Below are 144,179 nucleotides of genomic sequence, written 5' to 3' on the forward strand. Positions count from 1 at the left end.
TGTTCACCGATCTCTGAGCAAAACTTCTAAGTTTTGAATCAATCAAAGAAAGAATCCCAGTGATATACTCTTTGAGCTTCAATACTATTCTTCATTGATATTTACATTGAAGCATTGATTAATTATGCTATATTTTGTACTAATCTGCTCTATTTGAGAGTAATTCTTGCACGCAAGAAATTTTTCTTGTTTTCTTAATGGTTCAAGGCTGTTGAATCGTTGTACCAAGCGTGAGGTATCATTTGGAGAGGTGTACTCTAGCCTATTGAATGAGGGATTTTAAGGTTACTCCTACCCGTAAAGGAGTGTTATAGTGGAATCCTTAGGTGGTGTTGTCTAAGATGAGGACGTAGGCGGGTATAGCCGTACCTCGTAAAAACTCGATCTCACTCTCTTTACCTAAACTCTCTTTAATTTTCAGCACATATATAACTGCGTGGTTGTTTATTTCAAATCTATAAATTGTGTGGATTGAATATTAAATAAACCGAAAATTAATTTAACTTTGGGATTGCTGAAACCAAACGAGAGTACGTTGATTGATCAATACTTATTGCGGAAACCATAAGGGAGTACGTTGATTGATTAACACCCAAGACTCATTAATTGAAAATTTATTTAAATTCTGAGTTTTGGAAGAGTGTTGGAAATTGCAATTGTGCTTCATTAAATCTGTCAACATAGGGTTTTTATCAAACTCTACTTTGAGTTATTCAATCGTTGAATCTTGGAAGCTTTGTTGAATTCATTCTATAGTGGGAATCTTGTTTTGATTATCTTGTTGAGTGGATTGAAATATTCAAAAGCTGAAAGTATTACATTGTGAATTCATTGGTTGGCTGTTGATTGAAATTACTGCAAGACCAAGTTGCCATACTCATTCATAGAGGCTTAAAATTTGAATTCAATTTTCAGCTGGACTAAGTGATTAAAACTTAAACATTACATTTGTGATTGTTGAATATAAAAAGGTTCAGAAAGAATTTATAAAAAGACTCTTAAAGAAAATTTTAAAACCTAATTCACCCCCCCCTCTTGGGATTGCACCTTAGTTTTCAAGTATTTGTAAACTTTATATGCTCATTTACATTTAGTTACATGAGATGTGGACTTTTCTGAGGGTTGTTGCCTTCTTTAGAGTATTGATTTAGATATTGCCGCATCTTGTATCTATTCAGTGGTTATATTCAGGCATTGGTGTTGGACCTTGAACAGTTGAATTGCGAGGTTGTATAAGATTTGAAAACAGCCACATCGAGGTCCATATTGTCTTGTGAAAGGTTGCTTTATTGTAAAGGGTAACCCCTTGTTTTTGTTGTTAATGAAGTTATCAATTATGTGAAGACAAGAACAGGATGTTACCTACACATGTTTTAGTATCGAATTATAGGATTGTTTTTTAGTCTTTTTATCTTTTAAAATATTATTTTTATTTTTATTTTGTTTTTTTTGTTTCTACAGGCTGTGGCATGTTTCATGTCTCAAGTCATGGGAGGAGCAGTTTCATTTGAACCATCACAACTAGTGTTAACATCTGGTGCAACTCCTGCGGTTGAGATGCTCTGCTTCTGCTTGGCAGACCATGGGGATGCATTTCTTGTTCCCACTCCATATTATCCTGGGTAATTTCCTTTCTTCTGGCAAATTAGTTATTCTCATATTTTGATGAGTTTCCATCATATATTTCATGATGAAATCTGTTGCCTAATCTAGAAAATGCTATGCAGTTTTGACAGGGATATGAAATGGCGAACAGGGGTGGAGCTGATCCTGGTTCATTGTTGCAGCTCTGACAACTTCACTTTGAGTATTACTGCTGTTGATCAAGCTTTTAACCAGGCCAGAAAACGAGGTGTAAAAGTCCGTGGCATTCTCATTTCGAACCCTTCAAACCCTGTTGGCAATATCTTGTCCAGGGAAACACTCTACGGTCTTTTGAACTTTGCTAGGGAGAAGAACATCCACATTATTTCTGATGAAATATTTGCTGGTTCCACCTTTGGGAGTGAGGAGTTTGTGAGCATGGTAGAGATACTTGACTCAGAGGATTTGGACAAGAATAGGGTTCATATAATATATGGGCTGTCAAAAGACCTGTCTCTTGCAGGCTTTAGACTCGGTGTTATATATTCCTTCAATGAAAATATTTTAGCTGCAGCCAAAAAGTTATCGAGGTTTTGTTCTGTTTCAACTCCGACTCAGCGGCTACTGATTTCAATGCTTTCAGATACAAGACTCACCAAGGAATACATTGAATCCAACAGACAAAGGATACAGAAAATGCATGCTTTGTTTGTTGAGGGTTTGAAACAATTGGGAATAGAGTGTGCAAAGAGCAGTGCTGCTTTATACTGTTGGGTTAATATGAGCAAATTAATCCACCCCTACAGTGAGAAAGGGGAGATCGAGTTGTGGGATAAGCTGTTAAATATTGCTAAGATCAATGCTACTCCTGGGTCTGCTTGCCACTGCATTGAACCGGGATGGTTCCGGTGTTGTTTTACCACATTAGCTGAAGATGATATTCCTGTAGTTATGGAGAGGATTCGGAAAGTTGCTGAAACTTGCAAATCTGCCAGTTGAAAAACTATGGGCTTATAATGTTTTCGATCAGATATACCTTCTTTGCCAGTGACAGTGGAATGAATTTTTGGGGAGAAAGGGGGCGCGGGGGGGGGGGGGGGGGGGGGGGGGAGATGGGGGGATGATGGCAGTCGCATACCCTCTTCCCCCTTATATAAAACTAAGGAGTTGCCTTACAGTTGCCCCTCCCCAGATAAAAATTCCATCTTATATTTTCTACTCTGAAATCTTTTGATGTGATATATACTTAGCTCTTGCAAGAAATCAAAAGCATTGCTTTGTGAGAAATTGAGTAGTGTATGAGGCTTGCATATTTATTTTGGGAAACCAAATTACACAGATAACTTCACATCCACATGTCCCAGAAATAGATAAAAAAAATCAAAATGATATAAAAAAAGGGTGTTGTGAAGAACTGATTGCAGGTTGACAATGAGGCAGATGCAATTCTCTTCTAGGTTTGTTCCAGCCTCAACTGCAGCTTCCTTTTTCCTTGTGGTCTCCTAATCCTGTTGCTGCTGCTCCCAAACATGCGCAGTCCAAAAGCTCTCCTCTGTGTGTTCCTAAAGCTCCTCTCTATGAGGCGTCCTACCAGTGTTGCAATCTGGCACCAGCAGAAGTTCCTTTCAAGTATCCTCTTGTGCAAAATACCAGATGCTCAGAAATATGAATGCTATTTGCTATCATTCATTTTGCTGTCAAATGCATTTAAAAAGCAAAAAATAAATAATTGTTCAAGCACATCATTTATGGTTGCACATGTTAATTGCTGTTGATTAATTGAATCTTCAGTAGTACAAGATCCAAATGCAAATGTAGATAATTATGACACCCAAAAGGAAGCAAGAGATATGGTAGCTTACCAAGGATAACATTTCCTTTTCCATCATTTGGATAACTTTTCTGTGGTAACTTCTTCTTCTGCTCATCTTTATCAATTCTCCTAGTGTTGGTGATCTTCTTACGACATTAGGATGACCATTAACATCAGGATCATCATCTCTGTTCTGTTCTTCTGGTGGAAACGATGGAAAAAGGCATTCCCAGAGGGAAGCCCCTGCAAGACTGCTTGTTAGAGTTGCAGGGTTGCTTGGACTGGTGCCTGTCTCGGAAACTGGTGTGGAAGGGGTTTCTGTGTGCCCATTGTTGTTTCCTGCAATTGATGTCTTCTGGGGTGGTGTATCACTGGAGACCGCCATGGTTGATGCAGGATGATTTGCTTGGAGAGGCCACGTGGAGCTAAGTGACTTGAATGCTTCAAGATCCAAATCAAACAAGTCGTCGTCATCATCATCAACATCATATGGCGGCGGCGTAGGGGGGCTACTGAGTTTTGCAGGCGGTTGCTGGAAAAAGAGCAGTGGTGTTCCTGGCTTTTCCTCCCATATAAAGGGAACTGAGGCGACTAGCTTGACCGGTGGAGGTGGTGGTGGAGGAACTTGATTAACTGGTGGAAGACGTACCCCTGCAGGTTTCCAGTCTTTTTTGGGCTTTCCTGGTTTTTCTTCCCATAGGAATGGAATTGATGCCTGTTGTCGAATTGGTTTATTCTCCTGTGAAAGTTCTGGGTCGTCCATCTCTCCCATTTTGGAAAGAAAACTAGAGTGCCTTGCTATTTTCTGCAGTTGCAGTTGCAGGATGCCCATGGCCTCTATATGATGTATCCTGGAAAGAGTTTTCTAGTGCATTAGGATTGTATATTATGCATTTAAATATAAAAAGCTTAGGCCAACTATTCAAATCGTATCTTTCAGAGGATTAGGCTTACCTTCTCTCTCTCTCTGAAAATTTTATCTTTCAGAGGATCACGCCTACCTTCTCTCATCTCTCAAATTTGAATCTCAAATTTGAATTTGATCATATGGTAATTGATAGTGATAAAACCTAAAGCTAACAAAATTGAGAAATTTATGGGTGATCCTATATCATCATAGTAAGAGATTAGATCACTCCTATTTTGAACGTGTAGAACTAATTTTTAAAATTTTTATTTATTTTTTGCATTTTGATTAAAAATGGTTGAAATAACGTGATTGAGGTTATGAATACTTGGACCCAGTGGACCGAGGCAGGCTGTCCATTGGCCCAATCCAGTGCACTTTTTCTTGCAGGGCTGGGATTCTACAGTATTGGACGAAGTGGACAAGCCCAATCCCCAAGGGCCTTTTGAGCTAAAAGTTTTGGGTATTTACCGGCCCAATTTCTTAAAGGCCTCCTTAAATGTAAATAACAAATATGGCATAGTATTCGGGCTCTTGCCTATGTTTACGCCTTGAGCCATGCTCAAGGATTCCAAATCTACTATACTCCTTCAAGACAAAGAAGCCTTTACACCACCATGGGAACAAATCCTTCTTACTCACAAAGAGCCTTCAAGTTAGGTTTACCAAGAACCCTTTTAAGCTAGGTTCACTAAGAACCCTTTAAGTTAGGTTCTCCAAGAACTCTTACGATTTGAAGAAGATATAGAAGATGTTGTTGGTGTAGACAAAGCTCCTTGAATGAGCTAATTACAACACTAAGAAATTCTCGCACTAATCTCTCAAGTATTGAATCACATACAATATTAAAGAGTAAGAGAGAGAGTGAGTACTAAATTGATGAACTAGAATGCAATGTGCTTAGAGATGTTGTTCACTAGTCGTAAAGTTTTTTTTTTCAAAACAGGTTAGAAGCTTTATATTTATAGTTAAAATCGTGTACTAGTCGTTTATAACCATTAGACACCAAAACTAGTCGTTCTATTCTAAAAACGACCCAAACCGCTGACGGTTTGCCTCAGGCCACTTTCCTAGTTGGCTTCTGGAAAAAACCATTGAATCCTTGTCCCATAATATAAAAAATTGAGTATAGGATATGTGACTCTTTTATCATATAAATCATGGTTTTGTCTTTGAAAGAATTCTAAGTATAAAAACTATGAAAAACATATTTGTTATTCAAATGATAAATGCTATCCTATATATGATGAATGATATACTATATAGACTAATATGCATGTGCAATTTGCTCAACTCTTGCTCCATAAACTTGCGTGAAATAATACTAAAAGAGTTACAACAATTCTACCTCAAACACTCCTCATTACATATGAATTCACACTTGATCCATTTAAAGGGTAGCCCGGTGCACTTGATTTTCACAATTTGATCTGTATCTTCATGAATTTCCAACTTTTTCTCCACTTGCACCTATCATAAAGGCCTCCTTAAATGTAAATAACAAATATGGCATAGTATTCGGGCTCTTGCCTATGTTTACGCCTTGAGCCATGCTCAAGGATTCCAAATCTACTATACTCCTTCAAGACAAAGAAGCCTTTACACCACCATGGGAACAAATCCTTCTTACTCACAAAGAGCCTTCAAGTTAGGTTTACCAAGAACCCTTTTAAGCTAGGTTCACTAAGAACCCTTTAAGTTAGGTTCTCCAAGAACTCTTACGATTTGAAGAAGATATAGAAGATGTTGTTGGTGTAGACAAAGCTCCTTGAATGAGCTAATTACAACACTAAGAAATTCTCGCACTAATCTCTCAAGTATTGAATCACATACAATATTAAAGAGTAAGAGAGAGAGTGAGTACTAAATTGATGAATAGAATGCAATGTGCTTAGAGATGTTGTTCACTAGTCGTAAAGTTTTTTTTTTCAAAACAGGTTAGAAGCTTTATATTTATAGTTAAAATCGTGTACTAGTCGTTTATAACCATTAGACACCAAAACTAGTCGTTCTATTCTAAAAACGACCCAAACCGCTGACGGTTTGCCTCAGGCCACTTTCCTAGTTGGCTTCTGGAAAAAACCATTGAATCCTTGTCCCATAATATAAAAAATTGAGTATAGGATATGTGACTCTTTTATCATATAAATCATGGTTTTGTCTTTGAAAGAATTCTAAGTATAAAAACTATGAAAGACATATTTGTTATTCAAATGATAAATGCTATCCTATATATGATGAATGATATACTATATAGACTAATATGCATGTGCAATTTGCTCAACTCTTGCTCCATAAACTTGCGTGAAATAATACTAAAAGAGTTACAACAATTCTACCTCAAACACTCCTCATTACATATGAATTCACACTTGATCCATTTAAAGGGTAGCCCGGTGCACTTGATTTTCACAATTTGATCTGTATCTTCATGAATTTCCAACTTTTTCTCCACTTGCACCTATCATAACTTGATATGCGAAGGTTAGTAACTTAAAATCACTAATGGGTTGTAATCATCAAAATTTGATAAAAAGTATCATGTAGCCACTAAGGCTAACATCTTGGGTATTAGGTTTGGGTTTTAAGCATGTTGGGCCAGGGTCTAGTTTAAATGGGCCTGGGGTTTTATAGCTTGGCTTTGGGCTCTGGGGATTGAGCCAAATTTGAGCCGAGTCCAATTGGGTTGATCCAGGTGAGGGAAGGGATGACTTGGGTCAAGTTGATCTAGGTCCTCAGGTTTGTTTGACTCAGTTCCGGGTCCTTGGACCCAGACATTCAAGTAGGATTGAATTGAGTTTTTAGTCTTTTGACTTGGGTATTCAAATCAGGTTGACTCGAATTTCAAATTGTTTAATCTAGTTTTTCTTGGGGATTTTGTATAGGGTTTTTGATGGGGTTTTGGCTTGGGATTTTGGGGTTTTTTAGTTTGATTTTTTTGAAGATTTAAGTTGGGCTTCTAGAATTTCGTCTAAGGTTCTCCATTCATAAATCACTCCATCATGCAATTAATCCTAATTCACAAGCATCTACAACATTCACCACATCACACAACTAGAATAGCTCAAACAATCATAATAAAGAGTTAGGGTACAAAGTACTTACCTTTCTGTTTCTTCTTCACTAACTTGGTCTCTAACAATAGAGCCCTCCTTCCTTCAAATTCTGCAATGTTTGATATGTTCATTGCTACCTTCTGAAATTTACTCCCTGAACTTTGCATTGCTTTGCCTTTCTATTCTTGAATGCTATCTCCTCTACCTACCTTTGGATTGCTCTTAACCAAGTGTTCTCTGTCAATTACTTTAAATGATTTTTGCCCTAAACATCTTTCTGCGTTTCCTCCATTTTAAAACCTCTCCAAATGTCCTTCTCCCCCCCCCCCCCCCCCCTTTTTTTTTTTTCTCTAAATTCTGCTGATCCAAAAGCCCTCAATGAATTTTGAAAGGGAACCAACTCCCTGGAAAATGCAAAGTATAATTGTCTATAAGAACAAGCCATATGGAAAAATGTAGGACTTAGGGAAGGGAATCAAGACTGCATGTCAGGACTATTCCCTATGAGCAATCGTGTGGGAATTAATTGAGGGCCCCCTCCCCCCAATTGAGCCTTTGGCTATCCTCAGCCCATTGCCCAAATTGGGCTTACCCTTAAAACAAAGGGCCCACAATGGGCCTTCATTTCTAAAAACCAACCCTTTAATGGGCTGCCAATCCGAAAGAAGGCCCATGGTTAACCTTAAAAGCTATAATAAGAGCATTGGGAATAGGCTCAAATTACCACATACCCTAAATTGGTTCTTTCACACAAAGACTCTTAATGGGTCTTAAAGAATGACAAATGAGAGATCACGCGTAGCCCAAGAACATAAAAATTTTAAAATAGTAAAAATATAAAAAAATAAAAATTTTAAATATGATAATAAAAATAAAATTATTGTAATTATATTACTTAATTATCATTATTTCAAAACTTATTGCTTAATGCCATATGAATAACTTTATTCCCAAACATTGATTTTCCAATCACCATTATAAACCAGATCAAAATTCTACCAGCTAAAGAAATTTGCAATCACTTATTCTTTACTGTGAATTTGCATTCAACACTGTTTATCTATCAAGTGGGTGCAATTTGAATTGTAACTTTCCCTACACTAGCTGTGATAATTGTCCTTCAGGCCTAGGGTTGCCAATTTCTTTCAAAAATATTTTCAAAAAATGGAATGATGAAATAAATAAAGTTCATAAAGTATTAGTTTCGCCGTAAAATTTTGAAAAAATATTTTATGACGTTGTAGTGTTATCGTATCATCTCATAAAAAAATAAGTAACTTTAATTTTTTTCTTTTGTATATTCCAATGGTTACGACTATAAATTTACTTAATAAAGATTTCATATCTAAATTTTAGTAAGTGTTGAGCGAGTATGTAAATAAAACTAGAAACCCTTCTTTGAACTTTATATGTAAATAAAAATAGTTTATATTCTAGTATAAATTTATTTTAATCTTTATACTCCCTAGCAATCTTCTCTTACCAATTTTTTTTTTTTTTGGGGGGGTATGCACATGGACCAAATTTGTTTTGTAAAAGCTAAAGGGGGGTGATGGGCTTACTCGGATTAATATCATTGTGGGGCTTCACAATTCCTATAGAAATCAATCCAAAGACTCTTTTTAAAGTAAGCGCAGTCTCAATTAATTAATTAATTAACTCTTCAAGTGGGGTGGGGTGCTACAAACCCTTTTTTCAAAAAAAAAAAATTCGAATTCAAAATTTTCAGTATGAAAATATTAAAATTGAACCTTTGAATATCTTCTTAAAGCGTTAATAACCTTAAAAATAAGTAAAAATTACTATTTTTTTGATACTTCTCTAATTTAATAACTTCAATTCGGGATTAAGTTATTATTATTATTATTATAAGTAAAAGTGATGAAATCAATTGTATCTTCTTGGAGGGTCCTTAATAGGTTATTAAGTTTTATTTAAATTTATATAAATTCAAATTAAACATTCAAAATTTATATTATTAAACATTATTTAATGCTATTTGCAATGAATAGAAAATAGTTATAATTAGAACTTTTTATATTTGAGATTTTTTAGGTCCAAACCTATAGCACAGTGAACTCCGCAAGGGTGAAAAAGATATTAATATTAAATTTATAGTATAAATATTTAAATTTATATTTATAGTATAAATATTTAAATTTATATAAATTTAAATAAAATTTAATACAATTTTATAATGTACAATCCGAGCTCTATGTTCCAAAAATATAGAATAATTGCTCATGTCATCCCTCACCAAGATTTGAACAGCAGTGCAAGATTCCATTATGTAATTAAAATCACAAATCACAGGGCCCACTTTCAATCACAATCCAACTAAGAATAGAATTTAGGTGTAACTCCCATAGAAGATAAGATCAGGAAATGTCGACTTGTAACGTAAGTCACATAGTACGTTAGCGAGGAAGAGTGAGTTAGTTTCTGTAGGGGTAGTAAAAGGAGTAAAGGTAGATTTAAAATAAGTTGGAATAAAATAATAAATAAAGATTTAATAGTCCTGAATTTATCAAGAGTGATACGCCCAAAATAGTCTAGCTAATAAGAGCAGGTTAACACTTGACCCGCACCTCCTCCGGGTCAAACATTCTGATGAGTAATCAGCTCCAACCCAATAAAGAGGAGGAGAGATCCACGCCAACGGCTTAAATAGTTGAGTGATAGGTGCGAGCACTTTATAACCTGGGAGCAATTCATGTCCCCGCGCAATAAAGACGAATCAACCAAGGGTCAACTCGAACCCCTATAAGAAGGGATCTGGGGAAGAGGCCAAGGTAAGTCATTCAACCTATTCTACTGTTGCATTCAGCCTCTCTAGAGCATCCCTCTTATTTAGGCATCAGAGTGATCCCCCGGAGCACACCCCGAGTCCTCCAAACCTTTCTGTTTTCTATCCTTTTCAGGTCACCGGAGATCTGGGAGCACCTCTATTGGTCATCATCGATTTTTCCCTTCAACAGTTGGTGCCGTCTGTGGGAAACCACTCTAGTGAGGCACTCGTCCTACTCCCCCCTACGGCGTTGGAAAAATTTCCACCTCACACGGCTTTAGCTCCAGCTCCGCCGGAAAGGAGTCAGTCCAGTCAATCCGTTCTACACCCGTAGATCCTTTAGGAGTCACTAGGGAGGAGTTCCTCGCCTTCCAAAAGAAAATGGAGGACATGCTCAACCTGCTCTTACGCCAAAAAAGTCAGGAAGCATATGCCCCACTTCAACAACGGGTGAGTCCGGATCCACCCCGAAAAACTAATGAAACAAAGAAGAGCGAGGAGAAAACTTTCCCTACCAAAAAGATAGAAAACATGAATTGTGTAGACGTCAACCAACAAAAAAGATCCTCAGAATTGGAGGAGATGATAAAAAAGATAAAGCATATTAGAAAAAAAGAGGAAAGAGGGCAAGACTAACCTCCTCTATGGGGAAGCGTCTCTACGGTCCTCAGGGCCACCCTTCACAAGAGAAGTGATGGAGGTCCCGCTGCCCAGCAGATTCAAGATGCCCACCTTTGAGAGGTATGAGGGTCTCTCCGACCCAATCGCCCACTTGGATACCTTCAGGGTGCTGATGCAACTGCAAGGCGCTCCTGATGTCATTATGTGCTGAGCCTTTGCAGCAACCCTCAAGGGTAGCGCCAGAGATTGGTATCAGACCCTACGACCCAGATCAATCGGCTCCTTTTTGGAGATGGAACAACTATTCACCGACCATTTCCTCAGTAGTCGGAGGATTGTCAAAACAACATCTCACCTAATGAGCATGGTCCAGGGAGAGAGGGAGACACTAAAAAAAATTCACACATCGCTTCAATGCCGTAACACTGGAGGTCCTTAATCTAGACATGGGAGTGGCATTGGCAATCCTAACCACAGCTCTCCAACTTGGAAAAGATGATGGACACTAAGGGGAGTCGCATTGAGTTGAAGAGGAAAGGGAATAGTCGGGAGATGGGCGAATCCTCCAGGTCCGCAAAAAGGCATGAGACCACTACGCTGCTCGCCAGCCCTAACATGAGACGACAATCCAGTAAGTTCTCTACCTATACACCCTTGAATATACCACGCTCTGAAGTACTGATGTAGATAAGAAAGAAAGATTATGTCTCGTGGCCCGAACCCATGCGAACTCCCCTGCATAAACGAAACATGTCTAAGTTTTTCCAATTCCACAAGGATCACGGGCACGACACAGAGGAGTGGATTCATCTGAGAAACGAAATTGAAGCCCTAATAAAAAGGGGATACCTATCAAGGTTTATCAAAAAAAGAAGATCCTCCGAGGGAACCTCGCGAGCAAAAGAGACCCAATGCAAATGGCTAGGAAGAACAAGTCATAGGGGAAATTGCAGTGATCTTTGGAGGATCTGCTAGTGGAGGAGACAGTGGAGGCGCTCGCAAAAGGTACGTTAAACAAGTGCTCTCAGTGGAGAAAGGGGAACCAAATTGCAAAAGAAACAAACAAGGTGAAGATATCATCTTCGACAGCCGAGACGAAGAAGGGGTACAACAACCATATGATGATGCATTGGTACTCTACTTGTTGGTAGCAAACTACAAAGTCAGGCACGTAATAGTAGATAATGGGAGCTCGGCACACATTATGTTCTGGTCAGTACTAGAAGGGATGAAAATTGGAAAGGAAAGACTCAAATCGATCGCAACCCCCCTGGTTAGGTTTGGTGGAGATGTTGTTCGTAGGGACAATCACGCTACCTGTGACCATGGGGACAACCCCACAGCTAGTTACTTCATTGACAGAGTTCTTGGTGGTTGATCGACCCTTGGTATACAATATCATATTGGGTCGCCATTTTCTTAATGTAGTCTGAGTTGTAACGTCAACGTACCACCTCAAGATGAAATTCCCTACACCGCACGGGATAGGGGAGGTCAGTGGAGATCAAGCAGCAGCTCGGAATTGCTATGTTATGGCCTTGAAAGGAAAAATAGAGGCAAGAGAAACCCTAATCGTGGAAGATCTAGAGGTAAGGGGGGAATATCCTGAAATCAACACAGTAGATGAAGATATTACTCACGAACCCCTACATGGCCATCATGAGAGATCTGTGCAGATTGGGAGTCACTTGCTTGAAACCATGAGAGTAGAGCTAAGCCAGCTACTGAATGAATTCGCAGACGTGTTTGCTTGGTCTGCTGACAATATGCCAGGTATTGATCCTGCCATCATAGAGCATAGGTTGTAGGTGGACCCCAACCACCGACCTGTGAAACAGAAGAAAAGGAGTTTTGCGATGGAGCGAATTAAGGTAATTGATGAGGAGGTAACAAAGCTGATACAAACAAACTTTATCAGGGAGGTGAACTACTTGGTGTGGCTAAGCAATGTGGTCTTGGTAAGGAAGCCTAACGGAAAATGACAAACCTGCATAGATTTCATAGATCTAAATAAGGCATGCCCGAAGGACAACTTCCCTCTCCCCCGAATCGATCAGCTAGTAGATTCAACTTCTAAGCATGAGCTTCTCAGCTTTATGGATGCATACTTGGGATACAACCAAATCCCCCAGCATCAGGCTGATGAAGAAAATCTTTCATCACTGAAAGGGGGTTGTACTGTTATCGAGTGATGCCCTTTGGATTGAAAAATGCAGGGGCCATGTACCAGAGGTTGGTGAACAAGATGTTTAAAGATTAGTTCAGTAAAACTATGGAGGTATACGTAGACGACATGTTGGTAAAAACCTTGAAAGCAGAGAAGCATTGTGAAGACCTGAGAGAGACGTTTGAACTCTTATGTAGGTACCACATGAAGCTAAACCCATCAAAATGCGTGTACGTCGTTTCAGTAGGAAAGTTCCTTGGTTTCATGGTGACACACTGAGGTATAGAGGCGGACCCAGACAAGATAAGAGCACTGCTAGAAATGAAGGCCCCGTGGACGAAAAAGAAGATCCAAGTCTTAATAGGGAGGATAGCCTCCCTTAGCAGGTTTGTCTCCTGCTCAGGGGAAAAATGCTTACCCTTCTTCAAAGTGTTAAGGAAGAGAGGAGGATTTGAATAGGGGGAGGAACAGAACAACGCCTTCGAATAGCTTAAATAGTACCTCAGCTCCCCACCTCTGTTGAAGAAGATAGGAACAGGAGAAGAATTATACTTGTACATAACCACAACGGCAAATGCGGTCAGCTCAGTTTTAGTCCGAGAAGAATGTAGGCAGCATCAACCCATATATTATACTAGCAAGGTGTTGAGTGGAGCAGAAAAGAATTACATCACGGCTTAAAAAGCAGCATTCTCCATCATCTGTGCTGCACGAAAATTAAGGCCCTACTTTCAGGCTCATAAGATAATGGTGCTGACAAACCTACCAGTGAGACAGATTCTCCAATGGCCAGAAAGTTCAGGGAGGATGACGAAGTGGTCTATTGAATTGGGCGAGTTCGACATACAATACTTGCCAAGGCCTGCGGTCAAGGTCTAGGTGCTCGCCGATTTCACAGCAGAAAGAACCCCCGAATTAACGGGAAGGTCAGATGTATGGGCGCTGCACGTTGACAGGTCATCAAACGCAGCCGGAGGAGGCGCAAGATTTATCCTCACGGCACCAGATGGTACCGAGACTCTCTACGCACTAAAATTGGAATTTTTAGCAACAAACAACGACGCCAAGTACGAAGCTCTGCTAGTAGGCCTTCGACTAGCAGAAGCATTGGGGGTAGCATAGATCAAGGTGTCAAGTGATTCTCAGTTGGTAGTAGAGCAATTGAGAGGAGAATTTGAAGTTAAGGATCAGAAAATGAAGAAATACTTGGCCAAGGCCCAAGAATACGCAAAGGCCTTTATACACTTCGACATAGAGCGCATGCCAAGAGCCAAGAACACAAAGGCCGATGCGCTCGCGAAATTGGCCTCAGCAACCAGCTCAGAATGGAGGGATGCAATCTACCTAGAGCGAATCGCAAAACCCTCATACGAGGAGTACGGTATCCACTCACTGCATTCTAAAGTCAAAATGGAGACTAGAGGGCGCCTTTATTGCATTACCTCCGCGACGGGTCCATATCAGGGGATAATAAGGAGTCCCTTAAGGTGAGAAGGAAAGTGGCAAGATACACACTGATAAATCAGGAGCTATACATACGATCTTTGTCACTACCATACCTCCATTGCCTGAGTAGAGAAGAAGGAGACTACGTCCTGAGAGAAATTCACGAAGGAATATGTGGAAACCATCTAGCCAGTAGGGCTCTAGCTCATAAAGCCTTACGACAAGGGTTTTACTGGCCCACGATGAGGAAGGACGCGATCGAGCTTGTTAAAAGATGTGACAGCTGCCAGTGCTGCGGGGGAATACACACGCACCCTCCAATCCACTCTCCCCTCTTGTCAGCCCCTGCGCCTTCGCCCAGTGGGGGATAGATATCTTGGGACCTCTACCCCCGGCAACCGGATAAAGGAAATTCTTGCTGGTAGCGATCGATTACTTCACTAAGTGGGTAGAAGTTGAAGCCTTAGCCCACATAATTAAGCAAAACATCACCTGATTCGTTTGGACATCAGTGGTCTGTCGGTTTGGAATTTCGTGGGCCATAATCACCGATCACAAGAGACAGTTCAATAATGAGCGCTTTAGAGAATTCTGCTTGGACTCATCCATCAAACTACTCTTCACGTCGGTAGCACACCCCTAAAGCAATGGACAGGTCGAAAACATGAATCGTACCATACTATATGGCCTAAGGACAAGACTCGAATCTATGAAGGGAAGATGGACAGAAGAGCTCCCCTCCATCATCTGGGCATACCACACAACCCAACGAGCCGCGACAGGGGAAACTCCATTCATGCTAGCCTTTGGGGTAGAAGCTGTCATCCCGGCAGAGGTGGGTATCCCCTCTTGGCGGAGGCAATACTTCAACGAGCAGGACAACAACGACGAGCTCAGGACAGAAATAGACTTACTAGAGGAGAGACAGGATCAGGCCGGCATAAAAATCCCCGCCTACCAACAAAGGGTGGCAAGATACTACAACCATCGAGTAAGAGTGCATAACTTCTGGCCTGGAGACTTGGTCCTTAGAAAGAATCGAATTAGCACACAAGAGTCAGGCTCGCACAAACTAAAGCCAAACTGGGAAGGTCCATACCGAGTTGCAATAGAGATTAAACCGGGGACATACAAATTGGAGGAGATAGGGGGGAAGAAAATTCATAATACATGGAACTCTGATATGTTGAAAAAGTATTATTCAAAAAGTGTTTCATACAACGTAGTAATAAATTCTCAATTACATCAGTTGTACTACTTCAATAAGGCTAAACAGAGCTACAAATAAAATTTCAGCGTTCTAGCTCACTTTGCTCCCCTCTCCTACCTCCTCCTCTTCCCCCTCTTCCTCTTCGTCCTCTGCAGAGTCTGGACTCTTGTATCTATAACCGTGTCAGCAAACGCCCTCCAAAGGGAGATCCGGGTGCTTTGTTCTCATTTGTTCTTGACACCTCCTGAACCCTAATCGATAGGTCTTCGCGGTGTCAAAGACAAGTCGCGAAGAGCCCTTATAATCCTTCACAGCAGTTCGGGCCGCATCAGCAGCAATAACAGCGACAGCCGCAGGAATTTCCTCTCTACGGATACACTCAACTTCCGCCTGGAGAGCATGTTCCCTGTTCTCGGCATCGTGGAGTTCATTTTGAGCAGTTAGATACTTCTCCCTCGCATCCAGTGTTTGGCGATACATCTTGGCCACCTTTTCCTCCTGCGCCATGGCCATTGTCGCATGCTGAAAAAGGAAACAGGAGAAAACAGATTAGTAAAACTCCACCATAAGAAGAAAAATAACCTAGCTGAAAAGTATACCTAGTAAGAGGTGTGTCGGATCTTCGTTGAAAGAACATCAGGAAAAGAGCTTTGAGCCTGCACATAGTCTTCCACATGGACCACCCGGCATAGAGCAGAAGCAGAACGGGTCGGCTTATGAAATATTGCCTCAGTATAAGCCATGGGGACCGGAGAGGGAGCAGCGATGTTCTCACCAGCAGGGGCTTTAGTATCACCTATAGTAGGTGCGTCCCTTTGAGATGATTCTCCCTCGAGCTCCCTTCTCTTCTTCCTGCTCCTACTCACCCTCTGCTTCTTAGCTTCCCCCATGAGAGATTCATATCTGTTAAAGTTCATATCTCCAAAGATACATAGAAAAGATAAAAATGCCAACAATAGCAGGAATATCCGAACACATATATAGAAATCAAAGGCAAGGTAAGACTTGGGGAAACGGGGTTGATCCCCCACTGCACGAGGACACGCTCCTGGAGCAGCTCCTCGTGAGGGAAAAACTCTTGTTCGCCAAGGGCTCGCAGCTCTTTCAAGATGGCCTTCTCCTCGGGGGAAAGCCTCGGAAGAATGTGGCGCACCCGAACTACAAAAAAAAAAAAAAGGTGAAGGAAACAAGTGAGTCAGCGGATAACCTACACGCAACCTTGCATGAAAAGGTGGATAGAAATAGATAACGTTACCATCCAGAGGAGCAGACCAGACAAGAGAGCCCATGTAGTTCAACTCTCCTGAGGCAAAGAAGTACCAGGACTTCCAATTATGTATGGAAGAGCTGCCCAGCGTAAAAAGCTGATAACTTGGTAAAGAGTTGAAATAATATAGCTCCTTCTCTACAGAGTGTGTTCGCATTTGGAAGCAACTCTTGAAGAAAGGAATTGTAGGCTGATGGCCCAGACGAAGTAGGAGGACGACAAAACAGGTGAGCGAAAGGTAGGAGTTCAGAACTAATTGTGATGGCGCTATTCGGTAAAAATGTAATACACTAGAGATAAAGGGGGGAAAAGGGAGTCTAAGACCTAGGTCCAAGTAATCCGTATACAGGTAGAGCTCCTTGGAGCCCAGATCAAGGGCTAATTCTGAAACAGGGGGCAACCTAATAGTAATACTCTAGGGAATGGCAAAAAAAGTAACGAACATTTTGCAAATCGAAGGGGGTGAGGTCGCAAAGAGTGCTCCTCACTGTAGTTGGAGCCTGCAAAGGCTACGAGGAAGACTCCATCAAGAAAGCAAAAAGTGAAGCGAACGAAACAAAACTTTTACAAACAGATCAAACTGGCGAGCCTCCAACAAAAACAAGGAAGGAAAGATGCCAAAATAGATCAAACCAATAAATTTTGCGTGAAAACAACAAAGTTACCATACAAGAAAAGATCAAGTAGGCAAAGTGAAAGCAAGAACAGTGAAGAACATGAAGAACAACAAAACAAACATGCAATTCAACACAAAGACGGAGAAAGGGGACAAGGGAGAGCGTACCTAACGACAAGTAGGGGACCCTTGGGATGAAGATGAGAAATGAATGAAGGGGGAGGACCTTTATAAAGAGAGGGCGGCATGAATCCCCAGTAAGCGGGTCACTTCTACAGAAAAAGGATTGCATCTTGAGAGAGAAAGGACACAAAGACCCTATATGTACGACAAATCACTACACGTGCACGGCTGTGGCGCCAATACCGAGAATAGGCAACTTTCGAAGGATAGACGGGGCCTCGGGAGGACAACGTCGCCTCAGAAAAAGCATCAGAATGACACCCCATAAATGAGAAAATTTCATTCAAGCGACTTCCCAAGGTATGACACATTTAAACATGCATTTATCACACTTCTGCAGGATAGACGATGTCTTTAAAGGACAACGACGACGCCTCGGAAAAACCATTAGATTGAAATCCCTCATAAATGAGTGCGACTCATTAGGCGAAACAGACCCAACTAACGAGTATGACTCGTAAGGCTAACAAAAGCCTAGCAAATGAGCACGATTCATTAGGCAAAACAGGTCCAACTGACGAGTACGACTCGTGAGGCCAACGATAGCCCAGCAAATGAACACGACTCACTAGGTGAAACAGACCCAAATGAAGAGCACCGCTCTTGAGGCCAACAAGAAGCAAGCCAAAAAGCGGCATGGGAAAGCTACTTGGCAAAACTTGTTCCGCAAAAACGTACCACGAAGCAAGATGGCAAAATCGCTTTACGAGGCAGCTCGACTAGAACTGCTATGCAAAAACGTTGCATGAAACAACCCGGCAAACATCCGATCTGCCAGAATCCAATTCGGCCAAAATACTCCCCACAGCAGCTTGGAACTTCGGCTAGGCAAAGTTTACCCAACATGGAGCAGCTCGGGAAAAATGCTCCACGGAGTAGCTCGGAATAGCAGCTTGAAAAAAATGCTTCATGGAGCAGCTCAGAAAATCGGCTCGACAAAGTCTGCCCAGTTCGGAATAGCAGCTCGGGAAAAATGCTCCACGGAGCAGCTCGGAGTAATAGCTCGGATAAAATGTTCCATGGAGTAGCTTGGAACATCGGCTCGGCAAAATCTGCCCAGCTCGGAATAGGTCGACAAAAGTCTTCCACATAGTAGCTCGGGAAAAAGGCTTCATGGAGCAACTTGGAATAGCAACTCGGAAAAATGCTTTATGGAGCAGCTCAAAACATCGACTCAGCAAAATCTGCCCAACTCGGAACAGCTCGGCAAAGGTCCTCCGCATAGCAGCTTGGGAAAAATGCTCCACGGAGCAGCTCGAAACATCGGCCTGGAAAAATTTGCCCAGCTCGGTAAAAGTCCTCCACGAAGTAGCTTGGAATATCACTTCGGTAAAAATGCCCCACGGAGCAACTAGGAATATCAACTCGGAACAGTGGCTCGGCAAATTCTGCCCAGCTCGGAACATCTCGGTAAAAGTTCTCAACAAAGCAGTTCAGAATATTAGTTCGATAAAATTGCCCCACAGAGCAGCTCAGAGTATCAGTTTGGAACATCGGTTCGGCAAATTCTGCCCAGCTCGGAACAACTTGGTAAAAGTTCACCATGAAGCAGCTCGAAACAGCTTGGAACACCCCAAAAAGAAGAAGAAGAAGAAGAGGGAGCATTACATATTCTGGAGGGAAAGTGCAGACACAGCGATTGTTCAAAATTCTGTCCAGAAATTTGAAACTGAGGGGGGGACAACTGATAAGCCCAAAATAGTCTAGCTAATAAGAGTAGGTCAATACCTGGCCCGCGCCTCCTCCAGGTCAAACATTCTGACGAGCAATCAGCTCCAACCCAATAAAGTGGAGGAGAGATCCACGCTAGCCGAGTGATGGGTGCAAGTACTTTATGACTTGGGAGTGATTCACGCTCCTGCGCAATAAAGACAAATCAACCAAGAGTCAACTCGAGCCCCTATAAGAAGGGATCTGGGGAAGAAGTCAAGGTAAGTCATTCAACTTATTCTACTGTTACATTCAGTCTCTTTAGCTCATCCCTCTTACTTAAGCATCAGAGTGATCCCCCGGAGTACACCCCAACTCCTCTAAGCCTTTCTGTTTTCTATCCTTTTCTGGTCACCGGAGATCTGGGAGCACCCCTGTTGGTCGTCACCGATTTTTCCCCGCAACAAGAAATGGTTCATGATCATATAAATTGACCAAAATGGATTCATATAATCGACCTCACTTACTAGGATTTAAGGTTTGATTTTGTTATTTTTGTTGTTACATAAATAGAATTTGACAAGCTACTAGTTCATATATAGCTGATCAATTAAATTAGAAGCAAATTAAGCTACCGAATCAAGATCAAGTGAGGCTATCAAGGCTCTATGTTTATGGACCAATACAGCAAATTGAAAAAAAGAAGAAGAAGAAAATAAATATAGTTTGAGGATTTATTTGATTAAATAGCATGTTGAATATTTAATGAAATTTATTCAAGATTACAACAATATGTCAACATTTAATGGAACTTACATTATCAATAAAAAATTTTAACCCCATATTTGTTTAGCACATAAGAATGAAATGGAATCCAACAAAAAAACAATAAACAAACAACTTTAGGGTTTAAGGGTTGTGGTCCTTCCACCTTGACTTGGATTTCATATACCTAAATATGGCTACTTACTTAATCAATGTGGGCTCAATGATAAGGAGGGATGATGGCTGAAATTCCTCTTGCATTTTGGTAAGGAGATGGTGCTGGAAGGACCCAACCACCCCGCCAAGTCTCCAAAGATATCAAAGAAAAATTATTACTCGGAGGAGTTTAACATAAAAGATGGTGATGATCGCAAGATGGAAATGGAGTCCATGAATTGGCTTTGAACAATTAATTACTCAAATCATATCATCATTTACAGAGCTCACGAACCTTTATATCATCATCTACAGAGACCAGGCCAGGTTAGAAGCAAATTAAAACAAACCCAACAAAATCACCCACCAAAAATAAAAACTAAAGAGCCCATCAAAAAATGGACAAACCCCAAAAAAATTAACAGAAACAAAGAAATTTTCCACAAAAAGAAAAAGCATCAATCTCCTCTCCTTAACCAGTAGAGCTATTCTGCAAAAACCCATTGAAGTTTGCGCACTCGAATAAAGCCCTAGCGGTCATCTCCCTCTCAAACCTCCAAACATAGTTCAACCCCACAAGCAATTCTGTGATGGCGGCCTCCGTCTTCTCCTTATTCGCGAAATACAGAGTCTGGAACAGAAGAACATTCGTTTTAGGCGCCAAATTCTGATGCTCAAAGCTCCGTTCGCTCTGCCACTTTATCATGTTATGCGCTAACGGCGCCAGCCACCCCAATATCTTTCCCAACGCATCCTTCCATTCTCCGGCGAGCTTCGGGTCGCCGGCGCAGAACCCCACTCCTCTCAGCCGCCGCCTCAGTGACCACCGCAAACTCCTCGGCAACATCCCGTACAGATCCTCCCTCGCGTCGGGCCCCACCAGCTGCGGCGACTTTATCATCTTCTCTAATACGATGATCAAGTTCGAGTAGTGCAGGGCCAGCGCCGCCGCGCCTAGGGTGGTCGCCGCCGGCTTCAGGAGTTTCGAGTTCGCTTCTAGAAACCCGTTGCTCTGAATTTTCACTTCGTCGGAGCTGGGGTGCACAGCGGCGGAGGCGGAGAGGCTCCGGGGAAGCGAGTTGGGTACGCCGAACGTGATTTTGATTCTCGCGAGAAGGGTGAAGATCGATCTCGCAAGCAGCGAAACGGCGGCGTCGAAGCTCCGGGACCATAGGGATCTCTCTTTTAGGTACTTAATTTCTTGTCTTTGGAGGAAATTTTTTTGCTGGAGATCGGAGATTTTATGCTCCTTCGCCGGCGAGGTTTTTCTCAGGGCGTTTTCCGTTTGCGATAGCTCCTCCATCTCGCGGTAGAGCGCTGCCGTGGCGGCCACGAGGCGGTCCATTCTCCGGTTCTTAGCTTCGATTTCCTTGGAGGGCAAGACCCAGAGGAGGGGGTCGCGGCCTGAGTCGCCGAACTCGTGGAAGAGTCGGCGGAAGCTACGGAGGTCGGAGTCGCGGCAGCGGTGGCTGAGTCGGGAGACGGAGTCGGCCACGTGGCGGAGCGTCTCGGAAATTTCGGCGCGGGCTAGTGAGAGGAGGAAGGCGTCGTCGGCCGAGACGAGCTTCCGGACGCCTTCGAGGGCGGCTGAGTCGCGGCGGAGGAGGAGAAGGGAGTGGTCGGAGAGGGATTGCCAGAGATGGAGAAGCTTCGACATGAGGCCGGCGACTTCGAAAGCCAGTACTCCGAGCGTCTGGGACTTCTTGGGAAGTTTAAGGTTTGTGGTCGGAGCGGCGGCTCGCGCTGCGTCGATAAGTTTGCTGGATATTGCTGTCCTCACTTTGATTAGCCAAGTCTCTAGCGCCATGAAGAAGAAAGCCGGAGGAGATAGAAAAGATGGCCGGAAAATCTATGAGAGAGAGAGAGAGAGAGAGAGAGAGAGGGAGAGGTGTAAGAAGGGTCGTGGGGGTGTTGAAAGCACTATAACTATATAGCTACTCTTTGATAAGAAAAACCATACACACAGCAAAAGCTAGAGAGAGAGCTTACGGAATTTTGCATTATTATTATTATTATGGGAAAGAGGAATTGAGAGGTAACGCGTGAGTTATATTTTAATGGAGGGGCTGTTTGTCTCATCTGTTATTGTCACTCCTGTTTTATTGTTTTGTGTATATTAAATCCGTATACGTAGGGCTTATGGCTTGCTTTGTTCTTTATTTTTTTTTTAAATGCGTAATATGCAGCATAGAGTATATATGTAGATCTAGGTTGGTAAAAGATCCCTTTCTGGTCTGTTTGGCTGCAAATAAAAGATCACTTTTTCTTACATGCTGTTCCCCTTCCATCATGAACTGCAGTGCTATATATTATCATTGTTGCCCTTTCTTCAATTCCCTTTTCATTTTTAATGCCTTCTTTTTCATCAAATTTGTTTTAATTATCATTTGCACTAATCAAATAGAGAAAGATATATATATATATATATATATATATATATATAGCCACACATATATTATATGCTATGTATAAAGTAGGCTAAAGGCTTGCTAGGGTTAATGTGCCTAAGACCTTTATGTTCAATCTTGGTTGATTAATTTTGTAAGCAATTTTTTCATCATCCCAATAATTTATAACTTTCATTATTTTGTGTAGGTACCTAAAACCAACCCAGCTACTACCTACTTAGGAGAAATGAGAGCCAATAATATTTCAGGTGCCTTGCTATTATAATATTTCATTAAAGGCTCATGACATTTAATTGCATCGCTAAATATTAAGAGTATTTTACATAATAATTAAGTAAATAAATTATGATTATGTAATGTCTTTTCTATGTACATATGTTTGTGTATTTGTTTGCATTTGTGTTTGTAAGTACATATTATATTTAACAATATATAGCACGAGTTTGATTTCAGAATTGTTAAATTTTGGGTAATTTTTGTTTAATATATATTACGTTAAACAACACACTTTTATATTTTTCTTTTATAGGAATTTCGGTTACCATCGTACCATTTTGAACACTATGGTGCAACACCAAACTCAAAAGAGTGAAAGCCGCCCACCTATTAATTAAAAAAAAAAAATACTAAACTTCCAGATTCAACACGTGCTTAAATGTGTCACAAAAATATCGCATGAGGTCTATGTATTAATTTTAGGACTGAGATGTAGATGTGTGTATTATTAAATTTAAGATAAAATGTGAAAAACACTCCAGAGGTTTTTGAATTTGACTCTTAATCTCCTTTAGGTTTCTAAAATTGTAATATCTTCCCTCGAGTTTAGTTATTTGAACAAACGGCCCTCTTACCATTAGTTGACCAATAAGAAAATGAAAAGTTTATCTTTACATAAAAATATATCTCCTTTTAAAATTTAAGATAATCCAAATATTTCTTGAAATAATATCTCTTCTTCAAAGTTATTTTAAGCTATTAAAGATTTTAAATTATTCCTTTTGTAGTAAAATAATATATTTTAATTTTCTTATATAAGGTTTAATTGTAATTAGAATTGAATAATGTTAATTTTTTTAGTTCAATTCATGAAGATGTATTGTATGAAGGCAAAAATATCATTTTAGCATTTTAAAATTTTTAAAAACATAATTCTAAAATTTAAACTGAAAACTGCTTATGTAACGGCAAAAAATTTCGTTCTTACGAGCGCATAAAATATAATTTAATAATGATAATCTTAAAACTGTTTATGTAAAGGCCAAAATTTTCATTCTAACGAGCACAAAAAATATAATTTAGTAATGATAATCTTAAAAGTAAAAAGGGCGATTGTAGTAAGATCAAATACATTTGAAGGGAAGGTATCACATACAAATTCAAAAACTTAGGAGGTTAGGTGCAAGATTCAAAAACCTCAAGTTGTGATTAATCGGCTAACCTAAACCTAATAATTTTTTAGGCATCCGTGACTTCAAATCCGAAATCAAATATTCTTTCCACTGGCCAATCGCACAATGAAAACTCTCGATATCTTTTTCTTTAAAAATATGTATGAATTATGGCTTCATTTACGAAATACACTTAAAAAAGGAGTCGAAAAAAGAAATTGGAGGAATCATATGAATGATCGGTATCTAGGGCACCAAGGGAGTAAATTTATTTATTAAGTAAAGACATTTGGGCACCATAATTATTTATATCCAAGTATTTATTAATTAGCTGGGAGATTCCATAATCTTAATATGTTATAGACATCAATTTATCTGATTGAACAATTTTGGCAGTTTGATTCAAGTCAAACCATTTCTACACCACATGATCATGCATTCCACAAACTTTATTGATGAATTTCTTGGAGGAAATGCATCCATAGAATAGGTTTTTTTCACAAAAAGTAATGGAAATTGTTTATGCTGGGGAAAGATCTAGTGTGAGATATTGTCCCTCTCATAATTTTTTAATAATCAAACTAAATAAAAGAGGAACCAAAAAAATTAAGACATAAAAGGAAAAAGAGGAGGGAGCTGTAGCCCCACATTGTATTGGTTGAGATGGATGTCATAATTTAAGCAGAGATTAATGTGCCCCCATGATTAGGTTAAATTAATACATAAAATAACAAAAAGGGTAATTAATGAAGTGATTATATGTATTTAGAGAGAGAGAGAGAGAGTTCAGTCAAAATCACTCAAGTAGGAGCTCTTAGTTTTGAGAATATATATGAGACTCATAATGAACTAGAGAATTGGAATGCCATTGCTGAAGAATGAAATTAAATTGGAGCTGTTTGACCTCCAAATGAGTATATATGGGGTAGCCTGGCCTTGACCAAGATGTGGCTTTAATCTTACTTATACGAGAGAGAGAGAGAGAGAGAGAGAGAGAGAGAGAGAGAGAGAGAGAGAGAGAGAGAGAGAGAGAGAGAGAGAGAGAGAGAGAATCCTTGAGCTAATACACTGGTAAATTATCAAGGGTGCGTCAATAGGCGGGTAACTTTCACCCCTCACGTTTGGTATCGCACCATAGTGTTCAAAGTGGCGTGATGGTGGTTGGAGTTCTCGGGTTGTAAAAAAAAAAATGTGGTGCCACCTGCATATATGAGATCATAAATGATTTAAAATTAAGATATCAAAGAATAATGCATAAATAGTTTTTTATATAGAAGATGATTAATATATAACTCGATAGATACACTTGCTCTATGTTTGGAGCGGTGTTAGATTTCAAATTGTAATAGAAATAAAATACAATATAAAGTTATATTAAAATTTATCTAAATTCAATCAAATTCAAAGTTCAAAATTTAATACTTTCAAACATAGCATTCAAATAATTACATTTGAACTATACACAAAGCCTTTGTAGCTAGAACTCATATAAAGGTACACCCATTTCTATGAATGTTTAGTCAAAATTGTACTATCGAGATGCAATCGAAATGTGGGTTCGTACCCTTTATTTATATACTTATTAGGGGGAGGAGATATTGCTTGGGAAGCCCCATCACTCTTTAGTATCATTGAGATCACGTGGTTGAATGGGAAAGAGTGTTGGGTTGGAAGGAAGAAGATTAATTGGCAATTAACATGGCATTGCATGCATGCATGCATGCACCCTCCTTTTATATATTTCTTGGTTTCTAAAAGTTACAAGAATGATATATGACGATGAGGTGTGAAATTAGTTTCACTGACCTAGCCAGCCTGCCAGCCAGCCAGCCTTGTTAGTGTTCTACGTTCTTCTTTTGATTTTTTGGAAATGCCCTTTTTAACTTCGGGGCTTTGGGGGAAGCAATGGAAGGAGGGAGTTGTTTAGTTGTCGGGAAGTGGGAGGGCAGAGGCATCCTACATTCTCCACATCCCAACGCATCTGTCTTCTCTCTTCTTTTCTCTTCTCACATTCATTTCTATTCATCATGACTACTACTTCTAATGCTCCCCCACCCCTCAAAACGCCTCCTCTACCCCCTTCTACTTTTATCTACTGTCTCCCCAACACATTCTGACATTCTGTTGGTTAATTTTCATCATAAAAGTTTAGGAATAAGCTAGGGTACAGATTAATGAAAGATGATCTACTCAAAGAAATTTTTATGTTGAGGGGTTTTAAAATTTTAAGAAGATCGGACCAATGAGAGATGATTTTTTTTTTTTGATTTGTTATACAATTTATGTTTTGTAAGAAAAGAAGAAGATAAAGCTGCTGCAGAAGGAGTAAAAATAGAGAAAAAGAAAAGGCAAAGCTGCTGCAAAAGGCTCTAAAAATTGTATTAATTTTCTGTGTCCATAAACTGTACACGGGCTTGGTTATTTATCCAGGGAAAAGGAAAACAGAATGCAACAACCAAAGAATATTCTAACAAGAAGTTAAAACAAATTGAGTAATTACAAAATGGTACAAAGACACCTCAGCTGTGGATGAGGCTATTGTGTAAATTCCATGAATTAGCATCACATGAGGTGTACCCAGCTAGTGTAGGAGATGGCTGAGTTGCAGCATGATCATGGGACTGCTCTGATACCCCCCCGCAAGATGGAGAGTAGATGTCAGCTACTCCCAACTTGGAAAGATGTAAGTAGAGTAAGTGAAATGGTAAAGACTTAGTAAACATGTCTGCAACCTGCAACCGAGTAGAAACGTGAGCAGTCCGGAGAGTACCAGCTTGAATATTGTCCCGAATAAGATGACAATCCACTTCAATGTGTTTTGTCCTTTCATGAAACATTGGGTTCGCAGCAATGTATAAAGCAGCTTGATTGTCACAAAATAACTCAGCTGGTTGAGGGTGAGAGATGGAAAGGTCAGCCAATAAATGTCAGAGCCATGTGAGTTCAGTGGAGATGGAGGCCATGGCCCGGTATTCAGCCTTAGCAGAGGATCGGGAAACCACAGTTTGTTTCTTCGACCGCCAGGAGATGAGAGAGTGTCCCATAAACACACAAAAATCAGTGACGGACCTGCGAGAGTCTGGGCAAGAAGCCCAGTCTGAATCAGAATAACCAATGAGCTGAATAGAAGAAGCTGCAGACAAGAGGATGCCTTGGCCAGGTGCTTGCTTGGGGTAGCGAAGCACTTTGTGTGCTGCAGCAAGGTGAGTAGTGGAAGGGCGATCCATAAATTGACTGAGGACTTGAATTGGATAGCTAATGTCAGGTCTGGTGAGGGTAAGGTAAAGCAAACAACCAATGAGTTGGCGATAAGGAGTGGGATTGGACAAAGGAAGGCCATAGGATTTTGATAATTTTTGGTTCTGATCCATTGGAAGTTTAAGGGGTTTGGAAGCAAGATGTCCAGTGTCAGCTAAAATATCCAATGTGTATTTGCTTTGGTAGAGAAAAATTCCTTTGGGGGATCGAGCCACTTCAATGCCTAAGAAATACCGTAGGGGACCAAGATCTTTGATACGGAAATGGTTGTTTAAAAAATTACGGAGAAGGGAAATGGAGGTAAGGGAGCTGCTAGCAACGATTATGTCATCGACATAGACAAGAAGAGCTGTGAAACCAGTAGTAGTTAGACAAGTAAAAAGGCTATAATCAACCTTGGATTGTTGGAAACCAAAACTTATTAAAGATTGAGAAAATTTTTCATACCATTGTCAGGGGGCCTGTTTAAGGCCATAAAGACTTTTGAGGAGTCGGCAAACCTGGCCTGGGTGACCTTTAGTGTATCTCGGGGGCTTCTTCATATATATTTCTTCATGTAAGTCACCATGAATGAAGGCACTGTTAACGTCAAATTGCTGCAAATGCCATCCTTTAATGGCAGCCAAGGCAAGCAGAGTGCGAACTGTAACAATTTTGGCAACGGGAGAGAAGGTTTCATGATAGTCCACACCCTCTTGCTAAGTAAAACCTCGAGCAACTAAGCGTGCTTTCTTCCTTTCAAGAGTACCATCAGAGTTGTATTTGCTTTTATATACATATTTACAATCAATTGGAGATTTTCCAAGAGGCAAATCTGTGAGAACCCAGGTGTTGTTGAGTTCTAAGGCTGCGATTTCAGCTTCCATTGCTTTGCACCAGTCAAGGTCCTTGGCAGCTTGATTGAAAGATTGAGGGTCTTGTTGTGAAGAAATGGAAGAAGAAAATAAAGCAAAAGAAGGTGATAATCGTGCATAAGAAATGGAAGAAGATAGAGGGAAAGAAATACCTGGGTGAGGGGCTGCCATGTCCAATGGTTGGTTGGATGAAATGAAGCTGGCCTGTTGGCAATGAAAGTCATGTAAATAATGAGGAGCTGTTCTGGCATGAGTGGATCTGCGAAGGAGGGGAGGAGAAACTGTGGAAGGTGAAGGTAGATTTGGTGATAATTCAGCAGGGAAGGTGGGAAGTGGAGAAATAGGAGAATGTGGGATCAGTGAGGTAGGTGGAGAAGGAATGTCTGACGTGGAGTCGGGAAGAATTTCGGAAGGAGGAGTAGGGTGTAATGAGGTAGATTGTATGGGATAAGGAGAGGGTAAAGATGAAGATGGAGGAAGGGATGCAGTAGTTAGTTGATGGAAGGGAAAAATGCGTTCATGGAAGGTGACATCCTTAGATATGAAAACAGACTTGGTATTGAGATCAAGTAATTTGTAGCCTTTTATACCAAAAGGATAACCAAGGAAAACACAATGGCGACCTCTTGAATCAAATTTTTGGCGATTTTGGGAGATGGTGGAAGCAAAACAAAGACACCCGAATACTTTCATGTGAGAGTATGTGGGAAGTTTGTTAAACAAATGCTCAAATGGTGTTTTATGTGAAAGTAATGGACTAGGAATGCGATTAATAATGTAGGCTGTTGTAAGGATGCAATCTGTCCAATACAAGAGAGGGAGGTTGGACTGAATTCTTAAGGCTCGGGTAATGTTTAATAAGTGCTGGTGTTTACGTTCAACCTTTCCATTTTTTTGTGGAGTTTCCACACAAGTTCGTTGATGAATAATGCCTCGGTTGTTGAAGAATTCAGTCATTTGAAATTCAAGACCATTATCACTGCGAAGAATTTTAACTTTGGTGTGAAATTAAGTGTCAATCAGATTGCAAAAGGCCTCAATACACTTCCTGGCATCAAATTTGAGTTTAAGCAAATATATCCAAGTACACCGAGAGAAGTCATCAACTATGGTTAGAAAATATTTGGTGCCATCACATGCCATAATGGAATGAGGTCCCCATATATCGCAGTGTATGAGTTCGAAAGGGGCTGTACTCTGGTGAGTGCTATCAGGAAACGGGAGACGATGATGCTTTGCAAGTGGACAAACAAGACATGGATTCTTATCAGAGACAGTGAAAATATGATTACTAATGCAGGGATCTTTGATTACATGAAGCTTTGAAAGGGGAGTATGACCCAATTGACAATGCCAGAGATCAGAAACTAGATTCACATCTTTGGAAATTGCTGAAACAGAAATGGATTTATTTAATGAAATGGGAAAATGATCGAAAAGGGCTGCAGGAGGTACTGGAGCAGTTATCAGGTTGTAAAGTCCAGCTTTCATCTCACCCATGCCAATCATTGTCCATGACAAAAGGTCCTGAATAAAACAAAATTGGGAAAAGAAAAGAACACAATAAGAAAAGGAATTGATTAGCTGTTTGACAGAAACCAAATTGAAATGGAAAGATGGAACACATAAAACATTGGAAAGATGGAACACATAAAACATTGTGTAAGGTTAATTTGGGATTGATACTGACAGTACTAATGTGGGAAACAGGAGCTGTGTGACCATTAGGTAGCTTAACAAAACATGAAACAGAAGATGTTATTGAGGAGAAAAAGGAAGTGCTACAGATCATGTGATCTGTAGCTCCTGTGTCCATTAACCAAGGAGTATGTGAAAATGGAGGGATACCATTCATGGTGGGTGAGTGTGAACATTCTGCCTGGACATTGTTGACTGAATGTGTAGCAATGGAAGTCTCAGAAGGCTTCAAAAGAGCCAACAACTGCTGGTATTGAGTTTTGGTGAAGGTCATCTTGTCTTCTGAGATATCTTCTACTGGACCGAGAGAAGACATATTTGCATATGGATTGAACTGCGTGGATTTACCATGAAACTTGTGGCCTGGTGGGTACCCATGTAGTTTATAGCACTTTGTAGCAATATGGCCTGTCATATGAAAGTGGGTGCAAGTTGGGGGTTGAGCATTTCCTGCTTTGAAGCAAACATCAAGAGTGTGGCCTTGAATTTTGCAATGGGTGCAAAATGGTCTGTCATGTTTGGATGATTTGGAAGGTTTAGGAGAGAATTTATAGGAAGGACAAGATCGGTTAATAGCAAGTGCCATGGATTCAGTAGATGGGAGATTAGGTACCATAGGATGTTGTAGTTCCTTCTATTGGACCATAGAGAAAAATTTGTTTACGGGAGGTAATGGATCCAAGATCATAATCTGATCGCGGGTGGCATTGTATGAATCATTAAGGCCCATAAGAAATTGGATTACATAATCCCTTTGATATCGATCAAGGAGAACAGCCAACTTGCCACAGGTACAGTCAGGTAAGGGATCATATAGAAGAAGCTCATCCCACAAAGTCTTCAGTTTGCCAAAATAAACAGAAACAGAGTCATGGTCTTAAGTGAGACCTGTTAATGCCTTTTTAAGTTGAAAGATGTGATGACCATTTGATTGAGTGAATCTTTCTTGGAGTTCTTTCCAGACCTGAGCAGCGTCATCTACCAGAGCAATGCTGGATTTGAGAGATGGATTTATGGAGTTATGCAACCAGGAAACCACCAGATCATTGCATTGCTCCCACGCATCAAAGAGTGGATCTGAGATGGAACTTGGTCTGGAGAAGGTGCCATTGATGAAGCCGAGCTTATTTTTTGCACAAAGAGCCCTGCACATGGCTCTCGACCAAGTAGTGTAGTTATCAGCAGTAAGAAGATCAGGAACTAGGGGAAGAGACGGATTATCTCCATGGTCAAGTTGGTAAGGGTTGGTTGGGTTGGAGAAATCCAGAAAAGAAGATTTGGATGAGTTGGGAGCTTCAGCAGCCATTAAAAAAAAACTTTACGCTGAACCTTGCTCTGATACCATGTAAGAAAAGAAGAAGATAAAGCTGCTGCAGAAGGTGTAAAAACAGAGAAAAAGAAATGGCAAAGCTGCTGCAAAAGGCTTTGAAAATTGTATTAATTTTCTATGTCCATAAACTGTACACGGGCTTGGTTATTTATACGGGGAAAAGGAAAACAGAATGCAACAACCAAAGAATATTCTAACAAGAAGTTAAAACAAATTGAGTAATTACAAAATGGTACAAAGACACCTCAGCTGTGGATGAGGCTATTGTGTAAATTCCATGAATTAGCATCACATGAGGTGTACCCAGCTGGTGTAGGAGATGGCTGAGTTGCAGCATAGGCATGGGACTACTCTGATATGTTTAGTGTGAATAATTGATAAAAACAAATAAATGAACGTAGTTTCATTAACTAGTTGATTCACTACATGAGGTAAGATTTTTTTTTTTTGGATTATCACTAGGAAGAAGGAATGTTTAGTTAATTATAACATATGCTTTTTGAGTTGTTACTAATGTATTTTTAGGAGGATGGTACACTAAAGTCGTAAGGGAGATATTGTTTGCGAGACAATAGAGATGATTCTGTCATGTTATTGCATTAAGAGTATTTTAGAGTCCTTTATATTAGGTTATATGTATGTTCCTGGCTTATAGGGGGTTTAGGAACCCAGGAAGTACTTTACCTTTTATTTGTTTTTTTCTCAAAAAGGTGATTTCGAAAAGTTCTTTTTAGATGTTGTTTTTCCAAACAATAATGTTTTGGACCAATACTTTTTGCAATAAGTTCTTTTTTTCCAAGATGCGGGGGTTAAGTTAGTTCAATTAATAATATGATTTTTTTTTAAAGAAGAGTAAATTTATTAAAGGAGCGACAAACAAGAAGTTTAAAATCCTCCCATATGAAAGGAAAGTATAAAGAGGGGAGAGATGAACTTAATCACCCTCCCAAATCATAGCAAACACAGGAAAACTCTTTCCGGTCTGGATAAGACAAGAGGGATTGATAATATGAATTGTAATAGAGATTTTTGTAGAAAATTTTACAAAGGTAAATATATTACTATATAAATTATTGTATATATTCAATTCTTATTTTTATGTGTTTTTTTTTTTACTTATCTCGTGGGTATGTAATTAATTCCAAGGCAAATTTATATAGGTTTTATAATTAGAACGATTATGTTTGAAAGAGATTTTAAATTTAAATTTACATCAATTTGAATAAGATATAACATAAAATTATATTAAAATTTATCTAAATTTATCTAAATCTAAATTAAGGATCCAAATATATAACCCATATTTCCAAACATAGCTTGAGATCTGTTCATGCATGGGGAGGCACAGGGATTTGCAGAGGACTAGAATGAGGAAGGTTGAATTTGATGAGGAGGATTCATGCATGGGAGGTGGATAGTTCTTCGATCAAGACTTCTGCTTTGGTAAAAGAAGCCTGCCACCCTCCACATTCATCCTTTATATATATAAATATATGAATGAATGGTAACTGCGTTCACTATTTTATATACAGTTTTTCCCCCCCGTTGATATTCATCAATGACCTAGCCAGTTAATTAATTTACGTAGTCAAAATTTTAGATCATATATGTATATATGGCCTAAATGGGATAATATTGTTTAGACCAATAAATCATATGTGTGTATATATATATATAAAAATATATAAGAGAGAGAGAGAGAAAATAATTAGGAAAACCGTGCCATGCATCATGAGTTCAACGTACCTACGTACCTGCATATACTATTATATATATTCCACATTCTCAATCCAATCATTAATGGGAAAAATCATTCTTAGAATCTCATATATATATATATATATAAGAGGAGCTGGGTACATTTGAATCTTTTGTATAAACTTTGGAGAGGAAATAATTGGTTAAGGGGAATATGTTTGGTTTGCAGAATGTAATCTACCACGAAAGATATGTAATAAAAATTTGAATTGAGAGTATAAATAAATCAAGTCATAAAGTTAGATTCCATTAACTCCTCCTAATTATATTTTATTTTACTTACCAAACGTATAGTTAGTGTTCTCATATAAGTTACAGCTAGTCAATCTCCTCCCACTATTGGCTAGCTTAAGGGAAACTAAAATGCCGCACAATTTTTTTTTTTTTAATAAAAATGTACTCTATCTTATCTTGTTTTTTTTATAGATGGTAGACCAAATATGAAATATATGGGATAATTATTCTATTCAATCTAGTTTAATTTTAATAATTAATCGGTCTAATCCTATACAACTTTATCTTGTGAAATAATCAAACCCTTAGGTGCTATTAATTGTTTGCATTTAATAGGCTTTATAGTTGAGGCCTTATTCATTTGGTAAGATATATTTGAGTAAGCACTCTTAACCTATGCTCAATACAAAATAAGTACAATATAAGATAAATCAAGATAAGTTCTTAACTCCTCACATGGGCTAAAGCTAGTTGGTCCCCCCTCCCACTTGACTAGCTAACTCAAGTTAAAAAATTTTCACCTATCTCTTGACTCACCCTTTAGAAATGGAAACCTAAATAAAAGATAGGATAATAATTTAAAATTAAATGAACCAGTCTTAAATGGTAATTTTTGTTTTTATTTGTGCTAGCTGTCTTCGATTGAATTAAAGCTTTTGCGATTGATAATTTGATAAGATGTCCATTTAAAGGCTATGTCCAACATTATCCCCCCTAATTAGTGCAAATTTCACAATTTTTCACATCTTTCATCACACTATTCTCCTCTCTCTCTCTCTCTCTCTCTCTCTCTCTCTCTCTCTCTCTCTCTCTCTCTCTCTCTCTCTCTCATTCTCATACACACGCATATCTAGTTTACTTACGATACAATCATAATAATTCAATGTTTATATTTAGAAATTAATCTTATTATATTTCAAAACCCAATTCACAAATTTGAAGTTACATTCAAAATTTAACATTTAACCCTTAATTTGATCAAAGATCTCGCTTAATCAAAATGTTAACAATAATATTTGATGAACACGCCTGACTTGCCAACCAAACCACGTAAATTTATGTGTTTTAAATGTAAGTTTGTTTTTCTAATTAACGTTAAAAAAAATTAAAAAAGCTATAGCTCTATGTTTGGAGAGGTCCTAAATTTGGATTTGAATTTGTATTAAATTTAACTAAGATAAAATATAAAATTGCATTAAAATTTTTCCATATCATAAAGAAAAAGTTGAAACACAAAGAACAATGATATTTTATTCAAACAACTAAGTAGTGAACACTACATACTTTTTATATACTATTACATGGTATAGGTAATAATTATAAATCCCATGATTTGAGATAAAATTTATTTTGTTGCCATATATCATCTTTTTTTAATCAATAGGCTCTGATTTGTTAGCATATATGACCATCAGACATTCACTTTGAATCTTTGACGCTCTCTAGCCTTTATTGTGATAATTTGTCTCAAATTTTCGTCATTTAATCTGCAGCGGACAAATATGATCGTCGACGGTTTGGTGTAACCGTACTAAACTATCGACGATTTTACTTCAAAATTGCTTTCTGAGTGTGCCATTGTTAATATATCCAATTCTTAATTCAAGAATGGAAATTCATGTTCGCAGCATAAAAGGAAAAAGAAGAAAAAATCTTGCGCCATGATCCACTAAACCCACAGGTGGGCGGGGGGGCGTAGGCAGCATGCTAGACTGGTAGCATGCGAGAGTCGCGTGCAGGATTTGCGTGGGTTGAAGGAGAAATCATGAACAGTGGGAGTTTGGATGGTGATGAGCAGGCAAGCTTCGTTTATTTTCCACATTGTTGTGCTGTGCCATCATTCATCTCTCTCTCTCTCTCTCTCTCTCTCTCTCTCTCTCTCTCTCTCTCTCTCTATAATTATAAAAAGGGTTCTGTGCTTGTGGTAATATTGCAACTTTCCCACTCTAGCTCAGTGATGGCATGTTCATGCATGGGGGCACTTGCAATTGTTGCCAAGCAGTCAAAACTTTAGGGCATTAATTGAGAGAATCCTAAATCAAAAAAGGCCTTCTGTGGGGTGGGGGGTAAAGGTAACTAATTAAGCACATTTATGAGTGATGTTTTGAGGGACCTATACCCATAGGGACACTGCCCCATATCCCTTCCCCACCCTTCTTGACTTTTGAACTTACCCTAGGCCTCTCGATATTGTCAAACAAGGCCATGGATTTAAGCAATCTAAGAACAAGGTTTTTTTTTTGCACTTATATATATATATATATATATATATATATATATATATATGTTCGACAGATGTCTATTACGATATATATAATTTAACGGTTTATGAAATATATAAGGGTCTAGTTATTTGTATTTGTATATATTGACATGCGTTTATGATATAATCTAATAATTTATGGTGCATCACATCATTAGTTTGTGAAAACTAGAGGGAAAAAAAATTAATTATATCAACATAATTGTTACGTGTTACGTTATGAATTGTTAAATCACGAGAAAAGATAATGTCAAAAATGATGAGGTTGGAAAAGAAAATATGCTTTGTGCTGAAGAGAAATGCTCTAACTTTTGATAATATCATGTCAGGTTAATGCCTAACCGACAGTGTTATTATACCAAATTAATATTATAGCACCCATAATTTTTTATAGCACCCATAATTTTTTTACCAACAAAACATAGCTAGCATCTAGTTTTATCAAAGTGAGAGATTCATTAATATTGTCGGAAAAGAAATGTGCAATTTTTTTTTCTTTATATAATTGAGGAGTATATGGTATGGCTTATAAGCAAAGTTCCATGCATTTTGTCCCTACTTTTAAATATACCATGCTTGTTGGTTTTATAACTACATATTTCTTTTCATTTAACTATACTAATGTTTCTCTTTTCTCTTGGTTTCTTTCCCCCGGGTTGCAGAAGGAGGAAAAAGGTATCCTTCTAAAAATCAAACAAATGATAGTCGAGTTTCACATGCTACGTATGAGTTAAGAGTTGGTCTATCCAAATAATTATGTATTAGAACACCCACCAAATGAAATTTCTCTAGGCCTCTGAATGTTTGGTCAATCAAGTCCATGGAAATTTATGCAATATTAGAATAAGATATTTAGTACTTTTGTACTTGTACGTGTATATGAATATTTGACGGGTCTCTATTATAATAATTTATTCATTTTATGATTTGTCGCTTGCATAAGAGTCTAGTTGTATGTATTATTCAAAGTTTGATAGGTGTTTATTATTTGATTTGACAATTTATAGTGTTACATTATTTAATAGTGAAAAAAAACTTTGATTATGTTAGCATATTACTTATTTGTCATTTCATGAATTGTTAAATCACGAGAAAAGATAATGTTAAAGATGACGAGATTGCAAAATGAAACAAGGTTTATGCTGAAGAAGTATTCTACTAATTTTATCAAATTAATGTCTAACCAATAGTGATATTATGCCAAATTAATACTACGCAATCCAAAATTTCACCAACAAAACATAGCTAGCATGTAGTTTTATCGAAGTGAGAGATTCATTAATGTTGCAAACAAAGGTGCAATCCTTTATAATGAGGAGTATATGGTATGACTTATAAGCAAAGGTCTTTGCATTTTGTGTAGGATTTATATCTCAAAGGATATGTTCCACATGAATGATATGGGTTCCCCATGTGGGGTATGTGTCCCATATGATAAGGATATGAATTAATAGTGATTATATGGGTTAACTAAAGGGTTAGCTTATTTAATATGAGAAATTAATGGTGGAAGTTTGAAAAAATTCTTATATATATATATATATATATATATATATATATATATACATATATATATATGTATATAATATATATTAGCTACAATTGCGGGGAGTAGCTATAAGGGCATACTATACATCAAGTTAAGCTCTAAGGGTAGGAAAAGAGAGCTAAAGAAGAGAAAGGAAAAGCTAAACTCATAAGCCCTGAGAGTTAGTTACATGGTGATGTTAGTTGCAAAGAAAAGATAGGTAGGAAGGAATTGTCCTCTCTCTGCCTCTACTTCTCTAATCATTAGGAGATCTCATAGATCTGGTGAAGAAAAAAAAAGAGAAAGAGGAAAAGTGGGAGAAACGATTTCTTCTGATTCTTTGGGTGTTCTTTTCGATAGGTTTGTTATGGTCGATTCTGGTATGTAAAGTTTATAGTTTATGATTTATTTATTTTTTGCACAAAGGTTATTGATGTTGATTTATTTATTTTTTTTGCATAAAAGTTATTGATGTGAAGTTCATGATAATTGAAAATCTTTGGCTGCAGTATATTTATGAAAGTTTTCTTACGTGTGGTATCAGAGCCATGCTGGAATTACATGAACTTCCTTCATATAAAGATCGCTTATGGTTATTTTGTTTGATCTTATTATGGCTTTATGGGTAAAATATGTGGGTATATTGTTTACTGGAATCAAACTGAAAATATATGTGATATTTGATGAATTTATGGGATTTTTGTTGGTCTAAAAATTTTCTTACATGTGGACCGTTGACGGTTTTCCCCTGTATAGTGATATTAAAGTAGGGCTGCTGAATGATATGCATGCAAATAATTTTATTATAACTTGATTAGTAATGGAACACTCACATGTTATGCATGCATAAGTTAGAGAACTTTACATGAAAGTACGTTAGTAAAATTATTATATTGAGGAATTGATTATCTACTGTAAATTATGGATTAATTTTGTTGAATAAAGAATCAATCAATGTTTCTATTATGGTTAACATATTGTCACCAAAGTGATCTTACTGAGAAAAGAAGTAAACGTTGATTGAAATATAATCTAATAAATAATAATAACAGAATGGTTATTTGAATATTATGGCTGGCCCAAAGGTGCACCAACTTTCAAATAATCATTTATTTAATAAGGATAATTGAAGAATGATAATGAGATTGGGATGCCTGCCCAATGGTGACAGACCAATCAAAATTTATAAAGGTTATCAATTATGCCTGGATGAATGAAAATTACCAGTAAGTGTAAGGATTAGTATATTGCATAAGTTGATCCAAAGATTGAATGCAATTTACTAATGAAATGTTCTAAACTCAAAGCATTAATGTAGTTAGCATTTTATGTTATTGCAATGTCCGTTTCTGTTTCATTGTATTCGCTGGCTTCTTCTGTTCCAATCTTCAATGGGACAAATTTCTCTGACTGGAATGAGCAGATTCAGTTTCACCTTAGTGTTTTGGATTTGGACTTAGCTCTGCAAATGGATAAACCAGATGCTATTACTGAAACCAGTAGTTCAAAACAACGAGCTTTGTATAAGTCACAGGAAAGGTTGAACATATTAAGTATGAGATGTTTATGCAAATGTGTATAGCAAATAATATTAAATCAATACTCCCTCAACTAGATAATGCAAAGGAATATCTTAAGGCAGTGGATGATAGATTTCGTTCATCTGATAAGTCCCTTGCAGTAAGGTTGATGGCTGAACTGACCATAATGAAATTTGATGGCAGCAAAGGAATGAATGAACATGTCCTAAAAATGACTAATCTGATTGCTAGACTTAATACTTTGGGAATGAATGTTAATAAAAGCTTCTCTGTTCAGTTTATTTTGAACTCTTTGTCTTCTCAGTATGGGCCTTTTCAGATTCACTATAACACAATTAAAGAAAAATGGAATGTGAATAAATTGGCAAGCATGTTAGTTCAAGAAGAGGCAAGACTCAAACAACAGGGACAACATTCATTAAATGTCATGAGTCACGTAGTTGAAAGTAAAGGAAAGAAAACAAAGAAAGGTTTAAAGAGAGATCCATTGAAGGTGGCGAGTACTTTGTATGGTGGTGAGGCTCACAGGAAGGAATATTATGGTCCCAAGTGTTACTTTTGTCGTGACTACGGGCATTTAAAGAAAAGTTGCCCAAAATGTAAAGCATGGTTCGAAAAGAAAGGTAACCTTTTAGCTTATGTATGTTTCGAATCAAACATGAGACAAGTTCCTTCTAACACTTGGTGTATTGACTCTGGTTCTACTATTCATGTTTCCAATTCGATGCAGGGATACCTTACAATCCAAAGCGTAAAGGAAAATGAACACATGATATTCTTGGGGAATGGAAATCAGGTGCCTGTTATGGGTGTTGGAATTGTTCAATTGTATCTTGAATCAGGTCATTGTTTAGACCTGTTTGATACTTTGTATGTTCCAAATATTTTTAGGAACTTAATTTCCATGTCCAGATTAGATAATGACGGTTATGGTTTGTATGTTGAACATAAAGGTTTCCGTCTTATGAAAGGTGACTTATGTGTTGGCTCTGGTATTTTGTGTGAGGGGTTGTATAAATTTAATCTTAATGAAAAGTTTGTTGAAATGCTCCTCACTCTGCATCATAATATTGGAACTAAGTGTAGTAGAATAAATGAGAATTCCTCTTTCTTGTGGTATAAAAGATTGGGTCATATATCCAAGGAAAAAATGGAGAGATTGGTAAAGGATAGGGTTCTCACAAACCTTGATTTTACTAATTTCGATGTATGTTTTAATTGCATTAAAGGAAACTAAACATACAAAGAAAGGAGCCACAAGAAGTAAGAATCTACTGAGAATTTGTTCATACTGATGTATGTGGGCCTTTTGACTCACTATCTTTAGGTGGAGAAAATTATTTATCACCTTTATTGATGATTTTTCACAGTATGGCTATATCTATTTGTTGCATGAAAAGTCTCAGGCAATAGATGCTTTGAAGGCATATGTTACTGAAGTGGAGCTACAATTAGATAGGAAAGTGAAAATCATTAGATCTGACAGAGATGGTGAGTATTATGGTAGGTATGATGACATAAAATAAGGTCCAGGACCATTTACTAAATTCCTAGAATAGCATGGTATTTGTACTCAATACACAATGTTTGGTACGTCTCGGCAGATTCATTCGATTATACTAATATTTCACTTTTTTCTTTCTTTACTCTCGATTGCAAAGGAGAAAAAAAGTATCATTTTGTTTGTTCTTTTGATACATATTAATTCTTTTGATTGTAAAAATTAATATAATTCACTTCGAAGGCAACAAAAGTACTTCTAAAAATCAAACTAAATGATTTATAGCCAACTCTTACATGCTATGATGCTGTTTTCAAGCAATTTGAAACCACATGGGTGCCTATATGACGAAGAATACGGTTATCATTTTGGTTAAGAGCACAATGTTGAAAGCTAATTTAGAAGAAAGAAAAAAAGATTGCAAATATTAACCACATCATCACTATATATACCCTAACGCCGTGTTTGGGAGCATGAATTTTAATCTTTGACTTTGGATTTAGATGGGTTGGGGACAAATTTCAATACTATTCTATATTACTTCTTATCTAAATCTGATACAAATCCAAATCTAAGACCTCTCCAAACAAAGGGTAAGATTATGTTTCGAAGCATGAATTTGGCATTGAATTTGAGTTTGTATTTAGATAAAATTCAATATAAATTTGTAATACATTTTTATGAAATCCACACCAATCTCAATCACAAATTCGAAATCCAAAATCTCAAATACATAGTAAAAGGAAAAAATAAAAGTTTACACAAATAGTGATTATAAACTATAAGAAATCAAAGATCGTGCACCGTGAGGGGCTTTTATTTTATATTTTTTGGATGTATCAATACTTGTAAATGTTTTATTTTAATACATCAGGGGCAGTGCATGGTTTTCTTCTATTACTATCGGTTACTTTTCCAAGGGACAAAAATTCAAACAATTACACCTCCAAGCACAAGGTAAATTTTGATTTCAAGAATACATTTTTCATGTGTATCCAAATATAGTAAGGGGAGGAATTATTGTGAAACCTATTTCAAAAATCAAAATCTTTCACAAGAAAAGAAAGAAAGAAAGAGAAAAGAACAAATGCCTATAAAATCAGTCCATTAAACTTTTTTTGTTTTTTTTTTTGTCTTTTCATTACTTGACACTTTGATATAAGCTAGTTGAAGTGATTTCGATCTCATCTCTATCCTTGCATAAAAAGAAATGAAACAAAATGCACATTTAAAATACAGCCGTGAAGCACCCTTTATCTCAAATCCATTGATCATGCCCCTTTATTTCTCAAAAGAAAAAAAAAAAGGGGGGGGGGAGAAAAGTGGAAGAAGATAGATTATATCTCCCTGTTGACTTCAATTTGGTGGGACTTTAGTTAACCTAGCAATTGAACTTGGACATGCAACTCAAAAATTAGCTAGGACTCCCCATGATACATGCCCAACATGGCTATGGACCCATTCGAAGACTTTCAAGGCATTTGATGAAATGAAAACCTCTCTTTTATGTCAAACCACACTCATTTTGCCTTTACCCCCATACCACCTCTCTCTCTCTCTCTCTCTCTCTCTCTCTCTCTCTCTCTCTCTCTCTCTCTCTCTCGTGATGGGGACCTAAGTGAACATTGTTGGGATCCCACTATGAGTGCTTTTGGCATTAGAACTCCAAAGAAGATAGGTTAATTTAATTTGGTTTTTGTGCATAGAATTGAATGAGAAAGAGAATTTGAAAAGGGAGAGGTCTAGGCGTGAGGGACACTGTGCGGCCTCACATTCATCGCAATGGAAGGAATTTGCCTCCACTTTTTCATGACAATCCTTTTAAGGGATGGCCCCAAACCACTGCACCATTTAGAAACATCCCTAAACATGATCATGCCCCCCCCCTCTTCACAAACCATGTGCACGTGTGCCATCATCATTGCTTGTACGCGGAAGACCGAATCATTGGATTCGCACGCACGTGCATGAGACCCAATACACCATTTACCATCCCTTTTGGTAGAAAAAATTACACGGTAATTTTTGTTCATGGTGAAATTCAAACCCCTCAATCAAGTGAAATTTAGCAGGTCCGAACTTTGAAGATGGGTCTTCTGGTACCATCGTCGAGGCCCATATGGCGCTTTGTGATTCGTTGGCTGATCCATACTCTGCCGTGCTGTAATAACTAGCTTTAGGGAGGAATCCAAGTCACAGATGTCCTTTAATCATTCCTTAGTCAAGCTGCTTATTTATTTATTTTAAAGAATTGTGTATATATTCTTTAACAGATAATTACAAAGGGAAATGGGTATCTTTGAGTAGTTGAAATGTTTAGATCAGGTTGTTGCTTGGACTAAATTCCAAGTGACAAAGACCAAATTTTACTATTTTTGGGTCAACAGTGCATACCTCAATTGAGAGGGCATGTTTGGGCTGTGGGTAATGTTCTGCCACTCTTTGAGGACCAAATGGATGGCATTTGGTGGGATGTCTGTTCCTTCTATTGACTTGCAATGCAACTTATTACTCTTTACCAAACAGGGATCATAATAATGTAGAGCTTTTTTGTGAATCATGGTCCAACTTATCAATGGCTGTGAACTGATAAAGCCTTCTGGCTTCTTAATCAATGATTATGTCACAGTTTCGCAAAGCAGAATTTCAACAATGACAAAATTGTAATTAATTTCAAGAAGGATTTTGCTAGTACAAAAACATCAAACCAGTACCTAAGGCATATAGCAACCGATGAAATCTGTGTACTGAAATAATATTTCAATGGCAGATAAATACATGTTTGAATTTTTTTAATCTTTAGGCTGAAATAAAGAGTTCATTTGCAGACAATGATGCAGGTTAGGGTCCACTGCCTCCCATATTTTGATGGAAATATAACAGTGCTGGTGTCTGCTAATGCTTCCAAGTTCCAACATACTTCCTGAAAAATACTAGTGCCTTCAAAACAAGCATCGTACATTTTATTTGTGGACATTCTTTTTTTTAAAAAAAAAATTCCATGGTTCAAAAAATAAATTTTCAATTAGGTATAAAGCAGGCAATTTGATCTTGGATCAACAGCTAGAAAAAAAAAAATCACTGAGAAGAGAATAAAAGGAGAGCATATTGATTAACAAATCGTCATAACATTTTTCATAAAACATTTTAACATATCAGGCCACCAGTCTTCAGTGGCGGGGTAGCAAGTTACAACAATGGGGCAGACGGTCACCTTTAACTAACAGACAGCAGGCCAGTTTAGCCACACCCAAAAGAGAGGAGGGGGGCTTCATTAGGTCATATATTACGAGTGGTACAATTATAATGAAGAGACCCCAAACTTAAGCATCCGATTGCTGTCTCCGAGGCAGTGTGCACTCACAAGAAACTTGTTCCTGCCGAGAGGTCATTCAAATTCGAAAGAATCTGCAATCTAGTTGTTCCAATCTGGTGAGCGATTTCAAGCTGTTCTTCCAATGGGAGCATTTCATAACTGCAGAATCATGAAACGAGGGTTCATCTTGTTAAATGAATCAAGATCAGTCATGTTATCTAAAGACATTTCACTGATTCTGCACATCAACTCGGCCACAATTTTAAAGCAACGGCAGATTGTGCTACTAGAGGAAACCAAGATGTGAACAATAATTACTCTTCTAGCAAGAATTACAAAATTAGAGCACATTAATACAACCCTTGGAATGGAAAGGTTTCAGTGTGGTTCACAAAACATGTAATACAGAATTTAAGGCATAAATTCAGCTTTAAATACCAAACAACTCTTGCCACTTGAAAATTTTACATCCGCTTGTGATGCAGAAAGCTAGTTTATACGTATGCTAAATAGTTATCAGATAGTGCAGCAATAAATTAGCCACATATATTATAGATAGTCATGACGCTAACACCAACAGGAAGCTTGCTTGAGCACAATGTACAATAATGTTGCACAACAGTAGCAACTATAGACAGGAAACCCAAACTAAATTTTTATATTTCTGCATAACAAAGTTCATTTGGACCATGCATTAGTCAGTTCCCTTCGAGATATCAAAAAGCTTGAAGATAACTTACTGGCAAAGCAGCTCGCAGTCAACTATGCTATCAGGGCCAGGCCGATGGGCCTTGCCATTTGCCTGGAACTGGCGGAAAGACCTGGGATTCAGTCCAGCAACATGGGAAACAGCATCTATAAGCTTTTTCTGCAGAGATTGGAGTCTACGAAATGTCAGTTCATCAAGAGGTGCAATACATCCAATGCCACCATCCAGGGTACCAAATAATAGAGCAAATCGATTTGTTTTATCAGAGCTTGGATTAGCTGCAGTTCTATCAGATGATGTAGGAAGCATTTGTAACCGTAAGAACTTGGTCACATGGGCACCAACATGAAACTCAGCCCTCAGAAGAAGTTTCTGTCCTTTCCAACTCTCAGACATTTTGGGTGCATAATAGAATACCTGAAGCAGGCAAAACATTCAAAGCATAGGAAAGCAGATATTTGTACTATTAAAACAAACTCATATCACTTTTGACTTTTACTGCATCATTCAAGTCTTCTTTACTTCTAATAGTCTCAAAGATTTCTAAGAAAAGACCAGACAATAAAGAAACAAAGTAGAACATGCATTTCTCCACAATGTAACATTTCTAAATACACCTGCTGTGCTGTATTGCGAACCAAAGAAAGAGTCATAATTAACTAAAAAGTACAAAACTGAATTAGGATGCAACTCGTAAAAAATATTGAAAGTTTAAGGCAAATTGAATGTAAAGCCATCTAATTAACTAAAAAGTAGAAACTGAACTAGGATGCAACTCGTAAACAATATTGAAAGTTTTAAGGCAAATTGAATGTGAAGTCATCTAAATTTTAACTACAAATGCATAACTGATCCAAACCCGAAGAACATACAAATCCTATAGCAAATAGACTACAAAACTGAGTACCAAACATCCCAATTATAAACTTATACCACTCATTTATTAAAATATATTATAAGACAAACCCGTATATGGGCTATAATAGAAATACCAAAAATCCTAATTTGTCCTTGTCTATAACATGGTCTATATCACTCTCACCTACACTGAAGAAAACTCTGCATTAAGCTAAGCTGTGTTGAAGTACGATGATGACCATCTTTTGAATTTGAATTATTTGGATTTGACACAACTCCATCTCTTGGTTATGAAATTCAAGCCTCCACCATCCTATGACCCATGGTCATTACAAGCCAGTTCCAGAAACCATTCATCACAGGTAAATCTTAATGAAACATCACAGCACCCATTTCCCCCTGCCAAATGGCAGCAGTGTGCTGAAGCAACCACCTTATTGCCAGTGAAGCTTCACATCACAGCCCTCTCTCTTTGCCCACCATCGGAAGACCAATCCATTGTCGCCATGGTGTCTTTCCCCTCAGAGGAAGTCCCCATTGACTATCCCACCTCCCACCACCAGCAGCCTACCTTTCATTATCGCCGCAGCCCTTTGCCAATGAACTTTGATGCTGCACAGCCCCACATCGTGGCAGATGTCAATGACGACCAAAACTGCTGTCAACTGAAAGCCATGCCAATATCATCAATCAACCCCTTCACTGATCCAATCATCATAGATTCTCCTCTCCCCTGTCATTGTCGCACATCAGAGAATTTTCCACCCTTGCCATCATGTCAAAGCCACTCCGAGTCGCAGCAAGGTGCAATTACAGATCGCGAAGGAGATGTCCTGAATGGGGCTGACTAAACCCTTAGCACCTACAGAATTAAATTTTCAATTTTACCTAACCTTCCTGGTTCAACCCAACTCAAAACCAATACCAACAACCAATTGAATAATAAATAAGCCAAAGACAACCTAAATTTTTAAGCCAGTTTTAACAATACAGCAGAACATCTAACCCTTACTCATCAAAAAGATCAGTTCTCATGAACCAATTGAAAAAAAAAAAAAAAAAAAAAAAGGCTGGTCATATTTTGACTAAAACTTAGGTTGGATCATTAATGAAATTCCACCCTTAGGATTTAACTCACTATTCCACCTTTTAATCCCAATCATCCCAGTGTAGATCCTGTCAGCCTTATTACTTGATCCCATCCCAAATTGGTTTCACCCACCAGCCAAGTAGCCAGCATTAATTTTATTACCCATCCTTATTATTTGACTCCACTATCACCAAATTCAGTTCCTCAACCACATCCAATGGATCAAAGCAATTTAACCTTCTTCTAGAACCCAAGGCCAAGATTGAGCTAGAGGGATTCTTGAAACTATAATCCATGTGGAATAAAGATCAACCCACTTTTAAATGGACTTCTCATCCGCCACTTCTGGAGAGTATTGCAAGCAAGAATGTTGATGATTGTGTCCACAATCTTATGAAGATCGACAAAAATGAGGTTCCTAAACTCTTTAAAGATGAAGTTTCCCCAAGTAAAAAAGAAGGTTGGTATGGTCCTAGAGGTATTGATCAATGTACGGCTGGGCCCCTCCATTCCACTAGATGGAGTTGGCTACATGACTTCCACCATAAGTCCACTAGGTGGAGTTGCCTACATGAGTTCTACCATCCTGCACAATCTAGGGCAATATCCTCAAAGCATTGGAGGGCTGTCAAATCCTTACCATCTTATCCAAGTTATTCTAGGTCTACTTGTTCTACTACCTTTAACATTAACTAGCTCACACCTAGATTAAAATTGGAAATTTCAATGGTCTCAAGTCACAGAAATTTCAACAGAAATCTTGATTTTGATTTTGATTTCGAGAACATTAACAACAAGCCTTACGTCCCACTAAGTGGGGTCGACTATATGAATCCTTTTCCACCAATTCACCCAATCGAGAGTATTTTCCTTTATTAGATTAAGGGCTATTAAATCCTTCTTCACTACCTCATTCCAAGTTATTTTAGACCTACCCCTACCTCTTTCATGTCAAAAACAATAACCAACTCACTCTTCCTAATAGGTGCTCTACTAGACCTGCATTTCAAATGTTCAAACCATCTAAGCCGCTCCTCCTTTATCTTGTCTTCGACCGTTGCTATGCTTAAATTATTACATATATGTTAGTTTCTTATTTTATTTTTTAATGTCCACTCATTCACCTTAACATTCCCATTTCAACAACTTTTACTTTTTGTACATGTTATTTCTTAGTTGTCCAACATTCTGAATCATAAAGCATAGCCAGCCTTATAGCTGTCTTATATAACTTTCCTTTTAATTTTAAAGGTATTCTACGATCACACAACACACTGATGCACTCCTCCATTTTACCCAACCTGTTTTAATTTTATGTACTACATCTTCAATTTCCCCTTCCGCTTGTATAATAGATCCAAGATATCTAAATCTATTAATGCTATGAATTTCTTGATTATCAAGTTTAATCTTCTCTCCACCACTACTTATATTATTGAAATTACATTTTCATATATTCTATCTTATTCCTACTTATCCTAAAACCTTTAGACTCTAATGCAGTTCTCCAAAGTCTTAACTTAGATTCCACTCCGCTCCTACTATCATCAATCAACACAATCATATGCAAACAACATACATCAAGGGATCTCATTTTGGATATTCATAGTAAATTCATCAATCACTAAGTAAAAAGATAAGAACTCAAAATAGAACCTTTATGTACACTTATTGTGATTGGAATATCTAGATTCCCCTCCTATAGTCCTAATACTAGTCATTACTCTATCATACATATATTTTAATGACCTCTGTATATCTACTACATACCTCCTCCTTTTCTAACACCCACCAAAGAACTTCCCTAAGAATTCTATCATACGTTTTCTCTAGGTCAATAAAAACCATATGTAAGTCCCTCTTCTTTTTCCTAAACTTTTCCATTGAACTTTTTAAAAGACAAATAGCTTCTTTTGTTGCTCTCCTAAGCATAAAACCAAATTGATTTTCTGAAATCTTCATTCTAATCTTATTCTAGGTTCAATTACCCTTGCCCATAATTTCATCGTTTGACTTATAATCTTAGTTTTACGATAGTTATTACAGTTTTGAATATTACCTTTGTTTTTATATAAAGATATTAGCATACTTTTCCTCCATTCCTTTGGTATTTTCTTGGTTTTTATAATAATGTTGAATAGATTAGTTAACCAAATATTTCCTTTATCCTCTAAACATTTCCAAACTTCAATTGGTATTTTATCTAGTCCTATAGATTTTTCACATTTCATTTTTTCAATGCCATCTTAACTTCAAGGACTTAGATTTTGTGAATAAATGTCTTACTTTTAGTCTTCTCCTCATTTGGCACTTCCAAGTTCAATCTTTCATTTTGATTCTCATTAAACAACTTATTACAGTATCTTTGCCACCTCTCTTTTATGTCTTCTTCTCTAGTTAAGACATTATCATTATCATCCTTTATACATTTTACATCACCTAAATCTTTACATTTTCTTTCTCCAACTCTAACAAGTTTATAAATGATTTTTTCTTCTTTGCATCTAGTTTAGTATACAAAATATCATAAGTTCTACGTTTAGCTACACTACCAGTCTTTCTTGCATTTTTTCTAGCCTCTTTCTATTTTTCAAGATTTATTTTTTATTTTATATTTCTACAAGTTTTCAATATTTTATATCAATTTCTTTTTGTTTTAATGGCTTTTTGAACTTCTTCATCCCACCACCAACTTTCTTTATTACCCAAATATCTACCTTTGGATTCACGTAAAATCCCTTTTGCTATTCTTACGATAGAGTTTGCCATTTTATTCTAAACAGTATTTGCATCTACCTTACCCCCTACTGTCCAATCATACTCTTTGATAATTTTATCTTTGAATTTTACTATATTATCTCCCTTCAAGTTCCACCACCTAGTCCTCTTTTGTTGATATATGTTACTTTTTCTCTTCCATATTTTAGTATGTATATATCTAATAGGACACTATGTTGTGCAATCAAACTTTCATTCGGGATAATTTCACAATCTTTACAAGATAAATGATCCCCCTTTCTAGTTAAAATCCACTTTTGAAAGTTATTAAGTGTTTCTCTCTTTTTAAAGCAAGTATTCAATATAATCAAATCATAGGACATGACAAAATTTAAGATTGTATCACCAGCCTCATTTTTATCTCCATATCCATGACCTCCATTTATATCTTCTTATAGCCTATATTATCCTTTCCAATATGTCTATTTAAATCAGCTCCTACAAATGTCTTTTCAAGCGTTCGTATCCTTTGTAAAGTACTATCTGTATCTTCCCAAAATTGTCTTTTAAGATATTCTACTAAGCTTATTTGGGAGCATATGCACTAATGACATTTACCATCTCCAAGCCTAGAGCTATCCTGATTTTAATGATCCTATCCCCTATTCTTTTAACATCTCTTACATTATATTTTAAGTCTTCATCTACAATAATTCCCAACCCGTTTTTATGTTTCTCTTTTCCAATATACCAAAATTTAAATCTTGATTTTTCAATTTCTCTATCTTTCTCCCATATCCATTTTGTCTCTTGGAGGCAGATTAAGTTTATTTTCCTTATAAACATTATTTCCACTATTTCCATACTTTTGCCCCTAAGTGTCCCTATATTCCAAGTTGCTAATCTGATCCTAGTTTCTTGTGCGAACTTCTTAGTCCTCTCCCTTCTACAATAATTAGATCTATTCCCTATAATTAGGTGAATTTGATAAGAATTCATGATAATAAGACAAAGTTTTTCATTGACTATCAGCTACCTAATACAACCCTACTCCTTTATCCAAACTTAGGACTAACAACTTATACAAAGATAATTTGCGTTACACAAGCGAAGAACAAGTAATTTATAATGAAACTTCTCGAATACTAAAATAGATGATCATGCATAATTTGGGATCAAAACAAATTTAAAAAATGCATACATGACGAGTTTTTAGCATTTAGGGTATATAAATGATATATTGCGAAGCAAGCAACGAAGTGTAGGATATTCAAATCATTACAAAGTTTGCAAGTCACTCATTAGATAAGAGCATTACCAATAATTATCACACATTTAATATACATGGAGATATTCGGTGGCCTAAAATCATCTCTCCTATACCTATCATTAGGATTTTGAGATGATCTAATTGATAAAAAGAATATAAATCAAAATAAAAACTTTCAAAATATTTAATAATACTTTTATGATGTAGTGAGCTCATAAAATTAAAAAAATATTCATCTTGTTTTAAAAACTAAATAACTACATTAGTATTATCAATTATCACTTTAGCTTATATAATGATTTTTTTGTAAGCATTTTATAATAATAATAATAATTATCATAATAATAATATCAATTATCATTGCAATTTATATGTTCATAAGTTTTAACATTTATAAGTCTGTGTCTGAAAGTTGCGGGACTTGGATTTGGATTTTTGTGAATTTAGATAAAACTTAATACAATATTGTACTGCATTTTGTCCAAATCATTACAAATCCAAATCCAAAGTCTCACCCAAACACAGGGAAAGTGGTTTCAGGTGGCAGCAGCAGCAGCAACAGCAACAGCAATAACAACAACGAGAATAAGGCTATAGATAAATAAGGGGGTAAGTGGGTAACTAGGTAAGGGGTAAATGGGAATTGAGAGAGACAAAATAGTAAAAGAAGGGAGATGGACATTTTAATTGCATGACGATGACGATGGTACAGTTACTAATTTACATAATGGTTCAATTATTATAAACTTATAATAAGTCAATAATTAATAAGTTACTATTTATATGAGGTGTAAGTGGGTAAATGGAAGGAGAATTGAAAGTTGAAACCTTGGTCTTTTGGAAGGGGCAAAACAGTAAAAGAGTTGGTGGGGGTTGGATTTAAGTGCTGCAGTGTTGCACTTGCACAGCAACGAGGAAGGAGCACACAAGAGAGGCTGGAAGCTGTAAGCCTCTGACGACCCCACTCTTGTTTGCCAGCTGCTGCATCTGCAAGGGACACAGGACAAGGGGCTGCGGGGCTTGAAGGTAGAAGAAAAGCTCAAGCTTGAAGAAAGCAAGAACTAAAGCTTGCTAGGGTTTCTTCAAGAGTTTTGCGGAAGAGGAAAGAGTTGAAATGATGAGGCATGCTTATTTTAGAGATTCAAAATTATTATTTTTTTTTTCCAATTTTTTCGTCAAAACTCAAGCAACAGTCCACAATTTTCCAAAATTTTGATTAAAAATTTTTCAAAAAAGAATTTGAAAGTGAGTTTCCGTTCATCAAGATTGATGCTAGGATGAGCAAGCTTGATTTCAATGCTTCACACCCTTGTATTGTTCTTTGATCATAATTATTGTGAATCAAAAGAAAGACCTTCCTTTCCGTCAATGGGAGAACAGGTAGCTGAGATAGTCCAGGAAGCTGTTCATTGGGAGCCCGAGTCTCAGTTTGTTGAGGTAGTTGAGGAAGCTATTAGTGAGATTGAGGGGTCATTGGAAGAAATAATGGATGCCTCAAAATCAGAGTCCAATCCTCCATCTGTTAATTTCATCATCCAAAGAAATTTGCCAGTGGTACCTCCACGCCCTTTTCACTCATATGATCTCATTTTCATTTTAAGCTAGCACATTACATTGGTCTCCTTCAAGCATGATCAAAATTCAGGTTATTCATACTTTTGAATTTTTAAAATTCAAGGTTGAATTCATTCTCATTGTGAGAGAATGGTGCAGCATGCGAACACAAGCTATTTTACTTTCCTAATTTTAATTGTATCTTTGCTTGTTTTATTTAGGGTATTTTAATTAGGGTCATATCATCAAGATTCTAGGATATTATTATTTAGGGAGCAAAATTCTAGTATTTTCATTTATTTAGGTTTCTTAAATTACTTCGTCTATCTTCCAAGCATTGTAAGCCAATAAATAGGCCCTTATTATTAGTTTTAGGGTGATTGGAAAGAAGACTTGATTCTGCTGGACGTTGGTCCTGCATCAGTATATCATGTGAAAAATATCAAATTAAAACTTGGATTGCTAAATTCAGCATTTCAAAAACAAAAAATGTACCATGTTTCAACACTTTCATATCAATTCATGGTTCACTAGCATTAGCACTTTCTGCCAATTGAATCAAAACAAAACACAACCAAACCTGAATGTTCTTTTGCTGATCTGAAACAACAAGGCTCAGTGTACTTCCATCAATCAAAAACTCTGTTGCAAGACAATCAAGCGAACCAAAATCTTTGGCCAATAAATTCAGTTGAGAACCATGCTCCTTCCGACTAAGAAAGTAAATGCTCTTGTGGACATCACCTAGAAGGATAAAATTCTTAACCTGTAATCATAAATAAGGGAATTTAATAGAAGGTAAGAGGAAAGAGGAATTAACAGGAATCATATACTGACTTGACATTCAACTTTGAAAAAAAAAAAAAAAACCGTGTAATGTATAATATATTAAACAACAAACTAATGGGCTCACAAAATTTGCAAGTATGAGGTAATTATACTACAAATCTAACCCTTTTGCATGCACTGATTCTGAAAGCATCAATAGAACAATATTAAACACAATATCTGCACAACACTAGATGAATATTCTTCTGTTTTGCACTAAATTATGAAGGAAAGAGTGGGAAGCACAAAACCAAGAGAACAAGATGTAACTTGGTTCTAAAAATTTCTACTCTTCCTCAATTTACACAAAACCAGACACTGCCAAAAAATCTTCCTTTTCTTGCTCTTACCAAATCCCCAACACTTTGTCCGCATAAAATAACCCATAGAATAAGAGCTGATTTTTTTTTTTTTTTTTGATAACCCACATCATAATAGCACATCCACATCGACCTAAAAAATATCACAAATCAAAATGATACACCAAAACTCCTTAACCACTTCACAATGAACAGACTCGTGTTCACTTGTTTCATTGGAAGCTAAGCACATCAGACAGCTATCAGACAAATTGCCTCATTTAACGTGTCAGATCTTTCAATTACATAATTCAATGACTTATATGGTTAATGTTTCTTCCTCTTTTTTTCTCCCAGGAACATATAATTGCATGGATAAGCAATGCTCAATAAGAGCAGCAAATATCACACAGAAATCCAGTAACAACAGTAATGAAGCTTACACCATGCAACTCATGTTGATGAGAAATCACAAAGGAATCATATCTGGGCTTCTAAGTTCAGGAACAAAAAATATAACATACATAGATACAAAGGAAGGAGCGATACATACAATATTTAAGCTCACTACGTAGAGAGGCGGAGCATCATAAAATGCAACACCATTCAACTCAGAACCAGACCACGTGTGTAAGATGATTTTAGGTCCAGAAGCTATCAGCAAATGACCTTGAAGAGAGGCTACTGCAGATATAGCACCCTTCAATTCCTTTGAGTAAACCTCTGAAACCTGAAATTTTGAAGAAGAAAATAAAAATAAATTTGATAGCTTATATTCAGAAAATGACTAGAGCACAAAACATAAGCCTACAATCAAAGGACTGAAGTACAAAATACAAGCTGCTGTCCAAGGAGAATTTGTGCTGACAAAATATAAAAATATATGTACATATAAGATAAAATGAAACCAAACAAAGCAAGTAGAAGTACAAAAGATTTGAGAAGTACCAAATTTTGAGAATTATCTGTATTTCTTCCAACAGAAAACAGAAGCACCCGTCCCCTTGCAGCAACATCCTCCCCTTGAACATAGGCTGTTCCAACTGCTAAAAGTGTTTCATTTTCTCTTGTAGATGTGTTCTGCAATAACATACAAGTAAAGTATGACATTATTGTTCAAAGAAGTAATGGGAATTAGAATGAATCAATTTTTGCTCTTCTTCCAAGTAAATAGAGGGAAAATGACAAGAAAATGTAATACCAAGAAACTGTTGGATTGAAAAAAGAAGAAACTTACAAAAAGTGCAACAACCCGCACGGTTATTGCACTTTCAGAGCTCTGCATGGGAATTGTAGCCCTGGTTTGCCATGGGCCTCCAGATTTTTCTGGTTCCAATATCCGCACTTCAAATTCATCTACTGCATATGTCTGGCGCAGTTCATCAGAATTCAAGTTATCATTCTCAATTGGATGTCCTTCTTGATCTATTAAAGATGAAAGTACTTGATTCAATGGCTTAAGAACCTGCAGAAAATGAAAAAGAATAAGAGTGAAATATCATGCACTCAACTGAAACAAAAAGCATTCTAAGTGTTAAAAGTTTAACAAATAATGCATAACTAAGTTGGTAAATAATTTTTTTTTAAAGTACAAATAGGGGAACGCCATTCCCCAAATCCAAAGCCCCAAGGTAAGCCATTACATGCACTATTTTTTGCACTTTACGCAAAAGGACCAATTATTCATAAGCCACAGGACTGAAGGAAGCAATCAAGAAACCATCAACAATCAATTATTTAGGAACTGATGGTGTGTATGGATGAAGGAGGCAAAGAGCCAATGTAAACTGGCAAAGTAGGACCAACAAATTATCAGCAACTAGTCATACACCCTCATAATGCTTGTTCGATGTTAATTACCTCATGAAAGAAAAATATTTATTAAAATGGTTTTAAATCGCAGTAGTGGGTAGCATAACATAACGGTAACGGTAGCGGGTGTCATAGGAAGCGGGAATAGCAGATGTTACATAATGGGAAGCGGGTGTAACGGCCGTGAATTTTTTTGGAACACACACAACCTTGTGCATATTAGCGTACTTGCATGTTTTAAGCTTTTAACCCTTCTTAGAAAGAGTTTTAGTGTATTTTGGATCCTTTAGTTCGAGTAACTAAGTTATTTGGTAAGGGCAACAAGTTTAAATTTGTTTTCAACCACCATCGATAGAAAAATTACGTGTGTGTGTGTGTGTGTGTGTGTGTGTATTTATACTTCTCATTGTTCTTATCTAAGATAAATTCTTATGTGTGCTAAATGAATTAATAAAACAAAATACAATACACACTCCATTAATCTATTAGACACATAAGACATACGAATAATACAAATATAAAATAGCTAGAAAAGAAAAAAGGTTGAAGTTGAAAAATATAGAACACAAATATCTCATTAGTAATATTATCAAAATAAAATATTTTCCTAACAAGTTAGTATTTTCAAATTGTTATTTAATGCATCTATTGTGAGTATTTAAAGAAATAGTGAATTTTGTATCATTGTCATCCTCATTATAATCTTTTCCCACTCTTGCCACTTGGTATATTGAGAATGATAGGTGAAAGAGAGGAAAAAAGTGAGAAGAAAAAGTATAAAATAAAATAATTTTTTGGTGTAACAGCCTTGTAGCGGTTACGTAATGGCCATAGCGGCTGTGTAACGGTCGCGGTCCATAACGGCCGCTACGGCCGTGATTTTTCTTCCCACCGATTTCGCGGTGTGTAACAGTATTGGTAACCCAAAAAACCATTACGTAATGGCGTTACATAACGGTCGCGGCCGTTATTTAAAACCATGTTATTAATCAATACATATTTAACATAAAAAAACATTCTTCAAATATTTCAAACACTTAATGTAATGCAAATGCATGCTCCAGCTCCACACACACAAATTACAGGTCCATTTGAAGCACATGATATAAAATCAAAATGGCAAAGAAATTAAAATATTTTATTGGCTTATTTGTTTTGTCCATTGAATGCATTTCATGATAAAATGCTACTTCATGTATGAGGTGTATCCTGTACCCTGCTTGAGTTGATTTGAAATAATTTGAAAAATTTTCAACATTTTCAGTGATTGAAAATAACGAGAATAGAACAGATCATGTTAATATTTTACACCACTTCCCAATTATATATGAAAATCCTGTATTTAAAAATACTTAGAAAATTAACATTAATTGCAAATCATTTAGTTATCACTATAGACAATAACTTGAGCATAAATTGAATTGATAAATACAGTAACTGCAGTTTTTAAGGATTGTACAAATGATTCATGAATCCCAAACAACATTATTGTCACAAGTCACAACCACATAAGTTTAATTATTGTGCACTCTACCAGCTTTAAAAGACCATCTAACAAAACTAAGAATGAAATATATTGTAGATGAAAAGAGAAAATTTAAAATAAAATAAAAAAAAAGGATCTTTAAAGTTAGAAGAGAGAAACAACTCACAGGAAATGAAACTATAAGTGGATACAAATTCTTCTCAGCAATGTAGGTGACTTGATGTGGAGTGCCTTTTAGTGGAACCTAACCAGGAAATGAAATCAGTTAGTGTATCATTGTTAAACTGTAAATCATTTATAAGCATTGCTTCACAACAGAAAGACTGCATAGGAAAGGTAAAAGAACCTACTTTTTGCACCGGCCAATAGTTGTCATAGCTTGATACAGATGGAAGTTGGCAAATTTTTAAAAAACCCTACAATATTTGGGGGAAATGGAGGGGAAATGCGATAAATATTACAAGGTGCACAAACTCAAATTTACCAGAATTTCTTAAAACAATAAGGAAAAGCATATTATATTAGTTTCTGACCTGCGAAGTAACATATATAAGCCCACGATTACAATTTACATTGTGAAGAACAGTGAAAGCAGCAATGGATCCATCACATAGCTGCATAATTAAAAAAGCAAGGAGAAATTTTTAATGAAAAATGTTCCGAACCAGATTATGTAATGAACTAGAATATCAAATAGCATATAAAATTTATAGAAATTAGAGCTATAAATTGGGAATTATCAAACTTTTCCAAGAGATCCAGAATATCATTGGAAGGGAAATCCAAAGAAGTCTAGAAGAGAAAGAAATGTGAAAAACTAATCAACAAGACACAAGTCTCAGAGGACCAAAGTAGAAAACCACAACTCTTAAGAATCTTGAGATTTTATTCTAAGCCTTATTTCTTCAAGTTCAAGGTTTGGATATTGGATTAGAAAAGTCATATAGACCCAAATTAGAACATCTAACAAAGCACTCTTCACTAAATGCAAACCACCTTTCTGGGTGTTGGAGGGGTTTATAGGTCTGAAATAAGGAGGTGTTGCACTTCTTCGCAATTGTATTATTGGAATAAGCCCAGATTTATGAAGGTAAGGGGGAAAACAGATTCAAAGAAACTACATGATAGAGACTTTCAAAGAATTTCTGCGAGAAGATTCTACTAAATCGAAGCAAATCTAGGAAGAATAATATTCAAGAAAGAAACACTCACTACCATGATTTGTGTATTTACAAAGATTTATATTAAAAAATAAAATTTCCAAGAGGCTTATTGATGCAGGACAAGAAGCAAGACCTTGGGAAGATCCTTGCAGGAGAATAATTAAGAATTATGGGTTCAGTTAGTAGTTAATTGTGTGTTTAGTTTAATTAGTATAGGATTATGTGTTTGGGGGCTTGTTTGTAATATTTATGTATTTTAGGGGTATGTTTGTAATTTAATGTAGTTTTAAGAGTACATGTATAATTTCATGTTTTAGAGGCTTTCTTATAAATAGTGTGTCAAATTCATGTTGTCTGTAGCTGTTGATGAATTTGAATTGAATTGAACCAGTGATTTTTCCCCTTGTATCTCCTCTCCTCTCTTCTCTCTTCTTCTGATTTTCCCCCTTGTACCTCCTCTCTTCTCTTCTCTTCTCTCTTCCTTCTTCTTCTTCTTCCCCACTTCTCTCTTCTATCTCACATGGCTGCAGATCATTGATGCTTGGTATCAGAGCCCAAACTTGATCACCATTCTTCCATTTCAATCCAACCATTGTCCCCTCACTCTTCTCTTCTTCTTCCTCCTCTCTTCTTCTTCTTCTTCTTCTTCTTCTTCTTCCTCCTCTCTTCTTCTTCTTCTTTCTTCTCCTTCTCTTCTTCTCCAGTCTCTCCCTCTCTCTCTCTCTCTTCTTATTCTCCCATTGTTCTGTTCTCCAATTGCTCTCTTTTCTATTTGCAGAAGTTCCTCCCTTCTTAAATCCCCTTTTTCTCTTCCTTCTCAGTTTCTCTCTCTAATTTCTGATTTTCCTTCTCTGCAGATCTCTTCCCTTTTCCCCTATTCTTCCTTCTTCTTGTCTTATTCTTTCTCTATTTCTCATCATTCTCTCTCTGATTCTGATTTCTGTTCTCTGACATGAAATTTCAGTAAGATAAGAAAACCAAAAAGCAGTTCCGAATATTTTCAAAAATTCCAGTGTCCCCATTTTTCGAACATATCTTTCCCAGAAGATATTTGAGGTAACTCCACTACCATCAGAAACAATACCCCCTGAAACCCTCCCACCTAAAATTTTATCACCTTCTGGCCACCGCAGAAGCCCCATGCGCTACCTGAAAATTTCCACAGCCAACCCCTTCAAAATCCACCCTTGCCAGAGTTGTTTTGACCATAATCTAAAATTTCCAAGAAATTGTCGAAATTTCCGATTTCCATCACCCTCGAAATCGAAATGGTGATCGATTTCCATCGAAATCTCAACAAATCATCCGAAATTTATTGAAATCTCAAAATTTTAGCAAAACATCTCGAAATTTTAACTATACAATGAAATTTCATCAAAATTCAAATGAGAGATTTAGGAGTGAGGTGAAATTTCTCTTTTAATTTATTTTATTTATTTTATCAAAACAAAAAATTATAAGTTCTTTTGAAATTATATGAAAAAATAAACTTACAATAACATTTTATTTAACCATTTATGTCCAAATTATCATTATTTGTATAATAAATAATATTTAAATGATTTATGAATTTCATTTGTATTAACTGAATATGTTTAATGTATATTATCTCACAAATATGTTTGATACACATAATATTTTACAACTTTTCTACCTCATACAAAACATAGATGTATTAAATTTGTTATATATTAGTCCTAAAACTTATATTATTATGTTTGTTAACCATTTCTAAAGTTTCACAAAGAATTCCATGCTTTACTACAAATTTCTGTTATTTTTTCAAATCGAAATTGACATCGAAATCGAAATTTCCGTCGAAATTTCCATACTTTTGGAGCTTCGAAATTTGAGTCGAAATCGAAATTTTAGACCTTGGTTTTGACACACCACCACTACTATTCAACTCACCACCCTTTGATCAACCACCTCCTAGAAAATCATCACCAGAGGACCTTTGCCAGCAGTGCATGCACCCCATGCGCCAGCGACCTGCAAGTGATAGACTTCCAGAGTTCATATGCTTCCAGTCTCACAAGAAATTGCCCCAGCCATGAAATTTCAAGTTTCTTACATGATATTTTGGTCTGCAGCATTATATTTTTGAGTGTGGACCTGATATTTTGCAGGCAAGTGTGATAATTTGATACAAGAAGTGAAAAATTGTCGCTACTAGCATCAAAAATCAGGTTTTATTGTTGCGTTTTGTGAATTTTCAAAGTGAGTTTGTTTCCTTTCAGCATGACACTCAAAATCTAAATGAGCTGAAGATAGTTCTTGAAAGTTGGGAATCAAGTTTATGGTTTTGCATTATTAGATTGAGAATTGTGGGCAATTGTGTTAAGGGCTTTTGGTGATATATGGTCGCAGTATATATGAATAAATCCAGCACTAGAGTGACGGCTTGCTGGAAAAATGAATGGGTTTTGTCATACTCTGAGCATAATACCAAGCCATTCCATACCTTCCTCAAGTTCAGGAAAAAGCCAGAAAACTCATTATTGATGAAAGATGCTATATGAATGTGATTTCTAGATGTGGAGTCACTCATATGCAATTTCATCCAAAACCCCACCCAGAGCCTTTTTTTTTATCAGCAAAGGAAAATTATATTAAAAGAGACATCAAGAGGATGCCACCCAAGTACAAAAGGAACAAAAAGAGAGAAACATCCTCCACTAGAAAAATTTGAGGTCCAACTATTATGATGGAGACCATACTTGACAGCAATGAAATCCCTCCAGAGTCGTGTGTTATATCTTGGGTTGATAAGTCTACATGTTCAAGAAAGATGTTCGATTTCTATCCACATTGGTGATTATATTGATAATGCTTGGTGTGATATCATATTCATGAATATTGGCTATGTACTCCTTGGTTCACCTTGGTTGGATGATTTGGGTGTGACTCAAGGGCATGAGAACACAATGTCTTCCACTATAATGATAAGAAGATCATCTTGAAGGCCACACTACCAACCAACCAAGACAAAGAATCTGTTAAGAGTTACTTAACTTGAAAACAACATTACATGAAAGGAAATGAATGTTCTTGAAGACATCCAAAGTCTTTCAAATATTCCAATTGTTAAGTTTTCCATTCCCCAATGTGTTTATTGATGCTAATTCTCAGCTCAAGTCTATACTGCTACCATGGAATGTGGTTTATTGCATCACTCAAGGACTGGCTTTCGAAAAGCCCAAGTTTGCTTCTTACTTCTGATCCTCCAACACTTCAAACTTTATGGCCGAATTTTGTTCCATGGAAGATTTGATGTAGGACAAGCCACAAGACCTTGCAAAGATCCTTGTTGGAGAATAATTAAGAATTGGGTCAAGGGATTGTTGGGTTTAGTTAGTAGTTAATTGTGTTTTTAGTTTAATTAGTATATTATTATGTGTATTTGGGGGCTTGTTCGTAATATTTGTGTATTTTAGGGGTATGTATGTAATTTAATGTAGTTTTAAGGGTATATGTGCAATTTCATGCGTTAGAGGACTTCTTATAAATGGTTGTTGATGAATTTGAGTTGAATTGGGTGTGTGAATTTCCCCCTTGTATCTCCTCTCCTTTTTTCCCTCTTCCTTCTTCCCCTCTTCTCACTACCATCTCTCATGGCTGCAAATCATTGATGCTGCACCTGCATCACTTATACCTTAGCACCTTGAGGCTTATACCCTGCCTTATTAGGTTTAAAACATGCCATTCAATTGCACTCAAAAAACAGGGAAAATCAATTTTCAATATTTTTTGCATAAAAAAAACTGAAAATAAATTACATATTGGTCTTGATGATCCCCTGCAAGCATACAGTAAACTAGTCTTTCTGACCTGTGGATGAACTCGAAGTCGTTCCCTGAACATCATGACCCAGGCTGGTCTTGATCCAGAAAGGAAAAGCCCTTGATAACCACCAACGTTTTTAAAAATGGTGATTCTTTGGCATGGGGTTGTAGTTGATGTCTCCTCCCTTGAATAGGTGTCCAAAGGGACACGGACAAATCTCAAATTTCTGAACCTAGAGGCACTTATACTGCTGAGTTGAACAGAACTCTGTGCAGATACCGCATCCTCACTTTTAGGACTGTCTGGACCATCAAATAGGTAAGCATGGTAACACAGTATAGTGCCATCAGTCAATATCCCAAAAAGAAAAGGGCGACTATGCTGTCCTGCCCATCTTTGCATGGCCAATTCAACAACCTTCATATTCTGTGTATTTTCTTTCCTGCCTTGGCTCTCCACTTCTTCAGAATATTTGTTCATTGCTTTCTGAGGATCTTTGGATGATTCCAGGATAGAAGTATCAAGAAGATGGGTCCTTCCAGATATGAAGTTATCCACAGAGAAAACACAATTGAAATTGGGCACATCAAATATTTCAAGGGCGCCAGTTTCATAACAAACAACACAGTATACATCACCCTGATCATGTGGAGCACCATCAGCCCCATCAAGAGCTTCACCAATGCCAGTAGAAAGCCACGCATCAGTACTTGCTTTCCGAAGCCATGGCTCAGCTCCTTTATCATGATAAAGTGTGCATGCAGATACAGATTTCTTCAAGCCATCAAATATAGCTGGAACATTTACAGACACCGTACAAATAGAAGTATCTGCAAATGCAAGTAAAAAATATTTCAAGATCCATACACTAAAACTAGATAAAATACAAAAAAAGAGTCTACAATAATAGTAATTTCAGTACTTCAAATATAATGTAATATTTGGGTGTTGTTGCTGCCCAGCTTGCAAAGGGATTGGAGGGCAGCTCTTTTGTAACTGAGCAGCCATTTGTTTTCCCATTAATAAATTTGTTTTTCCATTTTCAAAAAAACAAATTAGCGCACCCTCCCCCACCCCAAAAAAAAAAAAAAAATGCAAAGCTTTACAACTGAGTTCCAAATGTTTCTACTATAAACTGAAGACATATGTAAGCAGGTTAAATATACACTGAAAAATATGTAAGTCGGTGCATAAGGCTTCCATGCAGGCTAAGCAATCACTGAAACTTAACTTTAAAAAATAAATAAATAAATAAAAAGAGAACAATATTATTGGAAATACATGATACCTCCAACAAGAAGCTGAACTGTTCCATCAGTCATTCTCAATAGCACATACGGATCAGCAATAGAAACAGATGACACAGAAAAATTCTCAGAATTTGAACCAGATTCTGAAGTAGAAGCTCCAAAGCTTAAATCTTGAGTCAAAAAAGAACCATCTAGTATTCGAGCACCACGTGCAAAAACCTGAACCACCCTACGCCTGCAACAATCAAAAGATACCTGTGAAACACCTTGGCATTATACAATTCCCTGATACCATTGACGATCAGTCACATGAACTGTACCTCTAAGACTAAAGAAATGAAAATAAAAAAATAAACCTTAAAAAGAGAACACAGCTGAAAGAAAATCATTGATGGGAACTGTCACAGAAATAACAACATAACTACGAAGGAAAGAATTTAGAAATTGACAACTTCAAAAGCATAATAACAATTACCAAGGCTGCTATCAAAAAACAAAAGCACAAGGGATGTGAAAACCAAAATTCTCCAATATGTGTTTGTGTGTGTGTGTGTAATTGTTCACATTCACCCAAACCACAAGTGGCATAGGAAACTTTCATTATCTCTCTCATAGTAACTGAGAGGATAGTCAATGCAGGACAGATTGGCAAGAGAGAAGGGTGCCAGAAAATAAGAGAGAACAGTAAGAAATTAAGAGAGTAAAAAATGAAAGATAAACACAATTTAGGGCTTCTCAATATTCTAATCTGCCTATCATGGTCACATATAAAAGTCTTTATATAAGCTTTCGCCAATACTCAATAAAAAAACAATCTCTAGGAAACAGCATCAAATCCTAAAAGGAAATAATCTCTAGGAAATAGTCTTCAAAGCCCTCGCGCCATCGTGCGCACAGCGCCTAGCGCCTCCCACCCCCGACCCTCCCTCTTCATGATTCACAACCAACTCTGTAGCGCTGCACCACCACCAACCTCACGCTTTCTCTCTCATGTGTAATCGTGTTCACCGCCCCACTGCACTCCGGCGCGAGACGCAGTGCGCACGACCACCACTGGCCACGCTGCTGCCGCTCGACACCACACAACCCACGCCGCTGCTCTCACCTGTGCCAGCTGTGGTCGCTGATCTTCGGATCTTGCTCTCTACGACCCTGCACATACATAGATACATTGAAGCAGGGAAACCCTAGCCTCCCCCTTCACCGGAAAGCTGCTCACCGCCCACCGCTTGTCGCAGCCACAGCCGGTTGCCCATCCAAAAATATCCTGCGCATCCCAATCCTCTCTCCCGCTCGCATCCCGCATCCCTAGCCTCCTCCTACTGTGCGCGATTCAACAGAGTCGCTGGCCGCAACCACAGCCGGTCACCCATCTCGCCACCTGCCGGATCTCCAGGACATTGAATTCCTTAATCAGGTATGTCTCTCTTCAACCATCGCACGGTCTAGGGTTTCGCTGAAGTTAGGCGCCTATGATGGCGGCGCCCACCGGCCCTCTGGTGGATCCTCCACCAGTGCGGCCTCTTTCGAAAGGTGGTTCAGGACTTTTATCGTATGCCCATGTAGTATCATGTTCTCATGACGTTAACCCGTCGTCTTCCTCTTTCAAACTAGCCATGAGATATCCTGTTGATGCAGATAGAGATATTGGATTCATTTTCTCTGAGACTGAGATGAACAAAGTGGCGGAAGATTTCCGGTTTGCGTTAGTTTTGAAATTTTAGCGCTCTAGGTCATCCTTTCATGTTATCCGTTTGAATATCATAAAGTCTTGGGGCCTTTCGGAGATCCCTTCTGTTAGTTTCATGGATGATTTTCACATACTAGTTCAGATGAATAATGAACGATATTTTCTTCATGGATGGTCTCGTGAAGGGAGGATTTTGGCTAGGTGTCCGTTTTGTCTTTTTCGATGGACAAAGGATTTTAATCTGTAGCAGGAACCATCCTTGGCCCCTCAATGGTTATTTCTCCCTGGTCTTCCGATGTACATGTATAGGCCTGATTGTTTACAGATTTTAGCCACGAGGTTTGGTCGATATCAAGGAACTGACAATGCTACGCTTAACCGAATTAGGGTTACGGGTGCAAGAATGTGCGTGGAGGTGGATTTATTGACAGATCAGGTGGATGCCTTCCCAATTGTTGTTTCTGCAAATTAGAAATTTTGGCAAGAAGTGAGGTACGAAAAGCAAGGATTTTATTGTGATAAATGTCATAGACAAGGGCATTCAAAGGTGGTATGCCAAGTGGGTGAAAGGAAATAGAAAATTGGGGATAGACGTAAGGACACGAAAAATGCTAGACAAGAAAATCAACAAGAAGTTTGGCGTGTGAAGCATTTCGATAAAGGGAAAGAAGTTCAGAGAGAATGGATAGATCCATGCATTGTTTAAGAACCTTTAGAGGTGGATCATGTTCAAGAGGGTGCAATGACATCACAAATTTTGCCAGTGGTTGAGACAGTTACGCAAAGTGAGATGGAAGAGGAGAAGTTTGTTCCAAAAGAATCGAGGCCTGAAGTGGAGATTTTACAAATGAACACAAAACAAATGAGAATGAGCAAAGGGAGGAAATTGTTAAACCAGTCCTGGGTGCTCCTGACACTGATATGTTGATAGTGGAAGATGTTATAGTAGTGTGTGATCAGTTGATCACATCTTGTAACATGGTTTCAAAAATCTTGGAACAAGAGTGTACAATCATGCCTAGGTATGTCCTACATAATTGTGAATCGGATAGGGAGGTGGAGACAAATACTTTGGAGAAACTCCAATTGGAAAAAGGCTATTGTTCGGATGATGATTTACATGTTCCGCTTGTTAAGTTGGAGGATATTAATGGGCAAAGTGAGAAGAAGTCTCAACGGGTTATTACTAGTTCAAAGAAACTTGATTTATGATTAATACAATTCTAATGTGGAACGTGCAGGGTTTAGGCACGTCTAAAAGCCGTTTACAAAAGTTAATGAGGAAATTTTCGCCTTCTATTTTGGTTCTTTCAAAGCCATTTTCTAATGAAAGTTTGATGTCGCAATGGGTTGACTTTCTAAATTTTCCAAATTTTTGTGCAAATGCATCAGTGGGGGGTAAACTTTGGATGTTTTGGGAAGAGGAAGTACACTTTGAGTTACAACATATGTCTGATCAAGTTATTTCGGGTATTTTTAGTTCTGCGGACCAGAATTTCTTGGCTTCATTTGTTTATGCTAAATGTCGTCAAACAGATTGCCGAGAACTTTGGAATGATTTGGAGTTTGTAAAGAGGCATGATTTCCCTTGGTTAGTGGCGGGAGATTTTAATATCATCCGTTCATATTCGGAACGTATTGGTGGTCATACGAGGCCGTTATCGACTATGGAGGAATTTAATACTTGCTTGGACAACTGTGGTCTTATGGATTTGGTTGTTACTGGCAGCAACATGTCTTGGTGCAATGGTCACAGTGGAAATTCTCGGAGTTGGGCAAAACTGGATAGGGTCCTGCTAAATTGAAACATACGAAAGTTGCAATCCGAAATTGGAACAAGCAGGTATTTGGACATGTGCATCAAAACATTAAAAAACTGGAGGAAAGTATGGAGGTTCTAGAGGCTCAACTTCAGGAAGGGTATTCGCCAAAAATTGAGGAAGATTTCTTCCTTTCTAAACTCGAGTTGGAAGCTTGAGAAAAGAGGGAGGAGATTCGTATTTCTCAACTAGCCAAAAAGAAGTAGTTAGAGGCGGGGGATAATAATACAAAGTTCTTTCATGCATTTGTGAACCAAAAGAGGAAGAAGGCTATGATTCATTCATTGAAGCTTCCGAATGGAGAAGTGTTGGATTCTATGAAGGTTATTCACGATGATGCTGTAAGGTATTTTCAAACTTTCGTAACAGGTGCAGGACCCAGTCGAACAGCTTGCCTTGATGATATTATATCTCCTATGGTTTCTAAAGAGGAGAATATTGCTCTTTGTCGTGCTCCGTCCAAGAAGGAGGTAAGGGATTCTATTCTTTCTATCCCAAGAAATAGTAGCCCAGGTCCGAATGGTTTTGGTTCGGCTTTTTTCCATGATTGTTGGGATATTGTAAAAGAAGAGGTGATTGATGTAGTTAGAGATTTTTTTGCTGGGTCTCTTCTTAGATTTTATTATGCATCTTACATTGTTCGAACCGCAAAAGTTCAGAATCCCCAGAGTTTTGACAAGTTCAGGCCTATTAGTCTTTGTAGTGTTATCTACAAATTTTTTTCAAAAATTATTGTTGAAAGGATGACAGGTTTATTGTTTGCATTGATTTCTCCGGAGCAGGGAGCTTTCATTCCCGATAGAAGTATATTTGAAAATATTACATTGGCACAAGAAATGGTTTATTCTCTGCATAAGAAATCTAATGGGTGGAAATGTAATGATCAAAGTAGACATGGCTAAGGCTTATGATAGGGTCGATTGGGATTTTTTAAACTTGGTTCTGAAAAGCTTTGGATTCTCCCAAAGATTCTGTGGTTTAGTGGCGGAATGTGTTTCCTCTCCTTGGTTCTCCATTATGATGAATGGCACTTATAAAGGTTTCTTTAAACCTTCTCGAGGGCTTCGCCAAGGAAACCCTCTATCTCCTTATCTGTTTATTATTTTACAGGAAGTTCTTTCTCGACTTCTAAAGAAAAATTTTATGGAGAATAAGATAGGGGCTTGTTATCATCCTTGTGGGGCGCCTTTGGTATCTCACCTACTCTATGCGGATGACATTCTTATTTTTACCAATGGTAAGAGAAGTTCCATTCGAATGCTCATCAAGACTCTTAAGAAATAAGAGAATTGGTCTGGCCAAATGATAAATAAAGACAAGTCAAGTATTTTTTTATTAAAAAGAATTGCTTATGCTCGGAAGCAATCCTTGTTAAGGATGACTGGCTTTGCGGAATGAGGGTTCCCTGCTACATACTTGGGTGTTCCTTTGGTATCAAGTCGTCTTACAGCCCGTAGTTTAGAGCCTCTAGTTGCTAAATTGAAGAAAAAGATGGCGGGTTGGAAATTTAAGTTTTTATCTCAAGGGGGCCGCTTAGTTTTAATTAAGCATGTATTATCATCAATGGCGGTTCATCAATTGGCGGTAATTGACATTCCTAATATTGTCTTCACAAAGTTAAATTCTATGTTATCGAATTTTTTTTGGAGGGGAGTAAATGAAAAAAAAAAAAGGAAATGGTGTTCCTGGCCTAATATATGTAAGCCTATTTGTGAGGGTGGTTTGGGTATTAGGGATTTTGAGGAAGTAAAAAAATCATTGCATATGAAGTTTGTCTGGAGATTGTTAACTATGGATAATCTGTGGACCCAATTCTTTAAAGCCAAGTATTTGAATAATGGACACCACTTGAGAGAAATAAAGCTAGATAAAGGAACCAGATTTTGGAGATCGATTGCTCGTGTGATACCTGAAGTATTAGAGCATGTTCATGTTCAAATTAAAAAAGGGTCGGCCTATTTTTGGTTTGATCGATGGTTAGCCTCCGGTCCCCTTTGTGCTAAGGTTCAGGAAATCAGGAACCATAAGCTACGAACACGAGATTGTTGGGATAGAGACGGGTGGAATGTTGATTTATTAGTGGATCTGTTGGGTGAAGAACAGGCTGAGGAAGTAATGAACTCTGCTATTTCTTGCAAGGAGGGTCCAAATACAGTAATTTGAAAACCTTCAACAGATGATAAATTTACCACAGCAAGTGCTTGGGAAATTATAAGTGAGTGTAAAGAGGAATTCTTAGTTTCAAAATGGATATGGCATCCTATGTTGCCAAGACGGGTGTCAATTTCTATGTGAAAGTCTTGGTTCGCTTGTCTTCCGATTGATACTCGTATTCAAGAAGTAGGTGTTCAGATGGCCTCCCGATGTGATTGTTGTTCAAATGCCAAGATTGAATCTCTAGACCATGTGTTTTGCACGGGATCTTTTGCTCAGGAGGTATCGAAACAAGCAGCTGTGGTGTTGGGTGTTAGTTGTATGACAACGAATACATGGAAAGCCAGAGTTAATTTCTGGTTTAGTTGTGCAAGACGGGCCTCACAGTTAGGCATTTTGGTAGGTCTCATACCTAGTCTCATCATTTGGAAACTTTGGACTTGTCGATGTAGATCCAGGATGGAATCAATTCATGATTCGGTGAGAACTGTGTGGCTTGATATTAAATATTGGCTGAGATCCATTTCGGACAAGTTAACTAAATGTGCACCTGCTTCTTGCACGGATATTGCAGTCCTTCGTGCTTTGGATATTCAAGTAAAAAATGTGAGGGTTCGTCTTCCTCGTGTAGTCAGATGGTGTAAACCTGAGCTACGTTGGGTTAAGTTGAATGTGGATGGAAGCTGTAGAGGTAAACCACGTAATTGTGGTAGTGGAGGTGTGATAAGAGATGAAAGAGGTTTATTTAAAACAGTTTTTTCCTCATTACTGGGTTATGGAACCAATAATATGGCTGAATTGAAAGCGATTATTATAGGGATTAATCTGTGCAAAGATCTCGGATTTGATCAAGTGGAAATTTTCTGTGACTCTGCTTTGTTGGTTCAGTGGATTAATTCTGGGAAGTGTTTGGTTTGGAACTTATGGGAATTGTGGGAAAAGCTTGTGTTAGCATCGAGAGACATACATTACAAAGTGGAACATATTTACAAGGAGGCGAATCAAAGTGTGGATTTCTTTGTCAAGTAGGGTGAATCCGGTATATCTCAATCATATAGTTGTCAGGATGAGCTTCCACAGCAAGTCAGGGGAATGATTCGATTGGATTTGTTGGGATTTCCTTCCTTGCGCTCGTGATGCTATGTGCTGGTGTTTGTGAAGGTTGGAGTGGTTGGTTTATTCCTCGAGATCTTCCGGAGTTTTGTTTGTTTTTCACTTATAGTTGTTTATTTCTTATTTATTTGTTTGGTTGTTGGTAATTGGTCTATTGGTTTTGAATAAGTTGGTTAAGTCAGTTTTAGATTCTTGGGATTTGATTTTCTTTTCCCCAAGTCTCAAGGTTGGAACCACGGTATTCCTCCGCCATAAGTGAGGGGTTTTCTAATAGAGATAGGAGGTGCTGCCCTCTTTTTCCAATAAATAAATAACAAAACAAAAAAAGACCAGCACATATTAGCACAATATTTATATCATAAAAATACTATAATCTCTAAAACCCTACATTATGCCTATGCCTATGAAAGACGCAAAGGTCTTAATGAGTGTGATCCCCATCAATTCCCTCATGGTGAGAAAAACTTACCAGTGGTGAGGAATGACAAACATACTGCTCCAATTGGTTTGGATCTAGCCAATGCAACACATCTACACTCTCCTTGTGCAACAAGCTCTTCTAGAAGCACTGGAAGTGAAACTGATGGAGGAACCACTAAAGAAGATGAGACATCTACATGCACAAAAGGACGCTCAAAGGTGCATTGACAGTTACGTCGTCAAAATTGAAAATAAGACTAATGCTCATATTGGATGGTAGTTCAAGTACAAATGCATTAGGCCCTAAATGACAAAGAATGCAAAAAGGGCACATACACATAACTTCATAAAAAAAATGCTTGGTGTAATGTTCAGGATGGATACGTGCCAACATAGAGTCACCAGCATTAAATTCAACATGCCCACAATGAGCATCTGCAGCCAGCTCATATTGTGCAGTTTTCATAGCAATCTTTTATCTAACATCAGCATGAAAGTCACAAATATGTAGGGCAAAAGACGCAGCTGAGGCAGATGGACGAGCATCAGGTCGCAACTCGCAAGAGGATAAGGTCAACAGGGTAGCAAAGAAGAATAACAATGGAAAAGGATTCTTTCCAGCAGACCAATTCACCGTATTATTATATGTGAACTCTAATAGGGGTAACACAACAAATCACAGGTTCCAGGCTACACCCCTACTATGCACCACAGTATGGCCCATCAGACTGAGAATGGAAAATGGTTGAGAACTTCAGCTGTGTGCCAATCAATTTCCATGAGGTCTTCATAACTAACAAATTTCAAGTCAGAGAATACTGATGTGGCCAAGCCAGGTAGCTGAACTATTTCACAAAAGAACCTGTCTATGTGTGATGCATCACTGGTTTTACTACATGGAATGAAATGGGCAATTTTTGAATACCTATCAACCGCCTGACTAGGAAACAATGGCACTTTTGGAGGCCTCAAGTGTCGGATACCGACACCTGCCCAACACCCCCCCCCCCCCCCCCCGACATGTATCCAACACAGGTCAGAAATTAGTTTTTTTATTTTCATTTCGGACATGGCTAAGACACTTTCCAGCACTTTCTGACATGGCAAGGACACCTATGGGACGCTTGCGCCAAAATGCTGAGTTTTGTTGCTCCATTTAATTCTGTTAACAAACCCCAAAAAAAAATATTAAGGAGAAGAAGCAGAGCGTCAAGAGGTTCTTTGACATTGGAGGGCTTCGACTTTAGATCCCTAGTGCCACTGCTAATCATGTAGAGAATGTTGGACATCCCAGCCCCCAGATTTCCCCCTATATCTAAAGCCATTGCCAGTTTGCCACTCTCTGTTAATCTCTTATTTTCTTTCTCAAATTTCAGGATGAGCCATGCCCTTGAGTGGTCACTTTTTTTTTTTTTTTTTTTTTGGACCAATATCCTATAAAATGAATGAAGTCAATGAACATATTAATTTGTATACTTGTAGTTTGTAAAATGTGTAATTGATAATTTTGCATGAATAGTGCTTATATTTCATTCTAAATTAAAATTGCCACAATACTTGTCATTTAAAAGGAAAACATTCCCAAATATATGTATATATATATATATATATATATATATATATATACATATAAAATTTTTAATATTAATTAGTTAACATATTCTTGCCATGTCATATCCTCATTTTCTTGAAATTTTTATATTGCTGTATCAGTATCATATTATATCCGTGTCTCATATTGGTATTGCTGCTTCCTAGCTACTAGATGAACAGAATCATGACCACTTAACAGTTTTAGGCAACCCCAGAATGCTGTCCATGCTTAGATCCTTCCAAGGTGTATGAGGAAGTGGAAGAGAAGTATATAGGCTAGTGTTTTGCTTCTTAGCCTTGTGTAACAGTCTTGAGCCCAACTCTAGTACACATTCGATGTGAGATCATGAAAGACTCTACCATCCAAACTCTGACGTCCTCGTGAAAGTGGCTTACACCTCTACGTAGGATCCACTCACATGATAGTATCCCCAGGGTGGCTCTAATACCGAATGTAACGGTCCTAGGCCCAAATCCAGTGAGGTATTGTCCACTTTGGCCCACTAATCTCACGAGTTTGTCTTATAAAAAGTCTCACATATTTGAAGCCCAAACCCTCTTTATAAGCCCAAGATCTCCCTAGTACACATCTGATGTGGACCCGTGACCGGCTCTCCCACCCAATCTATGACGTCCTCGTTAACATGATTTACCTAGTACACATCTGATGAGAGATCGTGACACCTTGCCTAATTGGCAGGCACAACATTGAGACACAATCCAGCAACATGTTCCTTTAGAGGGGCAATAGAGCCTATCTTCAACAACAAAAGTGGCATTATCCAGACAGAAATGTCCAGCAAGGCTGCAGCATGTAGCTCCCAAACTTAAAAGTCATGCAGGGGAGTGCAAGGAATGTAGAGTCCAGTCCCAAAACAAATAACCAACCCTAACTGCAAAATCAATAAACCACAATGATCATCTTGCACCTCCTTGAAAATGATACAAATGTCAAGACAAGGGTACTCATCCTATATGCTCAAACCCCAGAATGTTAACACTCATAGAGTAAAGTGCTACAACTCAACTAAGAACATCAGAACCAGCACAGTGCCTAAGAATGTTAGAGTATTCTAGGAGAAATTCAACCCATTTGGCATTCCTAGCACTAAGATTCTTTTGCATGAGGATACTCAAGTGCTAAGTGATCAGAATATATGGCAAACTCCTACCAGATGTATCTCCAAGGACTAAGTATCTGCAACAAGCATCAAACTCTGTCATATATGGAATATTTCAACTTTGCATCACTGAATTTCTCACTGAAGAAGGCTAAAGGGTTACACTTAACATTCCACCAATATCTATTCCAAACGCATCACAAGCAACCTCGAAGACTTCATATAAGTTCAGATGTGATAAAACAGGTGCCAGCCATCTTGAGCTATCTCCTTGAAAGCTCTAGCAGCTGTTGTAGATTGGTAGAACCCCAATACCAAATCGCCCCAGGACCAATCCGCACAAGTGAAGGATGCAGGAAAATAAGAGAACAATAGGTATTTGGGAGTAAAAATGAAGATAAAACTGAATTTAGGACTTCTTAATACTCAATATTTCAATCTACCTCTCATGGTTACACATCAAGCCTTTATATAGGCTTTTTCCTATTACTAAATAAGGAATCAATAACAACAAGAAGCCTCCAGTCCACTGCTTAGGGTCGGCAACATGAATCCTTTTCCACCAATTCACTCGATCAAGGGCATTTCCCCCCTCTAGCTTAAGTGCTAATAAGTCCTTCCTCACTCTCTCTTTCCAGGTTATTTTAGGCCTACCCTACCCCTTTTAATACCAAAAACAATAACTCACTCACTCCTCATAGTGCGCTACTTGGCCTAAGTTTCAAATGCCCAAACCATCGAAGCTGCCTCTCCCTTATCTTGTCCTTATTCAGCATTATGCATGGTTTATTGCAGACATGTTTGTTCCTTTTCAATGTTAAATAAGGAATCAATCCATAAGAAATAATATCAAATCCTAAAGGGAAACCATCTCTAGGAAATAATATCAAATCCCTAAAACTAGACCAACATATAAATATTTAAATCATATAAAGAGCCTAGATAATAATAAAGACCCCATATTATGTCTACATCTATGGAAGACATGAAGATCTTGATGAGTGTGATACCCATTAATAGCATAGGAAATGGTGCCCAATAACTTCTGCTCAATTTATTAAGGAAGAAAGTTGCTCGATTGCAAGCAAAGCAAGACACAATACTATGAAGAGGCATTTGATACATTCATTTTATTTTTCACTTACACAGTAATACCCAAGCATTTTAAACTTAGTGGAAACCATCAAAAGAAATGCTTGCACATATCAAAAAGGTAAATGAATAAAACAGGAACAACAATATGATGTTCAATTCCATTGCTTCTTGCTTTAATTTTGTGAAACCAAAAAATAGATTCAAAAAGCATTTATTAAAATTTAAATAATGAAAATCATGAAATATAGCAAGAATCAAATGATAAAATAACTGAGAAGTAAAAACCTCACAACTGAGAAAGTTGACAATAAAAACACCAAAAAAGAAATTATAGAGAATTCAATTATTACATGCAGAATTTAGAATTCATAAACCATCCATAACTTGAAACTTTTGAATGTCAAAGCAGGCATGCTCCCCCTCTTACAGCCTATCAACTGAATAAAAAAAAATGAGCAATGAAAACATAATACCATGGATGTTTAAAGAAACAAAAGATAGTTAACAAAATAGCATAGTCAATAGTATCCACAACCATGAAAGATGTGAACGAAAGAGGCACACAGATACAAGATACAGCCCCATGGTCTCACCTTCCAAACAAATTCCCGGCCGCCAGCGTGCTCCCTTGCACATAATAGTCAACATTTTCAGTGACTTCCCGCAGATCATCAGCTGTTTCTAGTACCTGTAAGAAGAGAATGAGACCACGGAAATAAATAAATGATGCCTACTGCAGTTTACAACTGAATATGAGTTTTCAGTTATCAATCACATGAAGCATATTGAAAACAGTAACTGGGTAATCATACATATATATGGTAGAACCATGGAATCCACGTACACCTGGTGTAGAACTTGATATGGTTACGCATTTACACCTCTCAACCATTTTTTTGAGGGGTTCACATTTTGACCATCCAACATTGGATCATGCTATCATCTTATTTTTGCCATGCATGCATTCCAAATTAATATTTCAATTAGTATTTCTATTTACCAAGAAAATATAGCTATTTGATTAAAAAACTAGCAACAATTAATCAACAAGATTCTTGACAAACATGACAACAAATAGTTAGTGTATGTAATCCAACCCTTGGAATGCCAAAATGCACCCCCACAAAATTATTGAGGTATAGTCAGCAAGTTTTACAAAACCCCTTTTTTCATGTGTGTGTATGCCTGTATGGCATGAAAAAGCATGTCCCTTATTATTTGATGCCCAACACTCTAAGCATAATGCCCAACCATGTCCCTAATGAGAGGGCTAACCATAATACTTTATCTACAGCAATATCCATCAAACCATTTCTTACTCCCACAATCAAAATTAATCTGCCTATCCTTCCCTGCAGCTTCTGACATCAATTACATCTCCAGATCCCCCTTTCTCACCAGTGCACTCTCCGGACCAATTTGCAACTGCTCAAATCATCTCAACAACCATTCCTTTATTTTATCTTCTATAAGCACTACTCCCAGCTTACCACGGTTGAGTTTATTTTTTTAGGTAGGAGAAAATATTTATTCATAAAGGGAAAAAAAAAAAAAAATGAGAACAATCTGTCCTACTAGGACAAACTTACAGAAAAGCAACCCTCCAACTACAGGCTGCCATTGTGTCTTACCTTAAAAAACTACAAAAAACAAATTCGGGATTGTAATAGTGAAAGCAGAAGCAGGTAGATCAACCAAACAAATAAACTGTGCACATATCTTCAATTTTACCAACAAACATTAGAAGAAGGAGATTACCATTGTACGAGCCTCCAAACTTATAATCAAGTATGCGTGGTACTCATCATCATCAGCAGCAAGCTTGGAAGAATCAGAATTATGACCACGTGCATTCTTGTGGTAAACAGTCCAAATTCCTTTGCAGCCGGGTAGCTCAACCTTAAACAAATATATTACACATACAATAACCATTCACTACTTCACTGCAGTTTGTGCATATGCATGTGTGCATCTTGTCACAAATAGACAACTTCATTGCTTTCAAACTACACAAAAATTTCAAGGACAACTACAACTGTGCATGAGTACAAATGTAAGGTGAAGCTAGTTTTGGACTAAATCCTACTATCCTACCTGGAGTTTTCAAAGAAACTCAAGACCAACGCTACCCGCCCAACAGAACAAAATGAATGAAGTCCCCCCCGGGGCAGTGGTGTCAATTAGAAACTGAGCAGGTTGGGCAGTTATCCAACTAAATACAGACATTTAAAAAATAATAAAATGAAGTGCACAGGTCCAATAAAAATCAACAAACAATTCAAGCAAAAGGTACAGTCAATTTTAAATTTACACAACTATTATACAATAAATAAATTTATATGTTTATGTATTTAATTTAAGTGGGCACCTCTGGTCAGTTATTCAGAAGATATTAGGAACCTGCACCACCAACCAAACTGACAAGCTAGTTATTTTGAAAATGCAAACCAACTAACTTATTTTATCATAAATAACCAGGTGAATTGAAGCAGGTTCAATTGGGTTGATCAAGATGGGCAGGTTATTCACTGTTTTGAACACCAGCAACAACAATAACTAAGCCTTCATACCAACTATGTGAGGTCAGAACCTTATACATTAGAAGTACAGGGCAAAAATCTGAAAGTGTGCAAGACCCCTCCAGCTCGAGGATAGTAATCAAGCCAACCCATAACTGTTAAAATAGACACCACAAGAGCCGTTGTTACCTTTCAAATAAAGCCACATAAGCACACTCCTATGGTGCTTCTTATGAGACTCCATGCGATCACAGCAAATGTAGATGTTATCAAGACATGTGCAAGGAAATATATTTGGAAAAGAAAAAAAAAAAAAAGTGCATTCCAACCTCTAAATGTGACCTCCGGAAACATCAATATGTCATAGATGAGCCAGTAAAATTTGAAAACAGCACCCATGTGCAATCAAAGAAGAATAAAGTTCCATAACTTAACAAAAACATAACAAGAAGTGGATACACACACACATAAAAGAAGTTGATACATGCATACAACAATTCATAAATGTAAAACAGTGGCACAAGTAAACTAGATGATGAGGATGTGCAGCACAAATCAAAATACAAGGAATAAACTATGAATTGCCCTTTTAAATTATTAATCATTAAAGAAACCTCAACCCCCTATCTTTTTCAAACTCTAAGCAAAACCCCAGAACTATATTGTGCTTCTATGGTAGCACAGCAGCCCATAATTTTTGGCAATTGTTTATATGCGATATGTATAAACCAGACAGCAAGATATACACACTAACATGCCATAAGTTTGGAGCATATAAGTGAATGAAACATTTAGAGCATCAACACACCTCAGTTATCAATTCTGGGCGAATTGACTGCTGAAGAATGCACAGAGCACCATTCTTTCCATGACCAGAACAGCAAACCTAAAATTATCCAAAATAATTATTAAATAAAGAAAAAAAATGCTTATGAAAAAAAAAACAATTATGATTCTTGACACGTAGAAGATAAGTACAAGAAAATTATAATAAAGAATTAATCAAAAGACTAATTTTTTAAATTTGATTTTATTCTCTCACAGAAACCAAGATTAAGCAGTTAAAAGCAGCCAATGTGTTGCCACACTAGACTCACCAAATGAACACAGGTAGCATTTTCAACTCGAAAATTATTTTCTTCTTTTCCTTTCTATTGGAAAAAAGCTATTTCATATTACTCATCTAACGCAAACAAGTGGTAATCAGGCTCGCAAAACTAACCAGCTCATAATTACTTTGTTTAGCAATTCCAGCAGCATTTGGGTCAGCATTAATCCTTAAACCATATGCAAAGTCTTTCAAAGGACCAATGTTAATCAATGAATCCCTAACAGTAAATGAGAAACTCTTCTGCAAGCATCAAACCAAAAGAAAAGCTATGAGAAAGGGAAAAAATTTAGAATAAACATGAAAATTTTTCATTATATAATTACTTCTAATTTGATAATTCTGATCACTTTAGTAAATAAATAAGAATAATAAAAATAATAATAGCTTAATAATTATAAATATCTTAATATTTGTAATTAAAAACCAACAACTCTTCAAATCAGCAGCCAATACACAAGTTATTGACCTCAATAACAATTGCAATCAAAATCCAACAGTCTTCAAATCGGCTGCCAGTACACAAACTATTCATCAAATGAATTGACTAATAATAATCGGAATAAAAAACTAACATTCTCCAAATCAGCAGAGAACATACAAACTATTCACCAAATGTTAGTTTCTGTTTCATCTTCAAATCGGCCGCCAGTACACAAACTATTCATCAAATGAATTGACTAATAATAATCGGAATAAAAAACTAACATTCTCCAAATCAGCAGAGAACATACAAACTATTCACCAAATGTTAGTTTTTGTTTTTGATAAGCAAAAAAGGAAAGTATCATCAATAGCACCAAGGAGGTGCAAAGCATAAATCAGAAAGCAAAATACAAGGAGATGTCATATATACAGTTAGTAACAGCAATACTATTAACACAGTGAATCACACAAAACCAAAAAGGGGTTTTGATCCACATGTTCTTTACAGTATTAACAGAATTAAAAGTGCTACCAAAATGCTTACAATTCCTTCCCCTCTATATAACCCAAATTTAGGGATTAGTTTTCAAGAAAAAATTGTTTTCCCCATCAGCATTGATGCCACTCCAGGCCCACAGCTCTCCCAAAACTGGACCTGCTACCACTCAACAAATTCCTGTTATAGCCAAAGCATGGTCCCCACGGTTTTCTAGTCCAACAATGACCCACAAAAGATGATGCACTGTCTCAGCTTCGTTCATATAGAAAAAACATCTATTGCCAGCTCTATAGCCCTGCTCTGCAGATTGTATCCTGTTTCAGGATCTTATTCCACACAGCTTCCCAAGCAAACAAAGCCACTTTTGAGGAGGCTTTTGTCCTCCAAATGAGACTCCAAGGAAACAATCTCCGAACATCTTCTCAGCCCCCCCATTCTGTTATTCTGTAGAAAGATTTCACTTCAAACCAACCATTTCTCAGAATTTTCCATCTCAGATCATCTTCCCTTTCACCTTAACAAATAATATACGAAAACATATAGAACTCTAATTCCGATTCTTGCGCTCACACCACATCACCCCTCTTTCGGATAGAAGCAAAAATGAATCCAACAGAAGCATTTTTGCCACTAACAAAAAAGAATTAAGTCTGGAACTGTGTTTTAAAAGGAGAGTTCCCTTATCATGCTAAAAAAGAACTAACTTCCCATTTCCCACTTCAAAGAAACATGACCATAGAGGCACTCCCAATTTTTTATAATATTTTTCCACAATCCCATTTTTCCCACTCCCTGTGGATCCCTTTTCTCTCTGGTGATCCACTAATTAACGTCCAGTACATACTTTACCCCTGCCATAACCCTTCTTTCTCCACCATAAACCTCCAGGGTCATTTTCCCAACAAGGCCCTATTAAAGCTGGAGAGGTTGTTGACTCCCAGCCCTCCTTGACAAGCCAGCTGCTTAACCACCTCCCATCTTGCTAAATGGTATTTAAACACTTCTCCTCCACTACCCCACAAAAATCTCCCTTGTATTTCTTCCAATCTTCTGACTACCAAGCTCAAGATTGGGGAAGAACGAAATATAGTACACTAGTAGGTAGGACAAAGTCCTGATTCTAATTAAAATTCTCCCCCTTTTGAAAGACAAGTCTCTTCCACCCCGCTATTTTTTTCTTCACCACCAAATCCCATATCCCTCTATCTTTAAACTATGCCCAAACAATAACTCCAAATGAAATAAAGGCAAAGTTACAATTCTACAACCCAGAATACACACTAAATCCCCTTCCACTCCTTGCCCAAAAGGATATCACTCACTCTTTCCCAGCTCAACCTCCAACCAGGAAACTGCTTCAAAACACAGAGAAAATACACCTTATGAACTACCCTAAGATCTGCACAACAAAAAATGATTGAATCAAATACACAGTGGAAGAGAAATAACCTTCCTCCAAGCGTTTTGCACAGTGCCTCCATGATCAAAATAAAAGGGAACCAGGAGAGAGGATTACCTTTCCTTGGGCCCCTAAAAGAGTGAAAGAACCTTGAAAGTACTGCTGCATGCTGATAAAAACAGAAAATGCTAAGGTAGAAATGAACATCTGCCAAATTCAATAGATGCTCCATGGTTTTTTAAATAGAGTATAGAAGCATATTAATCCAGAGTAAGAATGTTATAATGAGAAAAATAAAGAATATGCAGATGCAGTATGACAAGTAGAAGTAATTTTTTAAAATATATGTATATAATAATAGACACACAACTTAAAAGCAACCATGTCCATTAACTTGGATGAATTACCCAAGAGGAAAGATCAAGTAAAAAAATTGTCTATAAACTTAAAACAGGACCAATTATGTGTAAAATTTCTACTGTGTTGTTTAGCAATAAAATATCTAAAAGTCTCTTTTAGATTTAAGAAATAAATAAATATATTAAGAGAGAATAAAAAGAATTACAAAACTGAAGGAGGATCAAAAAAGAAACTTCCCTTGCTAAGAAAGGAAATTAAAAAATAAACACCAAAAAAGGCCAATAAAAAAACCCAACAGAAATACACAATCTAACTAAGAAATCCTCTTGTTAAAACCTTGCCATCGAAATTAACATAGCAACTCAAATTCACTCACATTGACCCTTTCTTTCCTTGCTTTTACCAAATCCAAACAAACTTCTTTTCCTCAAGGATTGGTCAACCATAAACCTATCCTGTCCAACAACCCAACCTGCCCATTCACTCACTACCCTATATCATTATCCCCTCAAAAAGATAAACACATTCTAATCCTTCAAACAGATTTTCCTGCACATGTGAAATATCTACAACTAAATCTGAGGAGTCTGAAACAGACCCCTAATGTTCACAAAATACATTCACTAATAAGCCACCGTCATACACAAAATTGCTATCAAGATGACTTCAATTATCATACTCATCACCCTATCTCTTTTTATCCTTAAGGCAACCATTCTCACTCTCCTTCTCACCCGATTTCACCAACAATCCTTCAGAGCTTCAACAGTACAGAAAGATTCCATAAGTATTCATCTTTTATACACTTTAATACACCCATATAGATTAGCCTTTTCCCCACCACTAACGAGATTATTCCCACCATTATAATCCAGAGTCTCTTGAGCACATTGTTTCAAGACAACCCTGATTATCCCCACCCTTGGCCTGAACAAAACTCCCACAACTGCTGAAACATTCAATATAGGAAGATTCTTGGACAGCTCCACAATAGAAGCTCTATGATCTTCCAATTTTAGTTCATATTCAGTATCCGGATCATTACTTATACCCGGTCAATCAGCCTTGATAGATTATTTGGCCCCAACTCTTAGTGTTCTATCAGTCTGATTTTTAATAGAAATTTAAGGAAAAAGACCAGCTGCATTTGAAAAAGAAATAGCCAAACCATAATTTTTCCTCTTCTCCACTTCTGCAGCATCCACTTTGAGTTATTGCTACCAAACTGCCTTCCTAACAGTATCCTTCATCATTCCCATATCTCATGCAACCCCAGCCATGAATAGACAAAAATATAGAGTAAAAATGGATGCATTTGGGAGATATTAAAAGTGCTGACAAGGAAAAGTTGTTGAATATGGTTTGGTAATGTGCAAGGGCTACTATCAATGCTTCAATAGCTGAAGGTGCTATACAGTTGAAACACGGTTGCATCTAATTTGTAGGAGCACACAGCACAATGTAGAGCTGGGGATTTACATCAATCAAGGTGGTAAGAAAAATTCCTTACATTAATTTTCTACAAAAACACACACACCATCAGAAACGCACGATACATGTGTAAAATCCATTCATTAAATTTTTAATAAATTCATTAATTCTCTATTTCTTAGGGGCCAGTATCACTATCAAAAATTACAAAAATGAAAACCAAAAACCATAATCCAGCAACCTGTTTGGTTAGTATTTATAAAATTAAAACAAATTAAAAAACTTAATAAAAAATGCTCATTTTCATCTTTAAATCAAATAATATTACAAAAATATGATTAAGATAATGAAACTGCAAAATAATACACATTAAAAAAAATACTATAATAAAAATAAAAATTATTATAATCATTTTACTTAATTGTTATACTTTCAAATTTTACATTTCTATAAAATTTTTATAGGACATGACAATTAAAAAATAGTAAAATATTTTGTAATTGGCTTTGTCATTATTAGTTTTTGAAATTTATTATATTTTTATTTTAATTATATTAAAATTCATATGATCATTTTATTTTAATTTCAATTTAAAAGTATGTAAAATGAATTATTTAATCCAAAAGAACTACATCTAGAAATTAAAATTTCTAGCAACAGATTGCCAAAACAACTGAAAACCATAAAAACTTGTTTTTGATTTTTTCGCAAATAGCTGAAAACTAACATCATAAACAAATGCATTTTTATAATCTTATGCAGAAACAAAAACAAAAAACAACAAATACCAAACAGGCCCTTAATTATTGTCTGATTTTATAATTTAATTGAATTATTTTTCAAATGTTTCTAATACTTACTCTCCAGCCCAATTCTTGCAAGTTGCTGGGGAAATATGATCAATTACTAGTATTTTTTTTTAATTTGGAATTGGTATAGGGATATTTTAGAAATTTAAAAAATAGAGACCAAAAAAATGAGTTGTAGTTATTGGTTAATTATGGCCATCTAATATTTTTCTATATTGGCATTATCTTTACTATTCAACCAATATTTATATATGGATATTTTAAGAAATTAAAAGTGAACAAAAAAGTGGGTCCATTCTTTTTATCACACATGCAGCTGACACAATAATAGAAGACTGATACAATAACAAATAAAAATCATAAAACTACGATGGATGGCAAGGGAACAAACTATGGCTTTGTAGAAGCACAGTCATAGGATAAAGTTGACCACATAGTAGTAGGCCCAAACACAAGAAATACATGAGCACATACATAAAAACAATATTCAAATTAAAAAAAAAAACTACAAAACATGGCAAGCTCTATTCAACTGGAGCTTTGATTTCCTCTTATTCAAGATGTCACATCAACAGTAGAAGGTTGCACGCGTGTCATTCTCACATGCACTTCTATTTTCTAGATTCTAACAGTGAATATGGGAATAATACAACTACACAAGTATGACATAGGTAACTGTCATCATTTCCTCCATGCTTTACACTCTCTGGACCTTTTCCTTTCTGTTTTAGAAAGCTTCTGTGAGAAGAATTATTTCCAAATTAAAAACTTTAGCTGTCCTCTAGGCTCTGGCAGATTTTAAAACAACATAAACAGGCAGATCTTTAAAAGCCCTTTCCTCAGAGTGGAGGAGAAATCAAGACATCTTACCCAAAAAAACCTCGTTTCAAAGATGTAGCATTCTGTTGCTATGCAATGATAGCTTTGATTGCAAGGGAGGTCAAACTATAACTTATCTTCTATCTTCCCCCATTACTCCCCATTTTGACAGTGTTCTGGCTCCCTCTTTCTAGAAAAAAAAGGCATACCCGGCCCATAAGGCCCCGCGCTTTGTGAGGGTAGGAGGAGGGTCGTCAGTGTATGCAGCCTTACCCCTGCTTTTATGCAGAGAGGCTGTTTCCTTGGACCTGAACCCGTGAATAACCAATCACAGAGGAGCAACCTAACTGTTGATCCAAGGCCAACCCTCTTGCTCCCTCTTTCTAATTCCATAAAAGTTATTTGGTGGAGGGGCAGGGGGTCGAGGGGGTGGGGGTGGATGGAATGATACAGAATGATACACAACCTGCGCTGACTCTGCATTATTTGAAGCTGAACCATATAAGGAGAGCTCCTCACCACTGGTCATATCTTGCAAAGCATCAGAAGATGACCGGCACAATCGTTTTGCTGAAGGAGCATCACCTTCAATATCTCCAACCTGCGAAAAAGAAGGCGGCAGAAGAATATTTGGTTAATATTGTCATGGGATTGTAAATTTTTATTTCATTCTTGAAAACTGTAAGGGGAAAAAGCAGTTGAAGATGGCAATGCAATGGACTTGTTTACATGCATCAGCATTTTCAATTTTTGGAATGTTCTATTTAAAAAAAAACTGAAGCAACAGAACACCGTAAGTCAAGCAAGATGAGTTAACTTTCACTAATTTATTTTTAAACTTCAATGCTGTTGGAGCAATAAAGATAATTCCCAACACAAACCTCCTCCTTCAAACCAGAGGTTAAGATTGATGCTCCCGTTCCACAAGTATATTGCACAAGCAAACTATCTCCCAGCCGACTACCAAGAAAAAACAAGGAGTTTCCAATTGTTGTGATTCCCTAGAAGAAAATTAGCAGTATTAATAAATTCAGCCCTGGTCAAGTGTTAAAAGCTATGGAGGTTCAGCCAGAAGTTAAAAAGAACAAAGAACTCAACAAATATAGCTAACCGAAGTAAGTACTGAAGCTTTAGACTTTGAAAGATCAAGTCTTTGCACAACCCTGAAATGGAAAGAAAAAGAAGTGATGAACAAACAAATCACAATGAAACAGACATGATAGCACAACCACAAAGACAATGCAAACGCCTACCGCCCATCATACACAAGTGTCAACAAAAGTAGTTCCCCTGTTTTTGTTGACAGAATGGCCACATCATTTGACAACCAAGTTGCCCTGGCAGCATCAAGTTCCAGGCTGAAACTAGATCTTGGCACCTCCTGACTGAACAGGAAACAAACAAAAATATGCTCCCAACATTAGGAATTATTCTCGATCAAGTAAAAAGAGATGCTCAAAGCTAATTTATGCATACAATGATCAATTCAGTTCAATATTTTAGAACTTCATTAAGAGTTCAGAACTTAAACCTTAATTTATCAAAGGGCTACTTGATGTGAAAAAAAAAATAGAAGTAACCAAAGAAATTGACTTGAACATAAGCAGACTCCTGCATGAGAATGCACACGGCACATGCACTCATTGAGAGAAATACACAGAGAGAGAAAGAAAGACAGAGAGAGAAAGAGAGAGAGAGAGAGAGTTGAGATTGTTACCTGCTATCGACTGAAACAGAAAAGTTGTTCAAAGCCAATGCACATGATGCAGACTGCTCCAACATAAAACTCGTAAGTAATATACAAGAATTTTTATACTTCAGGCAACTACATTTGCACATGTGCACACCCAAGCGCAAGTGAAGAGGATGTTGCAAACAATCAAAGGATAGCAATTAAAAGTACCTGGCTGTGATAATGAATAGCATTTGCACTAATCACAAGAACTCCACCAATTGGGGATGGCACCGCAAGAAGCTTGTAAGCATCGTGTGGAAGATTCTGACAAGATTAAAGAAAAGACAAAATGCAATTTAACAAAAAAATGCTTCCGTTTTGAAAAAAAAAATTCAAAGATAAAGGCTACTAAGGACAGCTTCGCCCTGAACAGAACACACTATATAACCAACGAAATTTAGAATTGTGCAATTCACACACTTCTTCAAGTTTTCCTTAAAACACTAGTCCAAACTTTCTTATTCAAACTTCCATCCATGACCAAAATTATGATTAGAACATATGCGACAAAACAATCTTTGGCTATTTTTTAGAGTTGTTGCACAAATTAACACCTTCCATACAAATTGCCATAGTTAAGAGCAATACAACCAGGATCACATTAATTTCCATTATATCATAGCCTAATAATTTCAAACTTTCAGATTTACACAATATTTTTTTATTTTAAAAAAAAATTATTAAGGGAGAGAAATTACAAACCTAGGCGAGGATACAAAATCCCTAAAAAACCAAAGCAGAAAAACAAAAAAAAAATATATATATATATAAGTATAAATAAAATAAAAATAGAACTACATAAAATGAACCAAGAAATTAACTCTTTAAACCCTTCCCACCACAATTCACCGAGCACTTAAGCCCAATTCATCCAACAAATGCTGAGCTTGAATATTCTTCCCAGAAAACTCCTAAAATTACATCCTTACCAGTTGGACAAAGTCATACCATCATTTTCAAAAAATGCAAATTCCCTCCTATCCTTCCAATGGAGGCAGCAAATATGTTAAATCCCAAAGCAAATCGGATGAACCAGAAACATAACCATATTGTTCCCGAATCTCATCCAAGACGAAAAGAAAACACCCAACAACAAAAAAACCAAGCCTTAAGTCCCACTAGGTGGGGTCGGCTATATGAATCCTTTTCCGCCAATTTATGCGGATCATAGACCATTTCTTTTGACAAATTCAAGGCTATTAAATCCTTACTATTTCATTCCAAATTATTTTAGGTCGACCCCTACTCCTTCTACTGCCCCTCACAGTAACTAACTCACTCTTCCTCACTAGCACATTATGTGACCTATGTTGCAAGTGTCCAAACCATCTGAGTCGTCCCTCCCTTATCTTATCTTCTGCAGGAGCAACTTACCGTGAATATGTTCATTTCTTAATTTATCTTTCAATATTATACCACTTATCCAGCTAAGCATTCTCATCTCGGCAACTTTTACTTTTTTGATATTTTGTTTCTTCGTCGCTCAACATTCTAATCCATATAGCATAGCTAGTCCTATATTTGTCTTATAAGACTTCTCTTTTAATTTTAAGGGTATTCTACGATCACAAAGCACACTTTAAGCACTTCTACATTATACCCAACTCGCTTTCACTCTATGCATTACACCCTCTTCAATTTCTCCTTCAACTTGCATAATAGATCCAAGGTATCGAAATCTACAAGTGTTGTGTATTTCTTCAATATTCCTCATATAATTCTCCTACTAGTCTTATCAAAATCTACAAGTGTTATTTAACTTTGTCTCCAATATTCCTCCTACTATTAAGGAAATAACATTTCATATATTCCGTCTTATTTCTACTTATCCTAAAACCTCTAGATTCCAAAGCTTCTCTCCATAATTCTAACTTAGTCTCTACTCCGCCCCTAGTTTCATCAGTCAATACAATATCATCTGCAAACAACATACACCATGGAACCTCACTTTTTGGATACTCTTAGTCAGTTGATCCATCACTAATGCAAAAAGATAAGGGCTCAAAACAGATCCTTGATGTTCACCTATGGTGATTGAAATTCTCTAGTATCTTCATCAATAGTCCTTACACTAATAAATACTTCATCGTACATATCCTTAATGGCATCAATATACCTACTGTGTATACCCCTTTTTTTCTAAAACCCGCCATAGAACTTCCCTAGGTATCCTATCATATGCTTTCTCCAAGTCATATGCAAGTCTCTCTTCTTTTCCCTAAACTTTTCCATTGATCTTCTTAACAGATATATAACTTCTGTAGTAAATCTCCCAAGCATAAAACCAAATTGATTTTCTAAGACCTTTGTCTCTAGCCTTAATCTTTGTTCAACTACCGTTTAACACAGTTTCATCGTATGACTCATAAGTTTAATTCCACGATAGTTATTACAATTTTCAATATATCCTTTATTTTTGTGCTTTTCCTCCATTCATCTGGAATTTTCTTGGTTCTTATAATTGCGTTAAATAAATTAGTTAACCATATAATTCCATTATCATCTAAGCATTTCTAAACTTCAATTGGGATGTTATCCAGTCCTATAACTTTTCCATTTTTCATTTTTTTAGTGCAAACTTAACTTCGTTAACTCTAATTTTGCAAATAAATCTCATATTTTGTCTTTTCCTCATTTGTCAACTCTGAGTTTAAGCCTTCTATTTGGTTCTCATTAAACAGCTTACTATAGTAACTTCACCATTTTCTTTTATGTCTTCTTCCTTAACCAAAAGAATATCATCCTCACTTTTTATACATTTTACATTACCTAAGTCCTTATTCTTTCTTTCTCTAACTCTAGCAAAGTTTTGATACATCTCTTTCCCCTTCTTTTGTATCCAATCTATCATAAAAATTATTAAATGATCTATTCTTAGCTTCACTAACGGCCTTTTTTGCATCTTTTCTCACCTCATTATACTTTTCAAAGTTATCCATGTTTCTACATTTTTACCAAAAGAAAACCCCTATCAAAATTATCAAGATCCTCAATATCATTAACCAAAATACAACCCCCCCCCCCCAAAAAAAAAATCTTTTTCTCCTTAAAACTATTAATCCTCTTGCTAGTAACACCCTTCTGAACAATTAGTTCTTCCAATATACTTATGTTACCTCCTACATCTCCCCTTAGAACTTTTTTTTGTTATCTCATCAGACGTAACTCACTTTTTTTCTCCAAAATTTTTCTTCATTGAAACAGCCATATGCACTGCCTCTTGCCAAGCATAAACCTTTTGAACCCTGAACTCAGAATTTTCTTCTTCACCATTTGATTTTCACCCAAAACAACATTATTCCCCTGACTCTCAACCTCACAAAAATTCCGTATCTTTAATTCTTTATAGAACCCCTCCTTTTTCAACCACTTTAGAAAGCCCACTGAAGGTCCAATCTACTACTGGCATCTCTTGTCCCACTAAAAGAATAGACACAAGGCTATCCTTTGTCGCCTCCTTCCTTCTAGACCTTCCAGTACTGTTGTTTCTTTCTAAGGAAGATAGAATAGCCTCTTGGCCATCATGAGTGAGAATGAGCATTGCAAGCTAGGGTTTGTGCCTGGAATCTGCTTCGAAGACAACATACCTACTGAGTCCCTTGGTTGCCTACAACAGCTAATGGGAGAATTCTGGGCATTATCAATTACAAGCATCCCTTGAACTCCCTAAACTTGGCCTCCAATTGATATTATCAGCTGCTCCGGTTGAGAACTGCCTTCCCTCACATCTTCTCCTAAATGTTCTCTTCTTAATCCATCACTCCCAGCCAAACATCCCTGGTCTTTAGAAACATCACACCAAGAATCCTCGTGGGCCTTATTTGAGATCTAAACAGCTTTGTGAACTTCTGCGCCAGCCTCTTGGGCTCTGTCAGCATTATTCAAACTATGGGCCCCTTTGAAAGAATGGCACATATGGGAAGAAAAAAAAATCGCCTTTTATTTCCAAAGAATGCCCCAAATCATTTTTACCATGAGTATGGGCCTGTTCAATTAACTGACCCAGCTCAGTTAAGAAAGAAACTCCTATTTCAATTACCTTGCCCAGGTCCAAAATGAAAACCAAACACCTTGGCTCAATATTCTTTACTTCATCCTCTCAAGAGCAACCCTATTCGCCTTTGCTAACTCCGCAGCCCCTTCCATATCCCTAGCCATCTTGACTGTATGGGAGTTCAGCTCTGATCGAGCAGCTGCACTGCAGCTTCCAGTAATGAAATCCCAGGTTCCTTCATTTGCAACTCATCCCCACACCAGAAACAAATCTGGTCTTTCCCATACACCACACCCTGACTCCATGTCTAAACACAAATTTTACAACCTTGACCTTGGCCATTCTTCACTTCTGTGGGATCCAAAAGACAGGCTTCACCTTTGCCTCCAGATTCAAGACGAATTTCCATCTCACAAAAATCAATCACAAATCTTCATCCATCACCTTTTGCACCACCAGGGACGAATACTGAAAATGTTTAACCTTCCAACCCAGTCCTATCTCTAGAAACTTCCCCACCTTTGTCCACCTAATCAACATCCAATACTGCATATTTCCTGGATGAACATTTCTAGAACCCTTCCCACTACCTAAAGTTGACAAACTGTCAGCAAATCAAATGAAAGCTTGAAGAATCTAACCCACTTATTGCAAGAAATGTTGTTCTCGAACACAAACAGGAAAGGGGTCTCCCCCACCTTGTGCAATCTGATCGAAGGTCTTTCCTTCAATCTGAGGCCAATGATTTAAATCATATGACAGTTTTAATAATTCAAAGCAATTGTTCACCAGTATACCATCGATTCAGCAAGTAACAAAAGGACAATGTAAACAGTAAACATCGATAACAAAACCCATTACATTGATCACCTCAAAACATGTATCAAAGTTCTATGGGTGGTAATTCTAGAAGCTAACGTCCAATCTAAAAGATACTGCCCAATTGACCTGGCATGCCAACTCATGAAAAAATGACAGCTTGGGCACTAAACATATTTTTAGCACCTAAATCAAAAATGTAAATCCAGAAAGCATTAGGTTACAAACAAGGTTTTAAATTTTGATTTCAGATAAATTTTGAGGATTTAGAAGTACAGAAACTCAAGGGAAATTAGGGGAATTTCAACATTGAGGTCAATGATTGAGTCAGAGGAAAGAAATGCTGGTTTGACCACCAATGTAATTCCTATTTGCTGCAAATTTTCAAACATTGATTGATTCACACCAAGCATCATTCATGCAATACTGTACAAAATCAAGTGCAAACAGGATATAAACCCCCACTAAATGAGACAAAAACCATGCCCCATAGTGTCCCTTAATGAGATCCACAAATAACCCACAGACTTTTAAACAAATTGTTTGGCTGATATCCAGATTTACATTACTGTTAAAATAGAGCTTAAAACTTACAACTGCGGACCATATGAGGGGATGCTGCTTCAAACTTGTACTAATGCTAAGCGCAGAAATCATGCAAGTATGATGCTTCCATGAAACACGGCCAGCCCAAGTAAGCTCCCGTTCATGAAGGATTACCATCACGGGCTCAATGTAACCTATACAATATTTAAATCACATTCCATCAACAATCAAGATCATCAACAACATCCAAAGCAGCAGAAAAATTCTCAAAACCACACTTATGCACAGAGCAGAGCCAAGTCTTCAAATTTTGACTTTAGTCATACAAATATCTCAAAATGATACTCCCGCAAATACAAGAAAGGCGAAACAAAGAATATTATTTCTAGGTGAAAATTCAAAGCATCTGATGCAATGACCAACAGAAGGAAACAGTATGTCACAGAGTCAAAACAGTAAAGTTACAATAAATAGAGTTTGTTCATCTCGTCACAATTAAAATTTACAACTCATTAGCCCATGCATCATAGCAATGAAGAAATGTGCAAAATTCATTGCAAAAGTTCGTACTGAACTTTTTAACTTTCAAACAAACGATAAGAATTTTATAATTTAATATTAGGGGCATGGTGACAAACAAGAAGCTAGCTACCTTTTGTAATTGTCATTTCATTAGGAACAGAATGAAGAGAAGATCGACAGTTCAAACTTAAGTTTAAGGCAAAAGTGGGTAATATTCTAACCAAAACCCTGCAAAAGGTCAACTTTCTCGTTAAAATATGATGGAATATAAAGAAAATACTAACTAATGTTTCCACTTTGGGAATTGGTTATCTATTAGCTTCTTCACTTACTTCTTGATAAATAGTTACTTCACATCCTTTTTTTCTTTTTTTATCACCAACTCCTACAGTGCTGCCACATGATACATTTGAATATCAGCTTGCCAATAATAAAGCTACAAATTCATTACACAAAATTATACTGTTAATAATAACATTATAATATCAATAAGTTACATATATATTTGTTCATCATCATGCCGCATCAGTCCTCTGCATATATCTTTGAATAGTTAATGCTTGCCATTATGTGCATGACTATATCATCCTTTATCATAACAAATTATAATCACTGCTTTTTTGAGGTTGCATCTAGATCAAAGAAACTCTTTAGTCACTTGAAAATATTTCACTTAAATGATAATTTAAAATAGAAATCATTGGCATGTGGGAAAAAAGCCAGATAAGATCTTAATTCACATATGCTCTCTCATACAATAGAAAATCCAGAGTATTCACTCGATACAGAAAACTGTCTATTTTGATTAAAGATAAGTTTTCCATTTTCGCAGCAGTTTTTCCAATACCTTGAGAAAAATTGTGTGCCACCGACCCACCTTAACAGAATCTTGTTCTAGGATTACTGCTCTCAACATCTTCTTGTGGTTGAGGACGCAATGGCACATGCATAGGCTTTAAATGGCTTAGTGCAGGGGTAGCCATGGATTGGACTATTTAGCATCTCGGTTTGGGCATTTTTTAACTGACTTGCTCTTAACTTTGACAGCACCATTTTTGCACTCAGAAGATATTGATCAACTGGATCAACATCAATTATGATCAATTACACCCATCTAGAATAGCTTGGTTAGTTAGAACAATGTAATCTGAAAAAGTATTAGTCAGGTATACTTGAACCACCTTGAAATAAATATGATTGATTATAGATGATTTTTGCCATTGGATCACCGCTGATCCAAAACATTAAATTCATCAACCCACTTAACAATGGGAGTTTTGACCATTGTTCAAATGATTTTTAAAACCTCAAGTAAGTCTCAAAAACCCCACAATCCAATTTAGTAAATAAATAATTAGTATAAAATGCTTCATCAGACCGAGCCAAGCTGGCAAACCCAAAACATATTTATAAACTGATTAACTAAACACAGCATCAGATCTGCCTGCAGATACTGAGTTATATTATTGGAATTTGATTGCATATATTGAATTATATTATTGGCTACTAGAAGAAAATAATAAACCCATTCCAATAAAGCCAAAGTCACCATTAATTATTTTCTGGCACAACAGAAGCAGGCTTATTAGAATCTCCATGCCAGTGCATGTTACCAATGATTTCATTTGCAAGATAAGTAATTCCAGCAAAAAAAAAAAAAACAAACAAATATTAGTACAAAAGGCAAATACAGTCTGAAACATGAAAAGAAACTAATATACATCAGGTAGAACTTGCAAAAGGAATCATTGGCAAGGAGAGAGATTGGCTAGAGGTTTGACAGAAAACTGTTATACAAATAACAAGTTCAAAAGTAACTACAATCGAAAAGATCACAAGGTCTCACCATGGACAAATATGAAATCTTTCACATGCTTCATGTCCAAATCTCGAAGATTGATGATGTATGAGGACTCAATACGGGCAGAGACCGCACCTCCAGAACCAAAAGAATCATCTTCCCCAACCAACCCAGAACCAGCCTAACAACCATAATTTAAATTTTGAAATTAAAAGAAGAAAAAAAACTGCATAAATGTAGAAAACCCTTTTAAACACTTTTACTTTTAGAAATTTGAGTAAGTCCAGTGTAATGCAAACCAAAACGTATGAATGACCCCGATGGCAAATGCAAACCTAAACGGGGGAAATTTTTAATCAAAGGAACAGTTTCACTGCAGGTTTCAGTGCATCAAACCACCAAACACCCCATAGTTTTGGTAGTTGCAACTGTACAATGGTCAGCTTGGTCTAAACAAAACCCGATTTCACACCAACATTCTTGGCTTCTCCTGGACTCCATAAAACACCCTTAACATTCAATTCAGCCTCTCTTCTCGCTGCAAACTTATCAATTTGAGAAATTGTATGTGTTTCAAATAGCATGCTGCCTCAAACAAATCAAGTTAGAGAGTAAGAACATCTCATCCAGTTAAGGAAGCCCAACCCCAGTGGTAAAGACCAGATTATGGCACCTGTGTCACTGGCAAATCCCTGAAAATTACCAATTAGTAATGGAAGGTTCTTGGTCCAGCACAAAAGTTCTGAAAACATGACAGAATAACAGTTTCAAGAAAAAGCATTTTGGATACAGGATGTCTGCATAAGAGTGTAATCAATGCACAAATGTTTCCTAAGCTTTAGTATTACAAACCTTCTTTATGGGATTTTTTTAGTAATCCCTGCATTAATTAGATTAAATACTTGGCCTTTCATTTTGTTAGGCATGGAGTCATGGACTAATGGCTAAGTGGCTAATCTCCAAACTTCCCATTGGGGAGGTCAGGGTTTTACTCTGCTTAGGAAGATTCTACGTGCATGAAGTGTTAGGTGTGCACATATTTACCTTATGTTAATCCTAATAAATAAATTAATTAATTAAAAATGCAAAAAAGAAAAAAAAGACAGCAGCGTCAAAGGAAAAAGAAACCTGGGAAGATTTAAGTATTATCATTTGCAGACCAAAAACAAGAACACCGCCACACCTTCCCTGAGGGTCAACCTTCACTGTTGGACCTCTTGCAAAAGACTCTCTACCTCTTTTCAAATGAAGCCATGCCGGGCCCTCAAAACAGTGCATAGAGCTGAAAAGGAGGAAAAAAATAATACAGTACACAAACATGTAACAATAAGCATCATCCCAAACTCAGTAGAACAACTACTATAAATTAAATGGGAAGAGTACCCACTAAAAAATATAGAATGCATATGAAAATAGGAGTTTCGTATCACAGCTTGAGCATTGTTTAACTTACCAATGACATCAAATTCACTACAGGGAAAAAAAGACTTAAAACAGTTTCAAATATAGAGCTGTATGTAATACTTATCAAATGACTTGTATATTAACTGGAGTTGACACTATCATACAAACCAGTCAATTAAAATCGTTATTTGCATCATACAACAGACTCAAGACTACTTAAATAGCAAATCTGCGCCTAGGAGTAGACTTGCATCATTTCCAACAAGTTACAGATAAAGCCAACCACTCTTTATTCAACTGATGACTTTCTCAAACATCTCTTTTTTGCTAGAGCTATGAGATTTCATTGTTTGGAACTTTGATTCAAGCAGGAATCGGTTGCATTCATTATTCTAATTGATACTCAACTCATGACACCCAAATCCTAGGCTAGAAGTGATAAGATGTTGAAGTAGATGACTTCACCTTTTTGGATAATTTAGAAAGAAAGAAATCACAGAATTTCTGATAACACGAACAATACTTCTGAGATTCATTACCCCAAAATTTTGATACCACAGAAGGCATCGATTTAGCCAGTCCTTAGTATGGGCGTTTTCCAGTACCTACTCAAGATATCCTTTAAGGGTCCACATTTCCTTAGTGGGTCTTGATCTTGTCAAACAGTCTTGAACTTGTCAAACGATAATTCTAAATTCAAATAAACATGATTAATTACAAATGCACGAGTAGCATGGCATCAACTTCATCCAATACTAAATAAAATACTATCAGACCTTACACATGATAAGTATAAACCGCACATAAATATGGTTAGGATATATTTAAACATTATATGTATGTTTGGTACATTATTGACAGTATGTGATAATAGTGGTGAAATCATGTATGGCATTCATTTTAATTTTCTATATTGCATATCATATCATAACAAGAACAGCAAGTTTCTTCAAAAAGAAGGGAAACTCATTAATATTAAATGATTTTTGAAAAAGATATATTATATATGCAGCATAAAAAGGACGCATGATGTGACAAATAAACCATTTTATGGCCGTTAAAAAAGTTTTAAGAGTTAAAAATGCCACGGAAGGACTTGCACATAGTATCTAATTTTAGAAGAGTTTAATTCCGCATTACAGAGTATTTCTTTAATCAGCTCAAAGACTGAAAAGAAAGACAACTTTTGCTAACCATATCACTACTTCAATCTTAACTTCGTCGCATCATTATGCACATATTCCACTGAGGATCATTCTCTTCCTAACAGCACTCTTTTTCTACATATTTATGCAATTAAACAAAGAAAAATAAAGGGAAAAAGAGGCACAAAACATCTTGCATTGACCTCTATTGCAAAATTCTAACTCTCCCAAACTAAATCCTAACTTGTGTCTAACAGATCCCCTTTACCTTCAGGAACTCACGTAAAAATAGAAATTACTGACACATTAAATGCAATAGTTATTAAGAAAAAAATTTAATTTGGTTTATGCAAGACCAGGGAAAACTTAATAAAAGATAGGGAAATTGATAGGGGGTCTGTGAAAGGTATTGGGGAGGGTAATGAGAAGGTCATAGACTCATAGTGTCTCATCTTAAATTCGCTGATGACACTATCTTTTTCTTAGGGGATCATAGGGAGTCTTTTCATATGTGCTTACCATTTAGGTGCAGATGGATCTTTGGAACCGGCTTCTTTAACAGGCGTGCTACTTTAGATTTGCCTTTGACATATTTAGAGGTTCCATTGGGTGGTAATCCTAGGGCTGTAAGATTTTGTACTCCTACGGTAGAAAAGGTGGCTATGCGTCTAGATGGATGAAAAGGTACTCTTTTTTCTTTAGGTGGTTGTGTCACACTTATTCAATCTTGTCTTTCTAGTATTCTGCTTTATTTTTTGTCCATTTTTAAATTTCCTATGGTGGTAGTCAGATGGGGGAGAAGAAAGATTATTTGGTTAGCTAGAAGGAGGTTTGTAGAAATAGAAAGGAGGGAGGACTGCATCTAGGGAATTTAGTTCTAAAAACATTGCCTTGATGAGTAAATGATTGAAGTTTCCTTTAGAGAAGAACTCTCTTTCGTATAAAATAATTAAAAGTACATTTGGCTTAGGAGAAAATGGGTGGGCTACTAATGCAGGTTTTAGTTCTTCTTTTGACAGTCCTTGGAGATGTATATCTCAGAATTATCCACATTTTATTTCTAATACCAAATTTGGGGCGGTTTGTGGGCTACACATTCATTTTTGGGAAGACCCTTGAATCAATGATTCAGCTCTTTTGGTGTCGTTTCCTTGTTTATATTGTCATTCTTCGTTACACAATGGGGATGTTTCTTCTTTTTTGATTTCTAATGGGGAGAATTCTTCTTGCAATTTCCGTTTTCGTATAGCTCTGAATGATCAAGAGGTGGTTGTGCTAGCGTCTTTGTTGAGGTTGTTGGAGGGATGTTAATTAAGGAAGTGGAGGTTGGAATCGTCGGGGGATTTTTTCCTGGAGATCTTTCTTTTGGGTTTTTTTATCCGAAAAGACTTGTCTTCTCCCTATGTCATAGTATTTGGAAGACCAAAATTCCCTCTAAAACTAAGGATTTTATTTGGTTGGTTGCTCGTAATAGAGTTGGCGCTAATGACCAGTAGCAGAGCAGGAGGCCTACTAAGGCCTTACCCCAAATGTGCATGTTCTCTGCTTTCATAGTTCTAAATTTGCCTCTCATTGTTTTTTCATTGCTCTTTCTCCTGGAGAATTAGGAAAACAGACTCTTTGGTGTTTTTGGGGGAAGTTGGGCTTGTCTAGGGTTGGTGGAGGATATCTTCACTATTACTTTTTCAAAGTTCAGGAGTAAAGATAGATCTGCCCTTTGGAGATGTGAATTGTGTGCTGCATTCTGGGGTGTTCTGATGGAAAGAAACACTCGGATTTTCAAGGGAAAGAAGACTTCTTGGTCTTTGGTTTGGGATAAGAACCATTATTTGGATTCATTAGGCTGTTGCTGCTGGCTGTTTCAAGAGATTCTCTTTTCAGGATTTTTTTTTTTTATCTATTAAAAAAGAACACATAATTACAAACGAGTTTTTTCAGGATATTCAGTATGATTGGTTTGCTGTTTTGTATTAATTCTTTTAGTTTTTCAATTTTGTTCTTCAGCTATTTTAGGAGGATTCTTATTCTCCAATCTTGTATGTCCTTCCTTTATTAATATTATTCTTTTTTATTCAATAAAAAACAAAGATCAAGAAAAACATGTGACGCACACAATTACAACTACAACTTCAATATTCCATAGAATAAATCTTTTGAAGTTTTGAAAATATTGCTTCCAAGTTCATGTATGAAAGAAGAAGAAGAAGAAGAAGAAAAGATAATGATGATAAAGAAATAAAAAAGAAATGTTTAACACTTAACAGACACAAATTTTCTTAATCAAGAGTGTTCCATGAATATCAATTATCAAATCATCTCACGTACAGTAAGATACAGCAAACGTATTGCAAGTCTTTTTTTTTTTTTTGTTAATTAGTTATGCTGTGCGAGTAACCTCGAAACATATAAAGTTCCTCAAAAAAAACAGTATCATATCATAAATGGATACTAGCTTGCGTGTTATAATCACTCTGCAGTTTAACAGTTTCCATGACAACACAAAATTCAAGCCTTTCATGATTCAGGACAGCATCAAGGAATTACAACCAACACATAATTTGGGAGAGAAAGAGGAGAGAAGAGGGGAGGAAAAAGGAGGAGGAAGGAGGAAGGAGAGGAGGAAGGAGATTGGGGGCGGGTGGAATCACACTTTCACATCTCGATTCAAATTTAACAATAAGCTAATTCTTACATGGATTTCATATATGAAAGCATAAATTAATATAATTACTCATAAACCCCTAAAAATACATGAAATTACAAACAAAACCCTAGTACAGAAATATTACAAACAAACAGCCAAATACACATAATCCTTTACTAATTTAGCTAAACATACACTAAACTATTAACTAAACCCGACAACCCCTTGACCAGATTCTTCTGAATTAATCACTTTACCCCAGTCCAGCTTCCTATCATACATCAAATTTGGCCTCGAATTTTGAAATGCTAAAGGATCATAAATAAGAAGCAAACTTGGTTCCTGCAAATCTTTTTGCGAGTTCTTGACTAGCTCTGGTCTTTCTTTTCCTCTCTATAAAACTATCTGGTAGGCCAAAGTCCCCTATAAAATCAAAGCTTTTCTCTTGCTGGTTGTGCTCAATAAGATCAACACCAATAACTTGTTACAGATTAAATACTGTTAAAGGTTCCCTATCCAGACATGTGTGATTTGTTTTAATTGCTCTGAAACTGCTCCACATCTTTTCTTTACATTGTGATTTTGCCCAGAGGAGTTGGAACAAGCTATTTAATTATTTTGGGGAATGCTGGGTTTGTCCAAAGACAGTGGAGGAGTTGTTGGCAATTCATTTGTTGGTTTTGGTAGGAAAATTAAGGGTAAGGAGTTATGGAATTGCACCTTATTTGCTGTATATTGGAGTTTGCGGATGGAACGAAACGCGCGCATTTTTGCAGGGAAGAAGTCATTTACTTTGCTGGTATGGGAGAAGATTCACCATTTGGCCTCTCTTTGGTGTGTGGATAATTGGAACTTCAGGGGGATGCGCTTTTCAGATATTCCGCTTGATTGGCTTTCCTTGTTGAATTGATAGGGGCTGCTTATTATTTCAAGTTGTTTCTAGTGTTCTTTTTGGTTTTTGATTTTTTTATTTTTCTAGGTAACCCAGAGTTTTGAAAGGAGATACCTTACTCTCCTGCTTGTACATTCCTATACTATCAAATGAATTTCTGTCATCAAAACAAAAAAAAAAAGCAAACTTGGACTCTTCAAAATCCTACGCTTGAGTGATGCAAGAAACCACATTCTATTGGCAACACCATAGACTTGAATTAAGAATTGGCATCAATGAAAACATCAGAAATGACAAACTCAACAAAAGGAATGTTAGAAAGACTCTGGATGTCTTCAAGTTGAGTAACTTTGACATGATCAATAATGTTAGATTCTTTTTCTTGGTCGGTTGGTAAAGCAGGCTTCAAAATGATCTTCTTATCATTATAGTGAAAGATACATGTGCTCACACATCCTTGAGTCGCACCAAAGTCATCTAACCAAGGAGAACCAAGGATTACATAGCCAATATTCATGGGCATGATATCAACACCAAACAATATCAAAATAGTCACCCATTTGAATAGGAACCAAACATCTCTCACAAACATGTAAAGTAGTGTTATTAATCCAAGATATCTCATAAGGCACTAGGTGAGGTTCCAAATGAAGTTGCATACAAGTGACCCTATTTATAGAAACCACATTCAGACAGCATCTTCCATCAATGATGATATTGCAAACATTTTCTCTACATCTGAGAAAAGCATGAAAAATCTTGAAATTGTGCCCAAAGTTTGACAAATGGAATTCTATTTTCCAATAATTTGTCACCATGTTGCTGCTTTTATACATATATATACTGCAACTATGTAAAAGTCCTTAACACAATTCGCCCACAATTCGCAATCTACTCTATTAGAGGTTATTTAAGTCTCTTAGTATTATTATTATGAAGTGTGTTAGTATGTTAATTAGTGAGAGTTAGTAAGGGCATTTGTCATCAGAATGTATTTAATTTGTACTATAAATAGAAGGAGAGACCTATCTTCAAGTTAGGTCATTCATTTTAAATAAAATCTCAACATGGTATCAGAGCATGATCCAACCTAAACACTATTAATACACATTCCCGTCACTGCCCTTCTCAAATCCACCTCCACCCTTCATTATTTCACAAAACCAACCATATAGCAAAAAACAGAACCCTCTTAAGCCTACCCCCACAAAATCCCATCGTCGGAAAAGGCCCTAAACGCCGCCACAGGCCAGCCAAATGCCAGCAGTTCCAACCCCACGTGCTGGTGCATGAGAGTTTCCAGCCACCTTTTTCTCCTTTTTTTCCCTCTTCCATGTTCTGATTCCTTCTCTAGACAATACTATCAAGCTGTTGGGCATGTTTTTTTTTTTTTTCTCAAAATCCAATTTTTTCGACCATGCACTCATGGTAATCCATTAATTTCTGTTCAGTGTTTGTAAAGGCTTCTTTGTGAGTTTCTTGGAGTAGCGGCAGTGTTCGTAAGTCTATTTGTGAGGCTGTGGCAGTGTTATATCAGTAGGTGAATTCGTTCACCTCGTCCATGGTTGTGCCGGTGCGCACATAGTTGTCCATATTAATTTTTGATTGTTCTTGTTTGACATGGGTGTGACTGCAAGTTTGTGAGTGTTGGGATGGAGTCTATGAATCCCAAAAAATATGTTTCCTACATTGCTGCCACAGATAACAACTCAAAAGTTGGATGGAAAGAACCATGTTCAATGGTCTAAAGTTGTTCAGGTTTAGTTAGCAAGATTAAGAAAATCTGACCACTTGATCCATTCTGATCCTTCTTACGAGAAGAGAAAAGAAGTGCGCATTCAAGAAGATGTCTTGTTTTTTCCCTCTCATGGAATTCGATGGAGCCACAAATTGCACAGATGCGTATGCATCTAGATACATGCAAGGAGATTTGGGATTATGCCAAGGTTCTATACTCTAGTAATATTACACATATGTATGATTTATCCCAGGAGTACTTTCAGTTACAACAAGCAGACAGGAGCATTGCAGATTATTTTAGAGAGATGAAGCATATTCACGAAGACTGTGCAACCTATAACTACTGATGTTCACGAGATGCAGAAGTAGAGGGAACATATGACTGTCCTTCAGGTTCTCACAGGCTTGAGACCGGAGTTTGAGTTAGTCCAGTCCCAGATACTTAATAGTGTCAAGCTGCCATCATTTGCCAATGTTTATTCTCATGTCCTTCGTGCTTCCTTTAGCACACATTCTCCATCTCTTGCATCTAGCTCTGAGAGGACAGCCTTTGTTACATAGGGTGATTCTAGTTCTTTATCAAATAACTGCAAAGTTATCAACGTGGTTTGAGTGGTTGTGGTGGTAGAGACGAACGAGGTATAAGGCACTCCTCACAACCGCACTCATTGTGGATGGAGTAATTAGGATCTCCACAATCAACCTTCACGTGCTGCCAATGCAACCACCACCGACTTCACACCTTTGGTGGCAGCCAATGCAGCCACCACTAACTCCACACCTTTGGGGCGAGTGGGGTGCAATGTACTGTATCCATGTCAAAGGAAGAGTATTCCAAGTTCCAACAGTATCAAGCGTCACAACAAGCTTGTCTTCCGATTGCATCCCTTGCCCAAACAAGTAATCCCACAGTATGTATATCATCCAATTCTTCGCATCCTAGTCCTTGGGTCATAGACTCCGCTACCACTGATCAGATCTCAGGTATACCTAACTTCTTCTCCACTCTTCAATATCCTACAAATTAACCTTGGGTTACTCTTGCTGGTGGATCCACCACTATAGTCAAGGAAATTTGGACTATAAATCCCACTTCTTCTATTTCTCTTCCTTCGATTTTATATATTCCCAAATTTCCTTTCAATCTTATGTACGTTAGCAAGATTACTAAATCCATGAATTTTTTTGTGACATTCTTCCCTGATTCTACGGTTATTTGGGATTAGAAGACAAGGAAGATGATTGGCGGAAGACATGAAGCTAGTGGACTTTATCACTTTGAGCTGCTATCTTCTTCTACTGCCTGCACGACTGCTACTACACCTCTCCAAATTCATTGTCGTCTTGGTCATCCTTCACTAGAAAAGTTAAAACGTCTTGTTCCTTATTTGAGTTATGTGTCTAGTCTTGATTGTGAGTCTTGTAAGTTAGGAAAGCACCATCATGTCCCATTCGCTTCCCAAGACAATATACGAGCTGCAAGCCCTTTAATGATAGTTCATTTTGATGTTTGGGGTCCTAGTAAGGTGCTGTCCAAGTTGGATTTCCAGTACTCTGTAACCTTTGTGGATGATTACTCAAGAATGACTTGGTTATATTCAATAAAAGATCTTTTAAATTTATTTCATGTATTTTGTGCATTTTGTTCTGAAATAAAACTCAATTTGGTTTGCCAGTTTGAATACTTCACAGTGATAATGTTAAATAGTATTTTAGTGCACAATTCACTACGTATATGACTCAATTTGGTATTGTCCATCAATCATCATGTGCCCACACTCCTCAACAAAATGGGGTTGCAGAGAGGAAAAATAGATATATCCTTGAAATCATTCGCACCTTACTTTATAGAATGCATGTACCTAAAGTGTTCTAGAGTGATGTTGTACTTACTACTTGCTATCTAATCAACAAGATGTCATCCTCTAATCTTAATGGTAAAATTCCATACTCCATTCTCTTTCCTAATTCACTTTATTCTCTCTTCCTCCTCGTATATTCAGGTGTATGTCCTTTGTTCATCAACTAACTCCTGGGATGGATAAGTTGGATCCTCATACTATAAAATGTGTCTTTCTCGGCTACTCATATACTCAAAAGGGATATTGTTGTTATAGTCTTGTGTTGCATCACTTCTTTGTTTCTATCGATGTTACCTTCTTTGAGTCTACACCTTACTACACCCAGTCCCTGAGTAATTCTGAGCTCAATGAGTCTCTTCCTCTGCCTAATCTTCCAGATTCTACTTTGTTGTCCTCGCCCAACCAACCATTTGAGTCTCCATCTAATTCGAGTCCTACTCATCGTCTTGATCATCCTAATTTGCAGGTGTATTCACGACGGCAGCTCCAAGGAAGAGAGTCCCCTCTAGCTTCTACTACCACGCCTTTGGTTTCCTCGTCTAATGATTATAGTTCCCATGATGTTGATACTCCCATTGTTATTCAAAAAGGTAAACGCACATGTACTCAACATCCCATTTCCAACTTTGTTTGTTATGACTTCTTATCACCATCCTATTATTGTTTTGTTACTGCTCTATCATCTACTACCCTTCCTAAATCTGTTTCGAAAGCCTTAGCCCACTCTGGGTGGAGGAATGCTATGGTTGAAGAAATGAATGCTTTATAGGACAATGGCACTTGGGACTTAGTATCTCTTCTCCCTGACAAGTCTGGGTTGGTTGTCGCTAGGTTTACACCATGAAAGTCAACCCTAATGGTTATGCGGCTCATCTAAAGGCCCGTCTTTTTGCTAAGGGGTACACTCAAGTGTATGGTTTGGATTATTCTAACACTTTTTCTCCAATTGCCAAACTTACATCAATACGTTTGTTCATCTCTTTAGCTACTACTTGTTACTGGCCTATGCATCAGCTAGATGTGAAGAATGCCTTCTTACATGGTGACCCTGAGAAGGGCATCTATATGGAGCAACCACCTAGGTTTGTTGCTCAGGAGGAGTCAGGCTTAGTGTGTCAGTTCAAGAAGGCACTGTATGGTTTTAAACAGTCTCCCAGAGCATGGTTTGGTCGTTTTAGTATTGTAGTACATAAGTTTGGTCTTTGACAGTGTGCAATGGATCGATTTGTGTTTTCTCGTCATACTTCACTGAGTAGGATTCTTCTTGTTGTTTATATGGATAATATTGCTATTACAAGTGATGATGATAAAGTTATTCAAAGTCTCAAACTTTTTCTACAGACTCAGTTTTAAACCAAAGATTACATTGAAATGCTTATTGGGCATGGAAGTATCTAAATTTCGTATGGGAACTATTTTGTCACAAAGGAAGTATGTTGTTGATCTGTTGGATGAAACTAGAATGTTGGGATCTAATACACCCATGGATCCTAACAGCAAGTTAGTGTCAAACATGGGTGATTTGCTACCAAATCCTAGACAATATCGGAGACTCGTTAGAAAGTTGAATTATCTCACGATCACTCGATCAGATATATCTTTTGCAACAAGTGTTGTGAGTCAATTTCTATAGATTCTTCGAGGACAAGTCATTGGGACGCAGTAATTCACATCTTGAAATATCTAAAAGGTGCACCAGGGAGAGGTCTTTTATATCATGATCAGGGTCACACTTATCCATGGATATACAAATGCAGATTGGGATGGGCCGCCTTCTAACCGAGATCCACAACCAGGAACTGTATCTTGGTTGGTGGTAATTTGGTTTCTTGGACGAGTAAGAAACAAACTGTAATGGTTAGGTCAAGTGATGAATCAGAATATAGAATAATCGCTCACACTACTTGTGAACTTGTCTGGTTGAAGAACATGTTGGAAGAATTGGGCCTTTCACATTCTCAACCTATGAAGTTGATGTGTGATAATCAAGTTGCTCTTCATATTGCCTCTAACTCGGTCTTTCATGAGCGGACGAAGCACATTGAAGTTGATTGCCACTTTGTTTGGGAGAAACTTGTGTAGAAGCTCATTACTACCGCTTATGTGAAGTCTGATATGCAACTTACTGATTTTTTTACCAAAGCTTTGGAGGGTGCTCGTGTTAAATTTATTTGTAATAAGCTAGGAGCATATGACATTTATGCTCCAGCTTGAGGGGGAGTGTTAGAGGTTATTTATGTCTTTTAGTATTATTATTATTAAATGTGTTAGTATATTAATTAGTGAGAGATAGTAAGGGTATTATTGTCATTAGAATGTATTTAATTTGTATTATAAATAGAGGGAGAGACCTATCTTCAAGTTAGGCCATTCATTTTAATCAAAATCTCTAACATACTCATATAGAACTACAAATCTAACTACCAATTTTCAAGAACTATCTTCAATTCACCTTTGAACTTGAGTGTCATGCAAAACATTCTTTCTTGATCATATATATATATATATATATATAAAAACACACATATATAAAATAAGAAAGACAATTTACAATCAGAGAAGGGGAGCCTATGCGCAACGGTAAAGTTTTCGTCGTGTGAGGTCACGGGTTCGAGGTGTGGAAACAGCCTCCTGCAAAAATGCAAGGTAAGGCTGCATACAATAGAGCCATCGTAGTCCACCCCTTCCCCAAACCCCACATATGCGAAGGCTTTGTGCACCAAGCTGCAAATATGTATACACACGCACACACATACAAACAATCAGAGCAAGGACAATATATCCTCAAAAAGAATATGGAAAAACAAAATGAAAAAGAAAAAAAGAAAAAAATTAAAATCTGCCGAAAAAACCCTTCTTTAGGCCCTTCCCATCATAGTTCACCGGACACTTTAAATTAGCTAATTCCTTATGACCCTTCTTCACCTTATATTTACCACCATCAAGTCTAGCTTCATCGCCTCCATGATTAGACAAATTGAGGCCCAAGTTATCCACGAAACTCTAAGCTTGAATGTCTTTCCCATAAATTTATTGGATTAGAGTGGGTAGAATTCTACCTTTTGCTCTTCATTAGGAACATCATCCTCGAACATGCTAATTCCATCTAAACCTTCTAGAGGCGGAGGCAGCATGTAAGATAAGTCCACAAGGTGACCAGAAGAATAGTTGGAAGAAAGTCCACGCTGATCCCAAATTTGATCCAAAAGTAAGCCCTCTGTCACAATCAAAATCACTACCAACGTTATCATCATCCACCCCCCCCCCCCCCCCCCACCATCTCTTACAATCCTTACAAGTATTAGCCCTCTCACCAATTGGCTCCTCCACTATACTTTAAACACCTTTTGAATCTCTCTTAAGATTTTTTTTTTTTTGTTTTCTCACCAAGCAAATCTCCCTTTTCTTCACAATGTTTCCTCATTTCAAAACCCATTCACACTTCCTTACAGCGAACATAAACCTTTGACTCCTCAAATTATCTGGATTTTCTCCCTTACCAGCTGAATTTCCCCACCAAACCAACAATAAAATCCTGAATTACAACTATAATTCTACCCGTAATGTATCATGCAGAAATGAAACAGATTCACTTAGAAAATTCACAAAATGCAGCAACAAACCTGATTCTTGATGCTGGCAGTGACAATCACTAGCTTTTTCCTATCAAATTATCACACTTGCTTGCAAAATATCATTTCCACAATCAATATATCAAACTGTGGATCAAAATATCATGGAAGACCCCAAAATCTCATAGCTGGAGCAATTTGTCGTGAAACTGAAAAATCAAGAGAGACTGGCAGCCTTCCTCACGAGTGTCAATTTGTCCTCCAGCGATGAACTTTTGGGTGGCGATAGATCAAGGGATGCTTAGTCCAATAGTGATGGCAGTGTGCAGAAATAATTCCAAGAACTTAGGGATTTCAAAGGGCCAGTGACAGAGGGGAATTTCTCCAGTGCATGGGGTCACAGACTCTCGGGCTGGCTGGAAGGTGATGAAATTTTGGTGAGGGCCTCTCAAGAGATTCTTTTCTGTTTGGTGATAGTTGTGTCGTGGAATCACACTTGGAAAGCGGTGTCTAAAATTTGAGGGCAACAGCTGTAATTTAAGTTTGTTTGGGCAATAAACAGTGCTGAAGTGATACGATTTCTGACATGCAGCAAGGAGTATGAATAAATAGGGAGAGGTATAGAATGTAGAAGAGAAAACAGCTGCCCCTACTAAGGTTGCTTTTTTCACCTGGGAAGCAGCTCATGGTAAGATCCTGACCCTGGACAACTTGCAGAGAAGGAGGTTCTCCACTGCCAACAGATGTATCCTTTGCATGGCTGAGGCAGAATCAGTAGATCATATCCTTCTCCATTACCCCTGGAATCAAATCTTTGGAGTGTGGCTCCGACTCTTATAGGACAATGGTGGGTTACCAGATCTATAGGAGAGGAGCTCTAGGCCTGGAGAGGTATTCAGGCAACAAAGGAAAAGAGAAAGGCTTTGTCTTTCATTCCTCTCACAATTTTCTGGTGTGATTGGAAAGAGAGGAACAGAAGAGTTTTCAAAATTCAACCTCAACACTTCAGTTCAGCAAAGAGCAGTGGTATACTGCGGTCACTAGTGGGCATAGTGGACTTGTAGCAAATGAGTTCAATGTAATTTTTTATTTTTGTGACACCCTTCAGGGTGGTTGATTTCCTATACTTTGGGTTGGCATCCCCTTGATACCTCTTAATATATACTATCTTTACTGATCAAGAAAAGAAAAAAAGGAAAGGATAAAAGAAGGGAGACAGCAAGAAAAAAGTCACAGAACCAGAACAGAATAGAAAAGAAGTATAGTAACCCTCCCTGGGGACGCCGCCGGGGGGGGGGGGGGTGGGTAGGTGCTAAATTTGGAGGTAAATAGAAAGAAGAAAAGGAGAAGGAAAGGAAGAAGTGTTCTCCTGAGGATTCTGCAGAAATTAGAAATGGTGAGAAAAAGAAAGAGAATTAGGGGAGAGAATTGGAAAGAGAGAGAAAAATGGGGGACTGAAATGGAAAAACAGAGACCAAATTTGGGCTCTGATACCAAATGACGCAAGACAGCATCATGGAACTACGGCCAAAACATAATTTGGGGGAAAGAGGGGACAGGAGAGACGAAGAAGAAAAAGAAGGAAGAGAACGAAGTAATACAAGGTGGAGAATCACACCTTCACGTCTCAATTCAGATTCAGCAATAACCTAACTCTTACATTGTTTTCACACCAGTATAAATTACAAGAATTGCACATAAACCCTTAAAACACATGAGATTACAAGCAAACCCCCAAATACACATAATCATATACAAGTTAAACTAAGCACACAATAAAGAATTAACTAAACCCAACAATCCCTTGACCCAATTCTTCCAAATTAGTCTCTTTACCCATGTTCCGGCTTTTTTCCTACATCATTTCATTTATTTTCACATAGCATCAGTTTCTTAAAATTCTGATCTTGATTATTTACGTTGCTTTTTTTCTCTTTTGCCCAGGAACGAAGAATCAATTAAGGTGCCAATCCAGCACCAACCCAGAAATACAACTGGCATCATTTGCAAATCCAAGAATTAAGAAAATGTAAGTGTGAAGCGCCAGAAACTGCTGTCCACTAAACCAAAAGCAGGTTCCTAAATCCCATAAAATGACCCCCCGCTCTCCAAAATCCACCTCTTACATCCCCTATCCACCACCTGTACACTTCCTTACCCAGTGTTCCCAAGCCAATTCTCTTTCTATCCTTCACCTGGTCTCCTATACCAAATCTGAGTCCAATTGGCAGACAACATCATCAGCACCCGTTTCTATGAGAAGCTGACTCTTAAATTATATAGGGAAAGGAAGCGCCAAAGTCTCCCACAGTCTAAAAAACAATCCATCCCTCCTCAATATCAAGGAATGCTAGAATAACCGTCCCCATTGCATACAGCTGCAATCACATTGGTCGCCCCTCCTGGTTCTAATAATTTTCCCCTCTAGCAAAATAGCCTTAAATTTGTTTCTTTCACTAAATCCAAATGCATGCAAACTGTCTGCTCGAATGTGAAAGCCACAAATTTATGTTGCATGAGTTAAATGGATTTGCTGTTGAGTTTAAAACATATCTACTCAATATTTTGATATCAAGGTTTTAATGAACCAAAGAATAAGTGAATATTCTTCCACTTGTAAACCCCAAAAAAATATATATTTTTGAATGTTAGCTCTATTCTGTAGGTCTTCAACAATGTCAGTTTGTTTTTACCCAAAGAAAAGATGCTAATTTGCCATTCATGATGATGCACTATGAAATTTGACAATTAAGTAAATCTTGAGTGCAAAAGAATTGTCTTCTCTTTAAATGTTTCAAAGAACGAACAGTTTAGCAAGCAGAAAAATTGCACAGAGAATTTTTGTGCATATAGCTGCTAGAAGTAGACCATTAAATCAACTAAAACAAAACTTCTTGCACAAAGAACATTTAGATACACGGCAATGAATTAACAAATAAACAACAGATTGAGGAACCTGGAGGCCAAACTAATTAAAATTAAAAAGGAAGCCAAAACTCTTGCTCAGCCACATGGACTAGGAAATCACTTATTTCTGCTTTACAACTTCTTATTGGGAGCACCCTAGAAACAATAGAGGAGATGACCCTGCCTCTCTGGATTGCTAGATCCAATTTACCACTTGCTGAGCTTAATTAGCCACTTCTTGAGACATGTGTTCACATATTCCACTATTTTCACTGAAGAATATGCATCTATGCATTCTCCTAACATAACAAATAATAATAACAATTTAACTGAAGTGTTTCAGAGCATGAATTTCAGACTTCGAGTTTAAATTTGTGTGGATTCGAACAAAACATGTACAAAATTGTAATGAATTTCGTATTAAATCCACATAAATCCAAATCTAAATGTAAGGTCTGAAATCCATGCTACCAAACACAACCTAAGTTAATTTAGAACATAGGCAAACACATTTCACACAATTGTCAGATTCAAATTTAATTCAACACTGAAACCTATAATTAAATTTGAACTTGGGTTCAACCATTTAGGAACCAACATTTTTGAGTTCAACCTTAAGCCCCAGTGTGGTTAAAGGCAACCTCTTAGTTTACATAGGAACTGAGCCAAGGTGAGGTACAGCCAAATTACTTCACCTGGGTGTGGGGCTTGCCAAGAGAATCAGCTAGCCTCAGGCACCAGGGGAGCAAGTTGCTCCATCATTAACATTTTAGTAGTTTAATTATTTTTAACTTCACTTTCCTGTGAGCTACTATAGTCGTTTTCAAGTGAAGGGGTTTGGGGGCAACCCTGTCAAAGCATGAGACCATTAAGAAAATTAAAAACAAAAAATAAAATAAAACAAATAGAATAAAATAAATAAATAAATAATTATTTTCGTGAAGCTATGGTTAGGCCTAAAACAACATCATCTGTGAAGAAACAAAGGCGTCTTAGACTTAGAGAATCTAAAGATTTTCTGCTCATGGCAGTATGCACATGAAACTTTTTTTTTTGAATGACAGTCTTTATTTTATAAAAATTTATATCTTTCACTGATTCAGGAATAGTCGATTGTTTGTGTAAAATAATTATTATTCCATTTAAACCAGCACCCCACTTAATTGAGAGCCAAGCATGGGATGCATGGCGCTTGGGCAATTAAAGGCCTTCACACCTTACTTGTCCCCTGCTCAAACGCGCACTCCCAACACCCAACCCAAATGTGGATAGCAACTCAACTAGTGCTGTATCTTGGGAAGATAGGACCAAGCTTTATGCCAAGCTAAGCACAACACAACACATTAAACTCTACGCCCATGCCACAACCTTACCCAACATCCAACAAGAACTCCTGGTTAAGCTCCAATAACATTTGAATTGTCTTGGTTGGCTGAGGTTTGGTTCTTTTGGTATTGAAAAGAATCATGATGCTCTCATGGCACTTTTAAGATATAAGCAGCATGAGAAATTTCACCAAGTGCATGTGCACCACTCACATGCCTGTGCACACAAAAATGTGTGCATGCATGCTATAAATTATAATAATCAAGTCTGGGTTAAGTTGGATTGACAAAAACTCTGCTTAGGCCCAACAGAAACTAGCATCGGATTGAGGATTCCCAAGTCGACCCAACTTCAATTTTGGGAACTCTTTCCAAAGCCTGCCAAGACTTGCATTAAGCTCAAGTTGCCTTGTCCAAGTTGCAACAACATCAGCAACACTAAATCAGTCTCAAGCTTTTTTTTTTTTTATCAGTAAAGGATAGTATATAAAAGGGGATCAAGGGGAAGCCAGCCCAAGGCACAGGAATCAACAACCCTGAAGGGTGTCACAAAAATCAAAATTAAACCGAAATCATTTGCTACAACTCCCTATGCCAGCTAGTAACTGCAATAAACCACTTCTCTTTGATGAACTGAAGCAATGAGATTGAATTTTTAAAAAACTCTCCTGTCCTGTTCCTCTCTTTCCAAACACACCATAAAATTGCGAGAGGAATGAGAGACAAAGCCTTATCCTTTCCTTTACTGCCTGAATCTCTCTCCAATCTCCATGCCCAGAGCTCCCCTCCCATAGAGCTGGCATTGACCAACCAATGACCAATCAAGGTCAGAGCCAAATTCCAAAGATTTCTGGTCCAGGGGCAATGGAGAAGGATGTAATCTACTGATTCTTCCTCAGCCATGCAAAGAGCCATCTTCTGGCGATGGAGAACAGCCTTCACTATAAGTTATCCAGGGTCAAGATCTTACCATGAGTTGATTCCTTGGTAAAGAAGGCAACCTTTGTAGGGGCAGCAGCTGTCTACCATATCTGAAACCAAGGGGAGTGAGTACTGCCTATTGTTTTGACACCGGAGGAAAGAGTCATGTAGAAGGATCTGACAGTGAAGACCCCCTTCTTGTCCAAGGTCCAAATAGGAAGATTTAGGTGTTATGATTCTGAAACTTGTAAAGATTACTGTAGAAATTGATGAGCCATGGAGTTCCCAATCTGCCACATTTCTATCGAATATGGAAGCGAATGTTCCATAAAAACCCCTGATTTGATGTTTAAAGGTGTTGACTTATGCGGGCATCTTTATCACAAGCCAAGTTGAAAATGACTGGAAATAAGGAACTAAGAGACTCCTGATCACTCCACACATTATGCCCAAAAAAATATGTTGCACCATTCCCCACTTGGAATTGAATAAAAAAGGGGGGGGGGGGGGGGGAACATTCCATCTCTCTTGATGTATTTCCACACCCCTACACCATGCGGTCCTCTACCGGCTCGGGAGATCCACGCATTATGATCAAGCCCATATTTCATGGCAATGATTTCCTACCAAAGGTGATCTTTCTCAATCATGAATCTCCACAACCATTTCCCAAGAAGGGCTTTATTGAAGATATGAAGGGACTTTAAGCCCAAGCCTCCTAAACAAATAGGTTGTTTCACCATGCCCCATTTGACCAGGTGAAACTTGAATTCGACCCCCAAGCTCCCCCAAAGAAACCTCCTTTGAATTCCTTCCAATCTCTAGGCAACAAACGCCAGGAGTGGGAGGAGTGACATCAACTTGTCAAGGTGCTTTTATTAGGAGTGAATCTGCAACCTTTTGACAAAAAATTCCTTTTCCATCCTACTAACCTTTTTTCGAACTTCTCGATAATGGGGTCCCACAATCCTTTATCTTTGAATTCGGCTCCAAGAGGTAACCCAAGGTAGCTGATAGGGCAGATCCCATTTCTCATCTCAAAAATCTCTCAGGTGTTATTTTTGCAAGACAAATATGAAGTAGGCCTTAGTTCCATGATGACGACATCAACCACATCTTAAGTACAATAAAATAGGTCAAGACAATTAGAATAGCTCGAGTATCTAAGGGGTAGACTTCTGAAGGTCTAAACTTGACTTCTACCAGAATTGTGGGATTTGTTTGAAGCAATTTATTTAACATCATTACTATGATTTTGGGTTTGAAATTTTGACCAGAAACACATGTGCATCATTGTGCAACATATTTCAGGATCAACATGAATGTTTATGTTCCAAATTTAGGATGCAAAACCAATCAGAAATACAGTAAAGGCAATGCCAGTATAGAAAAAAATTTTACCACAACACGGATTTTGATAATTAATGAAGATTGCTGCAAATTTGAGTTCTGAACTCTCTGGATAAGTAATGGCTCCTTCAATTCACCCGCATACTAGCATGATTCTAGGAAATGAGTTTGTTTTCTCTCTCTTCAATTTCCTTCTACCGCTCTCCTTTTTATGCTTTTTATTTTATTATTTGTGACAAGCTAAATCAGAAATATTTTTCTCTTATAAGTTATCGCCGTCAACATATTTGGACATGCAAGTATTTCATAGTTTTTGATAATTTATTAAGATGCTTGTATTGCATTGTTGCAAAATTTGAGTTCTGAACTCTAGAGATAAGTAACGACTCCTTCAATTCACCAGCAACTACTGCCGTGATTCTAGGAAAAGGGTCTCCTCTTTCTCTCTTCAATTTCCTTCTACTTCTCTCCTTTTTTATGCTTCTATTTTATTATTCGTGGCAAGCTAAGTCCCAAATATTGTTCTCCCAGAAGTTCAAAATCACCTACACATTCCGCACCTGCAAGTATTTCCATCCTTCAAGAAAACATAAATAAATATATATAGAGAAACAAGTTTAATATATACAAAGAAACAAGTTTTCCCTTGACACCACACATATCTTCACTTCTGTCCACCTATACCACTTTGCACTTCTATTCCTTCTTTAACATTGTCCATTATCAAAATCTATGATCATTAGGGCTGACTGTAGTTTCCTTTTTTTTCTTCTTTGATAAGCAAAGAAAAGTGTAATACTGGGAACCAAGGGGGTGCCAACTCAGATTCAAAAGACAAGAAACTACAAGAACGTACAGGAACAAAAAAAAATCTATGAAATCAGTGGCAGTTTGGCTACTCACAAAAATAATGCTCATTGATCCAAAAGTACAACACCTTTTTCAATAACAAAAAATCTACTAAAGAATAAATAGAAGTACAAATGATGGAGGATAAGATATCCTCCACAAATCAACTAATGACAGTAGTGCCACTGCCACCTTCCAACCCCTTTGAAGACCAGACAGAGATGTTCCCCTAAGAATCCCAAGAGAGTGTACCCATAAAAAAGCAAGAAAACTAGTTCTACCCAAAAGCAAAAATGAGAAGTCTCAAGCCATAGAATTCAGCAAAAGCATACGCACAAATTCACAAAGTACCCCGTCTACTTCTCCCAAATCTCACTAGCAAGAAATCATACACATTTTGCAGAGCCACCCATGCTTCACCAAAATATGAAAAAAGAGCATTCCAAAGATATCTCACAACCTAATATTGACGGAAAAGCTGTGCATTAGTCTCATTTGAATGACGGCACATCCTACAAATACTAGGCTGGGGGCCTTATAGGGTGTCTTTACATGTAACAAGTCATTCATGTTAATCCTAGTTGAGAGTTAGAACCTAGGTGAAAGCCCACATGTTTTATAAGGAATCTTCGCCTTCCAAACGACTTGACACAGAGGAAAAGGGCTACGAGGTGAAGGTTTGAGAAGATGAATAAAGAAAGATTTGAAAATAAAGGACCCCAAAAAAATACCCTAGACAAATCCAAGCACCTTCCTTCATATTAAGAGCAAAAAAAGTCCAACATGCTCAGTAAATAAGCAAGCTCATCAACCTCTCTTCCACGACGACTCCTAAAGAAATGGACACCAAGAAATAGAGCCCCTTTGAAGAGGAAAAACCTCAAATTGATGCATTATGAACAATAGATAATCTTAAAAGGTGAGGCACCAACAGCTCCAACTGAATCTCTCCCATCCAAATATCCTCTCAAAACTTAATTCTATTACCAAAACCTAGTTCCTTCCAAAAAATTGGACGGGATTCAAAGGAGGTTCATTTGGGGGAACTTGGGGACAGAATTCAAATTCCACCTGATTAAATGGGGCCTGGTGAAACAGATAATCAGCTCAGGAGGCTTGGTTTTAAAGTCCCTTCACATCTTCAATAAAGCCCTTCTTGAAAAATGGTTTTGGAGATTCACGACTGAGAAGGAACACCTTCAGCAGAAAATTTGTTGAATGAAATATGGGCTTGAGCACAATGGGTGGATCTCCCTGGATGGCAGAGGACCACACAACGCATGGGTGTGGAAATACATTAGGAAAAGGCTGGAATGGCTTTTTCCCCTTTATTAGATTTCAAGTGGGGGATGGAGACAACATTTATTTTTGGCATGATGTGTGGAGTTATCCGGAGGCTCTCGGTGTCTCATTTCGGGCCACTTACAACATAGCTTGCGATAAAGATGCTTGCATTAGTCAGCACCTTCAAGCATCAATTCAAGGATTTTCCTGGAATATCCCCTATCATGGGAATGTGGACAATTGGGAACTTCACCAGCTCACCGATTTCTACAGTCATGTTTACAAGATGCAGCCTGAAAACACTCATGACCTTACTGTTTGGTCCTTCAAGAACGAGGGGGCCTTCATTGTCAGATCCTTTTACAGGAAACTTTTTATCCGGGAGTCAAACAACATTCACTCTCTTTGTCTCAATAAAGGAAGACAGCTGCCCCTAATAAGGTTGTCTTTTTTACCTAGGAAGCAGCTCATGGTAAGATCTTGACCCTAGAAAACTTGCAGAGAAGGGGGTTCTCAATTGCCGACAGATGTGCCCTTTGCATGGCTGAGGCTGAATCAGTAGGCCATATCCTTCTCCACCTGGACTAGAAATATTTGGAATGTGTCTTTGACTCTAATCAGACAACAGTGGGTTACCACTATATCTGTTGGACGGGAGCTCTAGGCCTCGAGAGGGATTCAGGAAACAAAGGAAAAGATGAAGGTTTTGTCTCTCATTCCTCACACAATTTTTTGGTCCGTATGGAAAGAGAGGAACATAAGAATTTTCAAAAATTCAATCTCAACGCTTCGGTTCAGCAAAGAGCAGTGGTTTGCTGTGGTTACTAGTTGGCATAGTGAATTCTTAGTAATGAGTTTAATGTATTTTTTTTATTTTTGTGACACACTACAAAGTGGTTGATTTCTTATACTTCGGTTTGGCATCCCCTTGATGCCCTATTAATATATACTTTTTTACTGATCAAAAATAAATTACCATCACCACGTTGGAACAAGTAAGAGGAAAAAACAGACAAACAATCTGGGAAACAAGCTTTTATGGAGTTGCATAAGAAACACTGCCACTTCCTTGAGTATCCCATCCATTTAGATGAATTCCATATTAACTTCTACTAAGTTGGTGCCACAAGGAATTAACCTCTACACGGAACCTTCCATAGCCCTTTTCCAGTTGAGGAGATGTTTTTAGATACCACGTTACCAAACCCCCCCTCAACCCCCATCCCAATTAACGGAGATGATCAACCCCACCCCAACCTCCATCCCAATTAACGGAGATGATCAACCCCCCCCCCCCCCAAAACCCCCATCCCAATTAACGGAGATGATCAACCCCCCCCCCCCAACCCCCATCCCAATTAACAGAGATGATCCCTCTTATTCTCCTAAGCACAAGACCAAAGGAAATCTCTTATAATTCTCTCCAAAGTCCCTACCACACTCATGGGAACCCTAAAAAGGGATAAAAATAAATAAATAAACAGGGAATTTAGAGATGAAAGCACTAATAAGAGTAATCCAAGTTATCCAACCCCACAGCATAAATAAGCCCTATTCCAACCTTCCAATCTCCTCTCCACTCTCTCAAACACTGGATTCCAAAAGGCTGCATGTGCAGGGTTACACCCTAAAGGAAGACTATATGTTAAATGCCAAGCCAATGAATCACAACCAGCTAGAGTCCTAAAACCCTCAAAGTTATCATTACCCAAATTAATGCCAGCCAGCCCACTTTTGGACGATTTGAATTTTTAACCCCGAAATCTTCTAAAAAATTAAGAACAAAATAAAGACCTTACGAAATTTCTAGGCGTCGTCTGCAAACTGAAGATGAGACACCATTTCCTCCTCCCCACCGATCGACAACCCCCTGATCACCCCTGAACCCTAATCATGTGAAATCAACCTACACAACCCATAAACACCAGAGCACACAAAAACAGTGACTAGGGAGTCCTCTGCATTAACCTCCAAGAAGAACAAACCTATCCCTAGGTTTTCTATTTACCATCACAGACATATCAGTTACATAAGACACCCTTTTATCCAATTCTTCCACACTACCTCAAAACCCTTTTTACACATTGCATTATCTAGAAATCCCCAATTCACCATGTCATATGTATTTACAAAATCCAATTCAAAATCCACATCCTTGTTAGCCCCTCCTTCTCACATCCTCAACCACCCCATTTGCCACCATAACTTCATCTAAAATTTGTTTGTCTTTAATAAAAGCAGCCATCATTGCCATATCCCCCAAAACCACCCTAAGTCTCCAGGACACAAGACCTTAGTTAAAACTTTGTAATACTAGTCACCAACTAATAGGCCTAAAGTCACTCACCCTCCTTGAACTCTCCTTAGGAATAAGTGCTATAAAGGTTGACTCCACACCATTTCCCACCACCCAATTATGATGAACTCCCCAAAAAGCCTCACAATATCTACTTGCAACACCCCCCAACTATCTTGATCCAAATTTCCTCAAACTCTATTAGCTATTAGTTCCATACCCTCAAAAGCCCACATATCTATTTAACTCCACGCCAGCCCAAAAATGAAAATCAACCTATTAGACAAATATGCCCACAACAAATAAAGTCATCAGCCCGACAAAACCTTACAAATTCTATCGGAAGTCCTTAAAACAAACTCCCTAAGACCATAAACAAATATGCACACAACAAAGCAAAAAACTCTATAGAAACTGCAGAAACATAAATCACGAGATATAGCTATAGATTTTTTGTAAGGTCAATTTCATAAGCAAATAAATGGAGAAGAAAGGACAAAAAATAAAAATCAAACAAATATGGATAAATAAATATATATAATATATATCAACAATTCTACAAGGTAGAATATAGGACAAGACAGGCCATGAACCACACAAGCACCTACTCAACGAGAAAGAAATTTGTACAAGCCTTATTCAAAATAAGTAGACCACTGAGGGCATAAAATTTACCTAAGCATCCACCCTAGACAAGTAAAAATAAGGCAAAATTTATGAAATGTAATTTCAGTCATAGTAGGAGGAACATTGGAGACAAAGTTAAACTTGATGATGAAAAAGTTAATAGCACTAGTAATTTTCGATGCCTTAGATCTATTATGCAAGCTGAAGGAAAAAATGAAGAAGATATAATGCATAGAATTAAAGCAAGTTGGATAAAATAGAGAAGTGCTTCGAGTGTGCTTTGTGATCGTAGAATACCCTTAAAATTAAAAGGGAAGTTTTATAAGACGGTTGTAAGACCAACAATGTTATATGGATCATAATATTGGGCGACAAAGAAACAACATATCCAAAAAGTAAAAGTTGCTAAGATGAATGCTAAAATGGATGAGTGGTATAATGTTAAAAGACAAATTAAGAAATGAACATATTCACAATAAGTTAGGCATAACTCCTGTAGAAGATAAAATAAGGGAAGGACAACTCAGATGGTTTAGACACTTGTAACGTAGGCCACATAGTGCGCCAGTGAGGAAGAGTGAGTTAGTTTCTGTGAAGGACAGTAGAAAGGGTGAGGGTAGACCTAAAATAACTTTGAATGAGATAGTAAGGATTTAACAGCCCTGAATTTATTGAATAAAATTATCCATGATTGCATAAATTAACAAAAAAGGATCCATGTAGCCGACCCCACCTAGTGAAACTTAAAGCTTGATTTGCTGTTGTTGTTCTTGTATGCACCCTAGACAACTGAATACCCAAGTGGCATGACAAATCTCTAATCTTTCTCATGCTGTAACAAAAGATCCGGCTGCTATGCTTTCTTCTTTACCAAAAGAAATCAAAAAGCACTTAAAGAAAAATCTTACTTGATAAACGTCTTTGGAAATTCTTTATCTCTGCCATAAACAAGGCTAACCAAAAGAATCAAAACCCTTGCCATCCACACATTTCCTCCCAAATGGCACCGGACAATCACCCCAAGCTATGGTCCCAAAATTTTACCAATCCAAAAAGTTATAGGATTCCCAAAAGATCGCGACAAGTTGAAACTTCATTACATGCCACATATAAACAAATTATGGATCTACATATTAAACCAAATCATACTACGGTAAAAAGAGCCTCAACCAAATGCAAGGCCTTCACCTTTAAAACAATAAACAGTATTCAATGTCCACAAAGGAGCATAAACTTCATAATTTAATAGTTGTAATCAACAAAAAGTTATAAGCCGAACTTAGTTAACGAACAATGATGAGAGATATGTTTTGTTTTTTAAAAGCGACGCTTTGACATGCCAAATGGCACCAAGGCACTTCTAAATATTTAAATATGAAATTTTGTGTCGTACACAGCCATCAGGCCGCCCAACACACAACAACAAAGGACAAGAAATATAAAGAACAGTAACATAATAATTATCCTCATATCACAACTGGGCTTGAATCTAGCTTTTTATGAGCATGCCATGTCAATGGGCCTATATGTACTAAGGCAACACTTTATTAAAGAATCTAAGCACAATTCCACTTGTTGGTATCTAGATACATTTTTCCAACTTTAGCCACTGAGGGATCAAATTTTCAAATTTGATAGCATGAAATTAGACAAGTTTGACATAACCTAAAGCATTCTGCATTTGACAAAAACAGGCTCATTACAGCGTCAAACCTTTCATTCCAACTTCAAATACATACAACTGATAAATAATTATTGCAAATAGAAACAAAGTTGTACATCCCATAAACAGGCCATTAGCCAGATCATCCATTTAAATGTACATGTTTGGCTTATATGTTTACAAGTCATTTTTAATGATAGAAGAATGAGTTTGTACATGATTCGCTGTCAAACATCATTAGCCATTCAACAAAAGTATGATACATTTGTAAGATACTAGATTACATATCTCCCTTTAGTACCTCCATCTCACCTCGTACGAAGTCCATGGATTGAATCATCAAACTCTAGAACTGAAATTTTTGCATCTTGAAATGCTAATATAATAGAATCTCTTCTCCTAGAACCATCACCACTGCTTATGGACAATACTGCCATTGTTTCAACATTACCATGCAACCTGCAACACAATTTTAGAAGGTTGTGCTACTGCTTATAAATGCTTACAAATAAAATACATACAAAAGAAATGCACTGGATGTCAGAAAATAAGTCATCAAGACCAAGAAATCAATATACTGGTCAGATGAGAAGCATGTTATAATACAACACTCTAGTCAAGCCATGTAATCAGCAAATAATAGCTTCATTATCTCGAGAGATATGTAGACAGGAACAATGCGAAGATTAGCTAATAGAAAACATGTATAGCATTTGATGATTATACTATAACCAGTACCCTTCAATTAGTTAAATATGAAACTGTGCATGTTAGCCCAATTTTCTCATAAATCCGTGCACCTTGACCATAGTCTTGGAGCCATTAAATCTTGCTTCTCACAAACAACAAACCAAATTAATTTAATCACTACCTGTCATGAGTCATCAGCTTATAAGTTGGATACCAATATGATGTTACATAAACACCGCATAACTGATTCTCTATTAAGATTTCCTATGTTTTACGATTGTCCTAACTAATTGAGTCAAAAAAATCTATATGGCACATACACTTCTTAATTCCAAGTCTATGGCCTTCGCTTATACTCTGATTGAGTTAAGGATTTGATATAAATAAGAAAATTATTTTTCTATTTTATTATCTGTCCAAATACTTTTAAGAATTAAAATTCATTAATATATGGCTGAAAATTAACAAAAAAATCAAAGGCTGGTGGCCTTTAGAATAAAAAAAAAAACCTTTTGATTGGATTACAATATGCTTTACTTCCTTCTTTAGCTAAACAATAAAATGTGAAATTCATTCATATTTTCCTTTCATTTCCTTCATGTTTTTCAGTTCTTGGCAAAATCATTGCACCTCTGTTTGCGTTAAGTCATTTTCAATACTTGCAAATGTTCATTTCCTGCTCAATTTGTTTGATTTTCAAAACTAACCAAATTATTCAATTCCTGAGCATTTGGGAACATAAAGTGCCCTTTAGACCACACCTATGATGGCAAACGAGCTCAAGCGAGGCACCTAGAACACCAGCCATGATACCGCCGCGCTTAACTTCGGCCGAAGCTCTCGACTCCCTACTATCTTCTTCTTGAACCCTAACAACGTAAAGCTCAAGAATATTAGCCGCCGTGATGACGAGGTTCGGAAAGGGCCCAATTCCACGCTGCGCCGGCCAGTCGGAATCGAGGTCGTCAGACTGCATAGGAGGGATCTGTTGCGCATGGTCAGCACGGCAATGCGTGATGTACCCTGACGCACAGTTCTCTATCCCCGTCGGCCAGTGCATCATCTTGTATGCTGCGAAGCTCATATCCGCTATCTAGGGTTTCGACGAGAGATAATCGAGGGTAGTGGAGAAAATGGAGTTGCAGAGAATGAAGAGAGTGGATGCGGAGCACAGACAGAATTAGGGTTTTAGCACCTGTTCAACTGGCGGGCTTAATCCCACCGTGCGTTTTGAGCGTGTGTTTGGCGGGAGTGATGTACCGGGTTCGATCGGCATGTTCAGGAGAAAAATATATAGGAAAATTCTATTCATCAACAAAATATATATATATATATATATATATATATCACCCAAAGAACCTAATAAATATATTAATAAATAAAAAATTTTCTTTCACTTCCTCTAAAAAATCTGAAGGTTTGTCACTCTCAACTTCACCCCAACAATTAAGTTACCCAAACTCTTTATCTTTCTCCCAAATTTTCTTTCAACTTTCTTATTTAAATTATTTAATTTTTTGTACCAATTAGGGCAATTATTTTAATTGTTACTATTATATAATTATTAATAACATACTGTATATTATATGTAATTATAATATATATGTATCATACGTACTCATATTCATATCTATAATTGTTATATATGAACAATTTATTGTTATTGTTATTGTTATATGTACATAATAATTATTAGATACAAATTATTATTATTATAAATACATCTATAAATACATGCATACATATACATATACATTATCACTCACACTACTAACTCGCTAATCACTGCTAATTATTATTAGTAAGCAATAACGTTGTTGATCCACTAGCTCACTAACTTATCATTCTTATTCTTATGGATGATACTAACTCGTTATGTATTATGTGTGTTTGTATGTGTATATATATATTATTATAGTGCTATATTATTATTATTATTATTATTATTATATACATGCATACATACATATGTATACACATTATTTTCTCACACTACTGGCACTACCAACCCGCTGACCCACTTTCACTGACTTATTATATTTATTTTTATTCTTATCGATGACACTAACCAGGGCCGACTCTTTACAATATGGGGCCCTAGGCGAATGATTTAATCAAGAACTTTTAATTTTTTTTTATTTAAAATTAATTTTTCTAACTTTTTGAGATGCAAAATCACTAATTAAAGTTTATATTCAAGATTTTTAAGTATTTCTTTTACTATTGATAACACAGCCAATCCATTTAATCTTTTTTGTGACATAGTTTCGTAAGGGGACTGGAGCAGGCTCATTTATATTTTGTTTAGAATTAAAAATAAATTTATCAAGAGCTCCCTTTTGAGATGACACTAATTCTTCTATTTTTTTTTTTCTTCATTTTTCATATCCGGATTCATATTTTCTCGTTGACATAGTTAAATTTCAAAATTAACACTATAAATTGACAAATTATGTAAACAAATAAAAATAAATTTAATAAATCTATAGAAATAGTAGATTGAAATAATATAACCTAATTATTATTATTATTACAAATCGATCGGTGAGCGAGACTTTAAAGATATCGGATTCTTACCAGATACAGCACTCTAACCTCAAAGCTTCCAAAATTTAAGAAAAAATAGAAAAAAAAAATTTCAAAGTGAAAATAATAGAAAAATAATATACAAAATTGAAATCAAAATTAGAGTTGAAGAAAATTACAGAGAATCAGAGGCCCGAAAATGATGAACACAATAGTTGGAGCAAAAATCATAGAGAAACCAAGAGATGAGAGTGAGAGAGTGTGAGAGATGAAAAAAAAATTTTAGAGAGACTAAGAGAGAGAGATGGGAGTAATAGATAATTTAAAATACAATAAAATTGTTAGTTGGAAAGTATAAGACTTGAAAAAAAAGAATTAAATTGTATTTATTTTATATTTTAAAATATAATTTCATTTATTTGTTAGTTGAGAAGTCAATTATGGGAATAGAGTATAATAAATAATATTAATATTATTTAATTAAAAAAATTTGGGGCCCAAAAAGTATATTATTATATTAAAAAAAAATTAAGGGGCACCAAAAATTTAGGGGCCTTAGGCGGGTGCCTCAATGGCCTAAAGGCAGAGCCGCCCCTGACACTAACTTGCTATATTTTGTGTGTGTGCATATGTGTGAACAATTTATATGTGTGTGTTGTTGGCCCGAATATGCGTCTAGAGGGGGGTGAATAGACGTCTTTCGCGGATATACAAGTTTTTCTACAATCACAAAGATTTATTGAACAATAATAGTATATCACAGTATATATATAAAGTAAATAACAATAAGTGAGCAACACATGAGAGAAGGGATAAGAGAAACTTAACACAGTGATGTTAACGTGGTTCGGCACCGAGCCTATGTCCAAGCCTTGAGACCAACTCAAGGATTCCCCAAATCCACTATGTAATCCTCCTTCCCAACGGAGAAGCCTATACAACCAACTGCTCACAACGAGCTCTTACAATGGTGCTCACCTAGAGTTATCTTACAATAGCTCACAAAGAGCCTTCCAATACAAGAAATTTGAAAGCAAGTAGATACAATGTAAAATGCTCCTCTTTGAACTGAATATCTCAATACAAACCTCACGCTATTGCCTCTTTGTCAATGGAGTGTGTAGTGATAAAAATAAAAATAAAAAATAAATAAAAAATTTATTATTAAAAAAATAATTAAAATTAAAAATTAGTTTTTAAAAATTAATTAATTATTATTAATTGAATAATATAATGTAATAATAATATAATATTATAATAAAATATTATATATATATATATATATATATATATTACATGTTATAACCCGAAGGAGGATCCTTCAGGAAGCAGGAAATAGAGACAGCAGCTCCTCTATCTCCCTCGTCTCCTCTCTCCCACTCTCTTCCACTACATTTCCGATATTCGGCCGATCAAAAATCCAAAAATACCGTTGGGCTCTACTCGCCACCACCGACACTTTTACTGGAGCAGATCTGTCGTAGGAGCGGTGTAGGCATATCTCCTGGGGTAAGGTCAAATCTCAAACTTATCTTAATTTCTTTTAAACCATAAGCCTAATTAACGAACGAAATTATTAGGAGATTCGTGGGGAGATTCTCTACAATTTAGCTGGAGCGAGTTTTCAAATTGGAGCTTCGGGGTACCAATCCTAAATCGAGGGTACGTTTAATAATTTAGGCTTTTATTAGGCTATTTAGGGTATTCAAAACTTAGGAAAATTTTAGGAAAAGTTACTCTAGGGATCATGATGAGTAATGTAGTGAAGTTTGAATTTTAGGGTTTCAGGGGTTTCTGAACGCTTTGGGCATAAGTCGGGGTGTTATCAGGTTTTTTCAAGAATCAGGTAAGGGGATTAAGTTAAGTTAGGAATTTCATTTAATTTGAACCGATTAAATTAGTTAATTTATTTATTTATTTATTTATTCATTTATTTATTTAATTATTTATTCATTTGGGAATTTAAATGCTATTTTGAAAACCAACCGTTCGAAATGAGTTTTACAAACGTAGGATATATGGTATGATATTTTTGAATAAAATGAACGGTGGAAAACTTATTTATTTATATGGATATGTTAAAATGTGAAAAATTGTGTGGCAGATGATTTAATTTGTATAGATTATTGTATATCTGGATTTGGGATTTTGAAATACTGAAATTGTTGTGAAAAATACTAGAAATGCTTGTAAAAATACTGGAACTGTTTATGAAATGTAGGGGTTTAAACTAACGGTTAATGGCCGAGTATTGTTTGATTGGCCAAGGGCCAGGATTATTATTTGACGGCCGAGGGGCAAGTTTTAATTGATGACTATATGCCGGATTGTATTTTTGGTCGGGGGCTAGGTTTTGGAACAACAAGAAATATTTGTGAAATGATGTTTTAAATGATATTTTCTATTATTTAAATTACATGATATGATTTAGAAACACTGGGGACCAGTGTAGTGTGAGCATGGTACCGTTGCTAGGGATTTGTTATGTGGGCGTGTATGCCCACACCTATGCTGAGAGGTGTAGGGTGGCCTTGTCTGATTTGCCTACGTAAGGTGAAATGCACCCCCTGGGTGAGGGCAATCGGACCAGCAGTTGGAGCTGCGTGTACCCACAGAGTATGTTAGCGAATAGTATAGATGACTACTGCCTGGGTGGATCCCCCAGGACAATAGTCCAGCCTTCGGGCCGCACAACCTGTGTCATAGGGAAGTAAATGGCGTGTCTGTCACAGGGAGTGTCTTATATGCATATCTGTTAATTTATGTTAATACAATTAATTAATAAGATATTTTTGAGAACTTACTAAGAAAGGTGAGTGCCCTAGTAGCAATAATGGTACTAAAATAGAGGGAAGTTACTTGTATGGGTAGTTAATCTTCCATATCCTCGGCTAATTGTGTGTTTGAGTATAAAATAAGAATGTTTTCATAAATATGTTTATCTGCTTAGTGAACTGGTTATTTTTTGTACACTAAATGCATGCTAGCCACACACTGACATTAACTTAATCTTTCCCTTACTGAGTTGTGTCTCACCCCTACTTTATAAACTGTCTTTTCAAGGAATCCTAGAGATCGGGTTTAGCAAGCTAGAGGAACCAAGCTAGTGGTGTGAATGTTATGAAGGTAGTGTGTAGTTATAGATTTTATTTTTGTTTAGTTTTATGGGATGTAATTATGTGAAAATAGATACATTTGCCTATAAAAATAGTTAGAACTCTGGTAATGTAATTTGAAGATTTTATATTTTATTTTCGCTGCGTATGTGTGTTTTATATTTGATGAATAAGGTATCAGGTACACTTACGTCACTAAAGTAGCACTTCAGGCCCACATGGCGGGTTGAGGTCGTTACAAGTAAGTAAAAGTAAGAGCAAGAGGGCAAGATGGCACAAAGTGAAACCCTAGTATGAATGCACAATAACTGTTCTTAATAATCAACACGCTTGACTAGTTTGAAATAAATACATAAGACCTATTTTAAAGGCCAAAGGGATGAGCTGAGTGCTGGAGAGTCGTTGGGAATTTATGGACATAAAACGAATTGAAAACTAGCCGTTTTGGCGCATTTAATGTTGTGTGTAATCCGACGTTTGTCAACGAGGTCACGACTTTGTTGACGAGTCCCATGAATCCCTTCGTCAACGAAGCCCTGTGTTCGTCGACGAACCATAGGTTCTGAATTTAAATGGGTCTCGGTTTCTTTTCGTCGACGAGTACCCTGTGTACATTGACGAAACACTGTATAGACTTTGTCACTAAAACCCCTATATTCCTCGATGAAGGTGCTCTGAACTTTTAGGTGATCTTGTTATATTCTCGTCGATGAGTACCCTATGTACGTCGACGAACCTTTGCATAGACTTTGTTGTCGAATCCCCTGTATTCGTCGACGAAGGTGCTCTGAACTTTTTGGTGGTCTCGGTATATTCTCGTTGACAAGTACCCTGTGTATGTCGACGAGGTGATGTGTTGTGCTCATCGAAGAATCCCCAGTATTTGTCGACAAACCCCCAATATTCGTTGACGAACCCTTTACTTATCCTTCTAAATTTGTTCAAACTTTGCTTTGTGTTCAAGTAAAAGGTTTTCATCTTTGTTTTAGAAATAATCTTTAATCAATTTTAAGATGTCTTGGGTTTAATAAAATATGTTCGAAGGTTATAGACATCTTGTGCAGTTTACTTGACTTGTTATGTATGTGTGAGACTAGTGCCTATGTTATAGTCTATCGTGAACTAAAATGCACATGCAATTTGCCCATCTCTTGCTCGCTATTTTTGAACCGCACCATACACAAGGGATTACAATATCAATCTCCCTTACTCACACACACAACCCATAGCTTGTGCTTGTTATGCAAGATCCATAAATGCTTTGGTTGAGTGACTAAGTTCCAGATTTGTCATATGTTGGACTTTGTTGATGGTCATCTGCTCTTTGCTGGTTTGAGACTTGTTTAGCTCTTATGCTTGCTTTGAAACTGTCCTGTGTATTTGGATTGGACTAGAGGAAAACTGTTAGTAACCCTAAAGAACTGCTAACTGGTTGTTGTCATCAAAATAAGGCTATAATGAAAGCCCTTAGCCACTAGGTCTAACATATGTATTATTACAATGATATAATATATTATGTTTTTGTATTATAAACACGTATTATTACATATTCACATGTCTATTACTATGCATGTGTACTTAAGTGTGTGTGTGTGTGTGTGTGCACGCACATGTGTGTATGCTTTTATGTTCGTATTACTTTTTTTGTTATAACACTTATTATTACTATTATTATTATTATTGTTGTTGTTGTTGTTGTTGTTGTGTTGCTTTCTTCTTCTTCTTTGTCTTCTTCTTCTTCTTCTTCTTATTATTATTATTATTATTATTATTATTATTATTAGTATTACTATTACTATTACTATTACTATTACTATTACTATTACTATAACTATTATTATTATTATTATTATTATTATTATTATTTTATTGTCATTTTTTTAACTAGATTATAACAATGGCAGATAATAAAGTAAACATGTTATGTTACTTTAATGGAAAATGTTAATTTAGAGTAAATGGACTAGAAGTATGATTGTCCATTAGCCAAAACAATGTGAGTCTACCGACATAAAAGATTTCAAAAAATTTGTCAAAAATCATATAGTTCATTATCAGCAAATCCTTCTTAATATATGTTGAAGATCATTATTAGGTATCCACAATTGACAACATCACCATCGCAACTTTAATTATTGTGGTAAAAAAATGTTTTAATTATTGTCCTTCATATAAGAATATGTGGTTAGGTAAATAGATTGTTGCTGAAAATGTGTTAGGAAATTGAGAGAAATCATACGAGTTGTTGCCAAAGTGGATACAGGTCATCGCTGATTCCAATCCAAATTTGTGGGTCATAAGGTCATAGGATATAGTTGATACTAGATCAACCATATTTGATCGCGTCTTCTAGGCTTTTCGCCAATCTATGGTAAGGTTTAAACATTTTAGGCTCGTTATTATATTGATGCGACACATTTATATGGGAAGTACAACAGTAAGGTATTGATTGCCAATGGAGTTGATAGCAAATAACAAATATTCCTGTTGGCCTTTGCAATTGTGAAGAAAGAGTCGAGGAACAATTGAGGTTGGTTTTTGTTGTGCACTCAAGAGCATATGACTCGCCAAGCTTGACGTATGTTTGATATTGAATCAACATGAAGGCATAATATCAGCAGTCAATAATCCACATGTTTATGATTGGCATCCTTTGAATGTATACTATCGCTTTTGTGTTTGACATGTCGCAAGCAATTTCAACACTACATTCCATAATACCAAACTTAAGAAATTGGTAGTTAAAGTAAGTTTTACTGCTCAATTGCCAAAATTTAACAAAATTATGGAGAAAATGGTAATGTCAATGTAGATGCATTATGATGGTTGAACAGGATTCCATTAGACATGTACATGATATGTCACGATGGCGAGCGCAGATAAAATATAATGACTACCAACATCGTTGAATCATTTAATAATGTTCTTAAAGGTGCTCGCCAACTCTCGATCATGGCATTAGCTTAGTTGACATTCTACTGACGTATGCACTACTTTGATCATTAGCGTAACATTACTGAAGCTGCTATACAGGGAAGGAGCAGGTGGACAGCCTATGCCACAAGGCTTTGACAACATTGGCAAAAGAGTGCAAGTGCTCATAAAGTCATTAGGTTCGATCGTGCACCAAGTGTATTTCATGTAAAGATAGCACTTCGATCTATAAACATGAATAAATGGAATAACATTCAAATTATCAGCCTTAGCGAGTATATGTGCCGCTTGTAACAAATGACAATCATATAAGTTACCATGTTCACATTTGATAGCTGCTTGTGAAAAGGTTGTTGTTGACTGGGGTCAATATGTTCACCTGTGTTACAAGTTAGCAGAACAATATGAATGTTATCAACTATAATTTCAACCAATTCCACATAAAGGTCATTGGTATGAACCTACAGTCCCAACACTATCTCAATCCTCGACTAGTGCATGCAAAGGGTTGTCCAAGATCGACACGATTAATAAATGAAATGGACTAGTGAGAGACAAGAAGAAAACAAAGATGTAGTGCCTGTGGAGTAGAGCAGTGTGATAGTTAATTCGGTCCAAATGAAAGTAGATGATTTATGATTCCATTTTTATTATGTATTAGGTTGTTACAAAATAATTTAGCCAGTGCATTATCACTTTACTTGGCTGATTTAGTAAAAAAAAAATGTTTAGGATGTTTAATAATTTTGTGTATTGTTTAAGATGTTAACAATATCACAATTTTTTTTTGTTAAATATAAATAATCATTGTATCTAAGATCTAATACAATAGTGAAACTATAATAATATAATGAATGATATTTGCCTGTAAAGGAAATAATATGCACAAAACTAAGGTGTTCATTGCTATAAAATAAATACTTTTTTTTTTTAACTCCCACAAGGAGGTCGCCTTCGAGTATGAAATAGTTGTTGGCACCGTTTATGTTGTTGTGGTTCCGGGGGTTCCACGACTTCACTTGGCTTAGCTGCTATATGTTGTATCCTCTCACTCATATCCTCATTTCTACCAATAGTTGATATCCTATAACTGGTATCATAATGTTGTATCGCTTCATCATAGTCTTGTGTCCTTCCTCCTATATAGTAAGGTCATTTCGATCCACTTAGATGTATAAATGGTGATGGTTAGAAGACTTGGGGAAGTCATATATTAGAGTAGGTTGATTATGTTTCAGCAATTATAGGACTATATATAGCGGGTTTATACGATTTTGGCACTTACATGTATTCATTATAAGACTCCTTTACTTGTGAAGAAATACTAAGACCTGCATAATCTGATTTACGAGCTAGTTGGGTGGACATGAAATCGAAAGTAGGCCTATATGGTGGAGATGAAAAAAACTCAATGAATGGTTAAGTGGCGTATGCAACTATAGATGGATTGCAATCATGATCATTGTCGTCATCATTGTCACATTACACTTGAATGCATGATGTAGTCCTTCTTCAACACCTATCTGAAAGAGGTCTAGAAAGCCATGCAGTAGTATCAGTAATGCAAGTGGTCAACTCTTGCTAAACAGAATAAATTATTTTTGATTATTTTACAACCCTTAGTTTATCAATGCATAACATTTGAATACGACCCACATCATCATTAGTTATAATAGTTGTCGGGTACCTTGCCAATCCAAATATACTTTCAAAGTTTGACGTGTAAAGTCTCGACCCTCTAAGTGGGCCCTGAGTGCTACTAATTCATTCATTTACCTACTAACCGACATTCTAATGTCATTTATGCAGCAGAAAACATAATTATAATCTTCTAATAAATATAATACCAAAGTTTTATACTTCTATCTACATACTATAATAAACCATGCATCCACCTATATTCACATATATACATCTCTCCAAAACATAATCTACAACTTCAAGTATTCACAACCATCCTTTTCTCATAAGACTTAAAACATAAAACATAAAACATAAAATATAAAATATATACATCCCAAAATATCATCAAAATTATGCCCTTTTTCTCCAAAATGCTATAACAGCTCGAGCTTTCTAAGCTCGATCTCGTGGAGGTCCTGAAAAAAATAAATTCATATTTGGGAAAGACACATCCCAGTAAGGGAAGAAACAATATATTAAAACAATATGTGGCCAACATGAGACTTGTATATAATATATTATTCATCATTTGCAAATCATTATCATAATTTATGAAATCATTATTCTGATCCTATTCAAACACATGTAAGGTATTTTACCCATGAGATTACCTAAGGATAGGGATGATTACCCGCCCATACAAGTAGCATCCCTCTGCTCTGATACATTAGGCAACCCAAAGGTCACAACTAAAGCATACTAGGGCACTCACCGTACTCATTAATGTAATGACCAAAAGAATTATAGTATTTTAATAATGGAGGGAGAAGAGAAAAGAAATTGTAAATGAAATTCAACAGAGACCTCGTTGACGAGTGCAGTGCCTTCATCGATGAAGTGGCTATTTGGGTTCGTCGATGGGGGCGCGTTTTGTCAACGAGAAAATACCGAGAGGCTATTTCTCAACCCTTAATTTCATCGACGAAGAATAAGCATCGTCAATGAACTTCCTTCGTGACCTCGTCGACGAGGTGACGTGTCTCGTCGACGAAAGCCAGTGTATAAATAGCTTAAACTTGATTTTGCAGCAGAAATTTCATGCAAAAACTCTCTCTCTCTCTCTCTCCTCTTCGTCCTTACCCCCTTCTCTCTAAGTTTCTAGGTCGTATTCTTGTCGGTTCAACGATCCAAAACCACCACGACACTCCTAGGAAAGTTCTCTTCAAGTCTATTGGAGTGGATTGTTGGTGGGGTTATCTTAAATTTCATCCCAAATTTAGGGTAAGACTTTTACTTCAGTATTTGGCTTACTTATAGTTATGGAAATTATAGTAGACAAAGAAATACTGAAGTTTTGTTCTAGGGGATATTGTTTTCAGGGTATTGATTAAGGAACCCTGCGGGTGTAGGACTAGTCATATTAGGGGCTTTCCAGTAATTAGGTAAGGGAAATATGTTATGCTAGTAAATCAGTTATTTTCACCAGAAAAATATAGTATTTTTTTATGGGTCTTCTAGAGCAGGAATTATACAGTTTTATTGATTATGGTTAATGAGTATTATTTACTTGTGTGACATGAGAAATACTAGTATAGTACAGTGCTCTATGCAGCTTTTGCAGAATTACGAGTATACAGATTTATAGAATTATTTTTCATAGAATAAACAGTTTTAAATTATAGAATTATAGGTATTCAGATACACAGTTTATATAGGTATACAATTTTATTCAGAAATACAGTCTCTATAGTTTCATGATTCACAATTATAGTACAGAAAGATGTTTTTACAGTATATACAGACAGGAAGATGTTTTTACAGTTTTCATAGTACCATGATTATACTGTTTTACAAAACAATGATATACAGATCATAGAACCATGACATACAAAAATATAATTTATTATAGCGTCATGGTTCATACAGAGTTTTACAGAATCATGGTTAATACAATTGATTGGAAATCATGGTAAAACAGATAGATTTTATATAGAAATGTATTATATAGTATCAGACCCTAATGGACCATTACCGATAAGTTTACAGAGTACAGCACTGTAACTATTTACAGTTCAGAGTGCAACCACATAACTCAGATAGTATGTGGATTTACAGCAGTCAATCGTGCCTATGTTGTGGACAAGCTCCCCATCAATTAGGGTTGAGGAGGTCGATTTGACTTTCGAAGTATAGTGACTTATCCTGGTAGGCCAGCCAGTGATAGGTCCCGCCTACGGGCCGCACAACCTTGTCATGAGGGGTTAAATCATAACATACAGTTATCCATCTAGAGGGATTTTCTCAGTTATTATATGTATATTCAGATCTACAAAAATAGTAGATGAATCTATGAATATTAGAAGTATTATGAATAAAAAATTCATAAAGACAATTATGTTAAGTAATATAGGTATAAGCTATACAGTACGTTATTATACATGTTTTCTCAAATTTAGACATCTATGGTATTTCTAAATCAGATTTTACATATATGTAACTCATTTGCCACACACTAGCAATAGCATATTTCGTCTTATTGAGTGTTGTCTGATCCCAGTAATTTAATATTTTTCAGGTGATCAAGTTAGGTAAGCAGATCAGACTCGCAGATAGAAGGGGCTTCAGTACTGCCCTAGCAGTAGGGTGAGTAATTTTGGGAGTTTATTTCTATATAGCCCTAGTTTCAGTTGAGGGTATTTCTGGGAATAGTTGTGTATGTATGTGTTAGGAATTGTTCAGACACTCTGGTATTGTATTGTAGATATATGGTTATGGTTTTATGAATTCAGCTTCTCGCTGCTTAGGTTGTCTGTTATGTCTTAGATTCCATAGGTTCCATTTGGATCGTGATGAGGGTTTGATCTATATTAAAAGGTATCAGAGCAATGATATTTCATAGTATATATATTTATAGAAATAAAATAATAATAAATAAATAAATAAATAAATAAATAAATAAATCAGGTCATTACAAATGCCCTCAAGTGATAAATTAATCTCGTATTCACACAGTTCATACAAAAGTTTACCGGCGAAGGCTCCCAAGAATAGGGAAATCTACCAGTCCGTACAAGTAGTTTTCCTATGCCTTAGCACGTTATGCAGCCTACTGATATACCTGATACAACTAGGACACTCACCTTTCTCAGCAAGCCCTTGGACGAAGAGTTTGTCTCACCCAAACATGACATGTTCTACTAGCCTAAATATTGATAATACCATAATACGTTATCATGTCTGTCGTTATTCTATAATTCACATCTGTTCATGTTCTAAGTTTTGTCATTTCGTAGCATTTCACTTTATGAGGCTCTTTCCCATTTTACGTTGTTACCATTTAACATTTCATTTCCGTTTCATTCATTTCCATTTTCATTTCATTTCATAATATACCTAGCATCTTTTAGCTGCTTTACTCAGCTTCTTTCAGCTGTTTTTCCCAGCATCTTTCAGTTGTTTACCCAGCATTTTTTAGTTGTTTTACCCAGCATCTTTTAGATTTTTTACCCAGCATCTTTCAGCTATTTTATCCATCATTTTTCAGCTGTTTTACCCAACATCTTTCATCTATTTTACCCAACATTTTTTTAGCTATTTTACCCAACACCTTTCAATTGTTTTGCCCAGCATATTTTAGATGTTTTACCCAGCATCTTTCATCTGTTTTAGATGGTTGCATTAACACTCACATGCAGTATATTTCATATAATATTTTCATACTCAGTTCATTTCTTGTATATCCTGCATCTCATACATATAACATATTTCCACACATTATTCTTATTTACTCATGCCAAACTATTTAACAATAAAATTCATATATATTTCTTGTAAAATAAGTCAACCTACATTTAACATTTATATGCTGAAAATATACCTTTCATTTCTTACATAATTATTTTGAAAATATATTTCACTTTCATCAGTTCAATTTCACATATACGTATCTAATAAAACAACTATAAGCTCAGAAAGCATAATTTAAACGATTGGTATTTTAAACTCATACAAAAACATATACACATATATTCATAACAAATTTCATTTCCCAATTAATTTCATAAAAATCTGGTTATATATATATATATATATATATATATATATATATATATTCCCCCTTACCTGATTTCTTGAACTACGCCAACAAGGACCCCGAAAAGAGACCTACAGTGCTCACCCAAGCCTTGAAATAATAATCTTTGTTCCATTAAATCAACCATAAATAAAATACTATTTTAATATTTCTTAGACTCATAAATTTTAAATAAATAATTATACCCTCAAATATAACCAATTTACTTAATTCCCCAAATCTCACTCTTGCTTTGGAGTGGGGTTTAGGAAACCTAAATTGGAAATTTACTCCAATCAAAATGACGACGATCGTGACTAGGACCCCGTAGTAGTGTCCGATCGTCGATTTAGCGGCAAATTTAAGGATAAATTGAGAAAATAGAGAAAAATTATCTTACCCTAAGAATGGTGCCTACGCCACTCCCACGATAAATCCGATTCGGTAGAAATGTCGGTGGTAGAAGTAGGAACCCAACGGTATCTTCCGTTTCCTAATCGGCCGAATATCAACCGAGAAATGAGGAAAGAGAGAGACGAAGATGAAGGGGAGACGGTGGGGCGCAGGTTTTCTTTGTTTTTTTTTTTTTTAATTCTTCTTCCTTCTTCTTCCTGAAGCTTTTAGCTTCACGAAGTTACTTAATTATATATATATATATATATATTCTTATATTATATAATTTAAATATTTATAATTATAATTTAATTTTTTTAAAAAAATTTTAATTTCATTTTATTTATTTATTTATTTGTTTTTCTTTTGGGATCACTACATGACATCTAAGGAAAGTTAATTGATAAATAAAATTAATGTTATTAATTATTGGAACTAAAATAGTAATTAAATTATCATACTATAACCTCTTAAAAAATTGGCGTGTATTCGTTCAATACTATTTCGTACAATCACTGTGGTAAGAAAGTCCCTCGTTAGTTAGGTATGTAGTAATCATGTGGCTACTTCTATCCTCCCACATATCTACCCACCACCTATGATACACCGACTAATCTCTGTCAATCCTATGTTGTAGGTTGATGTCATGGTTCTTAAAAGAATTCAATCTCTATTGGGACGCACTGGTTCATCCCGAACTGTCTCGGTACATAACCACGTTGATGAAACTCAACAACATAAACACATATCATTTATATTACCAATTGCTAAATTGCAACTCCCAACACTTGCATGCAATGGTCAAGAAGCCTGTTGAGTAATTCTTTTGTCTACAGTTGCCAAATGAATTGTAAGCATAAGGTGAAAGTAATTTGATTAGTAGAATATATCTAATCAAGTTGTTATCAACATGCTAACTAAGAGAGAGGAAGGGAATCATAACAGCCCAAGAAGAAAGAGAGAGTAGCCAGGGGGAGCACGACTTCCCAATGAGAAGAAGAGAGGAAAGCTTGGTTCTGCCATATGAGCATCTAAGAGAGAAGAAGAGGTAGCATTGTACTTGGATTCTCAAAGGGTAGAACTTGTGATTATCGGCTAACTCGGTTGGGGGAGAGTTCTCGAAAGTGGATGAGATACTAACATTTCATTTTTTAATAGATCTATATGATATTTGTGCCAAGACAAAACATGTGTTGGCATATGTGATGGAGAAAGCAGGTCTTCACCAGCATAACGACTCTAAATTTGATTAGTTCATTCTTTGTATTAATAGTATTTGATTGTCAAAATTTCATAATAATGAATAATTATTTTTTTATATTGCATGGCTAGTGGACCATGAGTTTAGTCATCATCATTAAGGTGTCGTGGTGTAAGATAGTGACATCTAACCTATGCTCAAGCTTGTAATAGTACAAGTGGGCTGACAATTTCCTTTACACCTTACTTAGATGGTTGACACATCTTCCTATATAACCATGTTAAGGCGGCTAAAGCCCAAGTATATGTTTGAATTTGAGAAATATTTCATAAAAGTGAGAAATACATAAAATTCACCATATTGGAGAAAGCAGGTCTTCACCAGCATATTCCCTATAGTGACCGAAGAAATTATGGTATTTAAATAATAAAAGAAGGGGGAAAAGGAAAATATAATAGGACCTCGTCGACGAACACAGGGTATTCATCGACGAGAGAACATGAGGGGCTCGTCGACGGGGATGTGTCTCATCAACAAGAAAGTACCGAGAGGATGTTTTTGGCAATTATGAATTTCATCGATGAGGGGAGAGTTCGTTAACAAACTGCATTCTAGACCTCATCGATGAGGTGACGTGGCTCGTCGATGAAGGCCAATGTATAAATAGGCCAAATCTTCATTTTTGGCCGAAAACTCACTCATAACTCCCTTTTTCTCTCTCCTCTTCGGTTTTTATCTCTTCTCTCTTGATTTTTTGGTTCGTTCTTTGTCGGATCGATGATCCCAAGCCACCATGACACTCCTGGGAAAGTTCTCTGCATATCTACTGGAGTGGATCGTCGGTGGGACGAGCTTGAAATTCATCCAATATTCAAGGTAAGGCTTTTTATTCTGAATTCGGCTTTACCATAGTTGTAGGAAATGTTATATACGATGAAATACTGAAGTTTAGTTATGGGAAATGTTATTTTCAGGGTGTTGACCGGGGAGCCCTATGAGTGTTGGAGTGATTTTTTTAGGATTTTTTTCAAGAATCAGGTAAGGGAATAAACTAAACTAGTTGTTTTTATGAAAATATTTGAATAATTTTACAGCATTTTCAGGAATATATATATATATATATATATATATGTATGCATTATGTTGGGAAATATTGCGAAAATAAATATACGTAATACCCATTTTGTGTGGCATGAGTAGAATTTATTATGAAATACTATTTTCTGGGAAATGCTAAATTATACAGCATTTTACAATGATAAACTGGCGTACAGACCGAGAATTTTAATATGATATACCAGCGTACGGGTCAATGATGTATTTACATGATATGCCGGCGTACGGGCCAAGCCATTTATATGATATGCCAGTGTACAGGCCGAGCTATGATATGATGTGTAACACAGCGTACGGCCCGTAAATGGTAAAATATGAAATGTCGGCGTATAGGCCGATGATTTTCACTTTATATATGAAATGTGATATGATGATATTAAATTGACAATTATTATTATGGAATAGTAATGTATCACAATTTGAAATATGCTATATGTTATCGTAACCTGGTTAGGGGTGCACAAAAATTACCGAAAAACTAAAAACCGAACCGAAACCAGACCAAAACCATAAACGGTTTGGCTTTTCAATTTTCAATTTTGGTTTCAGTTTACAACAATAAAAATATTCGATTTCGGTGTCAGTTTTGGTTTTTGTTGGAATCGAACCAAAAAAATCAAAAAACCAAATTATATAAGAGATATATATATATATATATATACAGTGTTTAGGGTTTTAACTTTTAAGTTTTAACTTTTCATATATATATATATACAGTGTTTAGGGTTTTAACTTTTAAGTTTTAACTTTTCTATTATTTATTTTCAATTTTCACCTTTTAACTTTTCAATCAATTTCATGCCGCCTTCGGGCTTCGACCCTTCCTAGTTCCCAGTTCCCAAGTTTCCCCTCCAGCCTCCTTCTCTTCCTTCTTCCTCAAGCCTCGGTTCCTTTACTCTATTCGGCTGTTCCTCATGAGTCATGTCTCTCCAGACCATAGTTCTACACTCTACAGGGAACTTCAACAGTTCAACGTGTCTCTGTGAGCGATTGAGCGTCGTGCATGCGCAGTGGCCAGTGTTCCTCCCGCCTCGGCCTCCTCCTTCCTCATTTTTCTTCTTCTCCTCTCAGCTCTCGTTGTGAGCCTGTGAATTTGTGACTCTGTTCAGTCTGTTGACTGTTGTGTGCCGTCCGTCGTGCGTGGCTGCGTGCCTCCCGCCTCTGCCTTCTCCTTCCTCATTTTTCTTCTTCTCTTCTCGGCTCTCTGTGACTCAGTTCTGTCGTGCGTCCGTCATCACTCGTCCGACTCTACCTCCCTCTCGGCTCCTATAGTCTCGTCCCTAGTTTTCACTCTTCAGTTCTTCAGAGTTTAGAGCTGAGAGCACCATCTGCGTGCTGAGTGCTAGCTGCTGTAACAGTGTAACTGTAAGTTTTTTGTAAAAAAAATCAGTTTAAAACCGAAAAACTGCAACCAAATCGCCATATTTTCGATTTTCAATTGGAGCATATTTTCGGTTCTATCTCGATTTCGGTTCGAAAATCCCAAAACCAAAAAATTCGATTTGGTTTTTGATTTTGGCCAAAACCGAACCGCATCGAACCATGTACAACCCCAAACCTGGTTGACTTGGTTTAGGCTTGAACTGCACGGTACCGTAGCTATGTGTTCGTGATCATCATGATATTTGTGTTATCGCTGTCATACGGGGCAACATGAGGATGGATAGTCGATGTGGTTATTGAAGTGTTGGGGCCCCTAGTGTACGGACCAGGTCTGACAGACCCATCGTACTTACATAATGTACTTTTGACTTGGTAGTGGTTGGCCAATCATTGTCAGGTCCCGTCTTCGGGCCACACAACCCAGTTATGTGGGGGTAATACATGACACCAGCCAGCTAACCTTCCAGGGTTGTTTTTGTATTATTACCATATGATATGAATTATGTTTAAGAAAATGCAGTATGTTTTGTCATGCTATGATAATATATGTTTTCCCAAATATGATACAAATACTTTACTAAATATGGTTATGTATGGTTTATGTATAATATGGAAAACTCATGTTGCCACACATTGGTATTAGTTTAATATCCTTTACTGAGAGGTGTCTCACCCCGAATTATATGAATATTTCAGAAGCCCTTGATAGGAGAGCGGATAAAGCTCCACTGAGGTAGTTACAACTAGTCTACCCTTTCTAAAGCGTAAGTCTTTTGGTAGGGATTAGATGGTTTTGTGGGAAATGACCCTAAGACTATTTTGGGTTGTATATATAATTACAAAGGATGTAGTAACTTTGGTATTGTGATGGTTGGTGTTGTGTAAATGGCATTATGAGATTTTTACGATTTTATGTTTTCTGCTCCTTAGGCTTCCGTACTGTATTTTTTATGTATCCCTGGTATCCATGGGTTCAGGTTGATTATGATCTGCTGGATGTGTTATACTGGTTTTTACTTTATCATATTATAGAAAAAAATAATATGAAAATTAAGTAGGTCGTCACAGTTTGGTATCAGAGCCCTAGGTTGCTAGGTTCTGTAGACTTTAGAATGCAGCGGAAACGATACCAGAGTATAGGAGAAGAATTTGAGATTTTGTACTAGAGTCTAGAGGCAGGACTTCCGTGGTTGTTTCTATGTTTTTCATGGGATGACGATTTCAGGAAAACCATAGTAAACTATTATCAGGTTATGTTCCTAGAATGTAGTATTGGGGTTAGGAATAAGCTGAGAATGTTAAGATGAGAGGTTAGGTTAGGTGGGTAAATTATAAGGATAGGATTTCTAAGTTACGTTTGTTGTCTTTTAGGATGGATCTAGGAGGAGGTAGTGCCCATGCGAGTGGCAGTAATGGAGCAGCGCCCTCGAGCACAGCCGAGACCGATTCTGACGCAGTATTACGTAGCGTGGCTTAGTAGGTTATGGCTGAGATCGCTAGGAGCTCTAGAGAGCAGGGTGGTCCATATGCTGGTCATGGGTGTACCATAGAGAAGTTTACAAAAATGAATCCTCTAGAAATTTTAGGAGGAGTATATCCTACAGCCGCCAAGAATTGGATGCAGGAGATCAAGAAAGTCTTATTCGTGTTGTAATCTACGGAAGAAGAGAGGGTCCTCTTCACCACCTATAAACTGATAGGAGAGGCCGAGAGGTCATGGACTACTGTGAGACTTCTGGGGCAACAGAGGACAATGCCGATAGCCATGACTTGGGATCGATTTAAATAGTTGTTATTCGATTGATATTTTCCAGCTATTGTTAGGGAGGTTAAAGTGGAAAAGTTCCTGAGTCTGAAGCAGGGACGTTTATTTGTTTAGCAGTACATGGTGCGATTATAGAGCTCTCTCACTTCACTTCGTATATTGTTTCTGATGAGATGAAAAAGGCGAGACAATTTGAAAGAGGTTTAAGGTGAAGCATATTCAAGCATGTGGTAGTGCTAAAGATTTAGGACTTTGCTAAGCTAGTCGACAGAGCTGCCTTGGCAAAGGTTGGTGAGCGTATAGATGCAGAGGATCAAGGACAAAAGAAGAGATCTCCATCTTCGGGTTACCAACAGGGTCCTAGACAGAGTCAGTGAAGGAGAGGAAACCATGGCAGAGGATGGAGGCAGGAGACTGGGGGTCGTGAGGTTCAGGCAGTGCAAAGTCCACCTGTCTGTCAGACTTGTGGGAGGAGACACTGGGGAGAGTGTCAAGTAGGTGGAGCTGTATGTTATCGCTGTAGTAGATAGGGTCATCTAATGCGAGATTGTCCCACACCACCAGATGCAGCTTCTGCTCCTAGACCGTACCGGGGAGCTTATTAGGCGCCATGTGGAGGCAAACAGAGGAATATGGCTCCAGCTAAAGTTTTTGCTCTGACGTCGGGTGATGTTGAGACAGCCGGTGATGTGGTGACAGGTATGATTAGTATGCTTTCTTTTAAAGTTATTGCACTGTTTGATTCACGAGCAACACATTCGTTTGTATCTGTGGGGTGTGTTAATTTGTGCGGGGCTGAAACACAGTTGTTAATTACTGAATTGTTAGAGTCTACACCGGTCAGGTTAGCAATGAGGTGTAATAGGGTACTCCAAGGTTGCCCAGTTGATATTCAAGGGAAAATTTTATCTGCTGATCTGATAGTGCTAGACATGCATGGGTTTGATGTAATCTTCGACATGAATTGTCTAGCAGCTAATTTTGCCAATATAAATTGTCATTCATAAGAAGTGATATTCATACCTCCAGGAATAGCAGAATTCAGGTTCGTAGGGTCGGGAATGCAATCTTCGCCTCAGTTAGTTTCAACTATTCAGGCGAGGAGACTACTGTTGAGTAGTTGTTAGGGGTTCGTGGCATTTGTGAAGGAAATGACACAGAATGAATTGAAACTCTAGCATGCTTGTAGTAAAGGAATTTATGAATGTATTTCTAGATGAGTTACCAGGTTTGCCACCTGATCATGAGGTAGATTTTCCTATTGATCTGCTTCCAATGACAGCGCCGATTTCTAAAGTACCTTACCGAATAGCGCCAGCATAATTGGCAGAATTAAAGAATCAGTTGCAAGATTTGCTTGATAATGACTTTATACAACCTAGTGTATCTCCGTGGGGAGCTCCAGTTTTATTTGTGAAGAAGAAAGATGGGATTAGACCTGGCAAAATGGATAAAAATCTGTTAATCCGACCCGCATCCGATCCGTTTTAACCGACTTATCATCAACCGCTTACTAAATGAGTCGAATATGGTTTTTAATTTTCATATCCGCCTCCTTAGCGGGTCGGGTCGATTTTATCCGACGGATATCCACCAAACCGTTTAAAATTTCATAACTAATTATTAACTCATAAAAGCTTAAGGCCTCAAGCCCAGCAACCCATAAAAGCGGTGCCCACTATCCACTGCTCACACAGCCCACGCTCACCAGACACACACGGAGAAGTGGCAGAAGCCCACACGCCACACCACACGGCCACAAGCAGCCCCTGCCCCCCTCTCAAGTCTCAAATCCTCACCTGATTAGGGTTTTATTTTCATCCTTTCCAGCTACACAGCCGGCAGCCACATCTCAGTAATCGGTGATCCCACGACGTCGAGTAGACAGTGATTCCCATTGCCGTCGCTGACTGCCACCCACAGCCATGGCCATGACTCACGAGCCACCATTCCCTCGCGGCCTCACCGACGTCCAGTCTTCCTTTGCGGCTTGCAGTTTCGCCCAGTCATCTTCGTCTCTCGCCAGCCACTCGGCCTCGGCCCTGCCCCTCGCCCAGTCTTCCTTTGCACTTGCACTTGCAGGCCTCGCCTAGTCGTCCCCTTTGCGGCTTGCAGGTTCTGAGCATTTTTTATTAAAAGTTATGGCACTAAAGATTAATATCTTTCTTGAGAAAATTATGCCTAAGCGTGAAAGGATGAATCTTTTCCCAGTCGAGGCCAGCAAAGTTAAACTATTAAATCCCCTGTTTGGCAGATGGGAAAAAGAGATTTCACCTTATGAGCTGTTTGGGTGTCTTAAATGTCTCAACTAATAAGTGGAAAAATATATATGAATTGCATTTATATGTCATATAGGCAATTATCAATTAGTGACCTTTAGATGGAAAAATATACTTATTTGAATTTTAGCAGGTAAGGGTGAAATAAACAACAAGTGCCTTATAAGAGTTTTTGAGATCAAGTTAATGAGTTAAAAATCATGTTTTCTTTTCTTTCTTAAAACAAATCCAAGTTAAAATGCGTTAATAATAAACCCCAAGGGTTGAATAAGTGAATATAATTTTAGATATCAATAGTTTTTGGGAGCATATATTTCTAGGCTTGAGTTTGAATTTGTGTTGATTTGTAAGAAATTTAATACAATTTGCATTATATTTTGTTTAAGTTTACACAAATTCAAATCTAAGACCCGAAACTCATAGTCTCAAACGTAAGATAAATTCTTGGGAATTTAATTGGCACATTTTTTTAAAGATTTATTAAAGTCTAATCTTTTCTTTTTAAAAAAAAAAAATTGATTGTTGGATAGTTGACATATCTACGAAGATTTGAGTTTGTTAGAAACTTAATTTATATATTTATGAAAGGGCAAGCTTACCAACTTTGATTAATTGACATCTAAAGGTAATTTTGTCCAAAAATTTTTGTACCAAGTGCATGGTTAATTTCATTAAAAGTTTAGCATTATTTCTTAACTGAAAAGTTTTAGTGTCAACTAAAACATTTAATCTCACTTCATAATTTTTTGTAGTGCATTACAAGGATTTGGGAAAAAAATGTCTTAGTCAATAGCGAATTCAATTGATCAAAATGATGAAATGAGTTAAGAAGAAGTTCAGTTGCCAGATTCATCAAACACAGAACCTACAAAAGAAACAACTCCACAGGTAAAAAGAGTTAGGAAAAAAACATCTAGTATTTGGACAGATTTTGAGTTGATTGAAAGTGGAGATAAACAATATGCCCAATGTAAGTATTGTCCTAAGAAATATTTCTACCATAGTAAGAACTTTGGGACATCAAACTTACATTGTCATACAAAAAAATGCATGAGAAAGAAAAATAATGATCTGAAACAAATGCTAATGAGTTAAGGTGATGGAAAGTTGTCTCTGCATACACGAAAACTTGATCAAGTTGTACAACGTAGGAAGTTGACAATGGCAATTGTGAGACACAATTTGCCATTTTCTTTTGTTGAGTATGAAGGAATTCATGAATGGGCTTTAGAATTAAATCCAGAGACAAAATTTGTGACACGAAATACTGCAAAAGCTGATGTTATAAGGGTTTTTTTCAAGGAAAAAGAGCACATTCGTGAGCTTTTATTGAATAATTCTAGTAGAATTTCCCTTACTTCGGACTTATGGACTTCGTTAAATACTGATGGCTATTTATGTTTAACTGCACATTTTGTGGATAAAAATTGGAAGCTTCAGAAGAAAGTATTGAGTTTTTCAAGCATGCCTCCTCCACACACTGGTCTAGCACTTAGTAACAAAGTCATGGACTTATTGGTGAATTGGGGTATAGACAAGAAGCTATTTTCCATAACATTAGACAATGCTACATTCAATGATTGTTTTGTAGAGTATTTAAAGTCTAATCTGAACTTGAAAAATGCTTTGGTAAGGGAAGGAAAATTTTTTCATGTTCGCTGTTGCACTCACATATTGAATCTCATTGTCCAAGATGGCCTAAAATTATCTCATTTCGCTGTGAACAAAATACGAGATTATGTCAAATATGTGAAGCATTCACAACATCGAAAGTTTAGATTTCATGAATGTTGTGAAAAGGTGAGAGTGCCACGTGTGAGAGGATTTCGCCAAGATTGTCCTACTAGGTGGAATTCTACTTATATGATGCTTGAAAGTGCTTTATACTATAGAAATGCTATTTGCCAATTCAGGTTTAGTGAGGAGAATTTCAAGTTTTGATCAAACGATGATGAATGGAAGGAAATTGAGAAAATTGCTAGTTTCTTGAAGGTTTTTTATGACTTGACAAATCTTTTTTCTGGGACATCTTATCCAACTGCAAATTTATACTTTCAAGGAGTATGGAAGGTACAAGTAACTTTACTTAATGCGGCATTGGGTGATGATGTCTTTTTAAGGAATGTGGCTACTCAAATGCAAACGAAATTTGACAAATATTGGTCAGATTATAGTAAAATTTTGGCAATGACTGTTATTTTGGATCCTTGTTTCAAGATACAATTTGTATCTTTTTGTTTAAAAGAAGTGCAACCAATGTCTTGGAAAGATCGAGTAAACGACATCCAGCGTGAGATGCATTTACTTTTTGATGAGTATGTGAAGCACCACTCCCCTTCAACTTCTAAGAAAATGTCTTCCTTTGAAGCAACTATTAGTCATGATCGTGGTCATATGACACCTATTGCAACATCAGTTGATATGACACTAAAAGTAAGATTTTTTTTTAAGTACAAATTTTATTTTACTTTTATTATACATCTATAGAATTTTTATATTTCTATTGTTATATACTAGTTTTTAGGGTTTTAAAGCTTTTGCTAAAGAAGATGAAGAAGCTCCAATGTCAAAACTAGAAATGTTTTTTAGAGAGAGGATGGTAGATTGTGATAAAAAATTGGATATTTTGGACTTTTCGAGGAGTCATGAATATAGGTATTAAATTCTTTCTCGAATGG

At 36.9% G+C, this 144,179-nt stretch overlaps 4 protein-coding genes across 5 annotated transcripts in view; 1 reads left to right on the forward strand and 3 right to left on the reverse strand.

Moving 5' to 3' along the window:
- LOC131146812 (probable aminotransferase ACS12) overlaps positions 1–2,871 on the forward strand; it is a 5,915-nt gene extending 3,044 nt beyond the window's left edge. Inside the window, exons 3-4 of the mRNA XM_058096606.1 lie at positions 1,462–1,622; positions 1,728–2,871. Coding sequence (XP_057952589.1) covers positions 1,462–1,622; positions 1,728–2,583 — 1,017 coding nt within the window. The 3' untranslated portion in view covers positions 2,584–2,871. The remainder of the gene's footprint in view (positions 1–1,461; positions 1,623–1,727) is intronic.
- A 103-nt stretch (positions 2,872–2,974) lies between these two features.
- On the reverse strand, positions 2,975–4,229 carry LOC131146813 (altered inheritance of mitochondria protein 3). The gene has a single exon (XM_058096607.1). The coding sequence runs from the start codon at positions 4,227–4,229 to the stop codon at positions 3,372–3,374; it is 858 nt and encodes a 285-aa protein (XP_057952590.1). The 3' UTR covers positions 2,975–3,371.
- A 16,239-nt stretch (positions 4,230–20,468) lies between these two features.
- LOC131146846 (protein PSK SIMULATOR 3) lies at positions 20,469–22,248 on the reverse strand. Its single transcript, XM_058096654.1, has one exon. It carries the CDS (start codon positions 22,034–22,036, stop codon positions 20,702–20,704), a length of 1,335 nt encoding a protein of 444 aa, XP_057952637.1. The 5' UTR covers positions 22,037–22,248; the 3' UTR covers positions 20,469–20,701.
- Positions 22,249–43,078: 20,830 nt separating this feature from the next.
- LOC131146636 (cleavage and polyadenylation specificity factor subunit 1) lies at positions 43,079–120,409 on the reverse strand. Of its 2 annotated transcripts, XM_058096350.1 has the most exons (26): positions 119,855–120,409; positions 118,716–118,862; positions 93,051–93,204; positions 91,968–92,103; positions 89,648–89,793; positions 84,409–84,504; positions 84,223–84,275; positions 83,759–83,890; positions 83,617–83,668; positions 83,387–83,506; positions 82,972–83,106; positions 76,877–77,005; positions 76,463–76,540; positions 74,894–75,034; positions 73,729–73,823; positions 62,168–62,364; positions 60,925–61,709; positions 56,464–56,544; positions 56,281–56,346; positions 56,097–56,174; positions 53,870–54,097; positions 53,581–53,712; positions 53,186–53,362; positions 52,086–52,271; positions 44,047–44,432; positions 43,079–43,465 (listed from the first exon to the last, which is right to left on the reverse strand). In XM_058096350.1, the coding sequence occupies exons 1-26, from the start codon at positions 120,175–120,177 to the stop codon at positions 43,351–43,353; spliced, it is 4,368 nt and encodes a 1,455-aa protein (XP_057952333.1). In that variant the 5' UTR covers positions 120,178–120,409; the 3' UTR covers positions 43,079–43,350. The 2 variants fall into 2 exon arrangements, with proteins under 2 accessions (XP_057952333.1, XP_057952334.1); XM_058096351.1 differs by lacking the exons at positions 118,716–118,862; positions 119,855–120,409 and having other exon boundaries at positions 93,106–93,197.
- Positions 120,410–144,179: the final 23,770 nt, after the last annotated feature.

Source organism: Malania oleifera, chromosome 13 (genome assembly GCF_029873635.1).
Source record: "Malania oleifera isolate guangnan ecotype guangnan chromosome 13, ASM2987363v1, whole genome shotgun sequence".
Classification (NCBI taxonomy): domain Eukaryota; kingdom Viridiplantae; phylum Streptophyta; class Magnoliopsida; order Santalales; family Ximeniaceae; genus Malania; species Malania oleifera.

Excerpts from the sequence above, each read along its gene's own strand:
- LOC131146813 (XM_058096607.1), bottom strand. The coding sequence starts at position 4,229 with ATGGGCATCCTGCAACTGCAACTGCAGAAAATAGCAAGGCACTCTAGT.
- LOC131146846 (XM_058096654.1), bottom strand. The coding sequence starts at position 22,036 with ATGGCGCTAGAGACTTGGCTAATCAAAGTGAGGACAGCAATATCCAGC.
- LOC131146636 (XM_058096350.1), bottom strand. The coding sequence starts at position 120,177 with ATGAGCTTCGCAGCATACAAGATGATGCACTGGCCGACGGGGATAGAG. Across the intron at positions 84,505-89,647 it reads CCCTCATATGGTCCGCAGTT|AATCTTCCACACGATGCTTA; the intron begins GTAAGTTTTAAG and ends TAATCTTGTCAG. Across the intron at positions 61,710-62,167 it reads AGTTCAGCTTCTTGTTGGAG|ATACTTCTATTTGTACGGTG; the intron begins GTATCATGTATT and ends TTGCATTTGCAG.